This window comes from Lycorma delicatula, chromosome 13 (assembly GCF_047948215.1).
Source record: "Lycorma delicatula isolate Av1 chromosome 13, ASM4794821v1, whole genome shotgun sequence".
In the NCBI taxonomy this organism is placed as follows: domain Eukaryota; kingdom Metazoa; phylum Arthropoda; class Insecta; order Hemiptera; family Fulgoridae; genus Lycorma; species Lycorma delicatula.
This window is the reverse complement of record NC_134467.1, coordinates 26,385,755-26,529,933: the sequence shown is the minus strand read 5'-3', so window position 1 is coordinate 26,529,933 and position 144,179 is coordinate 26,385,755. Positions and strand designations below refer to the sequence as shown.

Here is a 144,179-nt window from a genome sequence, read left to right as displayed (position 1 = left end):
CGTATAAAGTTTCAATATATTCCACCCATCTATCGAATTTACCTTTCGTATTATATATTGGTGTACCATCTTTGTTTAACACATTATTAGATTTTAATTTATGTACCCCAAAATTTTCCTTGACTTTCCTGTATGTTCATTTTCTTTTTCCACTTCTGAACACTTTTCTTTAATCCACTCTTCTTTCACCAGTTTGCACTTCCTGTTTATAGCATTTCTTAATTGCCGATAGTTCCTTTTACTTTCTTCATCACTATCATTCTTATATTTTCTACGTTCATCCATCAGCTGCAATATATCATCTGAAACCCAAGGTTTTCTACCAGTTCTCTTTATTCCGCCTAAGTTTGCTTCTGCTGATTTAAGAATTTGCTTTTTAACATTCTCCCATTCTTCTTCTACATTTTCTACCTTATCTTTTTTACTCAGACCTGTTGCGATGTCCTCCTCAAAAATCTTCTTTACCTCCTCTTCCTCAAGCTTCTCTAAATTCCACCGATTCATCCGACACCTTTTTTCAGGTTTTTTTAAACCCCAATCTACATTTCATTATCACCAAATTATGGTCGATATCAATGTCTGCTCCAGAGTAAGTTTTGCAGTAAACGTGTTGATTTCTAAATCTTTCCTTAACCATGATATAATCTATCTGATACCTTGCAGTATCGCCTGGCTTTTTCCAAGTGTATATTCTTCTATTATGATTTTTAAATCGGGTGTTGGCAATTACTAAGTTATACTTCGTGCAAAACTCTATAAGTCGGTCCCCTCTTTCATTCCTTTTGCCCAGCCCGTATTCACCCATTATATTTCCTTCCCTGCTTTTTCCAATGCTCGCATTCCAATCTCCAACTATTATTAAATTTTCATCTCCTTTTACGTGTTTAATTGCTTCATCAATCTCTTCGTATACACACTCTCGAAATATTGTAAAAGCTTCATAATTAAACCAAGACATTTATAATTACTAATTTAATTTTAACGAAGTAAAAAAATAATGAAAATACATGATTTTTATTTATTTTTGTCACTTATTTACGAGTAATGATACTTTTACTTACGGTAAGGCGGCATGGAAAAATGTTAATTTAAAAAGGGAACTACGACAAGGAAAAATTTTGTAACCACTAATGTAACTGATTTGAAAAAGAAAATTTTTTAAGATTCTTTTTGTTGAAGGTCACAGTGATACATCGATTCAAAGTTACTGAGATTTAATACTGCAATTTCGAGAAGTCAGTGTAGTGAAAATATTATAGAATTGGTCTACATCATCTGGTTTCTGGCAAGTTTTATAATACTTGACGATACAGTCATTCAGCTTTTCATCTGTAAAAATTCAATCGTAGAAGCGTAGTTGTGATCGTAATAACAATGAAATAACGCAGTAATAAAAAAAAAAGTGATTTAAAGCAAAGTACTGCAGCATCACTCAGCTGCTATAATATTATAAAAAAAGTCAATGATGCTAATAATACGAAGTTGAAACTTGATTTGGTTCATTACTTTTTAAACATGAACAGAAACATGTAATAATCCCGTTAATGTCTTTTTAAATTACTAAACCACTTTATTTTTATTTATACCATTAATTTTTTTTTCCTCTACTGACACTCGTATAAATCGCAATTAAATTTCAACCGAAAGGATATATTAATTAGTTACTTTACGAAAACCTGTTCCGATTTTTCTTTTAGATATGACATTTTTAAAGGAGTTAAGTTACAGAAAGTGTCAATGTTTGTGTTGCTTTATCTGAAAATAAATACATTATTCAATCCAAAATACAGTAATATGTTATACAGAACACGTCAGGAGTAATATTTATTTTTATACCGTTGGAGAAAATTAATGTTATAAATTATTTATAAAATTTAAACTTTTTCAATTTATACGGCGTTTAAGTTAACGGTTGATTAATTCTTTGGTTGAAAAAAGTACATATAAAGGAAATGTATATATAATATATATACATCTTGTCGACGAATGGCTTCGACGATTCGTATTTTAAACCTTGTGGTGGCCCTGAAAAGGGCCGTATTTTGCGTTAGCTCTAAGAAGAGCTGTTGGGTCCAAAAGTTGATCTCCGGAGAAATCAGAGAGTTTCGGCTCGGCCATTGATGTCCGATCGGCAAATGGATCTCCACTACAGCATAGCAGTGATGGTCCCCAAAGCCCAGCAGTGTCGGATCGGCGTCGAATGTCCTTCGCCGGCGCGGTTATCCTCGAGCGATTCTACGTTGAGCCGGCTCCTGTTGCTGAGTCCGCCGCGGTCAGAGCGATTGAAGCCCGGCGAACTGGAGCTGGAGCGGGAAGATAGCGTCCGCGTCCAGCGGTTCCCTCGGCGGGCCGTCCAGGCCTGGTTTTGGAACTCAGCCGACTTTTTAAATTATTAAAATTATAATAAATCATCCAAAAAAAAATTTAAATCCATGAAAACTATACTTATAAAAATTTTAAAATAAAAGGTGTCCATAGAGTCTATCCATGATTACAAAAATGTATACCAAAAAAACTATTACAGTTACAGTTTTGCGATTTATGAGAAAAGAAAGAAAAAATTATCAAGTTTTTTTGTAGTAAAGTGTTGCAGGTAGATGCAGAGTAGAGAGTACTGTGATCAATTCTTTTATACAATGGTGTCAATCCAAGAAAAAGCGTAATGTGTGCTGTGATATCACAAATCGAAATTATCGATTACTATGCAACGAAATTTTAGAAGGGAATACGAACGACCAGAACCAGATAATAAGAGTATCTTGAGTGGTATGCAAAGTTTAAGAAGAGTGGAAGAGAAATCGATCTTCCGCGAACAGGACGCCCATCCGTTAGTGAAAAGAAGGTTGAGGTTGAACAGCATGTGTTTTTTACATAGCCCTTCCAAATATCCCCGTCGTACATGTAGTGAACTAGGGATTCCCCAATCAACAATGCACAAAACTTTACGCAAGAAACTAAAGTTACACGCGTATAAAGTTCAGATATTACAACATCTACAGCCAGTTGACGCCCCTCATCGTGCTGCCTTTGCGACCGAGAATTTAAAACGGATTGATAACAACAACGAATACCTGCAGCGCCTGTGTTTTTCAGACAAGGTTACTTTCCACACCTCAGGAAAAGTAAACAGGCATAATGTGAGAATATGGGAAGATTACTAATTCGAGATTTTCTGAATGAATCATTTCATTCAGGAAATTCCGGAGACCGGGATTCGAACCCGGGACCTCCGGATGAAAGGCCAAGACGCTATACTCGCAACACAGAGGCTGAGCAAAAGAAAAATTTTTTCTTTAATTTTCCACAAACCGCACAGCTGTTACTGTAATAGTTTTTTATATAATAAATGTTTGTAACCATGGAAAGACTTTATGAACACCCTATAAATCATCATGAGAAATATACAATATTTTACGTAAACTGTAATATTCAAATAAAAAAGTAAGAGAAAACATCTATTAAAATTATACCTAATACACTTGGATCTAAATATTAGCTTAGTATTAAACTAAAAAAAAAAAAATAAATAAAACGAATAAATTTAATCCCGTTATACCACATTTATCATATAGCTTAAATATATCTTTAGGGCTCGCACGTGACTTAACTAAAGTTGAAACAATAAATATATAATAACTATTAAATGAATACGTAGTAAGAAGTTATCTATGGTTAGATATAAATACAAGAGCTAATTCAGTGAAATAAAAATAAATAAAAAGAATTCTGTTATCTTTGTATATCTAAAACTATTTTTTAAATTCTCTACCACCGGGTAGAGAATTTTATTTTAACGATTTTTATAACACTCCTCGATTTATCTCTCATTTATAAAGGTTATAATAAAATAATAAAAATAAAAATAAAATTATTTTTATTAACAAATAAAATAACGTAACTAAATATATTAATGTCTTATGACATAAACTTGCAACAGGAATTCTTATTTTTTTTATTTTGACCACCTCTAAAAATCTTAATAAAAAAAAAATCTGTTTAAAACTTATCAGTAAGTTAATGGTTTTTTCTTTAGTATTTTCTAATAAAAGATTAAAAAAAAGTAATTATAAAAAAAATACCTTTTGGCACGCCGGAAGGCGGAAGTAGATTTCACCGGTGCTAAGTAGGGGATAAAAAAGATTTCCATCTTAAAGTAAAAAAAAACTTCAAATTTATTCAATACGACAAGCCTCATCTGCTTACAATTCCAGCAATATTTTGGTCATCCCTTACCGTAAGGGTTGGTCATTTCAAAAATTGTTTCAGACAAATTTTTAGGTAATGTTTAAAGGACTTAAAGACCATTTTCAACCGATTAGATACTGTGCCTATTAAGGGAGATATGAGTTTTTGTCTTCAAAATCCAATTTTTTCAACCCCGTCACAATGGTTGGTGATATAAAAAAAATTTACTTATATAAGTTTTAGGTCCTTATCCAAATAATAGTAGAAACTTTAAACGAATTCGACGATATTTTACTTAATAAGAAAGTTATAGCGTTATATTTTTTTTCGAAAAAGCCCCCCTTCCATTATTCCACCACCACGGTCCGATTTCGCCAGTTAAATAACTTGACCGAGATATTGGGTCGTTATATTTTTTGTAAGTGTATATTTTTAATTTGAAAGTAATTAACACAAATTTACGGCAGTTATCGCATTCACAAGAAAGTGAAATAAATGCATATATAAACTTATGAACTGACGTGGTTTTGGGATCTAGGGGATATGAAACGCGAAGATATGTCGATATTTTCCGGAAGTCAAATCATGGTACCCATTACAATAGGTAGCTTTCTTATGAACTCTCTCTAAAAAATCTTCTACCACTTTTTCCCTACAGTAAATCTTAATTATTTGCTTATATATATTGTACCACAAGGAAACCGACACATTTCATAGGTGTATTCTTCTCATCAAAATAATGAAAAAAGTTCACATAAAAAAAAAAGAAAAAGGTTGTTATATTAAGTATATCGGGTACTGTGAACTTTGCTCTCGTTAGCGAAGGTTTTCTGTGAATTTTAACTTAAAGGTGATCGATTTTCCATTGAAGTAATGATGTACTTATTTACAACACAGGAATATAATGATTTGATATCTGTTTTGGGTGTGTGTAATGGTAATGATTCAGCAGCTGCAGTAAAATATGAAATACGTTTTCCGAATCGCAGGATTCCAGATCCCAAAATAATTACCGCGAATTTCTGGAATTTTAGGGAAACAGGATTACTACCTAGTATTTATACAAACTACAAATTTAAGTTGGATCTGTCCAACTCAACGCTGTTGTCGATGGAATTATTATCGATGCAGTTCAGGTGTCAGTACGCGACATCTTTCAAAGAGGATTGGAGTTTCGCATTCCATAGTTTGTAGGACACTTAAACAAAACAAGTTTTATCCGTATCATAAATAACCAGTTCAACATTTACACCCAGATGGCGATCCGCTTTGCTTTGTATTCTAAAACTGGTAAAATAGCTCTCTCATAACTGTTATAAGTAAGTTTTGTTTACCGACGAGGCAAATTTTACTCGAGATGGCATGAACAACTTACGCAATGAGCATAAATGTTCAGAAGTAAATCTTTATGAAACAGTTGAATTTAGCGTCAATGTACGGTGCAGCCTTCTTCACAATCAGCTGTTTGGACCGTTTACTGTCATTATTATATGTGTACTGTTTGGTCTGTCATTATTGTATGTTAATGTTGCATAAATTAATTTAAATGTCAGAAAAAGATTTTTGAAAGTATATGTTTGGAGCGTAGCTTTATATGGAAGTGAAACTTGAACGATCGGAGTACCTGAGAAGAAAATATTAGAAGCTTTTGAAATGTTGTGCTACAGGAGAATATAAAAAATCAGATGGATGGATAAAGTGACAAATGAAGAGGTGTTGCAGCAAATCGATGAACAAAAGAAGCATTTGGAAAAATATAGTTAAAAGAAGATTGGTTTGCTTGACATTTCTCCTGCCACCACCCCATTCGGTCACCCTAAAGCATAAGACCTGTGCCACAAACGGCTATTGAGCCTCGAAACAGTTTAGCGACCAATGTCCTAACTAGCTCCTAGAGCTAACCTAAAAGCGTGAGCGGAATAAACGTGGTAACATACCCCATTCGCTTGCGTGTCTCACCGCCCACTTGTCATATTTTTTTTTTATCTTCAGTCATTTGACTGGTTTGATGCAGCTCTCCAAGATTCCCTATATTGTCATATATCACCAAAATAGGTAGGCGCACCCCGTCAACTACTAAAACATATATGACTATCAATAATTAATTTATCTTGTCAAAAAAAGCAATTCTCTGCCACGCCTAGGCCGCTCAATGCCAGAAAGTACCTGTCCACCATTAAAGCGCTTGGAGCCTTAATCTGGCTGGTATCCAGCCATATCTCTGGGTTAGTTTCACACAGCAGTGTGGTAGGAGTCTTTTCCCTTAGGTAAATTACTGATATCGGTTGAACAAAGCAATCGCATCAAGGAACTCCCAACACGGTCCGACAATACAGCTCTCGCCACATTGACTCGCCGCTTGTGATGGACCAATTTTTCCCTTGACTTATAAGTTTCAGGGTGACCTGAATCCAAACCCCCCCCCCACCACAAGAGCTGAGCAATCGAACATCATGCGTTCGATTGGAACTCCCCGCAGACGCATAGCACATCAGCTGCCAGGCGAACCGAAACAAATGTTGATTTAAATTTACATGGTTGGAGAGCACTCGGGCTCCCGTTGCCCTTAAAAACGAAGGAAAGGCATACCATCCCCCCAGATCCTGTATAAATCTATACAAGGAACGTTAAAAGAAGAGACCCTTAAGGAAGGACCCTTAAAGAAGGAGTTTTTTAGAAGAGATGCCTTAATATGTGGCCTATTAGTAATATAATAATAGGCCACATATTAAGGCATCCTGGAATAGTCGCTTTAATATTGGAGGGACAGGTAGAAGGTAAAAATTGTGTAGGCAGGCCACGTTTGGAATATGTAAAACAAATTGTTAGAGATGTAGGAGAAGAGTTATACGGAGGAAATGAATTAGAAAATGGTTTTATAGAGGAAGAAGAGAAAGTTGAGGAGGATGAAATGGGAGAAACAATACTGAGATCTGAATTTAAGAGAGCATTAAAAGATTTAAATGGCAGAAAGGCTCCTGGAATAGACGGAATACCTGTAGAATTACTGCGCAGTGCAGGTAAGGAAGCGATTGATAGATTATACAAACTGGTGTGTAATATTTATGAAAAAGGGGAATTTCCGTCAGACTTCAAAAAAAGTGTTATAGTTATGATACCAAAGAAAGCAGGAGCAGATAAATGTGAAGAATATAGAACAATTAGTTTAACTAGTCATGCATCAAAAATCTTAACTAGAATTTTATACAGAAGAATTGAGAGGAGAGTGGAAGAAGTGTTAGGAGAAGACCAATTTGGTTTCAGGAAAAGTATAGGGACAAGGGAAGCAATTTTAGGCCTCAGATTAATAGTAGAAGGAAGATTAAAGAAAAACAAACCAACATACTTGGCGTTTATAGACCTAGAAAAGGTTTTCGATAACGTAGATTGGAATAAAATGTTCAGCATTTTAAAAAAATTAGGGTTCAAATACAGAGATAGAAGAACAATTGCTAACATGTAAAGGAACCAAACAGCAACAATAACAATTGAAGAACATAAGAAAGAAGCCCTAATAAGAAAGGGAGTCCGACAAGGATGTTCCCTATCTCCGTTACTTTTTAATCTTTACGTGGAACTAGCAGTTAATGATGTTAAAGAACAATTTAGATTCGGAGTAACAGTACAAGGTGAAAAGATAAAGATGCTACGATTTGCTGATGATATAGTAATTCTAGCCGAGAGTAAAAAGGATTTAGAAGAAACAATGAACGGCATAGATGAAGTCCTACGCAAGAACTATCGCGTGAAAATAAACAAGAACAAAACAAAAGTAATGAAATGTAGTAGAAATAACAAAGATGGACCGCTGAATGTGAAAATAGGAGGAGAAAAGATTATGGAGGTAGAAGAATTTTGTTATTTGGGAAGTAAAATTACTAAAGATGGACGAAGCAGGAGCGATATAAAATGCCGAATAGCACAAGCTAAACTAGCCTTCAGTAAGAAATATAATTTGTTTACATCAAAAATTAATTTAAATCTCAGGAAAAGATTTTTGAAAGTGTATGTTTGGAGTGTCGCTTTATATGGAAGTGAAACTTGGACGATCGGAGTATCTGAGAAGAAAAGATTAGAAGCTTTTGAAATGCGGTGCTATAGGAGAATGTTAAAAATCAGATGGGTGGATAAAGTGACAAATGAAGAGGTATTGCGGTAAATAGATGAAGAAAGAAGCATTTGGAAAAATATAGTTAAAAGAAGAGACAGACTTATAGGCCACATACTAAGGCATCCTGGAATAGTCGCTTTAATATTGGAAGGACAGGTAGAAGGGAAAAATTGTGTAGGCAGGCCACGTTTGGAGTATGTAAAACAAATTGTTGGGGATGTAGGATGTAGAGGGTATACTGAAATGAAACGACTAGCACTAGATAGGGAATCTTGGAGAGCTGCATCAAACCAGTCAATTGACTGAAGACAAAAAAAAAAGAAAAAAAAAGAGATGTAGGATATAGGAGGTTTACCGAAATGAAACGACTGGTACTAGATAGGGAATCTTTGAGAGCTGCATCAAACCAGTCAAATGACTGAGGACAAAAAATATATATATATTGCATAAGTCTTTAAGGGGCCAGTCTCCGTGGCGTGAGTGGTAGCATCTCGCCAGAGGTTCGAATCCCGATAAGGCTAAAAAAAAATTGTTGTTCATTTCATCCTCTAAACCAATACCTAACAGTGGTCCCGGGGGTTAGCAAAAAAAAATCTTTAAGGGATTAAAATTCTCCCTAAAATCACGTGACCATTATTTGGTGACCGATCAAATCAGATCTCGCATATTATATTATTCATAGTCTTAAATGTGTTTGGTTCATTTTCAATATCTGCAGTAATTAAAAAGTTAAACATTTTGATAATTTTAAACTTTAAATTTTTTTTATAAAGGTTCCGCAAATGAGTTTTTATTGCTTTAATAAATTTCTAATGGTGTCCTACATCATACATTAAGTTAATATAATTTATTTATCTAGAGTTTTAACGGTTATATGGCATATTTTATTATTTTATGAATTATTAACAATTTAAGTTTTTCCTCCAGTTTGAGTGATTACAAACTCCAGTTTGATTTACAAAATTAGTATTTATATATTTAATCTGTTTTAATAAACCTTACATTAGTGCGTTTGAACCAACTCGATAGCTTACACCAGTGATTCCCAAACTAAGCGCCACGACGCCCCGGGGAGCCGCAGCCTCTTCACAAGGGCGCCGCGAAATATTGTAAAACTTTGATAATTAATTGAACCAAGATATTTATAATTATTAATTTAATGTTAATAAAGTAAACAACTTACGAGCAGTGCTCGAGGATCAGGGTGTGGAAGGGGCCAACAATATAATCGAGGTGATGCTCAGCAATAGCAACAAATGGGAATCGATCTTGACTACGATCACATCAATGATAGGAAAGAAAGCCAATGAAGTGAGGCGACGACAGGCTGAGAAGATGCGGATCTATGGAGACGTGGAGTTCAATGACGGGTGATAAAGGGAAACAAGCTTCTGGGGTTGAACGGCGGGGGCTTCTCGGAGTCGTCGCTCGTCGATCACCCACTGGGGACGCCTTCCGATCATACGGATTCGGATAGTAGAGTGCCTGGGTGATCATGCAGTAGCTCTGCATATCATATGGCTTAGATCCGGCCCCTGGATGATCGGAGGGGAGGTTTTTTAGCGGGTTAGAGCCCCGAAGTGCGGGCCTGACGGCGGCTGGCAAAGCTTTTTCCTCCCCCTAAGGAAATAAAAAAATAAACAAAAAATGAAAATACACGAGTTTTATATATTTTTTTTATTTTTTATTTTTTTACCTCCGAATCCACAGTTAAGCATTACTTCAGAGGATGAGATAAATGATTTGTAGCGTGTGTGAAAAATGCCATGCCTAACCGGGATTCGAACCCGGGGACTCTGGGTGAATATTTTTATTTCTAACGTACGAGTAGTCATACTTTTACTTATGGTAGGGCGCCATAGAAAAATTTTAATTGAAAACGGGAGTCGCGATTCGTTAAAGTTTGTGAACCACTAGCTTACACCGTTGCTGCTTAATGATTATTACAAAATTTTAATTTTGTCGACCATTTTGAGGCGAACCCGACAGCCTAAAAATTCTATATTTATGTTATTCCACCTTTAACGATGCTGAATTTGAATCCGAAATCAATATTTAAATCTGAGACAAAATTGTTCACATACAGATATAAAAATAAATATTCAGTTCCATAACGAACTGTTCGTTCATTGAAAAAATAACAGATTATTCATACTACTTTTAGAAATGACTGTACCAAAACTAAATCATATATATATATGTATATATACCGCACACATCAATTATAAACAAATGAGATTTTATATATATATATATATATATATATATATATATATATATATATATATATAAAACGATGGTATACTAATTAAGACATTTTCTATTTGGATGTAGAGGAGGAAGAAGAAAAAGAAAAGAAGAAAGACGAAATGGAAATATTTTAATTTCTTTTTAAAATCTCTCATTTATTAGACTTCAATATAAACCATAAACAAGAGATAATAGAAATGAATGCTCGATTACTTCGTTAAAAAGATTTGTTGACTAATATAACAACATAAACTCTTAATTAACATGTATCCTTTTTTTAAACAATTTTACTTATTTAAAATTCCTTTAAAAAAAAATGAAACGAACAAGTATATAAATAACATTTAAAAGAAATAAATGAATAAAATGTATTAAGAAAAAAAGAATGTTGTGTCAATTCGTTTTCATCCATTTTTAGTTAAATAAGAAATACTATTTTATAAATGGGTTCAATAAATTTCGAGCTCATTTCTCTCGCTGTTGACTGTGCATTTGTGTAATAAATAACAGGCATATAAATATTTTTTTTTTAATTAGGACAATATTTTAAATTTACGATCTATGATATATTCTTGATTCTATATTAAAATAGATTAATACTTTTCAATCTGATTTAATTTATTATAATCATCCTAAATCATGTAAATCAAATTAAATTCATGAGTTAATCATATGTTTTAATGAATTTTTATTTATTACAAGAAATGTTTAACATATCTAAAACCACGTACTTTAATTAATATTATTATTATCATCGCCGACCTCCGTGGCGGAGTGTTAGTATCACAGCCTTTCATCCGAAGGTCCCGCGTTCCCATTCAGGTCAAGCATGGCATTTTTCATAAGATAAAAATTTATTTATCATAAAGTAACTGTAATTAATTGGTAAAGCATGTTTTTATTATTGCTTTACATAACACAATAATTGTACTTGTAAACTGTACGAGAGATTATCTTTAAAGTATAACCGTTTCGTTGTAAAAAACTTTATTCTGAAAACATTACAAATATTTTTTATTTCTCTTAAACTACATACTTTATACTACTTCTCTACAAGGTTATCATAAAAGAATGGTTGCGGTTTTGAATATGGTTTAAATTAAAACAGAATTACTTACAGTTTATGTTTTATTTATTTTTCAAATTTGTCGTCTCAAACATTTTTTTACATAATTAATAAATTTCAATATGTGCGCCCTTAGTCGCTCGATAAATGTCCAAACGATACTCAACTTTTCTCCAAACATTAGTTAACATTTCTTCGTTAACGGTTGTCATTGCTTCATTAATCCTGTTTTTTAAGTGGTTTAGGTCGCGAATTTTTTGTGTATAAACAACGCTTTTGATGTACCACCACAACAAAAAAATCGCAAGGTATCAGGTCTGGACTCCTTGGATGCCAAAGTACGGGTCCTTGCCACGATCTCCAAATGTTTCGTTCAAAGCGTCCGTGACCAATGCATTGACATGTGGGGGAACACCATGTTGTTGTAAATGAAGTCGATGAATGTTTTCGAGTTCATCCGGCTGAGGAAAGCAATAATCGGTTAACATGTCAAGATACACGACTCCATTAATTGTTTTTTCAGCAAAGAAGAAAGCCCCTATTATACGATTTTTCATCACAGAACACCAAACCAATGCATTGACATGTGGGGGAACACCATGTTGTTGTAAATGAAGTCGATGAATGTTTTCGAGTTCATCCGGCTGAGGAAAGCAATAATCGGTTAACATGTCAAGATACACGACTCCATTAATTGTTTTTTCAGCAAAGAAGAAAGCCCCTATTATACGATTTTTCATCACAGAACACCAAACATTAACTTTAGGCGAATCGCGTTGTTTCTCAATAATTGCGTGTGGGTTTTCAGAGCCCCGTATTCGTGAATTGTGTCTGTTAACGCATCCGTTCACATGGAATGTAGCTTCGTCTGTAAAAATGATATCGTCTAAAAATGATTCGTTTTCACTTATTCTGTCAGACATTTCAACAGCGAAATTGTAAGTTTTTACACCATCATCGGGTTTCAATTCTTGCAGTATCTGGATTTTATAAGCGTGTAATTTCAATTTTTTATGTAAAACTTTGTGAACTGTTGATTTTGGAATAACTAATTCAACGCTTCGACGGGGGATGGACTTCCCAGGACTTCTAATTGCCGATCGTCTAATTACCGTTTCGTCTGGTACACTTGGTATGCCGGTTGATTTCTGTTTCTTAACCGATCCGGTTTCTTCGAATCGTTTGAACCGACGTGTTATGTTATTTTTGTGTGGTGGATCTCTTCCGAATTCACGTCGAAACGCACGTTGAACTCAAATTACGGATTTTAATTCGGCCATCAATAAAACACACTTTGCTTTGTCTTATCCGAGAACATAGTAAATCACTAAACACACGCAACAACAATATAAGAACTGACGTTGTGGTTACAACTGCTGATAAATAAACATTTGGGTTGGAGGCTTTCAGGAATACCAATATAACATCTAGAAATTTCCCTACAATCTTCCTATGAATTACTGAAACCGCACTATTCTTTTATGATAACTCTCTATATAATCGCCACATGAATTAAGATATTTATCGTAGCGATACACCAGCTTCAATATACCCTCGTCGTATTCTGCTGCCGCCAGTCCATTTAGCCATTAACAGCATTTTTAAGTTCATTATCACCCGCAAATTGCTTAACACTCTAAAATTATTTCAATTTCTCAAACAAATGGTAATCAGAAGGAGCGGAAGTCCGGGTTATATGATGGTTGATCATAAATTTCCCATCCAAATGTTCTCAGTAAATCACGTATCGGATCCACAAAATGTGGACGTGAATTATCGTGCAGCAGGACGACGCCGTCGGTCAGCCGCCCATATCGCCGATTTTGAATGGCGCGCCGTAACTTACGTAGGATTTCGCAGAAGGTTTCTACATTTATAGTTGTTTCACGTGGCATGAAATCGATCAGCAGTATGCCATACAGATACAAAAAGACTGTGGTCATCAGTTTGCGTCCAAATAGTTGTGGCTTGATCTTTGTTGGTCTGACTGGTGATTCAGGAAGACGCCATTCACTTGACTACCGTTTTCTCTCTTGCGTGTAATACGAAATCCACGTTTCATAGCCGGTAACAATGGAATTAAGGAATTCATCACCTTTTTTTGTGCAGCGCATCAAAAATTCCAAACAAGATCCTATTCGGATTTTTTTACGACGTTCCGTTAAGACGTGCGGCAGCCAACACAAACCTTCTTGAAGCCTAAATGGTTATGAAAAATGCGTCCGACAACAGCTCTTGATACATCAGGAAAAAAAAGGTCCTGATCGGAAATCGTTGAGGCGATCTTTTCTGACTTCATCATCGACGCGTTTCAACAAGTCCTCGATAATTTTTGAGAGCCTCCCCGAACGTTCTTCATCGTGCACATTAATTTTGTTATTTCTAAACCTTTCACACCATTTTATCGGATGTTTCTTTCATTCATTACATTATCACGGGTACACAACAACCAACTGCCTATCAATTTCAGCCGGTTTAACGTTATGATGGTTTAAAAAATGTTTAATTCCACGTATTTCACAGTCGGCATCAACATAGATTTTCCTATTCGTTTTATAACGTAATAACTCATACGTAATAAAAAATACTACAACGCGAAAATTTACAGACAGCGATGTACATTACTAGCGTGGCCATGAACAACACAGGTTCACCAACCTTAACGAGATAAATTTCCCAGCGGTCTTTACTTTATAGATATCCCTCGTAAAATATCTACGTATCTACCGTATTCACATATGCGATGGTTCACACATATGAAATATTTATGAAAAAACTTTGAATGTTGGCATAAGATTTTATCAATTAAGATTTATAATAAACTAAATAAATCAGGACTAAGCCTCATGGACTTTACAGCTTTTATTATTCTCATGCTTGTGAAAATAATTCTAATAAATAACAATCAAATTCTGTTTAATTTATTAAAAAAATTTCAGTGTATTGTAATTTCTTTAGAGCAACAGTTTGGTCAGCATATGATTCGAAACTTTGAGTGATTTGAACTAGCAGGTTTCAGAATAGTAGGTCCCCATTAAAAAAAAAAAAAAAACTAGTTATACCTGGTTACCTATCTATCGTATGGGTAAAAAAATGTTTTTCATAATTTTTAGGATTACCCAACAAACACCACGAGAATGTGACCGTAATTTTTTTCTGTTTTTTTATTTTATGTTTTTTTGTGAAACAATTTGAGAACAACATAATCTAAAGAATGAACTTACATACAACATTTACATCTTTTCTCTATGGAGTGTTTATATAAAGATTGTTCTAACAGAAGATTATGTAGCAAAGTTACATACAGTTGCCGTTTCGGAAAGTATTGACTCTTCAATTGAAGACCAAATATTTGAAGCATCTTTCTTTTTCTGTTTAGCCTCCGGAACCACCGTAAGGTTTTACTTCAAAAGATGATATGTACGAATGCAAATGAAGTGTAATCTTGTACAGTTTCAGGTTAACCACTCCTGAGATGTGTGGTTAATTGAAATCAACTACCAACGAACATCGGTATCCGTGATATATTATTCATACCCGTATAAAAGTAACTGCCTTTACTAGGATTTGAACCTTAGAACTGTCTACTTCGAAATCGGCTGATTTGCGATGATGACTTCACCACTAGACAAACCCGATGGGTTAAACTTGAAGCGTCTGCCCTTATGACTTATTTATTGTCATCGAAAAGTAAATTTATGTGTAATCTAGGGGAGGACAAATCTAAAGGAATGTGAACCTACTTTTCTCGATAATGGAAAGAGATATCGATTTTATAGAAAATCTAATTTCTAATACTTAAGCGGTTTCGGAATTCGATTTGGTCGTAGTAAATTGGAATATCGGTTAGTAAAACAAAATCTGGTTGTTACTTCAAACCATCAAAACCGCCACCATTTTGAAACGGTGAAACATTTTGTAACGGGAATATTTGTAAATTATTTCCAGATATAAAAAATATGTTTATACAAAATTTTATCTCAGTAAGTTAAGTAGTTTTTGCGTGAAAGAGTAACTGACTCATAGACATCGCTAAATTTATATATATATATATATATATATATATATTTCTTGTGTGCTTGTGTATGTCACTGAACTCCTCCTAAACGGCTGGACCGATTTTGATGAAATTTTTGTGTGTGTTCAAAGGGATTCGAGAATGATTTAGATTCACAATTTGGTCCACTGGAAAATGTTTTTTTAATTAATTTTTTATTTATAAGTAGTTGTTGATTTTGGAATGTTTTACATTGGATCCGGCAGACTGCACTACCATCGCAGTATCGAATATTCAATAATATTCTATTTTAATTTTAGTTTGTCCCGACAGTTGGTGGTGCGATCAAATTGAGAAAAATATTTCGTAATTTTGGGTTATTATTGTGTTACAAAAAAATCGCAAGAAAACAGTTTTTTAATAAATAAGAGGCTAATAAATCAGATGGAAATATAAACAAAGGAAAACCAATCAGATAAATGCAAGATGGCCGCTGTCAAACACAACGACCAATCACAAAGAGCCCGTATGGCCGTTGCCAATGTAAACAAAATCACAACTGATTAACTATCAAGTAGGCAGCACTGCGATCGCGTTTAGAATTGTGCGCGTATTGAGAAATATTATATTATTATTTATTGAAATAACGTTTTAAAGTGTAATTAAAAAATATACATTGTGCAAATTTGTAAGGTACAGTATTGAAGTGAAAATGTTTTTTTAATTTATTTATGTGTTGTTGATCTTGGGATGGTTAAGGTTCACAATTGGGTCCGGTAGGCAGAGCTGCGATCGCGTTTTAGAAGTTTTTTTTTAAATTTTTGGTTTATCAGTCAAACCCGGTAGTTGGTGCTGCGATCGGATTCTAGGAATTTTTTTTTATTTTTTGCTTTTTCGCGTATCAGTTACTTGCGTCGTAGCTTAGTGTTGTTCTTACATTAAAATTCGTATTTTTAACGGACTACTGTGTTTAGAGAATAGTTTGAATTAAATCCGATAGGTAGTGCTGTTGTTTTGCCGTTTGGATTTATTTACATTCTGACTTTTATAAAGTGAAAGGTTAAATTTTGTTAAATCGCTAATGTTCAGTTTTTTAAGGTTTTATGAAACTTTCAATTGTTGTCATTTAATCAGATCTAGCAATAGCGAAGCATTGCCGAGTCTGCTAGAATTGCGCGATTATTGAGAATATTATATTATTAGTTATTGAAATAACGTTTAAAGTTTAATTAAAAAATGTACATCGTTCAAATTTGTAAGGTGCAGTATTGAAGTGAGCATTTTACATGATTTTGTATGATGTATACACGTGCATTCGATAACAATCAACTTAACCTACAAATTTAAATTGACAGTTCTCATTTGATTCTATGCAACTTATGAAGTATTGAATGGCTCTTTGAAAATAAAAATTTAAGTTTGTAAAATAAATTATAACATTTATAAAATTAAAATATAAGTTACTTATAATATAGTTTAAAGTATATTTAAAAAATTGAATTTATAATGTTTTAGCCGATTAATTTTATAAAAAGTTTTCTAAAATTAGTTTTAATTTACAATTATCTAAAATTTGGTAAAATAGATGTTAAATAAAGAATGAGAAAAATGATAAAAATTTCTACTAAAATTTTAACTACGTTGCTTTTTACTGTGCTTTAACTTTTTTATTAATTGATTAATTAAGCTGTTACATGGTTATGAAACATCAAAATTATTAAATAAAGAAAAAAATATGTAGGAGGTACTTTTTTAGAATGATGTTAAGTGAAAATTAGTAGTAATGTGGATGAAAATTTATTAATTACACTAATTATTAATTTTACGACGTTTCGATTTTTTAATTCAATTTTCATCGGACATCTCAATATTTAGTGAAAATAAATATTAACCATACTATACATCACAAACTGATAATATCATACTAATAGTCATTTTAATGAAATTTAGAACACATTCCTGCTAATTTTAACTTAAGTTACTTATATTTATGTGTGTGCATTTATTACAGAATAATGCCGCGTCAGGACAACGTCTGTCGGGTCCGCTAGTATATATATATATATATATATAAGAAACCTCAAAAAAATTTCAATTTCAAGAATTTTTTAATTTATGATTGCATTTATAATAAGATACGCAATTCAGTTGATGGTTTTCCATCAATAAATACTTCGGTTTCATTGGAATCAATGGTGGTTGTCATTCATAATAATTCTTTTATGTTCTGGATAGGAAAACATTAAATATTTTAACATTTGAAAATTTTATAGAGAAGATTATATAACAATTCTTAGTTTTGAAAATAAGTTTAGAAATACAAATGAAAAAATTATAAAATCAAATTAAACAGAAAGAGATCTATTAAATCGAAATATTTCACTGAGGTTAGTAATTCTACCTCAGAAGTATCGGGTGTCCGAGAATTATCTGAACAACTTAAATGTCTTATTAAAAAAAAAAAATGATGTGGACACCACATGACTTTCCTTGTATGCCTATTAAATTACATATACACATTTTTTTTTAAAATGAAAAGTACGTATAATTTTATATCATTAATAATTACTGATTTTCTTTTTATTATTATTGAATTATTATTTATTGTAAAAAAATGTTTACAATCAGAGGTTAATAATTATTAATAAACAAATATATTTAAATTAAAAAAAAGAAAACGAGATGAAATATGATTCAAACCGATGTGCCTTCCCTTTGTAAGATCCAAATATTTCAGTAGTCTATAACTCTAGAACCAATGAAGATAAGTACCACTTATGATATATCGTTGAAAAGCTCTCAATATAAGGGCTTATTACTGCAGTTAAGAAAACATCATTTAACAAATTTATTTTATGCTAAACATAAAATTGTTTCTCGACCCCAATTTTTTTTTACGCTTAATTTTTCAAAAACCTATTAAAAATACAGTTCTGGGACGTTTATTTTTTTTTCCAGTTTTTTAGGTAATATTTTATATAAAACAATTAAATTTACCATTAATTTGTATCCAAAGAATAATAATCTGGTTTAAATTTAACAAAGACGGAGAAATCAGGTCGAAATAATTTAGCAGACAATATTCGTTAACGAAGCGTTTCCGAACTTATGTTATATGAAATTCTTTATTTTCACCAGTTGTGTATAGGTCTGAAAGTTTGTTATATTTTTCGTGAATCATATGTATATTGTATATACAGAGTGTCCCACGAAGTAACAGATAAACTTTCAGGAAATCTTCTACTGGTCAAAGACAGTTCATTTACATTGGATAACTTAAAAACTACTGGAGTTACAGTTCTGGGATCTATTTTATATTATTTCCCAGCTTAAATTACATAAAAAATCACGAACCTTACTCCTTAATTTGGGTCTAAAAAAACTACAGTAGAGCTTATTTTTATTAGAAGAGCTGAAATCCAAGCAAAATTATTAGTTAGACGTAACTCGAAACCAAAGCGTTTCCAGACCTATATTTGTTTACCCACCGGGTTGGTCTAGTGGTGCACACGTCTTCCCAAATCAGCTGATTTGAAAATCGATAGTTCCAGCGTTCAAGTCTAAGTCAGTTATTTTTACACAGATTTGAATACTTGATCGTGAATACCGGTGCTCTTTGGTGGTTGGGTTTCAATTAACCACACATCACAGGAATGGTCGAACTGAGACTGTACAAGATTACACTTCATTTACACTAATACATATTATTCTCTGAAGTATTATCTGAAAGATAATTACCGGAGGCTAAACAGGAAAAAGAAAAAAAACCTATGTTTGTATAAATTTTTTTCATTATTATTTTCCTGAACGCGTCCTGAAAACTTTTCTACGTGGAATATTCTGTATTTAACATAAACTGTATACATTTAGTATAATGATCATATATATTCCATTAAAATTTCCGGTATATGGTAATAAATTAAGACAAAGAAGTATCAAAAAAATAATATAGAATCTAATATATCATAATTTCTTGACAGTAGACTAAAAATATAATTATAAGAAAGGAGAAAAACGAATCTTATTGGTTGGAAAATTAGATGACGATAAAAGAATTATCATAATAAGTTAAAGGCTAAACAAAATTTAAAAATATATATCTTTTAACTGCATTCAAACCTAACCTAACCTAACCTAACCTTACTGTTATAATCATTCTTGCATCCACCCAATACTCATATACGCGCACGCGTGCACAAAAAACGAAAAAACAACATCATCCCCTTTCAACTAAATTATCATAATTTATTTTTCTTTCACCCTTGATGTGGCTACTGCATTAGAAATACAAAAAACACCCTCATTTATTTTGATTTTTTTTTTTAATTCTTTGACAGAAAGAGATTTAATAAATCCCACATTAATTTTAAGATACACCTACATTCATCTATCTAGGGTTATTTTTTTTGTATTATAATTATAATAACAAACGATTTACTGTAGATTATTTATTTATTTATTGAAAATAAAAGTCATATTTATAATCCTAAAATAATATTACCGAATTCTTTTCGGTAAAATAATATAAACGTATTATTTTACAAATAATCAGTTTTCAGCTACAATATAGGAGTCATATTTTTAAAATAATGTCCGTTTTGAAATAAAAATAAAACTAAAAACTAAGAACAAACCTGATTACTTACAAACATATATATAGTGTATCACAAAGTTTTCTCGCTATTCACATAACCTATTCTAATCATGAAAATAATGGATAAAGTTCATATAAACATATGTCTTAAAATACTTCGTTTGCGAGTTACGACTAGTGAAAGATTTCGCTCGGATTTCAGGTACTCCGGTTAAATGAATTCTACTAAAAATGTTAGTACGTTAATTAGATCTAGAATTAGTGATTTCATAGGATCTTTCATAACTTAAGCTGAATTTCAAAAAGTGCCGAGATTTTCAAGCCAAAAATTTTATAGATAAGCCTATATGTATAAATTAATTAAGTGAATGATATTTTTGACCTCCTCATGCCTCAAAACGTAAAGAAAATTCAATTTCATTCCCCAGGAAAATCGTGAGACCAAAAGTAATATCGTAATTTCCTTTGATAAGTCAGTAAAAACGTCTGATGTAGACAACACATGATTTCATTGTACACTTATTAAATTACAGATACACATTTTTTTTTTTTAATGAAAAGAACATGAAATTTTATTTTATTAATTAATAATTTCTGATTTTTTTTGTTATTGAATTATTATTTATTGTAATTTTTTTTACAATCAGAGATTAATAATTACTAATAAATCAATATATTTAAATTTCAAAAAAAAACTTAAAAAAAAAAAGAAGAAGTCAGATTCGAACCGATGTGCCTTCTCCATGTAAGATTCAGATATTTCATTAATTAAAATTTTATTTGGTTATAACTCTGGAACCGATGAAAATAAGTAATAATGATATATCGTTGAAAATCACTCAATAAGAACTTATTACGGCAGTTGAGAAAAAATAATCCAAATTGTTTAGGTTTTTGGGCTCTTTTTGGACACTTTTGGTCCAGTCGATTGCAATGAAAAGGAGAGATGCACACAACTAGATGTTACAAAAGTACTAAACCCAAAATTTCAACATCCTACGGCTAATCGTTTTTGAGTTATGCGAGATACATACGTCACACCGAAACTAGTCAAAATTGATTAAGGGATGGTTAAAATAGATATTTCTGTTAAAATCTGAAAACAAAAATTTTTTCGCGATCACAATACTTCGTTTACTTAGTACAAGGAAGTAAATTAAGATTTCAGATATTTTAAAACAAAATTTGAAAACAATTTCCACAAATTTTAAATAATTTTTTTTTAAATTTTCATTTCTTTTTTTTCAAATACAAAATAAATGAATACACAATTTCATTAGTTTAAACGATAATTATTTCTGTATATTATTTAAATTTACTCGCGTAATTTATTTAATTATTCCTGAAATCCGTCAAAACTTATTATTATCCCCTGGATAAGCGGGAGCTAACTATTAATATAAAGACAAGTCATCTAACACGTGCGCTCATGAACAAAACCGAAGTACATACATTACTATATATATATATATATATATATATATATATATATATATATATATGTATACACACACATACACAAAGGCGCCGGCATCAAGAATACGTTGTGATTATTATTATTATTGTACCGTTTGAAGACTGCAGCACTACCTGCTGTGATAAAATTCAAAACGAATAGTTAACAACGAGTTACGACTTCAATGCATTATATATATATATATATATATATATATATACACGTTTATGTATATGATATATGCAACGTCATCTTCAGGGGATTCATTAGTGTGGTGTGATGCTCTTTGGTTGTTATAAGGAATATAATAATGCTTAAGGGTATAGTATTAAAAAAAAATTATTGATGAGTGATGAGGTGGTGGGGTTTAGGTATTGAGGTCTGAGTTATATAGAGAGAAGAATGGAAGGGATAAAATAGAGCTAAAAAAAGGTTGGTTAGAGTAGTGGGGTTAAACATATAATATATATATATGGTTAGAAAGAATGCTGGATGGATAAGAGGTCGTACACAGTAGTAGTTTGAAAGAAATATTTTGGTTGAGTGGGGGTGGGGGTAGACAAGAAACGGACTTAAAAAAGAGATCACTTTATAAGTCCTATTTTACGAAAAGTATCTAAATAGCATATTCTCTTTCAACGCTTAGATTTCTACTGAGTATTTTACTTAAATAATTAATTAATAATAAAAATAATTATTTATATATTAAAAAAAACCTTTCAACCTATATCGTTGTCTCAATTTACTAAAATAATTATACAAAAAAATCTGACGTGGTCACCATATGACTTCCTTGTACGTTTAATAAATAAAATATATACAATTTTTTCTGCATGTCATTTAAACTTATTTCATTTGAAAGTGAGATACGATCCTCCAATTTTTTAATAATGTGAACAGTTACGAAATTACTAAAATATTAGTTATTACCATTAAATATTTATATAATTATTAATTCAACAATCTTACCTGAAATATTAGGTTAGAGTAAAAGTCCCTTTATTACTCTTTAAATAAATGTATATCTTATATCTAATACTATTTTTTATTTTTTTAATTATTATATTTTTTAATTTTCTGGTATTTTGTTTACGTCAAAAATTAATTTAAATGTCAGGAAAAGATTTTTGAAAGTATATGTTTGGAGTGTCGCTTTATATGGAAGTGAAACTTGGACGATCGGAGTATCTGAGAAGAAAAGATTAGAAGCTTTTGAAATGCGGTGCTATAGGAGAATGTTAAAAATCAGATGGGTGGATAAAGTGACAAATGAAGAGGTATTGCGACAAATAGATGAAGAAAGAAGCATTTGGAAAAATATAGTTAAAAGAAGAGACAGACTTATAGACCACATACTAAGGCATCCTGGAATAGTCGCTTTAATATTGAAAGGACAGGTAGAAGGGAAAAATTGTGTAGGCAGGCCACGTTTGGAATATGTAAAAAAAATTGTTAGGGATGTAGGATGTAGAGGGTTTACTGAAATGAAACGACTAGCACTAGATAGGGAATCTTAGAGAGCTGCATCAAACCAGTAAAATGACTGAAGACAAAAAAAAATTATTATATGTAACCATCAACAAATAAAAAAAGAAAACGAATAATCAGATGTTTCACCAACTCTAATGTGAACACTACATAACTTCCTTGTACGCCTTTTAAATTACAAATACAGATTTTTTTTTAATAAAATATACATAAAATTTTATTCCATTAATAATTTCTGATATATTTTTTTATTGTTATTATTGAATTATTATTTATTGTAATTTTTTTTTTAAATCAGAGGTTAATAATTATTAATAAATCAATATATTTAAATTAAAAAAAAAAAAGATGAAGTCTGATTCGAACCGATGTGCATTCCCTTAGTAAGATCCAAATGTTTCATTAATTAAAATTTTATATGGCTATAAATTTGAAACCAATGAAAATAAATACCACTTATGATATATCATTGAAAAGCTCTCAATGAGGGTTTATTACTGTAGTTAAACAGTGCTATAATATTGATAATTAATAATTAACAACACAATAACAAATTAAACGGTTATATCAACCGATATTATTTTCTAAATGAAATTAAATTTCTAGTGTTAATATTAGCTGATATTTATTACTTATGAAGTGTTAATTTTACAACAATGAAGTTTGTATTACGTTGAAAGAATGCAACTTTTTAAATCTTCATTTCACCGTTTTACTACATCATACTTATAATGGTAAAATTTGATAATACGAAGGTAAGTCAGTTATTATCCGCAATGTAGTTATAAATTTTATTGCAATTCAAATAGGTATTACATGTATGTAATTTTTCAATATAGTCCCCTTACATTTCAACGCACTTGGTCCATCGTTGCACAAGCTTCCTGATGCTCTCATAAAAGAAGGTTTTCGGTTGAGCTGCGAGCCAGGAATACACCGCTTCTTTCACTGTTTCGTCCGAGGTAAATCGACGGCTCCTTAATGCCTCTTTGAGTGGATCAAACAAGTGGTAGTCAGAAGTGGCAAGATCAGACTATACGGAGGACGAGCCAGTACTTCAAAGTTGAGTTTCTGGAACGTTTCAGCAGTATGTGGACGGGCATTGTCGTGCAAGAACACCTTTCGACAGCAGTCCTCGGCGTTTGCTTCGAATTGCAGGCTTCAACTTGGCAGTAAACATCTCACTGTAACGGTCACTGTTTATTGTCGTTCCCCTTTCCTTATAATGTTCCAGTACTGGGTTTTGTGAGTCCCAAAAAACTGTAAGCATCAGTTTTCCTGCGGACGGTTTGGTTTTAAACTTTTTTTTGCAGGGCGAATTTGAATGTTTCTATTCCATACTCTGCCGTAATTATGGATCCGTGTTTCCTCAGCAGTGATGATTCTGTCTAAGAAGATGTCCCGTTCGTTACCATAGCAATCCAAATGATTTTGGTACATGTCAAAACGCTTTTGTTTATGCGACTGTGTGAGTTGTTTTAGGACCCGTCTTCCACAGACTTTACGAAACCCAAGTCTGTTGTGGATGATTTCGTAGGCATAACTAATTTGCAGACGATGTGCCACTTCGTCGATAGTTACTCGTATGTCTAAGAAAATCATGTTACGTGCACGCTCAATGTTTTCCTCATTTGTGGCGGTAAACTGTCGTCCGGCTCCTTTGTCATCGAAAGTCTTCGATGAATTTCGGCTCCTGGTACACCTTCCGACCACAAAAAACGGATCACTGAACGTCACTCTTCTTTGGTGCAAACAGAAATGTTTGCACCTTTGGCGGAGCAGCCATGGTTAACGGCAGGGAAGCGATAATGGAACACCTAGTAGCATCAAACCTGTACAGACATAACAACAATTAAACCACGCATGCGTCATCTATGCAATACGACAGTACTACTAACATAAACAAAAATATTACAAAATTGCAGATAATAATTGACTTACCCTCGTACTAGTAAAAATTAAGTTGTAGGCCTTGTGGTTCAAATTTGGTATTTTGGTGAACTTTTTGTTATTAAACTTTTCCTCGTTCATTTATTTAGTTTTATTAAATGTTCAAATAACAATGCTTTCTCTAAGTAAAACCGAAAGAATCAGTCTGTCGATAATGTACGGGTACGGCGACAAAATTTGGTCTTTAAAAAAGGTATGTGATTTATTTAATAATAATACATTTCGAAACAGAGAACCGATAACTAAATCGACTGTAATCAAAGACAGTAAACCGATTTAAAGAAACCTGTACTGTAAAGAATCTCCTCGCACCGGTTGACTAAGAACTGTCAAAACCAATGCAAAGTCATTCGATGTATCGCAAACTTTTGTTGAAGACACTCATTCATCGATTCCGAAAGCTGTTATCCAGTTAATTTTAAATTCATAAAACAAATAAATTTTATCCTTAAAAGTTACACCTGGTGCAAGAACTTTTGGAAGATGATTTTGACTACCGATAATGAAAAAAATTAGACAGAAACAAATTTTTCTAATTCAATAATATTTATTGATGAAGAGACTTCTATATTAAATGGCTATGTGAATAAACAAAACCGTCGATAAAGGAGCAAAAATAATCTCAGATGGATATTGGAAGCTCATATACACAGCACCCTAGAAATTTAAAGTTTGGACGGTAATCGGTTGTCATTGTATTGTAGCGCCTTTTATCTTAGATGACAATCTTACAAGACCGACTTGTAAGCCGGTCCTGTTGTACCAATTATCCGAGAAGATATTGAACAAGAATTAAATAATAAAGTACGGTTTCAACAAGACGGAACCTCATTATTATCTACATGCATGGCAAATTTTAAATGAATAATTTCCAAATCGCAAAATAGGTCGTAGAGAACCCGTAGAATGGCCTGCCAGATCCCCAGCCCTGTATCCTACGGATTACTATTTTTGGGGGTACCGGAAACATAATGTTTACCAAATAAAATCTGCAGAGATTGACGAATCTGCTCGTTTACCTCCAGATAAACATATACAAATTATAAACGGATATTACTTATGGATAGCAGATTGCCAAGCTATAGATAGAAAGCAGTTTGAACGTTTATTGTAGAACGGTATACTTTCAAATTTATTTCATTAGTAATTTACCATCGAAAACATTTACTTAAAATTTTAAAATAAATATTGTAATATTTAAAATAAATAATATCAGTTGATATACCAGTTTAATTTGTTGTTGCGTTGTTAATTATTAGTTACTAGCTGACCCGGCAATGCTTCGCTATTGTTTAAGTATTATTTAGATTAAACGAACAAAAAAGAAAGTTTGATAAAACGTTAAAAAATTGAACATTACCGAACATCATAAAATTTAACCTTTTCTGTTTTCCCTCTTTCTCTCTTCCAATCTTCACTCCTTCCCCTCTTTCTATTATTCCTTTTTCCTTTTTTTGCAAAAATATTTATTTTCAGGTAACTAATTTATATTCTGAATATGAATATATATTCATATATGAATATATATATAATATTAGTATTCTACAATTACATAGAACTAGCAGTTAATGATGTTAAAGACAATTTAGATTCGGAGTAACAGTACAAGGTGAAAAGATAAAGATGCTACGATTTGCTGATGAGAGTAAAAAGGATTTAGAAGAAACAATGAACGGCATGGATGAAGTCCTACGCAAGAACTACCTCATGAAAATAAACAAGAATAAAACGAAAGTAGTGAAATGTAGTAGAAATAACAAAAATGGACCACTGAATGTGAAAATAGGAGAAGAAAAGATTATGGAGGTCGAAGGATTTTGTTATTTGGGAAGTAGAATTACCAAAGATGGACGAAGCAGGAGCGATATAAAATGCCGAATAGCACAGGCGAAACGAGCCTTCAGTCAGAAATATAATTTGTTTACATCAAAAATTAATTTAAATGTCATGAAAAAATTGTTGAAAATATATGTTTGGAGTGTCGCTTTATATGGAAGGGAAACTTGGACGATCAGAGTATGTGAGAAGAAAAGATTAGAAGCTTTTGAAATGCTATAGGAGAATGTTAAAAATCAGACGGGTGGATAAAGTGACAAATGAAAAGATGTTGCGGCAAATCGATGAAGAAAGAAGCGTTTTGAAAAATATAGCTAAAAGGTGACAGACTATTAGGTTACATTTTAAAGCATCCTGGAATAGTCGCTTTAATATTAGAGGGACAGGTAGAAGGAAAAAAATGTGTAGACAGGCACCGTTTGGAATATGTAAAACAAATTGTTCGGGATGTAGGATGTAGAGGGTATACTGAAATGAAACGACTAGCACTAGATAGAGAATTTTTGATAGCTGCATAAAACCAGTCAAATGACTGAAGACAAAAAAAAATATATATATGTATTCATTAATTACGTGAGATATATATATATATATATATTCTGAATATGAGCCAAATCGGTCCAGAAATACAATTTTCCGAAATATTTCGACCCTGCGCCACCAAGCGGGTACAAACTAATTCAGAAATCTTTACGGGCGTTCGCACAACTCACAAAAATTTCATCGCAATCGGATGAATGGTGTAGGTACGCATACGGAACAAACAAAGATACATTAATTTTTATATATATACTAGAAGACCCGGCAATGCTTCGCTATTGCTAGATTTGTATATATATATATAGATTAAATGAACACAATTGAAAGTTTGATAAAACATTAACAAAAAGAACATTACAGAACTTCACAAAATTTAATCTTTCACTATATCCTGTTTTCCTTATTTACCTTGTCCCTTTTTCGATTCTTCAATTTTCCCCTATTTCCCTTTTTCTCGCCCATAAATGAGTCCAGTAGTTTTTTAGTCTATAGCGGACACACACATACAATTTTTTTCTAAATATCTCAACCACAGCGACATCTACAGGCCATTTTTTGTAAAAATATTTTTTTTCACGTAACTAATAAATATTCTGAATATGAGCCTAATGGGACTATAAATACAATTTTCGAAATATCTCGACCCCAGCGCCACCTAGTGGGTTCAAACTAATTCAGAAACCTTCCCTGCCATGCGTCCCACCATTCCCCAAAGTTTTATCCCAATCGGATGAACGGTTTAGGAAGGCATAAGAGACATACAGACAAACATTCATTTTTATAAATATAGATATAAGATATATATGTAAGATTATTTATTATTATCAATATTATAGTGCTGTTTAAAGTTCGTTATTGTATGCATTATGAATGTAAAATGAAATAAAATTTTTCATGCATCGCTTTTTACCTCGATTTATTGTTAACACTATTTTTTTTCATTGAAAATTTGAATACTTATAAATCGATAACAAAAATATTAATAGAAAAAAGGGTTTAACAATTGTTTTTTTTAGTAAAATTTTAAATCGAAGTCATGTGTCATATGTCTACCTTCCTATTTAAAAAAAATTAAGCTTACTCAATATGATGGATCCAAGACAGCAGACAAAAATTTAAAACCCATCATAATGCTGATTTTTTTTAACTATGTAGAACCATGAGGTTCTATTTCTTTCTACGTTCAAATATCTCTCAGATATGCAGTGTGTCCCATATAAAACGCAACCCATCAATCACTCATCCATGAAATTTCAAAAGTCAAGCTTACTCCCTTACTCGTTACTAAAATGGATTCGTCCAACATCAAAACATCGCGGCGACGCGGTAGTAGAAGACTAGCGATAATAACAACAATGCGATCATAACGTTCAGTGTATTGCTAGAGACAAGATGATGTTTTGCTAGATGAACGTGTTTTCATTGTCGAGTCGTACTTCAGTAAGAAATCAGCGGTTGCAGTGCAAGATTAGTTTCGCCATAAGTACCCAGATAAACCAGCTCCTAACAAAACATCAGTATTAAGGTTAGTCGCAAAATTTAGAGAAACCGGTTCTGTTAATAACAAGGAACACAAAAGATTTGCGTCGGTGTTGAATACAGATACAGTCACTGAAATCAAAGACCGATTACTCGCCTCGCCAAATAAATCGATCAGACGTTTGTCTGCTGAAATTAATTTGTCTAAATCGACTGTTCATCGGGCGACCAAACGATTACAATTGCGACCTTATCGTATTCAAACGGATTTCTTGAGCCCGACAAAGGAAAGCGGCTACATATTGTCAACGGTTCCATCGATTTCTGCGCGTGGGAATTAACGTTATGGATTCGTTATTTTTTACAGATGAAGCACGGTTTCATTTGGATGGCTATGTAAACAGGCAAAACAGTAGAATTTGGAGCGCTGAAAATCCACACGTTTATCACGAAAAACAATTACACCCGTAGAAGTTGGGCGTGTGGTGCGCGATATCGCGGAAGAAAATAATCGGTCCTATTTTTTTCGAGAACAGTACACCATTAATGCAGAACGATATCAGGATTTATTTCAGTTCATCGCACTCTTGAAAGAGGAAGATAGACACTGCCGGCTACAACATGACGGTGCGACATCGCACTACGCAGGTTCAACTTCTGATTTCTTCGAGGAATTCTTTGATAATCGTGTTATCGGTTGAGGCTTGTGGCCACCAAGATCTCCAGATTTGACTGCGGCGGATTTTTTTCTACGGGGTTACGTCAAAGAAAAAGCCTACAGCAACAAACTACCAACACTTGAACGATTGAAAGTCAATATTGAACAAACTGTATTAAATATCCAGCCACAAAATTTGAAAAAAGTTGCAAGAAATGCTGTAATAAGAATTGAAGCTTGTATTCAAGAAGATGGCGGCCACTTCCATCATTTACTCTAAATGTAAGGTAATGGATGGTAATAATAAAAATTACATTTACATTTACACATGCCTTTTTATTATTTCAATACCTACCAATATAAGGTTGGGTTGCGTTTTATATGGGACATCATGTATGTGTGTGTGTGTGTGTGTGTGTGTGTGTGTGTGTGTGTGTGTGTGTGTGTGTGTGTGTGTGTGTGTGTGTGTGTGTGTGTGTGTTATTGTAACGCACGCACGCACCCACGTGTAAATCCATATTTTATCTACAACATAGTGACTGCTTACTGCCAATTTATTTATTTATTTATCTTTTGTCTCAGCTTAAGGTATTTTGTTTCAGTTGAAGTCGACATCCATTTACCCTTTTCTACAGCTGTAACAGTACAGTCTATATATATATATACAAAGATCATTTTGCCTGTCGGCATCTTTGGCGGCATGAATTTCTTTAAGTCCATCCAGTATCTAATTCGTTAGGTATCCTCCTATCTCCCCTCCCGTTATGTCTTTTCTATCTCTACCTCACTCACTCTAAAGTAAAAATGATGACCAAATGAACGGAAAGCACCGAGTACCATTCCTTCAAATTAGTTACACTTCATCACAAAAAAAAAAAAAAAAATCTCTCCCTATTGACAAAAAAAAAACCTAACCTACACCATTTGTCTTGTAACTATAATTCTGACTCACTCACTCCATAACAGTCCTAAATCTTTTTCTCTTCTTCAGTGAATTGGTTCCATCAATTTTGACCATTTCAAATTCCTATTATAACATTAAAAACGTTTTTTTTTTTTTATAATTCTCTTTAACGGTCATTTTTCTACCTTTTATTCATACACACACACACACATATATATATATATATATACTTTTTTCTCTATAATTTAACACATCACTCCAGCAATTTTCACCCACGTGTCTAACACGTGTAATATTGTATTAATATATATAAAAGGTTATATTAATTTTTAATACATTAATTTGTATAATTAATTTAATACTATATAGTTAATCACACCATAACGATCGATTGGATTTCCTGTAACCCTCTTTATTTTATGTTAGTTTAAACAAAATGGAGGCCCTTAAAGTTACCATCACATATAGACTTGACTACACAGACACCCGAATACAGCATAAAATGTAGAAATAATATTAAATTTCACATCGCAAGAATAAATTACTGAAATACCTATAAGTAAAGAAAGAAAAACCTGTTCCAAGTATTTTTTGTTCGATTTTCATAGTAGATAGATGTGTACAATTAATATTCGGGCTTTATGGTTTTATTGTAATCGCGAAAAATTTCGGTTTTCAAATTTCAACGGGAATATCAATTTTGACTATACCTGAATCTATTTTGACTAGTTTCGGTGTGACGTACGCATGTATCCTGCATAAGCCGTAGAATGTTAAAATTTTTGATTTAGAACTTTTTTAATATTTAGTGGTGTACCTCCCCTTTTGATTGCAATCGACTGGACTAAAAGTGTCCAAAAAAGCCCAAAATCTAAAAAAACTGAACTTTTTTTTAAGTTCAGTAATAAGCCCTCATTTGAGAGCTTTTTAACAATATATCATAAGTGGTTCTTATTTTCTTTGGTTCCAGAGTTATAGCCAAATAAAATTTTAATTAATGAAATATTTTGATCTTACAAGGGGAAGGGACATCGGTTCGAATCCGACTTCATTTCCTTTTTTGTTTATTAACTTTTTTTTGAATTTAAATATATTGAAATGAAATATATTAATATGGAAACGACTAGCACTAGATAGGGAATCTTGGAGAGCTGCATCAAACCAGTCAAATGACTGAAGACAAATATATATATATATATATATATATATATATATATATATATATATATATATATATATATATTGATTTATTAATAATTATTATCCTATGATTATAAAAAAAAATTACAATAATAATAATAAAAATCGGAAGTTATTTGTGAAATAAAATTATATTTATCTTGTTTTGTTTCTTTTACTTCGAACAAGGAAGTATTTTAATCACAAAAAGGACAAGGAAGTAGAAATGAAGATATAATCTTGATTTTTGATGTCTATAATCTTCTTGAAAGTATCTAAAACCAAATTTCTAGATTTTTTTGAAATTCTGAGTTTAAATGATTAAAAAGGAATAACATTAAATTTTACTATTTTTTTTTTAATTTCTCTGCAACAAATTAAGATATCAACTTCATTTTTGGTAATTTTAGAATCCCTTGACAGTGAAAGAAAACGCAAGTAACCACATAGTGCGGGCGAGACCGCGACAAGAATGTTATAAATTAAATAAAATGGAATATTCGTACAATAAAATTAAGTACACGTGGATTTTTTTCAATATATGAGTTGCTAATTTGTTAACAAAAGAGTTATACAAATATATTCTTTATAAAATTGTCAATACTTTACTTTTATAATAAAAAAAAGGGTTGATATTGATATAAAATTTTACCTGCAACCCTTTTACTCATGACATTTTATATAAAATTATCCCACTTACAATACCTTTTAACGGATGAGTGCCTATAAAGATTTCTATAATATTACGTATAGTGAATTAACGTACATATTATAAAGGGTTGATTTTTAACACCCTTTAAATAATAATAATAAAAAAAAACATTATTTAGGGTTGTTTGAATGATTTTTTTATATTCAATATTTAAAAATCGATATACTTTATGTTAGCATTAATAATAGATTTTAAACTAAAAGATTTAACTGCCTGTGTACCGGTAATGACGCCTATTTTATTATAACGAATGCAAATTCTCGTCATTCTCGAATCATTAATTATGTAAGAATTTTATTATTACTGTAAGTAAGGATTATGTCATGAATAGAAATAAAATTGATGATAACAAAATGATATCAAGTGTTTTATATATACATACGGACACGTGCGCACACGCAAACACGATAGTTTTGTTGAGAGAAATCATTTTATAAAAAATCATACAATGTGTATATATAGAATGATTCACGTACAATTACGACGCATTCTGAACTGATTCTATTAGCAAAAAAAAAAAAAAAAATGAAAAAAAATCATGTAAACATTGGGTCCTGAAACGCTTCGTTAGCGAGTTATGGCTAGCGAAAGATTTCACCCTGATTCCTGGGCAAAGAGTGAAATAAAACTGTACTAAAGTTTTAAAAAGCAAAATTAAGGGATACATTTAATGGTTTCTTATGGTTTTTGACCTAAAAAATTGAATAAAACACGTTTTAAAACTATATCTTCGGTATTTTTCATAATATTCGATGTAAAACATGCAATTTTTAAATTTATTTAACGTATATTTATTTCTATTATTTTTGTAATATTGTTCATTCATTTCAAAATAGTGTTATAGTCATGATACCAAAGAAACCAGGAGCAGATAAATGTGAAGAATACAGAACAATTAGTTTAAATAGTCATGTATCAAAAATCTTAACTAGAATTCTGTACAGAAGAATTGAGAGGAGAGTGGAAGAAGTGATAGGAGAAGCCCAATTTGGTTTCAGGAAAAGTATAGGGACAAGGGAAGCAATTTTAGGCCTCAGATTAATAGTAGAAGGAAGATTAAAGAAAAACAAACCAATATACTTGGCATTTATAGACCTAGAAAAGGCATTCGATAACGTAGACTGGAATAAAATGTTCAGTATTTTTAAAAAAATTAGGGTTCAAATATAGAGATAAAAGAACGATTGCTAACATTTACAGGAACCAAACAGCAACAGTAATAATTGAAGCACATAAGATAGAAGCCGTAATGAGAAAGGGAGTCCGACAAGGATGTTCCCTTTCCCCGTTACTTTTTAATCTTTACATAGAACTAGCAGTTAATCATGATAAAGAACAATTTAGATTCGGAGTAACAGTACAAGGTGAAAAGATAAAGATGCTACGATTTGCTGATGATATAGTAATTCTAGCCAAGAGTAAAAAGGATTTAGAAGAAACAATGAACGGCATAGATGAAGTCCTACGCAAGAACTATCGCGTGAAAATAAACAAGAACAAAACAAAAGTAATGAAATGTAGTAGAAATAACAAAGATGGACCACTGAATGTGAAAATAGGAGGAGAAAAGATTATGGAGGTAGAAGAATTTTGTTATTTGGGAAGTAGAATTACTAAAGATGGACGAAGCAGGAGCGATATAAAATGCCGAATAGCACAAGCGAAATGAGCCTTCAGTAAGAAATATAATTTGTTTACATCAAAAATTAATTTTAATGTCAGGAAAAGATTTTTGAAAGTGTATGTTTGGAGCGTCGCTTTATACGGAAGTGAAACTTGGACGATCGGAGTATCTGAGAAGAAAAGATTAGAAGCTTTTGAAATGCGGTGCTATAGGAGAATGTTAAAAATCAGATGGGTGGATAAAGTGAGAAACGAAGAGGTATTGCGGCAAATAGATGAAGAAAGAAGCATTTGGAAAAATATAGTTAAAAGAAGAAACAGACTTATAGGCCACATACTAAGGAATCATGGAATAGTCGCTTTAATATTGGAAGGAACCGGTAGAAGGGAAAAAGTTGTGTAGGCAGGCCACGTTTGGAATATGTAAAACAAATTTTTAGGGATGTAGGATGTAGAGGGTATACTGAAATGAAACGACTAGCACTAGATAGGGAATCTTGGAGAGCTGCATCAAACCAGTCAGACTGAAGACAAAAAAAAAATATATATATATATATATATATATATTTATTTTTACTTTTAAGGCCGCAAAGGACCACTTTTGTCAGAATAATTCAGATCTTTTTTGCCAATCTTTTGGCCTTTAAGTTCTTAGCTTTTACTTTCTACCAATATTTAGTCATTCTTAATAATCTTGCTTTACATTCCTCTTCCGAATAAACCCTTTTTGTATAATTAAAAGTTCTTGGTATTTCGGATATTAAAAGTTTCTTGGTTCTTCGGATATTTAATAAACAATTTTAATTTTTCGGATTTATTAAGTAAATCTTCGTAAGTCAAATTTAATTCTTGCATGTCTTCTTTAATTTCTTTGATCCATAATGGCGGATTTTTTAAAGACCAAAATTAATCGATAATTCTCTTAGTAATCCTATCCTGCGGTAATCTTAACAAGTGTGCGCAGAAAGAAATTCGCTTCTTTTTCATAGTATCTATTAAGGATTCCAAGTTTTTGTACAGAAATCTATTAGGCAATAATCTGTACTGATTTTCGTGTTTATATTTTATGTTTATGCATGTTCTAAGAATCCTGCGTTCAACTTTAAGCAAAGGTTCAGTCCTATTTTTCTGATTTAATCTAAATCAGAAAAAAATTAATTACGCGAGAGGCTCGCGTAAGTAATTACTGGTTTAACCGCAGTTTTGTAATGTGTAATTTTAGTTTTAATCGAGAGCGATTTTTTGTTGTAAGTATTTTTTGATTACTTGTAGCACTTTAAATAATTTATTAAGTCTTTCAGTCCAATTTTGCTTTTCCTTACGATTACAACTAATGATCTCTCCAAGATATTTTAATTTTTCTACAAGTTCTACTTTGTTTTCATTAATATTCACAGAATTAATATCTAAAGGATCTATAGCCATCATTTTAGTCTTTTCATAAGAAATTTTAAGTCCAATTTTATTCGCAAGTTCTTCTATACTTGTTATTTGTATTCTGGCTTCGGCGATACTATTAGCTAATATATCTAAGTTGTCGGCAAATCCTAGGCAATTTAAATTTAGGTTCTCTTTTGTATCCTATGTGGGTGTATCTAATATATATATATAGATCAAAAACTGCGTTCCAGGTATAATGTTTTTTTAACTTTGAGTTTTATTATTTGTAATAAATTTAGATCAAACTACGCATAAAAAATTTATGCGTTAATTTATAATTAAAATTAAATAATTTTCAAATTTATATTATAATTATAAAGAGAAAATTATTAACAAGCTTATTATTCGATGAGAGAGGACAACGTACAAATAAACTAATATAAAGAAAAACATGTGGTATAAAAATAAATAATTAAATGTGAAAAATTATTGATTAATTTCTCATATCTCCGCTAGAGTTCAGGGCAAGGCTAAAGAGTATAGGTTACTAACAATATCATTAGCATAACCGCCAAGTAACACACCCTTGTTTACGTTACTTGGTATCTACCCTGACTTCAAAATAAATTATAACCTATCAATTTATAATACAAACTACCCTTTATCATTTTTAGTCATATGTAAACAAGTTTAACCCTTAATTTTAATAAATATAATATGAGAGGTTATATGTAAATATATAGGTCTATTCATATTGACTCAGACAAAGAAATATGAATATAATATGTAAAAATATAAACTTTCATCAGGTAAACCTGCTCATGACATATTAGTATAATGTATTTTTTACAACCACTACCTACATATTATAAGGTATATTAAAGTACTATATATATATATTAGATATATAATTAATTATATTTTAACAAGATTACAATTACTATTGTGATAAACAATTACAAAAAGGTTAGTTTCATTCGTGAACAAAACTCAGTAAAATTTTACTAGTAACATCAGTTCATATTTTTTAGCGTGTTAATAAGTATGGAAACAAATTATATCTTTAAATAATAAAAATATGGCAAATTATTATATGAATTTCCTGGTTACGCCAATCAAGTGCTCCATTACCTTCTGATGATTCTCTTTTTAATACCATTTTTTACTAAATCACTTTTTACTTCCTTGTACGAAATAAAGGAAGTATTGTGATCGCGAAAAATTTCGGTTTTCAGATTTCAACGGAAATATCTATTTTGACCATCACTGAATCCATTTTAACAAGTTTCGGCGTGATGTCTGTACGTATATATTTCCCAAAACTCAAAAACGATTATCCGTAGCATGTTGAAATTTTGGATTTAGAACTGCTGTAACATCTAGTTTGTGTACCTCCCTTTTTTTTTTGCAATTGACTAGACCAAAAGTGTTCAAAAAATTCCAAAATAAAAAATATTTGGATTTTCGAATTGTTCTTAACTGCAATAATAAGTCCTCATTGAAAGCTTTTCAACAATTTATCATAAATTCCAGAGTTATAGCCAAATGAAATTTTAATTAATGAAATATTTGGATCATACAAGGTGTGTGAGAAAAGTAATGAGATTAGTAACACTGCGAGCGATCTGGAATCGGAATTAAGAGTGACGTTGTGCGATCAAGTTTTGTGTTAAACTTGAGGAATCCGCGAGTGTGACCTTTGAAAAGTTGAAACAGGCCTATGGGAAACATTGCTTATCAAGAGCACAAGTTTTCCGCCGGTACTTTTTGGAAGGCCGAGAACACGTTGAAGATCAACCTCGCTCAGGAAGACCTTCAACTTCAAAATCTGACGAAAACGTTGAGCGTATGAGGGTTCTTGTGAGATCAGACCGTCGTTTAACAATAAGGATGATGAGTGAACGATTAAATTAAAACCCTTTCACCGTAAATCAAATTTTGACAAACGATTTGGGTATGCGAAATATTTATGTGAAATTGGTGCCGAAAAACCTCACAACGAAACAGAAGGACAATCGAAGAAACATGTGCGTTGATCTTCTTGAGAGGATTGACAACGACCAAGAATTCTTCAATTGTGTGATCACAGGTGATGAATCCTGGATATTTGAGTACGATCCTGAGACATAGCGAAAAGTGGAACACTCCGTCATCTTCTCGACCGAAAAAATGTCGAATGAGCAAATCAAAGATTTGCTGATTTGCTTTTTTGACAGTAGGGGTATCATCCATAAAGAATTTGTTCCTCCAGGACAAACTGTCAACCAAATGTTTTACAAAGGTGTCCTTGAAAGATTCAGGAAAAGAGTGATTCTCGTGAGACCAGACGTTGCAGACAAGTGGATGCTTCATAATAACAATGCCTCGTGTCACACGGCCATTTACATCAGGGAATTTTTGACCTCAAAACGCATTCCTACGGTTTCTGAACCCCTCTATTCACCTGATTTGAGTCCTTGTGACTTTTTCCTTTTCCCAAAATTGAAACGTATTTTAAAAGGACGTCATTTTGGAACTCTGGAGAACATTAAAAAAACTGTGACTGACCAGTTTGAAGCCTTCCAGCGCTGCTACCAGGAGTGGAAACAACGACTCCGCCGGTGTATAGCTGCCAAAGGGAACTACTTTGAAGGGGTTAATATTGTTGTATGACAAAAATAAAAACTTTAGTAAGTAAAAAGTCAGTCTCATTACTTTCCTCCCACACCTCGTAGAAGGGGAACACACATTGTTTCGAATCGGACTTCATCTCCTTTAAATATATTTATTTATTAATAATTATTAATCTTTGATTGTAAAAAAAAATTTATGTTAAATAATAATTCAATAATAACAATTAAAAAAAATCAAAAGTTATCAGTGAAATAAAATTATAATAGATTTGGTGAGCCGGCCTCCATGGCACGAGTGGTAGCGTCTCGGCTTTTCATCCGAAAAACCGCGGTTCGAATCCCGGCCAGACAAGGCATTTTTCATGCTCTACATTCATATCATCCTCTGAAGCAATATATACCTAATGGGGTGGTGCCGGAGGATAAAAAATATATTTGCTGAAACATCTGATTATTTAATATTAATTGAAAATTGTAATTTAGAATCGTATAATTTTTTTTGGATTTTCTACTTTAATTTCTGGTTAATTTTATTTAATTATTCTGGAATTTCTGTTTAATTTTATCTACATTAAATTTAACTACAGAGTGGCTGAAAAATAGCCCCTCACAAGAACAACATATACACTGAACCATACATGCCCGATCTTTAATAAATTGCAAAAATGTTTTTTCTTTTAGTTCATTATTCCTCTGGTATTGTCGGAAAATATTCTCCCTCAGTCGGAGTTGATTATCATTTCGTTTATTTGTTTTTGTTGCCGATCATTTAATCGCTCTTTGGTTTTATACAATTCTTCTGATCTTAATTTGTGTACACGTTTTCTAGTTTTCAAATTTTCTCTTTTTTTATATTCATCATCCTCTTTTAATCTTTTTATTCTTTCTTTGGTTTTAACATTTTTTCCACTTTATATTTATTGTCTTCTCTTAATGTTTTTATTCTTTCTTTGTCTGCAACATTTTCTTTCTGTTTATGTTTTTTTGGTATGCAACATTTTCTTCATTTTTATTTATTTTTTGGTTTTAACATTTTCTTCCCCTTTATATTTATCATCTTCTCTTAATTTTATTCTTAACATTTTCTTTTTCTTCATATTCATCTTCTTGTCGTTTTTTTAAGATATATTTCTTCATGTTACTTTTATTTTTCTATGTGTTTCTTTATTTTTCATTTTCGACTGTTCACCAAATAATTCAATAATAAAAATTGAATATTTTACACCGTAAGGTCAAAATTAACATTTGTAACCAATATACAGGAGTTCACTAAACGGAATAGTTTAATTATTATTAACTTTTATTTATAAGACACAGCAGAAATGTGAAACTGTTGTTAATCAGCAACTCACGAAGATACGAATACTACTGATTTTATACGAATAATAAAGGGACTTTTACTCTATCCTAATATTTCATGAAAGATTGTTGAATTAATAATTGTATAAATATTTGATGTAAATAAAAACTAATATTTCAGCAACCGCGTAGTTGTCCACTTTATTAATGAATCGGAGGATCGTATCTCACTTTCAAATGAAATAAGTTTAAATGAAATGCAGCAAAAATGTGTATATATAATTTAAGAGGCGTACAAGGAAGTCTTGTACGATTTTTTTATTATTATTATTATTAAATATTCACGCTGAATGACTAACAATCAATATTTTATTGACATTTATACTTTCTTTTACAATTATATTTTAAAACTGAAATTGTAATAATTCAACAAAGTTATAAAAACGTTTTTTTTTGTCTTCAGTCATTTGACTGGTTTGATGCAGCTCTCCAAGATTCCCTATCTAGTGCTAGTCGTTTCATTTCAGTATACCCTCTACATCCTACATCCCTAACAATTTGTTTTACATATTCCAAACGTGGCCTGCCTACACAATTTTTCCCTTCTACCTGTCCTTCCAATATTAAAGCGACTATTCCAGGATGTGGCTTATAAGTCTGTCTCTTCTTTTAACTATATTTTTCTAAATGCTTCTTTCTTCATCTATTTGTCGCAATACCTCTTCATTTGTCACTTTATCCACCCATCTGATTTTTGACATTCTCCTAAAGCACCGCATTTAAAAAGCTTCTAATCTTTTCTTCTCAGATACTCCGATCGTCCAAGTTTGACTTCCATATAAAGCGACACTCCAAACATACACTTTCAAAAATCTTTTCGTGACATTTAAATTAATTTTTGATGTAAACAAATTATATTTCTTACTGAAGGATCGTTTAGCACAAGCTAAATGAGCTAAATTTTACTATTTTAAAATAAGTAAATTTTTTTAAATAAGGAAAGTAAAACAAGGTTGTAAAAATATATTTGAACCAAAGGGAATAATAGAGTAAAAGAACAAAAGATATATATTTCAATTTTACGGATTGAGGATTGTCTTTATTTTTATTTTTTTAAATTATTTATATATGCATTATAGGTAACAAATTTGCTTTAGTAAGATTTTCTCTAAAATGGTTGTAAATAAAATCAAAATCTTTTTTTCGTGATATTCCCACCCCATTAACAAATTTTGAAAAAAAAAATTAATATGATTAATACGTTGAAATAATTGAGCCAAATTTGAAGAAAAATGGTTCAGTCGATCCTAAGATTTAACACCAAAAGCAGTGCGCACATAATATACATTTTTTTTTTTTTTTTGTCTTCAGTCATTTGACTGGTTTGATGCAGCTCTCCAAGATTCCCTATCTAGTGCTAGTCGTTTCATTTCAGTATACCCTCTACATCCTACATCCCCAACAATTTGTTTTACATACTCCAAACGTGGCCTGCCTACACAATTTTTCCCTTCTACCTGTCCTTCCAATATTAAAGCGACTATTCCAGGATGCCTTAGTATGTGGCCTATAAGTCTGTCTCTTCTTTTAACTATATTCTTCCAAATGCTTCTTTCTTCATCTATTTGCCGCAATACCTCTTCATTTGTCACTTTATCCACCCATCTGATTTTTAACATTCTCCTATAGCACCACATTTCAAAAGCTTCTAATCTTTTCTTCTCAGATACTCCGATTGTCCAAGTTTCACTTCCATATAAAGCGACACTCCAAACATACACTTTCAAAAATCTTTTCCTGACATTTAAATTCATTTTTGATGTAAACAAATTATATTTCTTACTGAAGGCTCGTTTAGCTTGTGCTATTCGGCATTTTATATCGCTCCTGCTTCGTCCATCTTTAGTAATTTTACTTCCCAAATAACAAAATTCTTCTACCTCCATAATCTTTTCTCCTCCTATTTTCACATTCAGTGGTCCATCTTTGTTATTTCTACTACATTTCATTACTTTTGTTTTGTTCTTGTTTATTTTCATGCGATAGTTCTTGCGTAGGACTTCATCTATGCCGTTCATTGTTTCTTCTAAATCCTTTTTACTCTCGGCTAGAATTACTATATCATCAGCAAATCGTAGCATCTTTATCTTTTCACCTTGTACTGTTACTCCGAATCTAAATTGTTCTTTAACATCATTAACTGCTAGTTCCATGTAAAGATTAAAAAGTAACGGAGATAGGGAACATCCTTGTCGGACTCCCTTTCTTATTAGGGCTTCTTTCTTATGTTCTTCAATTGTTATTGTTGCTGTTTGGTTCCTGTACATGTTAGCAATTGTTCTTCTATCTCTGTATTTGAACCCTAATTTTTTTAAAATGCTGAACATTTTATTCCAGTCTACGTTATCGAAAGCCTTTTCTAGGTCTATAAACGCCAAGTATGTTGGTTTGTTTTTCTTTAATCTTCCTTCTACTATTAATCTGAGGCCTAAAATTGCTTCCCTTGTCCCTATACTTTTCCTGAAACCAAATTGGTCTTCTCCTAACACTTCTTCCACTCTCCTCTCAATTCTTCTGTATAAAATTCTAGTTAAGATTTTTGATGCATGACTAGTTAAACTAATTGTTCTATATTCTTCACATTTATCTGCCCCTGCTTTCTTTGGTATCATAACTATAACACTTTTTTTGAAGTCTGACGGAAATTCCCCTTTTTCATAAATATTACACACCAGTTTGTATAATCTATCAATCGCTTCCTCACCTGCACTGCGCAGTAATTCTACAGGTATTCCGTCTATTCCAGGAGCCTTTCTGCCATTTAAATCTTTTAATGCTCTCTTAAATTCAGATCTCAGTATTGGTTCTCCCATTTCATCCTCCTCAACTTCCTCTTCTTCCTCTATAACACCATTTTCTAATTCATTTCCTCCGTATAACTCTTCAATATATTCCACCCATCTATCGACTTTACCTTTCGTATTATATATTGGTGTACCATCTTTGTTTAACACATTATTAGATTTTAATTTATGTACCCCAAAATTTTCCTTAACTTTCCTGTATGCTCCGTCAATTTTACCAATGTTCATTTCTCTTTCCACTTCTGAACACTTTTCTTTAATCCACTCTTCTTTCGCCAGTTTGCATTTCCTATTTATAGCATTTCTTAATTGCCGATAGTTCCTTTTACTTTCTTCATCATTAGCATTCTTATATTTTCTACGTTCATCCATCAGCTGCAGTATATCGTCTGAAACCCAAGGTTTTCTACCAGCTCTCTTTATTCCGCCTAAGTTTGCTTCTGCTGATTTAAGAATTTCCTTTTTAACATTCTCCCATTCTTCTTCTACATTTTCTACCATATCTTTTTTACTCAGACCTCTTGCGATGTCCTCCTCAAAAATCTTCTTTACCTCCTCTTCCTCAAGCTTCTCTAAATTCCACCGATTCATCTGACAACTTTTCTTCAGGTTTTTAAACCCCAATCTACATTTCATTATCACCAAATTATGGTCGCTATCAATGTCTGCTCCAGGGTAAGTTTTGCAGTCAACGAGTTGATTTCTAAATCTTTGCTTAACCATGATATAATCTATCTGATACCTTCCAGTATCGCCTGGCTTTTTCCAAGTGTATATTCTTCTATTATGATTTTTAAATTGGGTGTTGGCAATTACTAAATTATACTTCGTGCAAAACTCTATAAGTCGGTCCCCTCTTTCATTCCTTTTGCCCAGCCCGTATTCACCCACTATATTTCCTTCCTTGCCTTTTCCAATGCTTGCATTCCAATCTCCAACTATTATTAAATTTTCATCTCCCTTTACGTGTTTAATTGCTTCATCAATCTCTTCGTATACACATTCTACCTCATCATCATCATGGGCGCTTGTAGGCATATAAACGTTAACAATCGTTGTCGGTTTAGGTTTTGATTTTATCCTTATTACAATGATTCTATCGCTATGCGTTTTGAAATACTCCACTCTCCTCCCTATCTTCTTGTTCATCACGAAACCTACTCCTGCCTGCCCATTATTTGACGCTGAGTTAATTACTCTAAAATCACCTGACCAAAAGTCGCCTTCCTCTTCCCACCGAACCTCACTAATTCCTACTATATCCACATTCACCCTATCCATTTCCCTTTTTAAATTTTCTAGCCTACCAACCTTTTTTAAGCTTCTAACATTCCACGCTCCGACTCGTAGAATGTTATTTTTTAATTTTCTGGTGACCCCTTCCTTAGTAGTCCCCACCCGGAGATCCGAACGGGGGACTATTTTACCTCCGGAATATTTTACCAAGGAAGGCGCCTCCATTGTTGCTATGTGAAAATGCAGAGAGCCACATTTTCTTGGAAAAAAAGCAGCTGTAGTTTTCCATTGCTTTCAGCTGCGCAGTACTCAGAGGACTGAGTGATGTTGATACGGCCGTTTAAGTCATTGTGACTCACGCCCCTAACAACTACTGAAAGAGCTGCTGCCCTCTTTCAGGAATCATTCCTTAGTCTGGCTCTCAACAGATACCTCTCCGATATGGTTGCACCTTCGGTCCAGCTACTCTGTATCCCTGAGCACTCAAGCCCCCTCACCAACAGCAAGGTCTCATGATTCATAGAGGAGGATAATATACATACGTACATGATTTTTTGTCTACATGAACTATTTGGATCATAAAACGTAAGGATTTACAAAAAAAACCCCGACACCACATTTTTTAGATGATTACCGTACTTTACTCTTTAATTTAGCCTGCTATATTCGCCGGAAAAATAAAATTTATAAAGATGTTAGTTTCTCTTTTTAAGTTACGTTCAGTCCGTTATTAAACGGTAGATAGCAGCACTGTAGTATCTAATTATAGTATTACATCCTAATTCATGTTTACGTTGATTTAATGAGATTCTTATCACGTATTACTGGACAAATAAGATAGTTTTTTTATTTTTTTTTTTTTTAAACTAATAAAATTCCTTCCATCCAATCTATTCTGATTTAATTTAATTTATGTCTGATATAATTCATACTTGTATCACTAAATAGTTACGGTTAACGAAAGTTTACACACAACCACTGATGTAGACAAAGGTGATTTGTCACATATAATGAATAACAGGCATTTGGGCTGGTTCAATTCATATCTGTCACATGCTTCAACAGCTCGTTGGTCACGAATAAATAGATTGCAAGTTAAAAAGTTCTCTCAGAGAATGAGTTAATTTTCCTGGTTTTTATTTATTTTGAAAGAGCCGACACCGTGCTTATGTAGCATAAGAGAAAAGAGTAATCTTTACTCACTACACAAAATATCAACAGGATTTGTGTAAAAGATTTCATGATTTATTCAATAACAGCGTTATTGATTGTATTAAGAAGTTTTAATTCAATCTTAATGATGAATAGATTTTCAATACTCTAATTGATATTAGATACATTACGACATTTTAAGCATATTTTCTTTTACAGACCATAAACTACATACGTGAATGCCTTATCAAAAATGATCCTCAGAAATTTTACCTTTATTCCATTGATTATCAAACAAGGAGACTAATATGGTCGACATAGGCTGCAAAAATGAACACGTGATGTTTTTACTGATAAGTTCCGGAAGCTCATTTTTAGAAGGACCAGTTACTATGGATTTAAAGTTTGCCATTACTCCTGTTAAAGCACATACCATGATCATTACTTAAAACCATTAGGTCCATTAGTGGCAGGAGTTTATCAATATGTTTTCCCTGCTGGTCATTGCGATTCGAACCTAGAGGGGATTATGGGCACTGAAATCCCCAACAATCTGGTTTGGCCTAAACGATTACCAAACAAAATATCTCCTATCAGTTTGCATCTAGCAAGTTAACACCACTCATCAGACTGTTTAGGAGCATTCTTGAATTGTTTATCCCTTCTTTAGTAAGGCTAGGTATTCGATTACTCCAGGGCTACTATTCTGAAGGTCCAACACAGTATCCCAGTGGAACTGGCATTATGTCATGACAAAGAGTGGATGTGCATTCTTTCCCCTGACTCCACGCTGTATAAAATTATTCTTATCCATCATGTTAAATTTTGTTTTGTCATGTTATTAAAAAAATAACCCAGTTTAACTTAACTTGAGAGAATTATTTCAAATAATTATTACATAAATATATTGTTTCAGGTGTAAGTAAACTTGAGCTAGTTAACAGATTTTTAAATATTATTACAGAATATATTTAAGCTTGTCAATACAGTAAAATTATTTATTCATTTACATGCTTAAATATCATGGTGATATTCCAATCTCCCAATTTCCAAGTACTACCTGAGCTATGGAGTTTTATAATCTATGCCATCAGTAACGTAATAAAACTAAGTTCATAAAGCATTAGGAAAACTTAATTTAGTAACCCTTTCTTTTTTTCCTGTTTAGCCTCCGGTAACTACCGTTTAGATAATTATTCAGAGGATGAATGAGGATGATATGTATGACTGTAAATGAAGTGTAGTCTTGTACATTCTCAGTTCGACCATTCCTGAGATGTATGGTTAATTGAAACCCAACCACCAAAGAACACCGGTATCCATGATCTAGTATTCAAATCCGTATAAAAATAACTGGCTTTACTAAGACTTGAACGCTGGAACTCTCAACTTCCAAATCAGCTGATTTGGGAAGACGCATTCACCACTAGACCAACCCGGTGGGTTTAATTTAGTAACCCTGATAATAAGATTCTTAACTGTTCTTGAGAAAATGCTGTGCAATTTTTAAGTATGAATTATATTTTACGTCAGATTGCATACACTTATTCAGTTACAGTACTTAAACAGAGTGAAAAATTTATGCTACTTAAAAAAAGGATGAAATAATAGTATCTATATTTTAAAATCTAATAAAAACAAACAGAAGAATAAAGAATTGTCTCTTCTGATCAAAAGAAACCGATGAAAGAGAATATAATTGAATCATTCAGCAGTAGTTCTAAAATGTATGTGTATGACAATAACAAAGTAAAGTATTTTTTGTTTGACAAGTAAAGAAAACTATTATTATTCTAAGACTTCATTGTACTTTCTTTTTCTTTCTATGGTTAATAGATTTCAAAATCCATAACAATAGTATAGAAATTGTGCTCTTTATGTTTGTTTGTACTAGAAGATGAAAAAGGGTACAATACATTTTATTCAAACAATTCAGTACAACAGAATACAATGAAATGAAATGTAAATAAACAATCTTTGTATAATAAGTTAGATTCTGTATTATTAGATTCAATATTTTTACTTCTCAATAACTGTATTTCTAAATACTTTATTAACTCATCAGCTATAAATTATTATTATTTTTTTTTTTTAAGAAACTATAGATAAACTGTTCAATTAAAGCCGCTGATGAAAGATGAATTTCAGTTTCTGTAAGATGTATGAATCCAGAATTTATCTGATAAAAGACAAAAATGCTACCGATCTCCCATACAGGTTGGTAGTTATAATTTAAAGTACAGCAATATATTTTTATTAAATAATATAAATAATTAGTTATTCTTTGTTTACAAAATATTTTTTTAAAAGTATTTTAGTTTTGTTATAAAAGTAACTTCATTAAGAAATGTATTTATTTAAAATATTAAATTTTTTTAAATTATCATGCTGGTTTAAGAGAGGTGAAAAAAGAACAAAAACTATCTTGTATTAAAAAAAGTAATAAATAAAAATTTAGAACTAGATTTGCATTTTAATTGTTAAACGAAAAAATCCATTAACCCTATTATGTACAAAGGAATTACAAAAAAAAATGTATTTATATATATATATATATATATATATATATATACCAAAAATACAAAATTGGATAAAGTACCACATAATTTTCTCAATTTGTCTTACAAAGATTTTTATTTCAAATATACCAAAGCGTTTTAAAATATTAATGACTTTATTATTTTTTTTTTTCTTTCCGTTGGGGAAGGAAAAAGCTCTGCCAGCCGCCATCAGGCCCGCACTGATGGCAGTGCGGAGTTCTCACCTGCTAAAAAACCACCCCTCTTATCATGCAGGGGTCGGATCTAAGTCATATGGTATGTACAGCCCCTGCATGATCATCCAGTCACTCTACTATCCGAATCCGTATGACTGGAAGGTGTCCCTAGGGAGTGATCGACGAGCAATGACTCCGAGGATTCAAAACCTTTCCAAGATTCAAAACCTTGGTTTTGAATCTTGGAAAGTCAGGTAGAATGAATCTTCTTCTGGTCAATATACACTTGGTTTCTCCCCAGATGTTACTTGTTTATGAACAATTAGGTGGGCTTTCCCCAGTTGGTGTGTAACACAATAATTTCTGTCAGAGCATAGTGCCTTTAGGAAGAGATCAGCTAGGTTTGGTTTGGTTTGGTTGACTCGAGCCTTTTCCCAGACTGTAGGGTTGATGACACTGCGGACCCTGTCCTTTATGTCTGCCCATGGTAAGAGCTGTACCAGAGTTGGTAGGGAACTTGAAAGGGTAAATTCTTTTCTGGATCAATAAGTTAATTGGAAAGCCCGTAGAGAATGGCTAACAGTGGCTGGCTTCCTTTGGTTTCTTGCCCTGCAAAGATCAGCTGAGAAGGTCTGTTTATGTCACTGTTGTACCCTCGATGGCTAGGGACGCTTTAGTAGCTGAAGGTAGGCTTATTTGACAGTGAGTCCCGGTTAGATTTGTTAAAGTAATAAGTAGTGTGAAATCCACACTCCCAGGAACAAACTGATTGGTTAATGTAGTTATCCCTGTGATGGAGCTGTAATGGGAGGCGGCAGGTCTATCCTTGCTCCTGGTGAATCAGATCAGGGATGACAGTAAGGGTAAATGTCACGCAGGACTCTGCGATGGAGCTGGAATGGGAGTCGGCAGGTTTGTCCTCGCACCTGGCAGACCAGACTGGAAGTCCAGTAAAAGTTGATGTTTAGTTTATTTCTTTCATTGTATACTAATTTAACTTAAGGGAAAAACTAGGTCTAGATTATCATTGTTGCAATCAATAAAATTTTGTTCGGTATGAGTTTAGCTGAATTTAGACTCTTTTTGCAAGGTTAAAAGATTTATAGTCATTTAGCTCATTAATTAAAGTACTAGAATAGGCACAGGGTTTGCACTTTGTGGAAGCGCAAACCCTGCACTTTGTGGAACCTAACTAGCTTCGGTTAGCTAGTTTTGAGGGCAACAAAGTAGGGCAGAAGAGACAAAGGCAAAGGCTGAGCTAAAATCACTGAAAAATGTCTACTGTGTCATTTGCAACAGTAGTATCCCAATTGGGGGCCTAGCTGGTGACTGTGATATGTAATTAGTTACAAGGTCAATGAGACCACTTCCAGTGTATTGAACTGTTCTTCCAGTTCACTGTTGTGAACTTTATAACAAACATTCTTCCATAAGAATGAAGGGGGTGGTGTGGCAACCGGAATTCTCACAAGGTGGGTGTCTTCCACTACAGGGTTGGGATGGTGACAAATCATGATGCTATGGTTAAACTCCAAAACCAAACAAAAGTCAAGCCAGTGGGAAGACTGCAATGTCACCTCACCCAAAATAAAGCTATTCAAGTGAATTCTCAATACTTGCTCATTTGTTTTTTTCTATATAAGATCAGTGATGAATTCGGAATTTCTTCCACCAGGTCAGGTTGTTAACCAAGGTTCCTACTTAGAGGTTCTGAAAAAATTGCATAACGGTTTCCAGCAAAAAAATCCCAATTATTTGCAGAAGGGCAACTGGTTTCTTCATCATGATAATGCACCAGGTCATACATTGTACCAATTTTTAAACAAAAAAATGGAATAACTCCTTTGCCTCCTCCCACTTATACTTTATTTAGCTCTGTGTGATTTTTTTTGTTCCTTTAAATGAGAAAGACTTGAAAGGGAAGCATTTTAATGACGTGGATGAGGTGAAGAAAAATATGAGGAAGGTGGTGTCGGACATCACATTAAATGAAATTAAAAAAAATGTTTTGAATAATGGAATAAAAAATTGGACAAATTTATTACCTATGACTCAGAGTATTTTGATGAGGATTGAAGTTTTTTTTGTAAAAAAGAAAATAAATAAATACATGCATTAAAAAAAAATTCAGTTATTCTTCAGTACCTCCTTGTATATATTAAAATTATTTTTTTATAATGCACAGTTCTGTGCAAGGAGACCAACCTTTCACTAATTTTTCTTAGTTTTAATATTTTTTTTAATTTGATTTAATATTGCTAACAACAGATACCGCAGATAAAGGAACGTTAACATTCTTAGTTGCAAGATCATAATGAGCCATACTTTTAACTTTCCTCACTCAAATTTTTTTAATTTAAAAATTAAATTGAGCGTAACTAAAGAACAACTCAACCAAACTTCATCAAATCTTCAAATGCACAACTTCAGATATATTACCACAGACTAACTAAATTTCAATGAAATCCATCAAGTAGTTTTCGAGATTTCAAGCCACACATCTTTATACACAGTCCTGTATATAGATATACATAAAATGAAACCTCAACTTAAGCGAATAGTATTTTTGTACTTATACCTGAAAATTCCTTTTCACTCCTCACTCCCACCATGTGACCCACATCATACTTTTCTTTAAAAAAAAAATCGGTAAAAAAAAAAAAACCAGTAGTGATACATAATTCTATTTATTAAACCTTTCTGATACAATTTTACAACTGATAAATTCATTAATCATTTTTAATTCAGATTTCAGTAAATTTCATGATTAATAGCATTCGCCATTATTGACTGTATAATTGCTGGAAATTGCTTGTAAGGCTGCAATAAAACAACATTTTTAATATAATATTTTTTAAGCACATTTCTTATTATTAAATTTAAAAAATCTTTTTCTCCTTAACCTAAGATTCTGTGTTCTATTATTAAAAGAAGTTAAATTTCCTTTTATTAGGCTTAAAAATAAAAGCAATAATAAAAAAAATTCTGTACTGGCAAGCAGCCCTATTTATTAAACTGGTTCTTATTATGTAGCTTTTGATATTTTGGATAGAAACCAGTTGGTAATATTACATGTAAATCATTTCAAATCAAATTTCTTAAATTATTTATCATTAATAAAGTAATTGTGATATCATATTGTGAGAACTGAGAAAATTAAAATACATAGAAATAAAAATTTGTTAATCATCACTAAATTCATGTAATATCAAAATAATGCCAATTTCAATAAATGATGCATCACATGTTTACAAATAGAAATTTCTATCATTCAAATAAGACATTTCTCTGTATAAAACTTTTACCATTAACAGCTGTCAGATGTATCAAATAAAAGAAAATTTTCCACATCGATTGATGTATATTAAAAATAGAACTATCATATAAAATACATGAGGGTAAATTTTTAAACAATTGAAACATAATGTATGTAATGAAAAATTAATAGTTACTGCAACCAGGGTTAAAAACAAAAACTCAATTCCACCCAAATGTAGCAGCAAATAATAGCACAGAGTGATTCAAAGAAACGGGAAATTTTGAAAGTTATGTTGGTAGCCGTGGGCAATTGGAACCACTTGATAAGTGGCGCCAGCCTCTCTAACCTAACCTGCCATTTAGTTGTGATGGATCCTTGTAGTAGTGCGCAACGTGCATTTGCTATCAAAGCGTTTTACAAAAACGATGACAGTGTGGAGGGAGCGCGTAGAGAATTTCGCCATCATTTTAATCCAGGACGGCCAGAAAGTGACCGTGTGGTGTGCTATGTCATCTTACGGTGTTATAAGCCATTATTTTTTTGAGGATGACAACGGTCATGCGATTACAGTGACGTCGGCTCGTTACATAGCCATGATTGAAACCTTTGTTGTGGAACAACAACAGAGATTTCCACCGATTCTTAACACAGCCTGGTTTCAACAAGAAGGAGCAACGTCACATACTGCACGAATATCGATGGCAGATGTACGACAATTGTTTGGATGTGTCATTTCATGAAATGGTGGCATTAGATGGCCTCCCAGATCGCCTGATCTCTCGGCTTGCGATTACTTTTTGTGGGGTCACCTTAAAAGCAAAGTGTTCCACAGTAGACCTGCTACAATGGAAGAACTGAAGGCAAAGATACGAGAAGCAATTGCGGAAATTCCAGTTGAGATGTTACGTCAAACCGTGAACAATTTAACGAAGAGACTTCTTGATTGTTTACGTAGAAGAGGAGGTCACCTGCAAGATGTCATATTTAAAAAATAAACTATATGTATGTATCCTAAAATGGCAACATTTGTACAATTACATGAAATAAAATTCATTTTCTAAAAAAAGTTTTCATTAACGTTATTTAATTTTTTAAATTTCCCGTTTCTTTGAATCGCTCTGTATTACTGAATAAAATTATATTTGAAAAAATGGCTAACATAGCCAATTTACACGTAGTCACTCTTTAAAAAAAAATTTCAATAACATCTGAGCAAATTTGTAAATAAAGTTCCCAAATCAGATGGTGGACCATATTTCTGAGCTCACAACGATTTGTAGATTCCTGATATATATTCCAAAGTAATGACAGTGATGTCGTGTGACATTACTATGAACAGTGTTCATAAAAAAAGTCATCACTCATTTTCTATATGGTAAGCTGCACCATCTTTCTAGACTACAAGTTATCAAAAATCTTGTCTAAAAGTTATTTAATGAATTCATTAATCACTGTAAACATTTGGTAATCTTAAATTAAAAAAAAGGTTCTGAAATGATTCCAGCCTTTAAATCCCATTAATGAATTTCTCTTGTATTTTCATTGTCTCGGATAATTTTCTTGTTAATGTAAATTAAGATGAAATTGGTGTTTCGCTGAAAATTATTTTCATGCAAAAATCGTTGTTATTGCTTCATTTTCAAGTAACCAATCAACAAACATACAATGCTGTGTATCGTCTGTTAATTTTAATTCCTGTGTCAAATGATTTTATCTGTTATGTAAAATTGTTCTTAAAGTTTACTACTATGTGTCGATTTGACCATGCCTAATTGATACATCTGACACTGGTATTAATAATCTTAGATTTTCAGCTATATTTTAATGATCTATGGAAGAGTTTGCATCTGCTAAAGGTCCATCTGCTCCTAATTGACTGTTCCCACCGGCAGACAGGGGATGCCTCCATATCCACCTTGCCTGCTTTCCTGTATACCTACTCCCTCTTCCAAATGAGGAGATCCAGAGGTTACTTAAAAACAAAAATTTAGCAGTTAAATAAGGGAGGAAGATACTGTACTAAACTGAATAGATTGAAAAACCATTAGGAAAGACAGGAATAATTTTAATAACCATTATCAATCAATATTCAGCTTATAACTGTAACTATTTCATGAGAATATGTCATAAAGTTGCATAAAAAAACTTTGTTTTAAAAAAATTCAACTTATAATAAATGAATACTCAATATAGAGGAAAAGTTTGCGAACATGTTCCTATAATATTATAGTGCAATTTACATTTTTTTCATTGATGTTAATAACGATAAAAATAATATGATAAAAACTAAAATTTATAAAGATCATGACATTGATACCAAAATTATGATCTGTTATCAATAAAATAAATAATAAAACTGAACACAACTTACAAGATGTCCGGCTTTAAGTAATGTAATATAGTGTAAGTTATCATAACTTTTTCTGAAACCCAACACGTCACAATAATCATAACTACTGTATCTAATCACTTTATTTGATGCAGTATACCATGATTCCTGACCACTCCAATTCAATGATTTAATCCAGTTCAGTGAACCTACAGGAAAAATAATTAAACAAGTCGTGGCATTTTACATTTCATATGATTTTATAAGAAATGTCATTTTTTATCCTTATGTGAATTCAGCACTTTCATCCTTCTATTAAGTGATAGACTGCATTGTCCTGATTAGATCACTAATTAAAATATTAATAATATATAATTATTAATAATAAAAAAATCATTCATTAACATACCAACATAGTAAGATTTTCATCTAGTTGTCGTAACAACAATCAGTTTTTACATGTAAAACGGTAATACTCGTATATTTACATGATAACGTATTTATTTATTTCACTTTTACAGAATTAATAATTAATGGAGTAATTCTATACTAATTATAATATTACTTAACTTAATCATACTTAATTTAACATTGTTTTATAATACAATTTAATATTTATTACTTAACTTACCTTAATTATACTTAATTTATATTATTTGTAAAAGATGAAAGATTAGGTGTCCACAAGGGTCTTGCTCGTTTTGTGGCACCATCCCTTTTCTATTAATCTTTTTAGTTTGAGTAAGGGGAAAAGTAAACAGTTTTATCTTATATAGGAGGATTAGTTTTGGTTCAATTCATGATTTACTCTGGTGGAAACTTATCTTTTCTGCAGTTAAGTATAGAGAAGATCAATCATCGCCAAATATTTATGTTTACTAATAAACCTTTCATCCAGTGCTACCCGTTAAGTTATATATGTAAAAAATCTATTACTATGTTAAGACCAATAGTATAAAACATTATAATTAACTATATATGTAATCATAAATCATGTAATTACATGGAACATACTTTCAGCGTCATCAATATTAATTAGCCATCGTCTTAGTAGCTTTAAGAAAGTGTTTAGGTTCCTACTGGTCTTTATATGATTAGGGAGTATGTTATACGATCTAGGAGCAGTACTTGAAAAGAACTTCATATAACTCGTTTTATTTGCTCTGGGGACATATACATTCCTCTTACTTCTAAGTTCGTACTCGGTTATTATACTATCTCTATGACCACTTCTGATAAAGAAAATTTTCATTACTTTATGAACATATAAATAACGTAGCGGTAATAAAGAGAATTCCCTAAATATTGGCAAAGAATGATCCGTAGTTCTATTTTTACTTATCATTCTAACGAATCTTTTTTGGATTTTGATTATGGAATCTAAATTTGTAACATAAGTTCCTCCCCGACAGCTGATGCCGTAGTCTAGTCGACTATGCACAATAGCAAAATAAAGTTTTCTCGTGGTTATTTTTGGGGATAGTTTGTTTAAAAAATAAAATAACCTAAGATAGCTTAAAAGGTTTTGCTTTAATAGCGCAATATGATTCTTCCAGGTTAGACCACTATCTAACACAATGCCCAAGTATTTACAAATATCACGTTGTTCGATCTCACTACATTCTAAACAGTCGGATTTATTTATCACACATTTTTTACATTTATATTTTATTGTAAGTGGCAATTTTATTTTGCCCTTTAAGCAGAAGTTGATATACAAAGTTTTTTCAACGCTCAAGATCATATAATGATTTGAAAAGCATAACTGCAGTGCGTCTAAATCTGATTGCATGTCCTCAGCCACTTCTATTTAATAATTGATAATGAATTCATATGTTCGAAACACTTTTTATGTAGATTGTTATGTTGAGTTTATATTAAGATTGCTATTTTGATGTGTTGTAGGTTTTTGGAGGTTTTTTTTTTAAATTTAATTTGCAATGTATTTAATAGACAATGTATTTAATAAAATATTTATCTGTAATTATCTGAAAAGAATCAGTAGGTGAAGATGTCACATCTGGTACTACTTCATCCTAGCATTCCTCTCAATTGCTTTTAATAAGAAGAATATGTATTTTTCATTTTAATACCGACTTGCTTTTTTGTGATAGATATGTAGATCTCATAGAAATTGGCTCAACAAGGAATCATTTTAAACGAACCTCCAGAACAAAGACTGGTTCACCCACCTCTTCTTTTGATGATTTCTTCATTGTATTCTGGAAAATGTTTCATTCTTCTTTTTCAAGTTGCAACAGTTAATTCATAAATATTTCTACATTTTTCTTAATGCCTGAAATAGTTGATTTTCCTATGTCAAATTCATCTGCTAACAATTTATCCAACACAACATTTTTCAAAAATTTCAACTTTTTCTTTCATTGATAAAACAGTACACTAATTTTATGGCAGATATGACGTTAATAAACCCTAATGATATTGATACAAAGTTAACAGCGCTAGAATTTAATTAATTATCCATATGGGACTCTTAAGATCAGTGAACTTATAGATGTTTGGTATAGGCAAAAAATTGCAGTGAGAAAAACTGAGATTTCATCATAACGTCATGAAAATAATGCAACCTAAACCTACCCTATGTAAAGTTATGAGACTTAAAGGTAACAAATAAAAATCATTACATCATACTTCATGCTTGATCAATTAATGTGTTTCCCATCAATCTTCTCAGAAGATAATTTTATAATTAGTTTAACTCAGGGTTAAATTAATGTATATTTTGTACTATATGAATTGCAAAAAATCAATTTAAAAAAGTTAAAAAAATAGATAAAAATATATTTCCTGTTGAATCAAGATTTAATTTGAATAGTATTTAAAATTTTTTAAACAGCGTATAAGTTTTTTTTTTTTTTTAATTGCCTGGTGCATGTACAAGCAGTCCAGATAGTTGGACATCTGGAAAACTGGCATCCCACTGCATTCAGAGAAACGACAAATTAAAGCATCAAAGGTTTGAGAACTTTTCCTTCTATATAACCATTATCCAAATATCTGATATATATATAAACCTCGTGGTTTCTGCAAGTCTGTTACTCATTTCACAAAAACTACTCAACTGATTGAGGTGAAACTTTGCATTAACATAGTTTTTATACTTGTAAAGAACATAGAACTATTACCATTATGAAATGTACCACTGTTTCAATATGGTGGTCATTTTAATGGCTTGCAGTAACAACTAGATTATGTTCCTTGCTGATATTCAACTTTACTATGTCCAAATCATTGTTCAAAGCAAATTCAAACAACACAATTTGAAATTAATTTTTCCAGAAAAAAGAACTCTTGTCTTTTTCAATATCTTTCGGTTGTCAAGAAAAGTAGCTTAAAAATGCGACAGTATGCAGTGTGATGGCTCAACTAATACACCTACAGCCATTGTTACTATGTGTACAATGTGATGCACTGTAACTGGCTGAACCTGCTTCATATTATTTGATTAAAAAACAAACAAAAATTAAAAATGAGAAACAAAGTACAGTCACCTCTTTGTGGGGTTTGTCAGGTAACACTAAGAATTGTGCAAAATATTTTTTTTTTATGTGTGAAAGACAGATAACTACTATTTTTGAGATGTGGCTAACTACTCTGAATCCTGTAAATTTTTAATTGTTATTTATCAGTATTATTCTCAAAGCATGAGGATACTGAACGTAGGGGATCTAGGGAGCAGAGCTCCCTGGCTGGACAGAAAAAGTAAGCAAAGAGAGCACTGACTGGCTAGTATTACATAAGGAAAAACGAATAAAAATAAATTTTATTACCGATACTGTTACATGTAGCGTCAAACTGTGATGTAATGATCACTAACATTAATCTTCTCTCCAATAGGATTTCCACTGTAAAAGAAAAAAAAAGAAGTAATAATAATGTTAATAAATGGAGTGAAGTAATCCTAAAACCTTTCTTGAACTTTGTTCGCAAAAATTGTATCATAAAGGTTAGGTTACTTGAAACTCTTTTTGATCAAAACAAAACTATAATACTTGTTGCCGATAATAATTCAGGTGGAATATTTTATTTTATCAATATATATGCCAGTCATTATTTTTTCCAAATTTTCATATTTCATTTGCTCCAGACAATCACTACCCAACCTGTATCATATTATTTATTTTCTTGAAGAATATCATTTTTTTTACATTACCATACACATTATAATTCTATGACACAGAGAAATCAAACAAAACCTCACTTAACAATTGATATTTTTATAATGTTGTTTTATGATGTAACTTGTCAAAAAAAAATTGTTTCCTAGATTTCCTTCATTAAATCCGATTTTGTTAAGTAGTTACATTAATGATTTAGCACCCCACAAAAAAACAAGTTTTTTCATTATAGGTAAGTCTTTTTTTTAAAACTAAATATCTCTTTACCATATACACAGCCTCTTATGTAATATGAGCAAAAAGAAATCATACTGAATGATAGGAGCTCAAATGGTGGGTGAATCTTCTTGCAAATTGAAGATATTTTGAAAGAGTTGATATAGATATCCAAGGTTGATCCTAATGAGCTGTAGAAATTCAGAAAATGGTTTTGCTGGCATGGTTCAGGGATGACTGTTACTCTGGTTGAGGGGGGGATGACAGGATCTTATGTTCTCTTAGACACCTGTCTAGAAGATTGCCACCTGGCAGTCTCCAGCAGTCCAGATGGAATGAATGTAACCACCGGGTTGGTCTAGTGGTGAACATGTCTTCCCAGATCAGCTGATTTGGAAGTCGAGAGTTCCAGCATTCAAGTCCTAGTAAAGGCAGTTACCTTTATACGGATTTGAATACTAGATCATGGATACCGGTGTTCTTTGGTGATGGGGTTTCAATTAACCACATATCTCAGGAATGGTCAACCTGAGACTGTACAAGACTACACTTACGGTCATATATATCATCCTCTGAAGTAATACATGACGGTAATTCCTGTTTAATTCATGACCTCTTATATTTGACCTGTTTAATGCAGGACCTGTTGAGGCAGTGCATCTTTTGTATCTGATGATAACTCAATTGTATACTAGATATCCTTAGTATATCTACAGAGATGCTACTTATAGACTGAATAATCATTCTGCTTTCTGTCCAATGACTGCACAACAAAACTATTTACCAAATAAATGCCACGCTGTTTATCTCATTTGAACTGTATACCTGATGTACAAATGTGGAATCATTAACAGTATAATTGGCTCATTAACAAAAAAATTATAAGAAACCACTGCAATATTTAAAAAGCTTGGTGCATGAGATGCTTCAAATTTTTGTAAACACCTTGGAAATTTTCAGGATTAATTTGTGTCTCCTGACAAGTCAACAATAATAGATACAAAATTGTTGTAATTCAGATAACTGTTATATTTTCTGCTGATATCACTGTAGTTTTTATTTTGAGTACTGTTTACCTTTCTTAACTTAGAGTACAATAAGTTTTGACAATGGAGTGGTTCTGAAACGCGCCAACAAATGATAAAAGAATGAAGCTAGGAAAGATAAACAGTACTCAACATAGAAACAATAATAGTCAGTTATGACACTTAACACATGTAATCTAACATAGAGTATTTTTTCCCAAAAATTTATGGTAGAACAAAGTTAAAGCTTACATAATTTATTCCATCAGAAATAAAAATTATCTTTCGCTACTTTGGGGTTGGGAAACTGATTTTTCATTATCATGTCACATCTGAATGCAAGTCAAATCTATAAGCTTCCATGTGAAAAACAGAAATGCTATCACTCTATCATGAAGGACAGCATGGTAATATTACATATAATACATAAATAAATATTATAGTAAAACAAAACTACCCTTTCATTTGACAGTATGAGTAAATAAAAAAAAAAATTCATTTTCATTTTTGACTCGTAATATAAAATTTCTTACCTTCTGATATAACTGATTCAAACAAATCATTTCCCATCTTCTGTAAAGCAATATCTTTATTATGATCAAAACTTAAATCACTACTTACGACGCAATTTAATTCAGGTTTAACGATTTTATCCATAAATTTTTTTAAATCACTATTTTCCTCACATTTAACCAACGGATGAAAGTTGATCATATGCTCTAGAAAAGATAATTAAAATAAGATCATGATAATACACAAAATATAAGTGAATAAGTACATAAAACTGAGTAAAAGCTAATTCATATTAGATTACGTAGGATGGGTAATCAACAATACTGTAGTAACATAACCAATTTTCATCATTATCTATAATTTTAGACCATATTGGCAAAAATATATGTCATTTTGAACTAGATAAAGGTAATCTTAAGCTAATTCATGGTAAGCTTAATCACCATGAAAGTGAAATTTATAGAAAACACTAATGACAGAACTTTTATTATTATCTTTTATTGCCAGTTGGAAAGTGTTATACTTTATAGATATTACATAGGGAATCTTTTATTACAATTCAGTTATTATAATGATGTCCTCTTGAGTAAAATATCCTGGAGATAAAATAATTTTTTAATAGGATCACATGGTGGAAACTGACTCATCTAATTTTCAACAAGGGTAATAACAATCTCAAAATTGTATAATCTTTAAAAAATTAAAAAGACACACACAAAAATCACTTGTATATTAATTATAATTAACAGTATACCTTAAGCAAAGTAAGATATTCCCCTGCAAAGTTTAAGTAATGTATATAATGCATTATTTTACTACAAAAAAGGGTACAATAATCTATCATTTTACACTATTGGTCCCCTCTTTTTTATGGCTAAGAAGGTTGTGAACCATCTCAAGTACAAGCAGCACCAATCTTAATTGTACTCTGGAAATAATGATGTACACTACAAAACTAGTCACTGTGGTCAGTAGATTGAAGATTTTACTTCACCTACATTTTGGTAGCATACAGAGACATGCAACCATATATTTAGCACAATAGACTTTTCATGTTTACAGCACAGCTAAAGTTGCATCAATGAAAAGTATAACAGTTGGAGAGTTCACAACTAAGGAGAGTTCATTTACAAAATTCGATAAAAATAATGTAAAGTATTCATTTTTGTAAAAAGAATTTACTTCTTTATTGATACTATCCCCTTCAAAGTAATCTAAGAGATTAACAACAGATTTACGCCAAAATTTCTTCCAATCCTAAAAACATATGCGGAAAGCAAATGATTTGTTACAATCTTAAATTCAAATTTTACTTCATATTCTATCTTATTAAAAAATTGTTAATCTTTTAATGAGTTCTTAATCAGCGGGAACACAAAAATATCACAGGCTGCAACCTCGAGAATGTGGAGGCTGTGGTATCAGTATGATTTCATTTTTTTGATAAATAGTCACAAATGAATAGATAAGTGTTACTGTGCAGCAAAATCCAAGGATTGTTTGCCCATATTTGTGGTTGTTTCCTTCAGATTACCTCATGCAAACAATGTACAAGCTAAGTAATAATCTTTATTGATTACAAGCTACAAGGTTGCATAACTTTGTTGTACAACCTTGTAGTAAGCATTCATTATAAATGACACCATTAAAATTAAAAAAAAAAAAAAAAAACACATTAAGGGTGAACCCCACGCAGTCCCCCCAACCCCTTTCCGGACACACGTGTGTCTGGAGATTAATATTATGTAGAGTAAAGAACTTCTGTTTGCTTCTGAAAAGGCAATCGCCGCCCCAAAACCGCGATCGCGAATAGGTATCACCAATTTATAAGTTCCCTATTCCCTTTCCTTTCAAGAAAGAAGAATGACGGAACAACCCCAGCAGTCACAAGCCCAGCAGTCACCTGCCCAACAACCACCTGCCCAGCAGCCACTGACAGCATGGAAGAAAGAAGAAACCTGCACTTTCCCCCGTTCAGCCCTTTGGGGCCTCGGGAATACTAAGGTTAATGGTATGTAACTTCGGTTACTACCAATTCTCGGAAAGTGCAGGCCAAAGAAGAATGAAGAGGTCATCGGAAGAAGAAGGAAGACCCTCTACTCGTCCCAACATCACGGACAGGAGTCCGGAACAGAGCCCAGCAGAGATGCGTCCTGTAAGGCAGCCATAACAGAAGTGGATGAAGAGCTTCTACACAACCCTTCCTTTAAAACTTACATACAAATTAACATAAATCAGCAATTGCGACTCCTCCAGAAAAGAGGGCGCATTGCTCCCTCCATATAGTTAGTGCCCCGTTGTGGCATATTCCTGCTAGCCTATGAAGCGTTAGCACCAAAAGGACTTCAGTGGAAGGTCTGAAGGGGAATTACGTCGGGAGGACAGGTTTCATAAGCATAGCCTTCCGCGATCGGCCCATAAAATGGGTTTGATAACGCTGGTTTAACAACGGATTGGAATGCAATTAAATCCGTCCTTAAAACACTAAATACTAAAAACAAAACTTGAAAAATTAGACCCGTCACTTAAAATAAACCTTTTAAAAACTCGCCCGATTGAATCATCCAGCAGCAAGGGACACTGTCCAGGTTCTGCTATCCGAAGGGAGAATCTATAAACTCCCGCTAACTTTGCATTCCGCATTAAGGGTGAACCTTAACATTCGATCGAATTCAGTGTGCTTCTTTTTGGTCAGAATTTTGAAGGAAGTCATCATTGGGACTACTGGTATTCCATTTCAATATTGTAACCATACAACCACGTTTTCCCATCTCTTATGACAAATTTGAGTGATTATGAGTCATCAGCAAAATCAGTGAACAATTATTCTGTGATGCTTTTGTTAAAAATGTTCAACATTTGAACTAATTTTGCTGCTAAGAATTTCATATCCAAAATATCACTCAAAATTATTTCACATGAGCCGTAAGAGATTTCCATTGTTCTGTAATAGTGATTCAATGATTATTGATCACAATCACAATATCGTTCAGATTATAAATAATTTCTCTTCAGCTGTTGACATCTAAGTGTCCAAATTTTTGTTGTCTTTATGCCTGTTTTAAAACAGTTTGAATTGCTTACAAACTCTTACAACATAACATCCATGCCAAAAGTCTTTTGTAACTTCTTCACCACTTCAGGGCAAATCTTTTGTTCTATTTTTTTCTAACAAAATAAATGGCGACTTGTAATAAAATATATCCTAATTACTTGGCTGGAAAATTTGAAATGTATGTTTATTATAGACAGTGATGCCATCATGTGGAAAAGACAGCATTCAAAATTTTATGTTATTTTTTTTTATCACTCTTTGAATGCAGAAGAAGAATGATAAAGCGTTATAGAAAATGAAACACCAACTTTTGCTCGGTTTCAATAATATTTGTATTTTACATTTTCTGATTATATTTATGATTTTTTTTTTTTGTCTTCAGTCATTTGACAGGTTTGATGCAGATCTCCAAGATTCCCTATCTGGTGCTAATCGTTTCATTTCAGTATACCCTCTACATCCTACATTCCTAACAATTTGTTTTACATATTCCAAACGTGTCCTGCCTACACAATTTTTTCCTTCTACCTGTCCTTCCAATATTAAAGCGACTATTCCAGGATGCCTTAGTATGTGGCCTATAAGTCTGTCTCTTCTTTTAACTATATTTTTCCAAATGCTTCTTTCTTCATCTATTTGTTGCAATACCTCTTCATTTGTCACTTTATCCACCCATCTGATTTTTAACATTCTCCTATAGCACCGCATTTCAAAAGGTTCTAATCTTTTCTTCTCAGATACTCCGATCGTCCAAGTTTCACTTCCATATAAAGCAACACTCCAAACACATACTTTCAAAAATCTTTTCCTGACATTTAAATTAATTTTTGATGTAAACAAATTATATTTCTTACTGAAGGCTCGTTTAGCTTGTGCTATTCGGCATTTTATATCGCTCCTGCTTCGTCCATCTTTATTAATTCTATTTCCCAAATAACAAAATTCTTCTACCTCCATAATCTTTTCTCCTCCTATTTTCACATTTAGTGATCCATCTTTGTTATTTCTACTACATTTCATTTCTTTTGTTTTCTTCTTGTTTATTTTCATGTGATAGTTCTTGAGTAGGACTTCATCTATACCGTTCATTGTTTCTTCTAAATCCTTTTTATTCTCGGCTAGAATTACTATATCATCAGCAAATCGTAGCATCTTTATCTTTTCACCTTCTACTGTAACTCCGAATCTAAATTGTTCTTTAACATCATTAACTGCTAGATCCATGTAAAGATTAAAAAGTAACGGAGATAGGGAACATCCTTGTCGGACTCCCTTTCTTATTACGGCTTCTTTCTTATGTTCTTCAATTGTTACTGTTGCTGTTTGGTTCGTGTACATGTTAGCAATTGTTCTTCTATCTCTGTATTTGAACCCTAATTTTTTTAAAATGCTGAACATTTTATTCCAGTCTACGTTATCGAATGCCTTTTCTAGGTCTATTAACGCCAAGTATGTTGGTTTGTTTTTCTTTAATCTTCCTTCTACTATTAATCTGAAGCCTAAAATTGCTTCCCTTATCCCTGTACTTTTCCTGAAACCAAATTGATCTTCTCCTAACACTTCTTCCACTCTCCTCTCAATTCTTCTGTATAGAATTCTAGTTAAGATTTTTGATGCATGACTAGTTAAACTAATTGTTCTGTATTCTTCACATTTATCTGCCCCTGCTTTCTTTGGTATCATGACTATAACACTTTTTTTGAAGTCTGACGGAAATTCCCCTTTTTCATAAATATTACACACCAGTTTGTATAATCTATCAATCGCTTCCTCACCTGCACTGCGCAGTAATTCTACAGGTATTCCGTCTATTCCAGGAGCCTTTCTGCCATTTAAATCTTTTAATGCTCTCTTAAATTCAGATCTCAGTATTTTTTCTCCCATTTCATCCTCCTCAACTTCCTCTTCTTCCTCTATAACACCATTTTCTAATTCATTTCCTCCGTATAACTCTTCAATATATTTCACCCATCTATCGACTTTACCTTTCGTATTATATATTGGTGTACCATCTTTGTTTAACACATTATTAGATTATATTTATGATAAGAGTTTAAAAATGTTGGAAAACTTGACAATCTGCTATAATAGAATAAGTTAAAAAAAACCTCACAAAAGAAAAAAAATATTTAAAAAAAAATATACTTACTTTTTCTAAATGAAGTAGAAAGATCTGAATTAGTTGGTATATTTTTACATAGGTCCTTCAATAAATTACAAAAATTAATATTATTGTATGCAGTTTTCCTAATTTCAGTTTCTAATAAATTTAATAACCTCATTGCTTGAGATGGGTGGTGGGTTGTATTATATGTATTTTCAGAATTTTTTATTTTTTTAGCAATTGCATTTAATCTCCTTTTGTCATTTTCATCAATATACCCCTACAAAAAAGAAATACAAAATGAATAATTGTGTTGGCAATCATCTACCCAAATGAGTTTTAACAATTCTGACTTTTTTTTTTATAATACCCATTGTTAAAGATAAAAATTAGAAATTAATTCAATCATAAATGTAAGACTACCTAATTAATTTACGATTAGGAAGGGGAGTGATTCCTCAATAGAGTAAAAGCATTTTTCAATTAATAACTAGTTTAAAATTTTTATAAAAAATCTCCTTTCAAAGAAACCAGTTTTATGTGGCAATTTATCCATGATCTTTGCTATAACAGATCTGATCAGAAAGTAACAAGAATTTTTTAATTATACGTGTTGTACCTTGCCAAGTGAGTTGATTTTTTTTCTCTACATTGGTAGTAGTGTCACTGACATGTGTTGGTTTTCAGCCAGCTCCAATGCTTAATTAGTGTTTGACGAGCAAAAGAGGAAGGTGTATTTTAGTCTGTCAGCTATTTTTTAAATGTCCAAATATTGCATTAGAGAATTCGTCTGAAATTTTATCTTAAAAATGAAAGTGTAGAACTGTTTGTTTTAGATACAATTCTCAGCATATCTAACATTTTTAAATATTTTATCCTCAGTGCCTTTAAATGTGTTAACCACATCAGTCGGTCAAATCCATCATAAAAATCTAACCTGGATATATAGTTTAACTGGTTCACTATACAAAAACAGCTGAGGGTCAACATGTTTCTTCAACCAGAAAAAGCAAATGTATTTCGTTTACTACAAGGGAAAGGTTTAGACCAGTCATTTTACACCATGATTCTAGATGAGTTATTGTGTTTTGGAGCATCCTATGGCAATAGCCAAAATTGTGGATGCGACGTTAATTGAAAAATCATCTATAAATAAGAAACACATAATGGGTTTTCGCACACAGTTTGTTATAGTATTCAAGACTACAGTGAACAAAGTAACGCTTAGGATACTTCCCTGTGATATTCCAATTTCTTGTGTGAAATTTTCGTGTACCATCGTTCCAATCTGAACTTAAAAGGAGCGACTTCTAAGGAAACATTTGATGAATGCAAGGAGATTCCCTTGTGTACCCCAGTCTTGGAATTTTGGATTCCTCTTCTTCAGAACGTGTTGTGTGCCTTTTGTATATTGAAAAATAGAGCAACCAGACATTGGCAAAGTAGAAATACATTATGGATAACAGATTCAAGGGCAACTACATGATCGATAGATGATCTACCTTGGTGGAAACTGTATTGCACAGAGGACAATTAGGGCGTTTTTCTCAAGGTACCACACTAGATGAAGTTTACCATCTGTTACATCAACTTGCACATGGTACTGGTCATAAGGAGATAGGATAATAACTTGAAGGGCATGATTTATCTAATTGATTATATCATAATAAGCATAATCTGATTATATCAGTACAGAAATCACCAATGTTTCTGACGAAGAATCTGGAAAAACCTGGTTAAAAAATATTTTATTGTGTATAGACAAAAATGTTATAATGCAGTATCCAAGAGGTGATATAACATACTGAGACTGATATTATCATTTCCAGGGGAAGTGTCATGGGAATTATTCAAGGCATACCTTAGCTCATCAAAAGAAAAATGAATAATTAATTTTGCGAGCATCTAATAACAAATGAAGTACTCTCTACCTCATAAACTCAGGACAAATTGACAATGTAAGGGAAACTGATATAAATGTATTTCCAAATGTGTTCATTACATAATTTGGTTGGATGATGAGGATGCCATTGATTTCTAGTCCAATCAGAAGAGGATACTATCCTGAGCCACACATAACCCAAATTTTTCTCCCCATATCTGATGATGGAGCTGTCTGAGAATTGTTATCAACATAATTCAGCCAAGATTTTTGTTTAGCATACTGAAACACTTGACAGAATACAGATCTCGCATTCCAAAAGGCGTAGAGCAATTCAGTCGTAGGTCTTCAATTGAAATTACATAAAACCGCTGCAATGATCTCTGAATGCACTCCTGCAGTCTTTGTCCCACGAAGAGATAACCTTAGCTTTCCAGATGAAGGGATAAATTCAATGCACTATTAGATATCAGGTTTGTAAACATGGTGCTACTACTTCTGTCGTATTGGCCAAAGGAATCTTTGTATCTGATCCAATCTGTTTTTGGGACACTCCAAGTAAGACGTGGAAGAAGGGGTGCTGAACACAAGGAAACATTTGATATAAACATTTAAGACCCATCATTCAATAAATTGAAATCTAAGTTCAACTTCAGTCATTCAACTGTAATACCTGAAGAAGAACATAATGATGAATTCCATAAATAGTGATGGGCATTGAAATCGCCAATTATTAGGCAGCGCAAAGGAATCTGTGATAAGAGATTGGAAAGATCATCCTCACTGACATAAAAATTTGAGGGAAGGTACATGTTGCAAATATTCAATTGAAATGGTGTCAATAACTTCACTGCTATTACACGGGTATTTGTTGCGAGTGGAATCTGCAAGGCTAATATGGATTACTTCAAGAAATCAGCCAAATTTTGGAGACGTAAATGCAAAAAAATACTTCAACCTGGGACAGAGGTGAGTTTCCTGCAGATAAAATATCAACAGATTTTCCTCCCTTAGCAAGACCTCAACATCCTGACGGTGAGAATGGAGACTGCAAATATTCCACTGAATAATATTTCGACTCATAGAAAATACTTTTTTGAAATATATTAAACTTTGCATGCAGATTATTTATCAAATACTATATGGTTTTTCTTTTTTGTTTTTATAATTTTTAGAGTGGCTTTGTTTCTTTGGGCACTTCATTCACCACCATATCCTAATAGAGACATTGAGATGGTGTTGGGGACTGGAAGCCTGGAAAGATGGAGATCCTGTACCAGCAGAAAATGTTTAAATAGATCGCTTCATAGGGATCTTCCTGCGTAATCTGTGCCATGGGAGATTTATGTGGTGGTGTACTGACTGAAATGGTTTTAGGTAACCCGCTTTTGGTCTTTCTAGCAGAACTTATCTTATTGACAGTGGTCAATGCTGCAATAGCTAATGTGAGGGACTTTACTTGGTCTGATAAAGCTTCTACCATTTTGATAAGTTTTTTGCATTCTTTCTCTTTTTATACTTTGTTTCAAAGAGACTGGACAAAACTAAAACAGCTTGTACAAGATTCCTCATGCTGAGCGATTTTCTGTGTTCCCGATGTGCTACAGGGAAGGACACTTCTGCTCACTACAGATCTTAAATATAGACTTTTCTTCATCATAAAAGTTCCCGAAACCTTGCTGACTGTGGATCTTTACAATTTACATATTTTTTTACTTGAGTACATGTGCAATTATCATGTCTTATAGAGCAATAAATGAAAGGAAACAATAAATGAAAATTAATTATCATCTATGACATAATTTAATAGCACTAAGTGAAACAGTTAATAACACATTTAATTAAATAATCTAAAATTTGCTATATATAAAATAAGTTTTTAAATTTCACATAATTAGATTTCCTTACCATAACGTTGAAATATTCAGGCCAGCTTTCAATTAAATCATATGGACTTATCCATGGTGATATAAGAAAAATACCACGGAAATCACTGTCACATTTTTGTTTTTCTATCGCCTAAAATAATTTTAAAAAATAATTAACGTAAAGACAAATAACACTTTTAATCTTAAAAATATCAAAAAACCTATATTATTATTTATATTTTACTTTTGGATTATATACCAGTAAATTCCAGACTTTTATTAATCTATAAACAGTATCAGGAAATCTTTTTTGATATATCTCAAAAAAGATTTCCAAATAAGATTTCTCAAATAAGATTTATTATGAATCTTATTCATTACACAGGTCAAAAAAAAATGGAATTGAGATAAAAGTAGGAGAATTAGAATATATTTTTTATGGTGAATCTTAAATGAAATCAGTTTTTCTTCATCACCCTCAGATTTTTAGTTATGACTCTTTAAAATATTGAGAAACTTCATAAATAATAGAAAACAAAAATAATAATAATTACAATTAAAATTGCTACCTTTATTCTGCAGAGATTTACCTTTATCTTAATTTATTTTTTCTTATTTTCCTTTGCATTCAGTGAAGTCTTCTCTTTCTATCACCCAGCAGTAGTCACTCATCATAGATTAATCCCATCTGCCTTGAAAGCATTGTTCCATCTGCAATATATCTTGGTGGAACATTTCTCCTTGTTCATTGCTGATATCACTCAAATTTAAAGAAAAAAAGTCCAAATGAGAATGTGAAAAATAGTTTTCAACGACATTCTGCAGGCTAAATTTTTGGAGTTCACTAAGAGTTCACTTATAAGCTGATCATGGTTTTCAGCATTTTTTTTCCAAGTATACCAGTAACGACATCTGTGAATGACTTCCATGCTGCTAGTTCTTTAGGATTCAGTTTGCTGTCAAATATATTTCTTCTACTTCTTTTAATTTGGTTTCATTTAATTGTCAAAAAACCTGAGCTAAATATTTAAAGCCATCTCCATCTTTATCTTATGCTTTTATAAAATTCTTCATCAGGCCTAGTTTTGTGTAGAGGTGGTAAAATAATGTGATCTGCTTCAACAAAGGGAATATTGACAACATTTTCCTTTCCTGGGGTAAACTGATTTCTTTTTGGCCAGTCTTTAACTGCATAGTGTTTATCAGTAGCCCGACTGTCCCACAGATAAGAAACACATATATTTTATAAAGACAATCTGTAGACCAAGAAGAAGTCCTATCGCTTTCAGGTTACCAATGATTCGCCATGAGTGTTCATCACACTTAATAGCTTTTAAAATTTTTGTCATACGTTCATATGTTTCTTTCATTCTTACAGCATTGCTACTGGTATAGAAGAAAACTTATTCGAGTTGTGTAACAACACTGCCTTTAAGCTTCTTTTTGATGAGTCTATAAATAAACACTGTTCATGAATAACATATTCAATGTCTAATTCAGATATTAGTCCCTTAAGATCATGACAGGAACAAATTAAACTATCTTTTCTAAAGTATTTCAGTAAATTCTCATTTCAATTTCTATATATTTAAATTTTAGTATCCTTGTTTAATAAATTCCATTCTTTAAGATGTGAATCTAGGAGTTCTGCACATTGTTTCGACAAATACAAGTCACAAATTAGGTCACTCAGTTCTGCTTGTGTGATGAGGTGAGGTTCAGTATTTGATTCTGCTGGAATGTAATTAATACTATTGAAGTTGAGGATTCATTGGTTGAACCTTCTGGGGAATCAGAAATTTCTTTCCAAGAAGTTAGAGCAATCGAAATTGATAAATCAGCATCATAAAGTACTGGTCTCATATTTGAACAAATATTTGAGTATGCGATACTGCCTTTATTGTTTGAATTGAAACCAGTAACATCTGTTAAGCAAAAAAAAACATTCATCATGACAGTTAGTAGGCTCTTGCTAAATCACAGGTACGCCGAAAAGCAATTGCTCTTTTTTTCCAATGGGTTAGTTTAAGATAAAGCCCAGGATTTTTCTTGGTCTCCCAAGGGACAGTTAAAATAATGTCTGTAAGCAGTTTTCAGAAAATTTGATACTGGTTTCCGTTGACTTTTCATTGTGAATTCTCCGCAAGCAAAAAATATCTGAAGAATTTTTACAAGCCTGATTTTTATTCATTGTAAAATTCAAAATGTTTTAATTAATGAAACTAAACTGAAATATTACTTATTTAATTGTAAAAATAATTAAGTTTTAATTTATAAATACTTAATTACTTAAAATAATTCATAAAATTGTTTCACCATGAAGTGCAATAAAACACAGTGCAGAACACACATGTGTGTGCATACCCCTATACACACAAGCATGCACACACACACACACACACACACACACACACACACACACACACACACACACACACAGTGTTCAAAAAAGTAGAAAACCTTTACATATCTTTTCAAATGATAAAATATCAACTTTAGCGAATGCTCCTTACCTTGAAACAATCTATTATTTTTTTCAGTTTGTGTCCACCATACTACAATCATCCACAAGTTCTCATAGGAGACCAATCAAAAAATTTAAAATAAAAAGACTAGGGTTATGGCTACTTTGAAAGTAGTTTCGAGAACACCCCAAGTAGTAGTCTCATACAAAAATATATATTTCAGATATTTTCAGAATTAAACAATTTTGTGTTTCACTTTTGAGCAGTTATTCAAAAGGTAATTTGAAACAGACACTACTACACACTATTAGAATTATTAAAATCACAATTAATACGACTGTAGCCCATAACATGCAAGAATTTCTTAATACCACCTGTTAAAAAATAGAAAAATTTTAATTGAGTGCAAGGATAAACAACCAATCAAATTATGGTTTTTTTTTTCAAGTCCTATGAATTAGCTAGCTCTCTAGTAACAAGCAAATTGGAAACATAAGAAAATGGGTATAAGTGAAGGAAGAAAATACAGAGAAATTTACAAAATTTCTCAATGAATCAATAACCAGGTACAGTTTAAGTTTTCAAATAAATAAATAATAAAATACTAACAATTACCTCATCAAGTAAAAGACTAAACTTAACCGCAATTTGTGCACCATATGATTGAGCATATATGAAACTTGGAACAGATTGAAAATGTGGTTTTCTTTTATAAAATTCAAGTACTACTTTAACCAGATCATTGGCAACCTGTGAACTGTTTGTACGATAACATTTTTTACATCCACTATCCACTTCACTAAACCCAGTACCAGGTACTGCATCTATGTATAATACATGATAATCTCGGCACTGTAAACAGAGAAAATAATTCTTATAAATTAAACAGTTCACAAAATTTGAATAAAAAATAATCATTCTTATTTAAAAATAAACTATATGAAAAGACTTTTATACAGAATAACCCATAAATCCTTACTAACCACTAATAAAATTTTATTTTCATGGGTTATTAAAATTTCAACATAAAATATTTAGACACTTGGTGCATGTATTACATATACAGGGATAACTCGTGTATTTTAAAATGGGAAAACTAAACCATAAATAATACATTTTAATCATATTAATCAAAAATATTGGTATAAAAAAACAATTAAAGCCCTTTAAACATATTCATTCATTATTATACCTTCAAACACCATACAAATATGAAATACAAGAGTTATTTATAGATTAAGTCTAGTAAGACAAATAAATGGAAAAAAAATTTAATATAAACAAAAGATACAAACATACTTATATTACTTGTAGACATAATCTCTGCCCAAATTTAAGCACTTGTAATGTGACACCAGCTTGTCTATTCTCTCTTCAAAGAACATCACCACCAAAGTACCAATCATTTGCTGACTCCATCCATGAATAAATTTTCTTTTCAAATATTGATTAGATAGCCATCTCTACAATTACATTAACAGATGAAAATGAGGGCTAAAAAGGAGATGGTAAAAAATCTGCTACTTAAATTTGTGTAGTATCCCGTTAGTGCTACTGGCAGTGTATGCATTGCTGGATCCGGCTTAATAAATTCTTCCAACAAAATTTCTTTAAGTCACAAAACAAGTAACCATCTTTTTTTATTTCAATTATTAAAAATTTATTGGTGTTGTTCACAGGTGTGTGTATGTACATTCACTGTTTGGACAATTTCCAATATTGATAAACTGTATCAATGTCTCATCCCCAGAAACAATACTGTCAAAAAATTGTGTCTGTAACAATTCTGTAATATGTGGACCTTGAATTTTGAGGAAAATTTTCACTAATTTCTTATGAATACAATTTTACAAAAAAATGTTTTACAGTAGAAATTAAAACACAAAAATAACAAACAACAGTTGAAACACAATTCACATTATAGGTAGTGTTATGTATATCTATTCAAATTCAAAATTACTTTTACTTTCTGGGCATCATAGCTCTATATCTATACTGCAATAAGGAAAGTATGGTAATCAGTCAAAAAATGGGGTATAGATTTTTTTTCATTTCTTGATGTTTTATGTTCCAAGAACCCAAAAAGACATCAAAAAAGTTGGGGAGTGGTAATGTTCATATAAATATATGTACATGTCTGGTGTGTTTGAAGCTTAATAACTCTTGACTCGATGAATCAATTTTGATGAAATTTTATACAAAGAATTGTGTATATGGGGTAATTTATTGGTAAAATTTTGAAGTTAATATTTTCAGGAGGTTCAAGGAATGTTGGTGGTCAATTATCTCAAAATTTTGCAAACATAAAGTTCAACATATGCATGTATGGTTATTTACCATCTTTTTTTAAATTTTGCCATAAAATTTTCCCTTTCCCAAAAACTGAAAAGCTACCGTTTTATTTATTGCATATTGTTATACCAATTTTTTTTTAATGCCTTCCTATACGTAGTAGTAATAGTAGTGCAAGGAACCCAAAAAAACAAACATATTTTGGAGGCAATATTGGTGGTTGGGGGAACTAATTAAAGTTTAAAAATATAATTTTTTGAATTTTTCAAAACGTTTTGGGTTTATTTAATCCTGAAACACATGGAAAACTTGACACACAAGCATCCAAAGAAGGGTGCATGAGCATCCCATAACTATTTAATAAAATTAAGTTGCCAAATTATTAAAAAAACATACTTTATTAATAAAATTATTGATTTTTAAACTTACCTATTATTTAAAATACATATAACCTAATAATTGTCATTTGACACTGAAAAAAATTTTTTTAAACATTTAATACAAACGTCTTTTTCATGTACAGTAGAGACTTTATTTTTAGATGTGAAACAGAACAATTTTGTCTTCCTGTCTTTATTCTTGGGCAAATTGAATATCTTCCTCGTTTCCAAAACTTCTACATTTTCTTGATACCGAGCGACTTCATTATACCTGACTTCAATTCTGTTGTTAGAGGTTTATTTAGTCATTCTTTCATATATTTGTAAGCCAGTTACTTACCAAGCTTTTTCAAAAATATTGTTCTTTTAACACAATGACCTCATTCATATAGAACTTTAGCATTCGCACCAGCGGTGTCTAGCATACTATAAAAGTATCTAGATGGCAATCTTTTAGTTTTACGAGAAACAGTGTAGGTATGAACCAGACAGTCATGATAATCAACTCCAGTTTTTGTTTCATTGTAAAAGTGAACTATTTCTGAATTTCCACTTGATTCAAGCATAGTTTTGTCAGAATGAAAGGTTGACAGCAGTATTACAGCTTTTCCTTTTTTTTAAGCTCTATGAAACTATAGTTTTCTGCCGGTCAAAAGCAAATTTTGAAGCCCCAACTTCAGTCTTTCTAGATGGTAAAAACAATTGTGGAATCTACCTTTTATTACCTTGTAAAGTACCGACAATACTTATGTTGTGATTTAGCACTTCTTGTGCTACCATACACTACAAAATGATTGTCTATGATAATATTGCGACCAGAACCACGAATACACATAGTTAATTCTTGAACAGTTTTGGTTGGTGTTAGTTTTTCAGTTGGATGATTTTTACCTACATAAAGCAAAGCATAAATCATGTAGAATGTATTTGAATTACATAAACTGAAAATTCTTAAATCATATTTATCAGGTTTTGATCTCATATAAACCCTAAATTTACAGTTCCCGCAAAACCAAGAAGCATTTCATGTACTGTGCAGTATTCGTGGTTGTGAATAATTTGCTTTACAAATTGACAGAAAGGGTTTCCAAACTGATCTGAATGGAGGAAAATTATTGTTTTCGATTAAAAATTTCCTATCATCAAAACGTAAACAGTTAATCAAAAACCAAAAACGCATTTCAGTCATAATGTAATGAATTATAGGATTACCGAACTCACACGACCATATTTCACTTGTACTAAGACCACCACATTTTAATGACCTAACAATGTATCGTAGACCAATTAATGCATAAATTTTGTTTTCATTAGTCTCTCCAATATACCACTGTACACTAGCGTAATGTTCTTTCCGTTTTTTAATTTCATCATTTGTTACTATGGAACTTATTAGTAAAACATCCCAAACTTCTTTTTCAGTTGTAATATTTTTTGCCTGACTAATATTTCCAGGTCGACAAGCAACTATGTTTCTTTTAGGAGTATGCCTTTGAACTAGCGGTGCTCCATTTATATCCATCCTTTCCTAATATTGTTACACTACGAGATGTTGAAATATTGTCCTAATTACAAGAACATGAAATGTTATCTTCTCTATCAAACTGGACTTCTAAAACATCATCATCATAACTGGCATTACCATCACTGTCGTATTCCTCATCAGATTTACCTTTGATAAAACTTTCAAACTTACTACAACTACTTGGATTCATAATAACAAATGAAAAAAAAAACCACCAATCTTAACAAAAAGAGGGGTGACACAGAACCCTGAAGTATGATTATATTGTAACACATGCAACAAAACTGAAAGCAGAACTAGTGTACTTGAAGGTCAAATGAGGATAGAGGACTAGCTGGATATGCAGCGAAATCAATCGCACACTGTTTACAATACAGGCAAAAGAAGATGTGGTGGGGTGCTAAGTACCTCACTTTGCATTTAAGGGTTAAAGCATTAAAGGTTTAATGTTTAATGGACTTTTAATAATAATATTACAATAAAATTTCATCATAATTCATCCCACCCTTAAGAAAGAAATCTTAGGTAACTTTTTTATTTGTTGAACATTTTTTAGTGAAATGTTTTGTTTAATTTCTTTCATATAACATAGTAAACATAGAAAAATCAAAATATTTTCTAGGAAGGTGATTTTGGAGGTGGGGGAGCAGAATTGAATTTTTAAAGCTTTTTTTGATTTATTTAAACATATAATGGAAATTTTACAATAAAATTTCAACATAAATTATCCTCCCTCAAAAAAAGAAATTTTGACCAACTTTTTTAAGTCAGAAACTTTAGCTTTTTTAATTTTTCCATTTTATTAGAATAAATAACCATTGCCAGGAAAGTATTACAACTTAGATTTTTTCATTACTATAAATACAATAATTTTTTTTGAAAAAAAAGTGTGGGCATTTTCCTTTCCATTATATTCATTACTAAATATAAATTAAATAAACAGACATTGACAATTGTCATGTTTTCTATATATATATATATATATATTGTCAAGGGACAAGGGAAGCAATTTTAGGCCTCAGATTAATAGTGGAAGGAAGATTAAAGAAAAACAAACCAACATACTTGGCATTTATAGATCTAGAAAAGGCATTCGATAACGTAGACTGGAATAAAATGTTCACATTTAAAAAAAATTAGAGTTCAAATACAGAGATAGAAGAACAATTGCTAACATTTACAGGAACCAAACAGCAACAGTAATAATTGAAGAACATAAGAAAGAAGCCGTAATAAGAAAGGGAGTCCGACAAGGATGTTCCCTATCTCCGTTGCTTTTTAATCTTTACATGGAACTAGCAGTTAATGATGTTAAAGAACAATTTAGATTTGGAGTAACAGTACAAGGTGAAAAGATAAAGATGCTACGATTTGCTGATGATATAGTAATTCTAGCCAAGAGTAAAAAGGATTTAGAAGAAACAATGAACGGCATAGATGAAGTCCTACGCAAGAACTATCGCAAGAAAATAAACAAGAACAAAACAAAAGTAATGAAATGTAGTAGAATAACAAAGATGGACCACTGAATGTGATAATAGGAGGAGAAAAGATTATGGAGGTAGAAGAATTTTGTTATTTGGGAAGTAGAATTACTAAAGATGGACGAAGCAGGAGCGATATAAAATGCTGAATAGCACAAGCGAAACGAGCCTTCAGTCAGAAATACAATTTGTTTACATCAAAAATTAATTTAAAGGTCAGATTTTTGAAAGTATGTGTTTGGAGTGTTGCTTTATATGGAAGTGAAACTTGGACGATCGGAGTATCTGAGAAGAAAAGAATAGAAGCTTTTGAAATGTGGTGGTACAGGAGAATGTTAAAAATCAGATGGGTGGATAAAGTGACAAATGAAGAGGTGTTACGGCAAATAGATGAAGAAAGAAGCATTTGGAAAGCTAAAAGAAGAGACAGACTTATGGGCCAATATTAAGGCATCATGGAATAGTCGCTTTAATATCAGGTAGAAGGAAAAAATTATGTAGGTAGGCCACGTTTGGAATATGTATAACAAATTGTTAGGGATGTAGGATGTAGAGGGTATGCCGAAATGAAAAGACTAGCACTAGATAGGGAATCTTGGAGAGTTGCATCAAACCAGTCAAATGACTGAAGAAAAAAAAAATATTGTCAAGTTCTTCATATCTGCAAATTTTTATTTTGAAAACACTATTTAATTTACAATAATAATTCATTTACAAATTATTGATTTCTTTTTAATTTTACTTTCCTGTATTTCCCTTGCTGCTACAGAAGAATAGATATAAAGGTAATGTATAGCAATCAGTCAAAATTTTAGGTTGGGGGTTTTGCCCAAATATTAGCGTTTCAATGCTCTCATATTCCAGAACATAAAAAAACAGTAATAGAAATTTCTAGAAGATGTATGTATGTACTTACATTTGTTGGCCCTAAATTTTTATTAATATCTCGACTCAATATAAGTTCCTCAAAAATGTTATATTCATTGATAGCATTAAATTTTAGGAAAAATTTTAAGAAAGTAGAAGGAATTTTTACAATCTTGAATTTTTCACTTTTTGTATAGTGTCCCAAGAAAATTGAGTTTTAGTTTGATGAATTATTAAATACTATAATGTTTCAAGTCAATCAAATTTAGAAGTGAGAGATATTCAACATCATTTCTCAACAGTTTCTCCTTCTTAACTCAAAAACCTCTTGACCAAAAAACTTGAAATTTGGTTAATATCTATATATATAAAATAGCATGTCATAAGCAATGGCAATTAACACCCAGCAAAAATTAATGAAGATAAATTGTTGAAAATTTGAATTTACATTCTTCTTACGGTGAAGTACATGCTAAGAAAAGTTTTAAGGGTTAAAATGGATTTTTGATTTTTTTTTAAACCTTTTTGGTTTTTTTGAATTTCTGGATATAAATAAAGATATCAACTTGACTTTTGTCAGTGTAATTTTAATATGAATATCTAAAAATGTATTTCTAATGTTTCTGAAATTCAACCTTAAAAACCATTCAACATTGAAGGAGTGAAGAAAGGTAAAAACATTTTGAATAATGAGATTCCAAGTTTCCACAATTTCTGAAAATAAATATTCAGTAGATTTAGGCTGGTAAATACTCTTCAGATAAATATCTAAAAACAATTTTTGAGTTTTTTTTTTAATTTTAATTTTTTAAGAAGTGTATACTTATATTGTTACTAAATGTGTGATGAGACTGACTGTACCTGCCTGCAGTTACTTGACTAAAAAATATAAGAAAAAAAATTGGCCACTACAGGAAACATAAGTAACCATACACAGCGGGAGAAGCTGCGCCGACAACAATGCAAGTATAAACATATATATATATATATATATACAGAATGATTCAAAGAAACGGGAAATTTTGAAAGTTGTGTTGTTAGCCGTGGGTGATTGGTAATACTTGATAAGTGGCGCCAGCCTCTCTAACCTAACCTGCCATTTAGTTGTCATGGATCCTTGGAGTAATGCGCAACGTGCATTTGGTATCAAAGCGTTTTACAAAAACGATGACAGTGTGGAGGGAGCGCGTAGAGAATTTCGCCGTCATTTTAATCTGGTACAGTGACGTCGGCTCGTTACGTAGCTATGATTGAAACCTTTGTTGTGGAACAACAAAAAGATTTCCACAGATTCTTAACACAGCCTGGTTTCAACAAGACGGAGCAACGTCACATACTGCACGAATATCGATGGCAGCTGTACGCCGATTGTTTGGACAACGTGTCATTTCACGAAATGGTGACATTAGATGGCCTTCCAGATCGCCTGATCTCTCAGCTTGTGATTACTTTTTGTGGTTCCAGTAGAAGTTTTCCACAATAGACGTGCTACAACGGAGGAACTGAAGGCAAAGATCCGAGAAGCAATTGCGAAAATTCCAGTTGAGATGTTACGTCAAACAGTGAACAATTTAACGAAGAGACTTCTTGAGTGTTTACGTAGAAGAGGAGGTCACCTGCAAGATGTCATATTTAAAAAATAAACTAAAATGTATGTATCCTAAAATGGCAACATTTGTACAATTACATGAAATAAAATTCATTTTCTAAAAAAAATTTTTCATTAACGTTATTTAATTTTTTTAATTTCCCGTTTCTTTGAATCTCTCTGTATAAAAACTTGCTATGGCCGGATTTTTTGCCCCATCAGATAAGGGTTCAATAAACCCTTATCTTTTTACCTGATAAAAGATAATGGGTTCATTTTTTTAACCCAAATTAAAACAACTTGTTGAAGTTACCACAATAAACTTTTCAGCCCCCAAAAAGAGGGCTTAATACTACTTAATAAATATAAATTTTTTTTAAACTATAATTTTCAAATTGAATATAATTCCATCCGTATCTAGTATTAATGTAGATAAACTGGGATATTTAAAAAAAAAAAAAACGGGTGTCATGGAACCAGAAAAAAGTTTTTTTTTGAAGTTTTTATAATTTCTTATGTTTCATTTGTTTTAAGTTGTGGCTGTTATTAAAAATGTTATATGATAGCTGTCAAGCAAAAGGGTATTGGTATTTGGATCTCAATGTTCTGATTATTTTTTTTAAATTTATTTTTTATTAATTATACACTGAATGCCAATTAAGTTTTATGATAAAACACCATTCAGTCAAGAAAATCATCTAGGATCCAAAATTTTTTACTAAGATTTACTTTGATTTTTTTCTCAATTATACTTTTAATATATTTAATATAATGTTCAATATTTCTTATTACAGTATTTTCAGCCTTATTACAGGATTACAGAAGAGCTAACATTAAGCCAAATTCAAATTGATTATCTAACGTTACAACTGATTTTATCCAATATTACATCTAAATATTTGAACATTTCACATTTTTTTAAATGTTTGTTTTTTTTTGATAAATAAATTCACCACAGAAGATTTTGAGGCTTGTAAGTAAAATTGAATTTTGTAGCGTATGATAAACATCATGCCCAACTGGGATTCAAACCAAAGACTCCCAGATAAGAAGCCAAGTTGGTAACATTCTGCCATAAGATATCAGTAAAACTAGTCACAATTTATTGGTATTATCGTTACATTTATTATCATGAAATTTACTAAGTTATCAAAAGTTTTATAATTCCTTAGACTAAAGGAAAATATATTTTGCTTATTAATATTTACAAACATGTTCTCCAATTGTAATTATATTTTTCCATTATTTTCTGGTACCTAAAGACTATTTTGGAAGGTGTTTACCAAACCATAAGGGCAAATTCAGGACACCAAAATATTCTTATGGATAAATGCCCTATCTTTCTTCAGTTTCCTTCTATCTGTAATTTTAAGTTTTTTATTGATAAAAATCAATATCTTAAGAATACATAATTGTACAAGTAGATAAATTAAATAATTACAGAAAGATAACTTATACATATTAAAAATATTTTAATAAAATTTGGTGAGCATATACCTGACAAAATCTAAAAAATATAAGTTTCAAAATTCTACCTTTGAAAATCTTAATGTGGCAGCCATTTATACAATTTAATCATTAATAGCTCTATAAAAATTAGTTTTATCGAGTTATGTTTTATTAAATAATATGTTACGCCTTCAAGAACGATACTTCAACTGTTCAAATCAGTTAATAAACAGCCAAGATATAGTTGAAAATAATTTAAGTATATCAGAAAAATTATGTAGTACAGTAAGTTTGAGCCTGTTTCACTTCCTTCACTAACTGAACTAAAAGTAACTTCCATTATCAGTAATTATAATTAATATTTCAAAGAAAACAAAACTTTGGACTGATTTTTATTAGAATAATAGCTTTATGTTAATGAAATGTTGATCATTTCTGTATACTTTAAAAGCAAACAAAGAAGATTAAATTAAATAAGTGGTGAACATCAATGATACAGGCATCAATTTTTTTATTTTTCATTTTGTTACACTTAATTTCAGTGTAAATCTTAGTAAGTGTAAAAATTCCATTAAAATACTACATATTATTATACTGAAAAATTCAAACAAGATATTTCGCATCATAATCAAATAATACAATAAATATGATTTATAAGAAACTTTAAAACAAAGTTTATAACAAAACTGAATCTAAATAATTACCATAGAAGAATTATCTCTGGGTAATCCATATTCATTAAAAGGTCCAGATTCTAGAACAGCAATTGAAGATGCAGACTGTCCTGGAGATCCGGGAATAATAATTAGAGGAACAGAACTTAACTGGTATGGATCTTCACCTGCCTTAAAAGATTCAAAAAACCAATAAAAGATACTAGCACCATTTACTTTTACATATCTGAATTCTTGTTTGTAACCATGAAAACCCTTTTTACATTTAGCAGATACTGAAATAAAAAACATTAAACTGATTAACAAACATTATAAAATAGAATGTGTTAAACAGATTCAATATATCTTATTAAATTAATAAACTTTTTGTATGTTATAACCTATTTGAGATCTACAAAAAAATCTGTGTTTACAAAAAAATATTCCCATATTTTTTCTTCAAACTCAAGTAGATAAATAAAAAATCTGATGTGGACACCACATGACTTTCTTGTACGCCTATTAAATTACATAAATACATTTAAAAAAAATGAAAAGTACATAAAATTTTATTTCACTAATAAAATCATTCCTAGAAGGGGTCACAGCCCAGGCTTTCACAGATGACTATCTCCTGTTTGTTCATGATAACTCACAATGGCAGCTAAAAGATCGAGTGCAGGTGGCTTTGTCAACCGCAAAGGACTGGATGGAATTGCAAAATTTAAAGATTTCTGTGCCCAAGACGAAGTACATGCTTCTCAAGGCTGCAGACAAATTATCGTCGGAACCCCCACATTAAATATAAAGGCTGTGTAATCAGCCAAGTTAGAGTTCATAAGTACCTTGATGAGGATTTGCTGTTTAACAATCACATTAAGCAAGTAGTGGTGGACTGTAGTAGCAAAGGACTGTTACAACAGTCCTTTTTTATTTTTTTCTATTTTTTTTATTGTTATTATTAAATGATTATTTATTGTAAAAAAATGTTTACAATCAGAGGTTAATAATTATTAATAAACAAATATATTTAAATTAAAAAAAGAAAACGAGATGAAATATGATTCAAACCGATGTGCGAGATCCCAGAACTGGGATCTTGCCTTTGTAAGATCCAAATATTTCATTAGTCTATAACTCTAGAACCAATGAAAATAAGTACCACTTATGATATATCGTTGAAAATCTCTCAATATAAGGTCTTATTACTGCAGTTAAGAAAACATCATTTAACAAAGTTATTTTACGCTAAACATAAAATTGTTTGTTTCTCGATCCCAATTTTTTTTACACTTAATTTTTCAAAAACCTATTAAAAATACAGTTCTGGGACGTTTATTTTTTCCAGTTTTTTAGGTAATATTTTATATAAAACCATTAAATTTACCATTAATTTGTATCCAAAGAATAATAATCTGGTTTAAATTTAACAAAGCCAGAGAAATCAGGTTGACATCATTTAGCAACCAATATTCGTTAACGAAGCGTTTCCAAAGTTATGTTATATGAAATGCTTTATTTTCACCAGTTGAACAGGTCTGAAAGTTTGTTATATTTTTCATGAATTATATGTATATTGTATATACAGAGTGTCCCACAAAGTAACAGATAAACTTTCAGGACATGTTCTACTGGTGAACTTAATGAAGACAGTTCATTTACATTGGATAACTTAAAAACTACTCGAGTTACAGTTCTGGGATCAATTTTATATTATTTCCCAGCTTAAATTACATAAGAAACCACCAACCTTACTCCTTAATTTGGGTCTTAAAAAACTACAGTAGAGCTTCTTTTTATTAGAAGAGCTGAAATCCAAGCAAAATTTTTAGTTAGACGTAACTTGAAAACAAAGCGTTTCCAGACCTATATTTGTTTACCCACCGGGTTGGTCTAGTGGTGCACACGTCTTCCCAAATCAGCTGATTTGAAAGTCGAGAGTTCCAGTGTTCAAGTCTAAGTAAAGTCAGTTATTTTTACATGGATTTAAATACTTGTTCGTGAATACCGATGTTCTTTGGTGGTTGGTTTCAATTAACCACACATCTCAGGAATGGTCGAACTGAGACTGTACAAGACTACACTTCATTTACCAATCTTACCTTATGTAACCAGTCTCATTACTTTTCTCACACACCTTGTAAGACCCAAATATTTCATTAATTAAAATTCTATTTTGCTATAACTCTGGAACCAATGAAAATAAGTACCACTTATGATATATCGTTGAAAATCTCTCAATGAGGGCTTATTATGCAGTTAAGAAGTAGTCTAAAATCCAATTTTTTTGGACATTTTAGGCTAAGTCAATTGCAATCAAAAGGTGAGGTGCTCAACTAGATGTTACAACAGTCCTAAATCCAAAATTTCAACATTCAATGGCTAATTGTTTTTGAGTTATGTGAGATTCATACATATGTACATACTGATATCACACCTGAAACTAGTCAAAATGGATTCAGGGATGGTCAAAATGGATATTTCCGTTGAAATCTGAAAACTGAAATTTTTCATGATTCAATACGTCCTTTACTTTTTACAAGGAAGTAATAAGTTATATTCATTCATAATCTTATGAAGGTTGTAGTATATAGGAAAGGTAGCATAGATTTCTTAACAATTTACATTGTATAAGGATAGAGTAATAAGGAGAGCAGGTTATAATTTCATAAAATAAATTACAATTTTTAATTTTCTTCCAGTGATAAATCATAAACAAATCCATTCAATTTTATAATTAGATAGATATCAGTAGATAGTACAACAGGTTAAAAAATTTTAATAACTTTTACCAATGGCTACCGCCATACAATCGAATACCACCCACTGATCAGAGATTATTATTGAATACAGAGCTCCACTGTAATCGGCTGTAACATATCTCCAGAACGATTGTCTACTGCAGATGTTTCTTTACACTATTAGTTACAAATTTAATTCACGCTCTGGTGCTTATTTTGGTAGAGTTTATAATTACGCATCAATAAAATTTCAATAAAAATATGTAATAAAAATGATATAATATTTAAATAAAACTTACCAGAAACTGAAAGATAAAAAAGTGTAATAAAAAAGATAAATCGGTTCATTAGTAATCTTTTTCTTGTACAACGTAATCAAATTACTTTTATAAAAATTTATGTAGTTAAAATCTTTTTTTACACGTTTATTTTGCCACAGGTTTCTTATGTTTTATTATTAAATAGAAATGTTAAAATAAACTGCAATTTATATATCATTCGTAAGGTATAGTTATATACATAAAAAAAAACACGTGTTATTAAAATTTAGAATTGATTTATATATTGCAATTGGCATTACCATGTTTAATTATAAAAAGAAAGAAGATTTGCCATAAAAAAACCTATTTAAAAGTAATAACAAAAGCATTATAAATTTTTATTTTTTTTTTAGAGCATTTAATGAAAATTTTTATTTTTTATGTTAACCATTTAATAACTACCAATAAAATCCTGAATTTAATTATCTTAAAATAAACATTATTTTTCATGAAAATAAACTTGTTTTTTTTTCTTTAATTTATAGGTTCTTCAAATTTCAGTTTATAATTTTTAAAATAAGAAATAACGATGAAATTTCAAAAAATTTGTATAGATTTTAAAAATAAACTCCAGTGAAATAATGTTAAAAACCCCACTGGGTAGGTCCATTGGTTAAATTTGTCATCGCATAATCAGCTGATATGTTCTAAGGTTCAAGTCCTTGAAAATACAGTTGTTTTTAATACTGGATTGAATACTAGATTGTGCATACTGATGTTCTTTGGTGGTTGGGTCTCAATTAACCACACGCCTCAAGAATGGTTGGCCTGAGTCTGTTCAAGGCTACACATTTACTGGTGCATTCACAATTACACGCTAGACTGTGAACAGATGTCTTGGCATTTCTGTAGAGTAATGTTGACATCATGTCACTGTGCTGTTACAGCGTAGCCTGGTATGAATAAATAAATTACATATAGATATATAGTAATAATTATGTAAATAGTAACCTCTCTTAAATTAGGATTGAATTTTACAAATGAAATTGCGATATTGATTGTAACAAACTATAGAATAAATAGGCCGTGCCAAAAATAATTACACTGTATTCTTCTTCTGCAATACTCAATAGGAAAATGGAGTAGCAGTAGCTTTGAAATTAAGTAATGACTTTTCTTACAATTTCTTGTAGCTTTCAAAGCTTGTGTCCTTAGGTTTCCTGCTGTAACATATCACAAATTCTTACCACAAGGTCGTACGATTAAATAGTACTTCTTACCAGCTTTTTGTCATTTATGAATCAATCTTAAGAAAGCTACCACAAACATCAGTAAACAAATATTGAATTTTGTAGCACAATAATACTTTACTATCAATTCTAGATTATTTAGCCAAAAATAACACTATACTATTCCTGCAGCTTCCATATTTTCCAGACATGGCACCCTGCAATGTTTTTTGTTCTCACTGATTAAGAGAACATTAAAATAATGTCTGACAACAGATAAAATAAAGAAAATATCATTATATGAATTACATCAAAAAAATATTTTCTACAAATGTTTTGAGGATAGAAACAAATTAAACTGAAAACTCAGCTATATTATCCACATTTTGCATCTTTGCTAGATCTTACCACTCACAAAGATATTGGCACTGAAAATAAAGATGAGATAACTACATTTGATGAAAAAAGAAATTATTTTCTACCATACCCCTTCTACTCACCAAACTTAGTACCTTTGGACTATTATAAGTAATCAACTAATAATAAATGGCTAGCTGGAAAGATATTTACTTGAAGCAATGAAATTATTATATATTATTAAAGTTATTATATTAATAAAGTAATATTTCAATTCTTCAGCACAAATAAAAAACTTCCATTTTTCCTTGGTAATATTTATTAATTTAATATTAGAATGTTTAATCAATTTAAACAATTTATACTGTGACTCTGAATTTCCAATACATTTTTTCTTCGAAAGACCACATATATGACAAATATTTTAAGTACAAAAACTTTAAAACTACCATTGATTATAAAGTACTTCAGAAATTCCTATCAATTATCATCTGTCGAGTTAATATCCATCCACCTTGGTGTAGTACCTGAGTTAGGATAATTACTACATGTACTTACCGCTGGTTCAAATAATAAATAAATATAGACATTTATCACTTCGTAATTATATATGATCCTTTAATGTTTGAATGAATAATACAACATTATGTATAAGTGTAAATAAATGCCTTTTATTGATTTTATAAATAATTCATTGTTAAAAATATATATAATATAAAGTTTGAACCGTTGAGTCCGTAACTACTGATGTTAGGGGGCTGGAACACCGTCTAAATGCAGTGCGGAGCCCGCTTATAAATGTCAGTAGCCGAATGTGAACTGATAGAAAGACCTTTAAATTTGACAGTCCTTAAATAAATCTTTAGTAACATGCACTGACTCTGAACATACTGCCCGTCATAAAATAATATGATGATTTTTTTGTAATATTAAAATGAAATGTTGTAGTAAAAATATGAAACTATAGTAATATTTGATTTGTAATCTATTATTATGTAATTAATGAATAAATAATATAATATACATGAATATAATGTATAATCTAAATATGAATTACAAATATGCAAATTAAATTATAAATGCTAATACAATGTTTTTGAATATGTTAGCAATCCTAGGATCTCTGCCCGTCATGACGAATCATAATTGGACAGATTGAAAAGAATTTGTTTGCGGTAGTGGTAGTACATCACTGTAACTGATGTAGATCTGTTCTTGGTTTGAATGTTTTGATTGTGGCCTTAAGTGTTGATAGGGATTACGTTTATTATTAATCAATATTATTATCGTTTGTATGAAGATTCGTTTTTTGTACACTCGATTTCATTGGCATCCGTACGTTTTTTGTAAAATCAAATCGTTACTTTTTAGGGGTTATAAAGCAGTCTTCGCCTTTCGGATTACCGTATATGTTTATGCTTCGATTGAGTAATATTTTATTGAGCTAACTTAACGCGATTTATTTTGTTATAGATAGTTATGATTATCATCTATATTTTAATGATCAGTTTATTCTTAGAATATTGTTTATTTTAATTGTAAAATTGATCTACACTGTAGGTTATTTTCTCAATAATAAAATGTCTTTCGACGTTTAACCCTTGCCTCTATGTGAATTTGTTAATGCCCAGAATAGCATAAATCATATTCTTTTCACATTCCTTCGATTACTTTTTTCTTCACTACATTGCCAATACAATCGATCACATGTATGATTGAACTCTACTAATTTTTCTCTGTGATTGATTCTTAGATAAGTTTTAATTTCAGAGTTATTACTTTCTAATTAAGAATCATTAAATTTGCCCATATGGATGAATGTATTGTGTTTCTTAGCACGAATCTTACATCGATTTTTTGAATAACAGTGATTAGTGGAATGGCCTTTACACAGACAATTAGAATAACAATTATTACTTTGCAAAATGGCATTACGATCATCGATGAACAAGTTTAAAAATTACTTACATTGATATAAATAATTATTTGAATTACAGAATAAACATTGATTAAAGTTAAATAAAAACTAACATTTTTTTCTTCTAGATTGTTTGTTATGATTTAGTTTTGGTAAAGGTTTTTGTTGAATTATTGTAGCGATTTACTTTGACATTGTTTCCTGTATTCACTTGCATATTTGAAGTCACTACGTTAACGTTTTCTAGAAGTGTCTTCTTGTGTTGAAAAATTCTATGAAGTCTTTAAAGTTGGTAAATTTTTGATTTGACAGTTTCTCATTCCATAATCTTAAACTGTTGTAATCCAATTTAAATGTTAGAAATTGGACTATGATAAATTCATATGTATTAACTGGAAAATCTATTACTTCAAGGATAATTTACATGCGAGGATATTTTATTAATAAAATTAGACAAAGTATCTATAGAATCTCCTTTTATGGAATCTGAACTTCCAATGCAATTAAATATTTTTTGTCCAATCGTACCTTTAATAATTCTAGAACAATAGTATAATCTTTGTTAGTTATTGACAGATCTTTAATGATGGCTAATTCTTCACCTTTTAACGAAGGATGCAAATGTAGTTTCTGTAAATTTGTTAAATCAGTATTATTATGTATTAAGTCAATAAATATGTTATAAAAATGCTCCCACACTTTCACATTACCTCTAAATACAGATATATTATCTGTTTGCTTAAATATTGTATTTGAATTATTTTTTTTTATTATATAATTTTTGATTATTATTAGTATTATTTATAAAATTGTTGCAATTTTCATTCTGTAATGCGAAAATCTTGTTCAACTTGTTCACAACCCAAAAGTAAATCATCAAATTCCATTTCAGTTTTAGATTGAATGTTGTATCTCTCTTGCAAATTAAGAAGAACATTTCTTAATTTAATTTGCAAGTTAATTCTATCATCTTGTGTGGGATCAAATTTATCAGTAAAGTTGAAAATTCTCATTATAGAGGCCTTTACTGACCCTCTTTGTCTTATTAATTGTTCCAAATCCATAATTGCATTAAATAACTAAAATTAATAATATGGAATGTTTACAAAGTAAATTAAATGTGAAATGAATCAACGATGAAACAATATAAATTAAATATAATAGTAAATTAAGAAAGATGTTACATAAATGTAGATCTAAATGCTGTGAGTCCCTTTGTGCATAGATTTTTGAATGTGAAGATTCTTGAATGATGTTTCTTCAAGTTGTAGATTTTATTCACAGTTCTGGTAAATTAAATGATCAAAAATGTAGATTATATATATATAAATATATATCTGTGGACGAAAGACCAAAAAATATATGTCAACTCAGTAGCTTGGTTAGTGTAATTACTCTATGTATTTACCGCTCGCATAATAAATAAATATAGACATTTATCACTTCATAATAAGATATGGTCCTTTAATATTTGAATTAATAATATAATGTTTAAGTGTATATAAATGTCTTTTAACGATTTCATAAATAATGCATTGCTAAGAATATATATAATATTAAGTTTGAACCACTGAGTCCATGAAAGCTGGAAGAAGACTGCCTTAATGTAGTGCGAAGCTGGCTTATATAGTGTGTACAGAGCCACTGAATCGTCAGGAGCCAAGTGCATCTGTAAGGATCTGTGTGAACTGATAGAAAAACCTTTAAATTTTGGAGTCCTTAAATAAATTCTTAATAACGTGCATGATTAAATTCAAAATTTAATAACATCATTGACCAATGGTAAATAAATATTAAAAACAAATAAAAATTTGTAATGTTCAAGCAGTTTGGAGTTATTTATCAAAATACAGGCCAGACATTCATGTACAAACAACATACATCCTAGTGAAAGTTTTTGTAATATTTATTATATATTTTTTTTCTCCAGAGGGGTTCGTAAAACATCCAGATTTTTAAAAAATGTGGATGACTGATCCACCCACCTACATTATTTTATTTATTTATTTATAATTTAATCAGTTAATATGGATTTTAATTGGATCTACTTTTTTATTTTATAACTAAGTGTGTATTTTGTGATGCTGTTCTGATCAAGTTTTTTTCTCTGGTTTCCCTTGATACTACATCCAGGCAAATGTTGGGAAGTTCCTTTTTTATCCTTCGTGTAACATAACTACTCATTCCTTATGTAATATATACATATGATGTATTATTACGTACCAATCATAGTAAAAGATATAATTATGTATTTTTACGTATAAAAGCAATTGTATTTTTACATTTAAAAAAATTGAAAATTCATTTAATTGGATCCATAAATAGGTGTGACTTACCTGAAGAAGTTAAGAACAAGGCTGTACTAAAACAGCTGAAACTGAAAAAACAAGAATTTGTTTCCTTCTGTCATATAAATGATGTTAATTGTTTAGTGTAGTGTGATAAACGGTACATATTTACTCTCAGTACTTGTTATGGTAAGAGCACAAAACTAATTAAAAGGAGAGCTGTTTAGCCTACGTGACCATCATAAGATATCACTTCAGAGGATGATATGTATGAATGAAGTCTTGTACAGTCACAGGTCGACCATTCCTGAGAAGTGTGGTTAATTTAAACCCAACCACCAAAGAAAACCGGTATCACCGATAGCAGTTGGTTATTTATGAAAGTGTTGTAAAACCAATCGTTATCTGCCAGTATAATTTATAATATATATTATATGATATATAGTACATTATATAATACTGATAATTACAAATCAAATTATAACTTTAAATGTAAGTCTAAAAATGGTGGCAAAAATTATTCTTTTGGCTTCTGAAAGGTTCAGTTGGCAATTCATATTTGCTGTTTTCTGATTTAAATTCATATTGACCATTAGAAGTACAGAAAAAACCTCATTAACCAACTTGTTGGCAATGTAAGAAATCCAGACCAAAATAAGAAATGCCAAGACGACCTTCATCTAGTGACGCAGAAGAAAGACTTAACAACCTTCCTCACTTTATATATTTACAAAAGAAAAGTATCTCTAAAGACTGTGCTGTGTTGTAATAGAAAAAGTGTCAGGTCATAATAAAAAGAAGTGAACATGAAAACCTGGTTTTCATCCAAGAAAATGCTATGAAAGGTACCACACCTTCAAGAACTACAACCTATACTAACTGTAAGTAAATTTTATTGACCTTTTATCATGTTATTAAAATTATTCAATAACATAATACAAAAGAAAATAACTTTATCATCCGGTATTTCAATATGTAATTCAAAAATCTTGTTTTACCTAAACTAAAGAAAAAATATTGTGATCTGGTGGGGTGGCCGAGGCCAGTATATTGATCGTTGTAAGGGTTAGTGATATTGCATCAATTTATAATTAAACTTTGTATTTTTTTTACGTAAAAATAAATATACTTTTTTTAATATGTTGTAACATTTACAAAAATGTCATAGTTAAAAAATAAAATATTGCCTTTATTGAAGACAATTATCAACATAAATTATAATACTTAAATCTTAATAATATGGAAATGACCTTACCATGATCTGCCAACTCAATTGACTGATAACAAATTGAGCAGAAATTAAATTTACTGATAAAAATAGATTAAATAAACTTCTACGTACTGCAATAATCTGATCCATAAATCAGCTAGTGTGTAATAAAATAGCCATTCCTCATAAAAGAAGGCAAACTATTACTAAATTAATTATATTAACTTGTATAAGTGTGTATGTGTGGTTGTGTATATGCATATACACTAGTGCATATACTATTTTTTTTTCACTTTTGTAGTCTTTAATGTTCAATAATAGTAATCAAACCCCATTTCCATAAAACAATTCAATTTTATATTGTGCGAAACAAAAAAATAAAAATCATTTTATAAACTTACATAAAAAGCAGAAGTTAGTATTTAAATTTATTATAACCCATAAATATATACAGCAAAGGAATGTGTGACAATAATAGAGAAAAAATGGTACTTACGTATTAACGCCACAGCTTTATTTAAAAACAAAGTAGTCAATCGGATTTCGGTGGAAAATGTGCCGATATAGAATTTAACATAGATTCAAAACAGTCTCTTTATTAATTTTAATAAATGGTTATTTATTTTATTAACCAAACTTAACCTACGCTTGCTTCGCTCGCTAACCTTGACTAATTAACAGGAGTGTTTTGATTATTTAAATAAATAATTACTGAATTTATTAAATAAATACTCAAAAAATTATGGTGTTAAGTAGTCAAGGTTAGCGAGCGTAGGTTAAGTTTGGTTAAATTATATTTATAAAATAAACCCACCAGGTTGGTCTAGTGGTTAACGCGTCTTCCCAAATCAGCTGATTTGGAAGTCGAGAGTTACAGCGTTCAAGTCCTAGTAAAGCTAGTTATTTTTACACGGATTTGAATACTAGATCGTGGATACCGGTGTTCTTTGGTGGTTGGGTTTCAATTAACCACACATCTCAGGAATGGTCGAACTGAGAATGTACAAGACTACACTTCATTTACACTCATACATATCATCTTCATTCATCCTCTGAAGAATTATCTAAACGGTAGTTACCGTAGGCTAAACAGGAAAAAGAAAGTTATATTTATAAAATAAATAAATATAAATAACCATTTATTATAATTAATAAAGAGACTGTTCATTTTCCACCGAAATCTGATTGACTACTTTGTTTTTAAATAAAGCTGTAGCTGCGGTGGCGTTAATATGTAAATACCGAAAAAATAAATCAGTATATATAAGACAGGTCTCGCTTAAGATTTACCGTAGTCAATAACCACATTACACCTTTACAACTCATAACATAGCATATATATTTTTTTGGAAGAACTGGGGATGAGAAGGGTTGCTGAAAAGTTTATGCCTCGGCTCCTGACTGCTCAGCAAAAAGAACGTTGCTTAGAGGCATTCCATGGTTTCAAAGAACAGTCCAAACCCAACCTAATTTCTTTTCCAAGATAAATTACTGGTGACAAATCATGGTTCTATTGTTATGACTCTAAAACCCAACAACAGTCAAGCCATTGCAATGTTGCCTCACCCAAAAAAAAAAACTCTTCAAGTTAAGTCAATCATTAAAACAATGCTCATTTGTTTTTTCTATATAAGAACAGTGATGGATTCAGAATTTGTTTCACTAGGTCAGGTCAGATTCTTAACCAATATTTCTACTTGGAGGTTCTCAGAAGATTGCATAACAGGTGGCGTTAATACGTAAGTACCGAAAATTCCTTTTCACCCATCACTCCTACCATGCAACCCATACTATACTTTCCTTAAAAAAAAATTGGCAAAAAAAAACCAGTAGCGATACATAATTTTATTTATTAAATTTTTATGATTCATTTATACAACTAATAAATTCATTAATAAATTTTAATAGTCAATTTTAGTAAATTTTATGTTTAATAGCATTATCCATTATTGACAGCATAATTTCTGGAAATTGCTTGTAAGGCTGCAACAAAACAACATTTTTAATATAATATTTTTTAATTGCATATTTCTTTATTATTATTACTAAAAATATCTTCTCCTTATCTTAGATTCTGTGCTTTATTATTAAAAGAAATTAAAATTTCTTTAATTAGGCTTAACCATAAATGCAATAATAAAAAAGTTCTGTACTGGCAGGCCTATTTATTAAATTTGGCACAGGATCTTTTAATGTAGCGCTTTGGTCATTTTGTATAGAAACCAGATAGTAGTATTACTGTAAATCATTTTAAAGTAAATTTCTTAAATTATTTAAATATAAAAAACTAATCGTACTATCATATTATGAGAATTGAGAAAGTTAAAATATGCAAAAACAAAAATTTGTTAATTATCATTAAATCCATGTAATAATAAAATAATGTCAATTTCTTTAAATGATGCATCACATATTTTTACAAACAAAAACTAAAAAATAGCAATTTCTATCATTCAAATAGTACAATTCTCTGTATAAAACTTGTGTATAAACCATTATTATTGGTTGATTTTCAAGTAACCAAACGACAAACATGCGATGCTGTATATTGTCTGCTACTTTTAATTCCTAAATCAAATGCTTTTATCGGTATATAAAGCAAAGATTTTCTTAAAATTTACTATGTTGATTTGACCAGACATATTTGATACATCTGACATTGAGATTAACAGTCATGGACCTTAAGCAATACTTTCATGATCTATGGTAAAATTTTCTGCTGAAAATGATGAACAAGCAGAGTTAGGCACTTTTTTTGTTTATCATTTACTCCTCCTTGGGAGCCAAACCTGCTTTAATATGAATAAAACCCTAATGGAAAATCAGAGAGAATATTCACCTCTGAACTTCTGCCATCTTTGTACAAATGACTGTGACCAACATTGTGCGACACTACCATATCATGCCTGTTCGTTCTCTAATATAGGCCTCATGATGTCTAGAATCTCTCTTTCTCTCTTTTGTATTCAGTCATTTGACTGGTTTGATGCAGCTCACAAAGATTCTCTATCTAGTGCTAGTCGTTTCATTTCGGTATACCCCCTACATCCCTAACAATTTGTTTTACATATTCCAAACGTGACCTGCCTACATAATTTTTTCCTTCTACCTGTCCCTCCAATATTAAAGCAACTATTCCAGGATGCCTTAATATGTAGCCTATATATCTGTCTCTTCTTTTAGCTATATTTTTCCAAATGCTTCTTTTTTCAACTATTTGCCGCAAAACCTCTTCATTTGTCACTTTATCCACCCATTTGATTTTTAACATTCTCCTATAGCACCGCATTTCAAAAGGTTCTAATCTTTTCTTCTCAGATACACCGATCATCCAAGTTTCATTTCCATATAAAGCGACACTCCAAACATACACTTTCAAAAATCTTTTCCTGACATTTAAATTAATTTTTGATCTAAACAAATTATATTTCTAATTGAAGGCTCCTTTCGTCTGTGCTATTCAGCATTTTATATCGCTCCTGCTTTGTTTATCTTTAGTAATTCTACTTCCCAAATAACAAAATTCTTCTGCCTCCATAATCTTTTTTCCTCCTATTTTCACATTCAATGGTCCATCTTTGTTATTTCTACTACATTTCATTACTTTCATTTTGTTCTTGTTTATTTTCATACGGTAGTTCTTGCGTAGGACTTCATCCATGCCATTCATTGTTTCTTCTAAATCCTTTTTACCCTCGGCTAGAATTACTATATCATCAGTAAATCGTAGCATCTTTATCTTTTCACCTTATACTGTTACTCCGAATCTAAATTGTTCTTTAACATCATTAACTGCTAGTTCCATGTAAAGATTAAAAAGTAATGGGGATAGGGAACATCCTTGTCGGACTCCTTTCTTATTACGGCTTCTTTCTTGATGTCTAGGGTAAGAACACAGAATTATCTCTGCTTCTCTATACAGCAAACACCAATCTCGCATGAACACATGAATGTTCTGTGGTATCTTCCTCATTGTATGCTGCAGAGGTCTCAACATCCACGTATACAGTATCCTTTAAAGCCCATGACTGTTATGAAACTGGATCAACTCGTATTCCAGTTCCCTGTGTGTGTGGTCCACCCACTTATGGAGATTCAGAATCACGTTTTAGGTCCATCTCACTTTCTTTGATTGTTCGCACCTCTCATGCTACTAGCAGATAGGTGATGCATTCGCCTTGCCTGCTCTCCTATATACCTCTCCTTCTTCAAAATGAGGAGATCCAGAGAAAACTTGGGCACCTGTAAAACTTAAACAAAGTATTTTTTCCCGAATTTATGTACTATACTCCAAATTGTTTTTTGTGTTGGACAGTTATATAGAAAGAACAATTTTACTAAGTTTGCAAAATGTGTTTTTGTAGAATACATATTTTGCAGTACACTTTAATGATATAAATATGTTCTATAACTAATTCATGACTAAAATCACATGCCCTATCCAACAAATGACAGATGTGAAAATTGCCAAAAAAACTGCTAACATTTATAAATTAGCCACAACTGGCAGTTCAAACTGGAAAACCAATTATTTTCATTTGTCAGAAAATAGTTCTTGATACTAAATTAGGAAGTATACACAATTAAAAATTTACTGCTTAAAAACAAAAGTTTTACAGTCCAATAAAAGGGAGAGGTATTGTACTAAACTGAACAGATTGAAAAACCATCAGGAATGACAGGAATAATTTTAATAGCCATTGGCAATCAATATTCAGCTTATAACTTTAACAATGAGAATAAGTCGTTGCATAAAAAAACTTATATTTTAACAAATTTAACTCGTAATAAATGAATACTCAATATAGAGGAAAAGTCTTTGAAATATTCTTGTAATATTGTCGTGCAGTTTAAATTTTGTTTTCATTAATGTAAATAACAATAAAAATAATATGATAAAAAAGTGATATATCGAAACCATGAGATTGATACTAAAATTATGATCTACTATCAATAAAATAAATAATAAAATTGAACACAACTTACAAGATGTCCAGCTTTAAGTAATGTAACATAGTGTAAGTTATCATAACTTTTTTTGAAAACCGATATGTCACAATAATCATTACTACTAAATCTAAACGGTTTATATGGCGCAGTATACCATGACTGATTACCTTTCCAATTCAGTGATTTAATCCAGTTTGCTGTACCTACAAGAAAAATAATTAAAACAAGAAAAATAGTTAAACAAGCATTTTCCCTTTCACACAGTTTTTTAAGAAATTTTTTTTTTATAGGCGTGTGAATTCATCACTTATCCTTCAGAGATTACATATTCACTAGATTATATTGCCCCAATTAGGTCACTAAATAGAATATTACTTATCTATTATTAAAAAAAAACATTATTACTGATTTTTTGATTTTTTTATTATATAACAAAATAGCAAACTTATCATCTAGTTGTCATAACTATCAGTTTTTACACGTAACAAGGTAATACATTTACATGATAAAGTATTTAATAATTGATGATGAATTCATACATTCAAAACACTTTTTATATAGATTGTTATGTTGAGTTTATATTAAGATTGCTATTTTGATGTGTTGCAGGTATTTTGGAGGTATTTTTAATTTAATTTGCAAAACACTACACAATGTATTTAATAAAATATTTATCTGTAATTATTTGAAAAGAATCTAGGTAAAAGTGACACACCTGGTAATTCTTCATCCTGGCATTCTCAACTGCTTTTTAAAGATGAAAATGTATTTTTCATTTTATGAGTTGCTTTTTATGTCATGGATATGTAAATTTCACAGAAATTGGCTCACCAAGGAATCATTTTTATACAAAACACCAAAAAAGAGAACCTCCCGCCTCTTCGTTTGATGATTTCTTCACTGTCTCCTGGGAAAAGCTTTGTTCTTTTATAGGTTGGAACAAATAATTCATAAAAGTTTCTACATTTTTCTTAATGTCTGAAATAGTTGATGTTCCTACGTCGAATTCATCTGCTTACAAATTATCAAACACCATTTTTTTAAAAATGTCAACTTTTCTTTCATTGATAAAGCAATACAGTTTCATTTTGTAGCAGATATGATGTTAACAAATCCCAATGATACTGATACTAAGTTAACATCACTAGAATTTAATTAATTATGCATAAGGGACTTTTAAGATCAGTGAACTTATACACATTTAATGGTGTAGATTTAAAAAATCCCAGTGTAGTAAAATTGAGATTTTATCATAACATTATGAAAATAATACATCTTACCATTTGTGTATTCATGAGAGATAATGAATACATTTGATGTCATTTGTTTTTATCTACTGAAGAAGAATAAAAACATATATCATTAAATTATACTTCTTTCTTTTTTTTTTGTCTTCAGTCATTTGACTGGTTTGATGCAGCTCTCCAAGATTCCCTATCTAGTGCTAGTCGTTTCATTTCGGTATACCCCCAACATCCTACATCCGTAACAATTTGTTTTACATATTCCAAACGTTGCCTGCCTACACAGTTTTTTCCTTCAACCTGTCCTTCCAATATTAAAGCGACTATTCCTAGATGCCTTAATATGTGGCCTATAAGTCTGTCTCTTCTTTTAGCTACATTTTTCCAAATGCTTTTTTCTTCTTCTATTTGCCGCAAAGATCTTCATTTGTCACTTTATCCACCCATCTGATTTGTAACATTCTTCTATAGCACCACATTTTAAAAGCTTCTAATCTTTTCTTCTCAGATACTCCAATCGTCCAACCACATAAAGCGACACTCCAAAAAATATTTTCCTGGTGTTTAAAATAATTTTTGATGTAAAGAAATTATATTTCTGACTGAAGGCTCATTTTGCCTGTGCTATTCGGCATTTTATATTGCTTCTGCTTCATCCATCTTTAGTAATTATTCTACTTCCCAAATAACAAAGTTCTTCTACCTCCATAATCTTTTCTCCTTCTATTTTCACATTCATTGTTCCATCTTTGTTAAATTATACTTCATGCTTGACCAATTAATGTGTTTCCATCAATATTTTTAGAAGTTAATTTTATAATTAGTTTAACAACATGCATAAATTTATGTATATTTTGTTCCATATCAATTACAAAAAATCTGTTAAAAACACAATAGAAAAGAATAAGTAAAAATACATATCCTGTTAAATCAACAGTTTAATTTGAGTAGTATTCTAGATTTTTTAAATTACCAAGTGCGTATAAGCAATCCAGATAGTTTGACATCTGGAAAATTGGCATCCCACTGTATTCAGGTATGTCTACCTGAATGTTGTCACAAATTAGAGCCTGAAACATCAGTGAATTTTTCCATGTACAACACCATTATCCAAAAATTTGATATACCAGGTGCATAAATATGAAACCGGAATTTTTTTACAGAAAATAGACATTTATAGTATGAAAATGATAAAAAATATTTTATTCGAAATATTGTCCATCGCTAGCTATACATTTTTCCCATCTCTGACAATTTATGAATGCCAAGCCAAAAAAACTGTTGCTCTTTTGAGGCAAACCAGTTATCGAGCCATTTTTGTACATTTTCATAAGAAGTAAAGTGCTGCTCAGCAAGTTCTTGTCCCATTGATGCAAAGAAATAGTAGTTGGACGAAGCAAAGTCTGGTGAGTAAGGCACATCCAGAAGTATTTCCCAACTGAACGCCTCAAACATTTTGTTAACCGGTGTTTCTGTGTGTGATGGTGCATTATCATGAAGCAAAATCACTTTGTGTTGCCTTTTTTGATGTTCTGGTCATTTATCAACATTTATGCAATGTTTCATTTAAATCGATCATTTGTTGTATGTAGTGTTCAGTATTACTGGTTTCGCCAGGTTTTAGCAGCTCATAATAGATCACACCCTTCTGATCTCACCAAACACAGAACATTGTCTTCTTTCCATAGTGATTTGGCCTTGAAATCGATGTTGATGGTTCGTCTGGAGTTACCCATGATCTTTTATGCTTAGAATTCTCAAAATATATCCACTTTTCATCACCTGTCACAATTCGATGGATAAATAACCTTCTTTTGTACCTGGCGAGCAGCATTTCGCAAGTAGTTTTTCGGTTTTCTTGCTGTCTTTCATTCAGTTCATGTGGAACCCATTTTCCCATCTTTTGGATCTCTCACATGGCTTTCAAGCTTCTCGTGTTACATTTAATTGATCCACGAATTAGTGTTGCATTTAAACATCATCCTCATCCAACAATACTTGCAATTCGCTGTCTTCAAACATTTTTAGTGGTCTTCCACATTCTTCGTTCCCCACATCAAAATCGTCACTTTTGAGTTTTTTAAACTACTCAAAGCACTGTGATTTACGAAATGCATACTCATCGTAAGCTTCAGCAAAAATTCGGTGTGATTCTGCAGCAGTTTTTTTTAAGTGATAACAGAAAATCAATGCTGTCCACAAATTGTAGTTTTTAGGTACAAAACTCGACATCTTCAGTGTTAATTAAAACTATGCTGTTGCATGAAACTTGTATTGTTGTGAGTTGAAAATCTTTGTCAGCTGTCAAAGAAAGAAAATGGTGCCAATGATGTAGTTTTGATGGTAACTACATTGACAACTAGGGCCATCTATGAGCAAATTCCAGTTTCATATTTACACAGCTGGTATATATATATATATATATATATATATATATTTCAAGTGGTTTCTGAGAGACAATACACAAAAACTACTCAACCGATTGAGCTGAAAGTTTGCATGAAAATAGTTTTTTTACTTGCAACAAATATAGAACTATTGCCATAATGAAATGAAATGTATCACCGTTTCAAGATGGTGGCCATTCTAATGGTTTGCAGTAACAACTGGATTATATTCCTTGGTGATGTTCAACTTTAATATGTCAAAACCATTGTTCAAATTGAATTCAGAGACCACAATTTGAAATAAAATTTTCCACAAAAAATGGTCTTGTCTTTTTCAATATGTGTCAAGTAATGCTAAGAATCATACAAAATATTTTTTTATCTATGTGAAGGACAGATAACTACTATTTTTAAAATGGGACTAACTACTCTAAAACCTGTATATTTCAAATCGCTCAAAGTTTTGAGTCCTGTGCTGATCAAACTGTTGTTCTGAAGAAATTACAATATACAGATAGTTTTTCTTTACCAGTATTATTCTCACATAGGGGTCCAGGGCACAGAGCTCACTGGTTGGATAGAAAGAGTAAGCAAAGAAAGCCCTGACCAGCTAGTGTTATATAAAGAAAAACTAATAAAAATAAATTTTATTACCGATACTGTTACATGTAGCATCAAACTGTGATGTAATAACCACTAACATTAATCCTCTTTCCAGTAGGGTTTGCACTGTAAAAAGAACAACAAAAAGTAAAAATAATGTTAATAAATGGAGTGAACTAATCCTAATACCTTTTATGAATTGTGTTCACAAAAATTGTATTTTAAAGGTTAATATTTAGTGGAAATCTTTTTGATCAGAACAAAAATATAATGATTGTTATCTATAACAATTAAGATGGAATATTTTATTTTATCAACATAAATCCCTGCCATTTTTTTCTTCAGATTTTCATATTTCATTTGCCCTAGACAATCGCTACCAAACCTGTATCATATTATCTACTTTTTAGAAGAATATAATTTTTGTTTAATTACCATTATATTTCCAGCTTTATAATTCTGTCACACAATTTAACAAATGAAAACCGTTCAACAATCAATATTTTTATAATGATGTGAGATTTTCTCCATTAAATCCAATACTGTTGAGTAGTTATATTAATGATTTAGGACCTCACAGAAAACTCATTCTTTCAATATAGGTAGAAGTCTTTTTTTTAAAACGAAATACCTCCATACCATATACAAAGCCTCTTATATAATCTAGCTCCAGCACATGCAAAGTTCCACTATTTCTGAAAGCTGTTAAATATAAAATATAATATGTGCATTGCATTATTAAAATAAATTAGCATTATTGTTTTTAAAAATGAACATAAATGTAGATTTTTTGGTAGATATAAGTTAATTAAATTTAACACTTTCTGAGTAAATAAAAATACTTTAGAAATTTACTCTATGTAATAAATCTATTATAATTTATTTTATTTAAAATCATTGTGCAGCATATTTTCTCCTTTTTTTTCTTTCTCCTACTGTCAACTTTCTACAATCAATAACCTTTGGAATGAACACACTTGGGCAGAAGTCTATCCACACATAACATAGAACATAATTTCCAAAACCAATGTGGCATCAATGTGTGGTATTATCTATTTTACAATCAGCTAATTGGACCATTCATTCACCCTGGGCATGTAAACACCAATAATTATTTGGACACTTCTTAAAGAACAAATTTCACTGCTATAAGAAGATACTTAAATGAGCAATTTCCAGAGCGATGGATTGGCCGCGGAGGGCCACACTCCTGGCTATGTTTATATAATTTTTTTTAAATTATTTTCTCTAGTAGAATGAGCTCATAAAGCACTAGAAACAGTAGGTGAATCATTCTGTATAAAGAATCATTTAGGTGGTCCAACATTGATACAAACAAAAATGATTTTGAACTTAAAAATTTTTTTGATTTAGAATTTGAATTTTTAATAAAAGTACTCAAATCAGAAGTAATTTTGATGAATTATCCTTAGACAATGGATTTATTAAAAGCCTTTTAATGTATTTATTTATTTAGCGTATGGCACTAAAACATAACACCAATTAGAGTCAAAATTATAAACAAAGATTTAACAAACTAATATATGCTATCGATTCTGGAGTCGCCACCAGGAAATCTTCAGGATCCCCTTCATAAGCTGTCCTAGAACAAACCTCTGTGATGTATCTGATAGTTTGATTTTCACCATACTCACTTCTTTTCTGGTGCGCCTATTTCTTTTTAATGTAAAATCTATAAGATTCAATTATCAATTTACTGACTGTTATCCTTTATTTTTAAATATTAATTCTGAAATAACATTTGTATCTTTTAAGACTTTTTTGCTTATAGTGACTTAAAAAATTGTTATAATAAAGTGAAACTTTAGCTTGAGAAGATGTATATTTTGTAAATAATGTAAGTGAAGCAATGCAGTTATTATTTGAATTAGTATATGAATTAGCTAAAGTTAAAAAATGACATAGTAAAGGTTCTAAAAAACCATTGGTTACACAGTATTTACAAAATATGATTAATAAAAAGGAATGATTATATAAAAAAAAATAATAATTAATAAAAAATGTTATTTTTATTAAAACTAAATACCAAATTCATATCAAACCGACCAATCAATTGAAAGAAGCAAAAAACAAATTTGAATGAAATAAAGTTACTGAGCTACTGAATAAAAAAATTTGGAATTACGTAAATTCGAAATTAGGAAAAAATACAGAAACTGATAAATTAGAATTTCTTGTAAGTGATGAGCTGATTAAAACTGATAAAAATTTAGTTTATCATTTCAACATTTTTGTAAAATTATAGTATTATGATTACAAAATAAATAATGCTGACAACTTGAACATAAATCATAAGAGTAAAAGTAGACTTAAATCTAATTGCTTTATCTGCTAATTCGCGCGACAGATCCGTCACGGCTTTGGCCGCGCAATGTGGTTACTTGTGTTCCCCGTCGTGGTCAGGTATGTTAAGCCAACAAAGGCTCACTTCACTTACCCTTCCCGTTTAACCAGGGGGCTCTGCACTGTGGGCCCCTCTGTATTCATTAAACTCATAAGAGATTAAAATCATAAATAAAGGTAGTAATAAATAACCTAAAACTTCTTTTACCGAATTTAATGTAGTGCTATTTTTAGATATCGTCTATATCGATTATAATTGTCTATACTGACGGTTGTCTATGTCAATATCGACTTCCTCAAACAGTTATTATGTGATTAAAATTTTCTAAATATTTTAACGCCAGCTCCACCTAACGGGTTCATTTTTTGCAAAAATATTTTTTTTCACGGAACTAATATATATATATATATATATATATTCTGAATATGAGCCAAATCGGACCATAAATAATTTTTTCGAATATCTCGAGACTTAGCGGGTCCAAATTGCGAAAATTTTGTGAGCTGGTGCACAACTCGCCAAAGTTTCAGTGCAATCGGCAGAATGGTATAGGAACAAACAAACCTTTATTTTTCATCATATATAGAAGGTAATGAAATAAAGAAAATTTATAAATTGAAAAATAAATCATGTGGAGTTGATAGAATATATACATTTTCATCAAAATGTTAAGCAATAATATTAATTTTATCAATGCTATAACTTATTTACAAAATTTCAGCTACCATATCGCTATATACCTAAATCAACAGAAAATTGCTGAGGTTACACCAGTTTTTAAAACTGGTGATAAAACTAAGCCTGGCAATTAAAGAGACCTATTTTCTCGTCTCTAATTTTGCAAAGATATATAAAACACCGTTACATAATAGAGAATTTTTAATTTCCTAAATAAATATATATTCTCTCTAATTCACAATATAGTTTTAGAAAGGGTTTTTGAACTAAATATACAAATGCTGACCTATCTGACATCATTTACCAAATTCTATACAATAAAAAACTGACAAATTGAAAACAATGACGATTAAAAATTATACATAAAACAAGATAGTAAAAATTATTAAAAATCTAATAAATAATATATAAAATTACAATTTAATTTATTTGAAAAATATATATTAGAATATTTGAGTCATCATTACAGTAAAATAGCTCTAAACTATATAAATATTCCCTCCCAATTTCTCAAATACGAATTATGAATCCATTCAATGATTGAGAATAAGTAAAGAAATTTGCAGAGGTCATCTTAAATATACTGCTATCTCTTTAGGTCTTATCTATACACCAGGAAGCACAGAAAAGACAACATCTGCCCATATTATGGCACCCATAATGATGTCCAGCATGTAATTTTAATAATCTCTTGAAACTAAAACTCTATTTTCAAGAAACTATAAAAGAAAAAGAAAAGAATATAAAATGAATAAACTTTAATTAGGCTATTTCATATTGATGGATATGAAATATCAATCAATATCAAATTTTTGTTTTTCAGTTTTCGCTTTAAGTTTTTGTATTTTTCTTGGTTTTTAAAAATTTATATTATTTTTTTAATTTTTTGTTTGTTTGTACACCTGAATGCACACAGGTATCTTGGCGTCTCTGCTGAGTACTGTTCAAACACTCTTACTGTGTACTGTGTTACTATGTAACTGGGTATTAAATAAATAAATAAAAAGCTGTTTTTTGATCCATTGGGAGTATACAAGTGATTTTTGTATCACATTTTTGGTTATAAAATATAATTACTTAACAGTATTAATTGTAAACAACAAAATTTGACTTATTTTTCCAGATGATCCTTTAAAAACATTATAAATATAAGAAAACATAAATAAATTAATATTGTCTCATTCACTCTATAAATATAATCTTAATTGATAATAACAATTAAAAGCCATACATATTAAACATTAAAAATTAAATGAGAACTCAGAAATACCAAGTTGAAAAATGCAGTAAAAAAAATTTAATTAAATGCAGTCATGATACAGGGGATATATTTTAACAGATGCTAAAATACATCACTGTACCACTGCTTTTTTTCCTGTTTAGCCTCCGGGAATCACCATCAGGTATTACTTCAAAGGATGATATGTATGAGTATAAGTGAAGTGTAGTCTTGTACAGTCTCAGGTTGACCATTTCTGAGATGTGTGGTTAATTGAAACCAAACCACCAAAGAACACCGGTATCCATGATCTAGTATTCAGAACCATATAAAAGTAACTGCCTTTACTAGGATTTGATTGCTGAAACTCTCGGCTTTGAAATCAGCTGATTTGCGAAGACGCGTTCGCCATTAGACCAACCCAGTGGGTTAAACACTGTACCACAGCTACCTCAAGATAAATTATGTTGAAACAGCATATATCACAATTAGTAATAGGAATTATAAAACTAGTCTGTTAACACAATGAATCAAACATTGTACAATAACACTGCACTATATAATGTTATTTATGTAAAAAATAATTATGTTTTATTGATTTTACAAATAAATATAGTACTCCAAACATCCATATATTAACTTATGTGGGGGGGGGGATTTTCAATCAACCACACATCTCAGGAATGGTCGAACTGAGAATGTGCAAGACTATACTTCATTTACACTCATACATTTCATCATAAGAATTATCTAAACGGTAGTTACCAGAGGCTAAACAGAAAAAAGAAAGCCTGTGGGGATGGGGATTTCCATTTACATCAGTTAGATATGATTAGGCCAGATTAGGTTCAGGCAGAGTTGGGCCTGGACACAGATATACGTATTACATCTATGCCCATGCAACTTGCTGAGGTTCTTGCCATCCCCTTTCTGAAAGGCAATCCTGTGATTCCACTGGAGATTGTGCTGTGTTTATGGTGGGTCTTCATGTGTTTTAGAAGGGGATGGGTTTTAATCAGTGAGAACCCAATACTACCATCTGTACAGTGGATGGTGTCGTGCTAAATTTCCCTCATCCGACATATACCCAGACAACATTGGGAAGAATGTTATATGTGCCAACTACTGGTTTTGTTCTAGTGGGGGAAGGTGGATGTATGATTGGGTTGTGTAGGCTCACTATAAGGAGAATTGGTAGACCTTTATTAGTGCAGTTATGAATTTGTAAATTCCTCAAGGAAGAGTTATGATACTTAATATAATTACGTAATCCAACATGGTGTATTTTTTTCCAAACATTAATGATAGATCAAAGTAGTAATGATACCTTATGTAGTTTAGATTATCAGAAATAAAAATTATCTTCAGTTACTTTGAGGCTGGGAAACAGTGATTTTTTATCATACTGTCACACCTGCTTGAGATTCAAATCCATAAGCTCCCACATGAAAGACACAAATGCTACCACTCCCCCATGAGCGACAGCATGTTAGTATTATGTATAATACACATATACATATTATAATTAAATATATAAAACTAAATTTTTGTTTAACATTATGAGGAAATACAAAAAAAACTTATTTTCATTTTTGACTCGTATGATAAAATTTCTTACCCTCTGGTGTAACTGATTCAAACAAATCATTTCCCATGTTCTGTAAAGCAATCTCTTTCTTACGATCAAAACTTATATCACTACTTACGACACAACTCAATTCAGGTTTAACATGTGAATTCATAAATTCCTTTAAATCTCTATTTTCCGCACATTTAACCAACGGATGAAAGTTGCTCATATGCTCTAGAAAAGATAATAAAATAATCACATGCTAATACATAAAATATAAATAAACAAGTACATAAATCTGAGTAAAAGATAATTCATACCCAATTAGGATGGATAATCATCTATAATACTCTAGTAACAATTTTCATGATATCTATAATTTTAACCATATTGGTAAATATATATATATATATATATATATATATATATATATATATATATTATTTTAACCTAAATAAAGGTAAACTTAAACTAATTTCTGTTAAGCTTAATCACCATGAATATTGAAATTAATAGCAAACACTAAACGCAGTACTTTTATTACAATTACTTTATAGAGATTACAGAAGAAATCTTTTATTATAATCCAGTTCTTATAATGACATCCTCTTTAGTAAAATATCCCGGAGGTAAAATAATTTTTTTAAAGGATCACATGGTGCAAACTTTATGACAACTGTATAATCTTTCAAAAATTAAAAAACATAAAAATCATTTATATATCAATTATAATTAACATTATCCTTTCAGCATAAAAAGATATTCCCTGCAAAGATGAAGTAATGTATAACATAATGCATTGTTTTATTGAAGTTTAAAATGCATTGTTTTAAAACAGAAAGGGATTCATTAATCTATCATTTTACACTATTGGTTCTTCTCTTTCTTATGTCTTAAATGCATGTAAACCATCTGAAGTACAAGAGGCACCACTCTTAATTGCACTCTGAAAGTAATGTTGTTCAATAACACAATCTTTGTGGTCAATAGACTGAAGATATCTAGGTCAAGATAAACTTGACCTGCTCTTTTTTTGCTTGACAGGCAACCGTATATTTGGCACAATAGACTTTTCATGTTTACAGCTAAAGTTTTAGCAGTGAAAAGTATAACAACTACCAACTAAGGAGAGAGTTCATTTATAAAATGTGATAAAAATAAGGAAAATTTTTAATTTTTCTAAAAAGAATTTACTTCTTTTTTATTGATATTGTCCCTTCAGAGTAATCCCAAGGAGATATGATAAATTTATGCCAAAAGTTTTTCTGATTCTGAAAACATTTGTGGAAAGTATTTTTTATTAGTCTTACATTCAAATTTTACTTCATATTCTATCATATAACTTGTTAGACTTTTAATGTGTTCTTAATTAACGGAAACAATAAAACGTCACCGGGTACCATCTCTGGAGAAGCTGTGGCATCAGTATGATTTTATTTTTTTGATAAATAATCACAAATGAATAGATAAGTGTAACTGTGCAGCAAAATCCAAGGATTGTTTGCCCGTATTTGTGGTTGTTTTCTGCAGATTACCTCATATACAACTGCTAAGTAATACTCTTTATTGATTGTACAACCTTGTGGTAAAAATTCATTACAGATGATGCCATTGCAATAAAAAAAAACACAGTAAGAAGAACCTTAACATTCGATCGAATTCGATGATATTCTTTTAGGTCGGAGTTTTGAAGGAAACCGTCATTGGGACAACTGAACTTCATTTTAATACCATAACTGTACAATCATGTTTTCTCACCTATTATGACAAATTTGAGTAATTCTGATTCATCAGCAAAGTTACCTAACAATTGCTCTGCAATGCTTTTGTTAAAAATTACAACATTGGAACAAATTTTCCTGCTACGCATTTCATACCCAAAATGTCAGTCAAAATTATTTCACATAAGCCATAAGAGATTCCCATTCATCTCTAATAGTGATTTTGTGATTATTGATCACAATGTTCTTCAGATTATAAATAATTTCTTCAGTTGTTGACATCTAAGATCGATAACTTTCTTGAAACACAGTGTGAATTGCTCACAAACCCTTAATATCGACATAACATCTATGCCAAAGCCTTTTGCAACTTTTCACCACTTCATGGCAATTCCATTTTTAACGCAGAACTAATGCAAATCTTTTGTTCTAATATTTTCAAACAAAATGAATGGCCACTTGCAATAAAATACATCCTAAATAATTGGCTGGATAATTTGAAATACATGTTTATTATATACAGTGCTGTTATCATGGGGAAAAAGACATAGCATGCAAATTAAAGATTTTAGGTTTAAGAACCATCAAATTTTTTGCTTGGTTTCAATAATAGTTGTATATTATATTATCCTTAAAGTTTATGTTTTCTGATTGTTTATCATAACAGTTTAAAAATTTTGGAAAACTTCCTCAAGTTTTCTGCTGTAATAGAATAAGTTAAAAAAAACACCACACAAAAGAGAAGAAAAAAAATATTTTTAAAAATATACTTACTTTTTCTAATTGAATTCGTACGAAGCAAAATAGATGGAGTGCTATTTGCAATTGTATTTTGGCATTGATCCTTCAGTAAATTGCAAAAATTAATATTATTGTAAGAATTCTTAATTTCAGTTTCTACTAAATTTAATAACTTCATTGCTTGAGATGAACGGTAGGTTGCATTAGACTTATTTATAGAATTTTTTATGTTTTTAACAATAGAATTCAATGTATTTTTGTTATTTTCATCAATATATCCCTGCAAGAAAGAAATATAAAATGAATAACTGTGTTAGCAAACATCTACACAAATAACTTTTAACAATTCTAACTGAAATTTTTTTTTATATTATAAGATAAGATAAGAATTAAAAGTTAATCGAATCATAAATGTAAGACTATCAATTATTGTACAATTACAAAAGGAAGGAATTCCTCAGTAGAGTAAAAATATTTTTCAATTAGTTATTACTTTAAATTTTTTATAAAATATCTCCTTTTAAAGATACCAATGTCATATGGAAATTTCTCCATTATCCATTTAAAAATAACAAGAATTTTTTAATTACACATACTGTACCTTGTCAAGTGAGTCAGTTCTTTTTCTGTACATTGGTAGTAGTGTTACAGTGAAATGTGTTAATTTTCAGCTGTTCCAATGCTTAGTTTGCGTTTGATGAGCAAAAAAGTAAGGTGTATTTTTTGTGTGGTGAAATATTGCATTAGTGAATTTGTCTGAAATTTTATCTTAGAAATGAAAGTGTAGAACTGTTTGAAATGTTAATGAAGGTCTTTAATGAAGATGCTACGTCACAATTAGGAGTTTATAAAAGGTAAAAATGCTTTCAGGTAGGCCGGAAAGATATCAAAGCTGATGCAATGTCTGAAATCCTAGCACATCAATCAATGATGAAAATTTTGAAAAAGTTAAATAGATTGTGCTTCTAATCACAGAATGAAGCAATTGTAGAAATTGCAAAGAAGAATTTAATATGGCACATGTGAAACAATTTCTAATAATGTTTTGAAAATGATGGGTTGGCAGCCAAATTTGTTGGGAGACTGCTAAATTAAAAAAAAAACAGCATTAATTATCGTGGAACAAATGCTTACTGACATTACTGATGACTGCGATTTACTCAAACACATCATAACTGGTTACGAAAATGGGTGTATGGCTCTGACATTGAGACAAAGACTCAGTTGTCACAATAGAAGTTTTCTAAGGAGCCAAGACAAAAAAAAACCATGTCAAGTCCATTTTAATGTGAAGGTCCTTCTAATTACAATGGAATTGTTCATCACGAATTCCTACCATAAGGTCGTATATTTTTTCTTGAACACACAACGAAATGTTGTTATCAACGCAAGGACACAATATTACTATAAAAAACCATTTTAAGCAAACCAAACCAAACTTAGAAATTAAATAATAGTAATATGAAACAAATAAACTCAACAATTTAAACGTGCAATATTAATGATAAAATATTCCTCTTATAGTGAAGCATAGAAGTAAAGTGCCTATGGTCATATGCTAAAGGTAAAATTAAACCACAATGAAGTAGAAATATTAAAAACCTAACCTAAAATAATAATTTTACCATCTGGCTTACACTAAATGGTATAAATAGATGGAACGCATGATAGTAATAATCAAATAATTAAACACAGATGCACGGCCTTAAGAAATAGTAGAAATTTGAAAACATTGTGATACTGTTCCCTAAAATATTACAAATGTTCGGCCCTAATTTAAATTTCTAATGCAATGCCACGTAACTGAAAAAGTCAACAAGGATGTGTGGTACAGTTAATTGGTAGTTGCTGTGAACACAAATGGGTGCATTGGTTCGATTCATAAAGTGTCCATGAATGAGTGTAGTGTGCCCTATTCGCAAACTGTAAATTTTAACCTTTACTCGACGGTTATTCCAGCATAAAGAATTCCACAGTGACAACATATTCTTAACTTGGCTAATGCTGATGGTAGCTTGCTGAAATTTAACATCTTATGGGGTTACATTATCACACCATCTGTCCTTATATACTTAACAGCTAGAAGTTTCCAACATTGCTAATCTTTACAGTAGGGTGCCACTGCTAAGTTTTTTTACAGATTTAGAAGACCTACAAGCTGTTGCAACTCACTTCAAGAAGGAAGTCCTTCCTGGAAATTCTTCAGGAATCTTAGTAAAGGATTTAACATCCTCATTTTACCTCACCACAAAAAACCTCATGCAAGAATATTTAATACTTTCCATAATGTTTCTCATTACCTAATCAATGAATATACCTTCGGCTGACTAGTTTGGTCAAAGTGTCTTCAAACTCCCAGGTGTTTTGATTTTTCAACTCAACCAACAACCACAGTAGTATTTGTTTTATCAATTTGTTACCTGTTTTATCAAGTTTAAATTGTTTTTATCAATTTATTTATATAAAAATTACATTTTTAACATTACATTAATTGTTCTAACAGTAAATTTTATTTTATTAACCATTAAACAATTTGTACAACTAGTTTGATATGGAAATAAGTATGACAAGGTAAGGAAATTCTAAGTATATTAAAATAACACTAATCTATTACAAAATTAACATTCATTTACAAAATAAATAATAAATTTATGAATCCATGAATGACAAAAAAAAACAAATTATATAAATTATGATAACAATAAAATACTGTAAAAAATAATATCTTAAGCTACAATATAAGAAACACGTCACTTAACTATGAACATCAAGTATTATACTGATACAGTAAATTCCTTATCTCTTAAGGAAACAATAAATGAAGATTAACTATCATCTCATGACATAAATCGATAGCACTGAATAAAGCACGTTATTATGTACATATATATAATCTAAAATTTGCAATACATCAAATAAATTTTTATATTTCACCTAATTAGATTTGCTTACCATAACGTTGAAGTATTCAGGCCAGCTTTCAATTAAATGATATGGACTTATCCATGGTGATATAAGAAAAACACCACGAAAATCAGAGTTACATTTACCTTCTTCTATTGCCTAAAACAGTTTAAAAAAAAAGCATTAACATAAAGTCATTTAAACAACACTTTTAATCTTAAACATTTCAAAAAACCTATATTATTATTTACATTTTATTTTGGATAATATACCAGTGAATTCCAGGATTTTAGCAATCAATAAAGAACATCAGCAAAATGTTTTTAGAGATGTTATGAATCTACTTCATTATTTGTCATAATATCTTTTCATCAGTTTTTTTAAATTAAAACAGTAAATAAATGGCCGGAAATGTTGCCATGACTTAACTCACACAGATTTGAGTGAACACTTTGAAAAAATTTTATGTACAGAAACATTACATCACAAAAGATTGAAAACTCAAAATCAAGTATTGCCTTTTATTTTTATTCTCTCCAATTTAAGCGATTACTTTAAAACATTGAGATATGTGTCTTCAATTTTTTTATTTGCCAGTTGCAAAATTTATTTTAATTTAAAGAAAAAAAAATTACATTCAGGTAATGTAGTATTAAGATAGATAAAAAAAGCTTTTATGGATATAAGTAAAAGTTAAGAATGTCATTATAATTTCTAGTTATTGGATTAATACAACCTGTATGATTTAAAGCCTGAACCCATTGTGATATTTAAGGTAATTTTTACACAAAACTTGAACTTAAAAAAATATTTAATCAAGCCATAACTTTCTCACTTGTGTTCGAAAAGTGATTTTGTTATATCACAGAGCTCTAATATTGTTTGATTTTAGCCAAGCACTCGATAATGCAGTTGACAGTTATCCTAGAAGCAATGTAAACCTAACCTAACCAAAAAGATTGGTTTTTACAACAAATAAATATGAAAGAAATAATTTTCGCACACATACACACACACACACACACACACACAGATGCACACATACACAGTGTTCAAAGTAGAAAACCATTAATCTTTTCAAATGTTAAAATATTTAAAAAAATTTAGCAAATGCTCCTTATCTTGAAATGATCTAATATTTTTTCAGTATGTGTCCGCCATACCACAAGGATTTAGAAGTTCTAAAGGAGGCCAGTCAAAAAAATTAAAATAGAAAGAACAGGGATGTGGCTATATAAACTAAAATGGTAGCCATTTAATATTTTCACAGCTACTTTGAAAGTAGTCAAAGTACACCTCAAGTAGTGGTCTCATACCAAAGTATTGTTTTGGGATTGAAATATTGCATTTGCTAAATTTTATTTTTTTAGTGTTTCAATTTTGAGCAGATATTATTTAAAAGGTAATTTGAAGCAGACACTACTGCTAACTATCAGGATTATTAAAATGCATAATTAATATGATTGTGGTCCATAATGTGCAACATTTTAATATCACTTGTTAAAAAATTGAAAATTTTTAATTAAATTCAAAGATAAACAACCAATCAAATTATGTTTTTTTTTTTTTTGAGTCCTATGAATTAGCTCTCCAGTAATAAACAAATTTATAACTTATAAAAAAATGGGTATAAGTAAATGAAGAAAATACAGAGAAATTAAGTAATATTTGTTAATGAATCAATAACTAGGTACACTTTAAGTTTTAAAATTAATAAATAATAAAATACTAATAATTACCTCATCAAGTAAAAGACTAAACTTAACCGCAATTTGTGCACCATATGATTGAGCATATATGAAACTTGGAACAGATTGTAAATGTGGTTTTCTTTTATAAAATTCAAGTACTACTTTAATCAAATCAGTGGCAACTTGCGAACTGTTTGTACGATAACATTGTTTACATCCAGCATCCACTTCACTAAACCCAGTACCAGGTACTGCATCTATGTACAATACATGATAATCTCGACACTATAAACAGAGAGAATAATTCTTATAAATTAAATAGTTTACACAATTTGAATAAATAATAATCGTTCTTATTGAAAAATAAACTATATGAAAAGACTTTTATACAGAATAACCCATAAATTCTTACTAACACCAATAATAAAATTTTATTTTTATGGATTATTAAAATTTCAACATAAAATATTAACACATACATTATTTGGAAACATGTTCCAAAGGGTTGGTCTAGGAACCAACCCCTGTGGGACTCATCTATCGACAGCACGCACCATTTTACCATCCTCAACCTGACAAAACAGACTGCATCCCATCAGGTTGGACAATATAATCCTTACAAGATAATTTAAATTTTGTAATTAATAATTTAATTTCTTAAAGTTTTAATTTTTAATAAATAAATTTATAATTTAATTAATATGATATTATAATATTTATAATTTAATAAAATAGAATTTTAATGAATACATTTTTAATTGATAATTTAATTTTTAAAAACAAACGGATTTTTAAAAAAAAGGGGTCTCATGATCTAGAAAAAATGTTTTTTTATTTCTTATACTTTGTTTTAACTTGTAGCTACTCATAAAAATGTTATATGAGATAGCTCTCAAGCAAAAGGGTGTTACGTTTCAGTCCCAATGTTCTGATATTTTTATTTTTATTTTTTTAATGTACAATGTTAATAATTCTTATAGCAGTATTTTCTAATATTATGTGTAAATATTTGAACATTTCACATTTTTTAGAATGGATTTGTTTTGTTTGATGAATTAATTCACCACAGAAGTTTTTGAAGCTTGTAAGTATAAAGATGGAATTTTGTAGTGTATGATAAATACCATGCCCGACTGGGATTCGAACCCAAGACACCCAGATAAGAGGCCGAGATGCTTACCACTTCGCCATAAGACATCAGTAAAATTAATCACAGTTTATTGGTATTACTGTTACATTTATTACCGTGAAATTTACTAAGTTATCAAATCCTTTAGAATTCCTTAGGCCAAAGAGAAATATATTTTGTTTACTAACAATTAAAAACATGTTTTTTGAATATAATCATATTTTTGCATTATTATCTGGTATCTACAGAATATTTTGGGAGGTGTTTACCAAACTATAAAGGCAAATTCTGGACACCAAAAATATACAGTAAATGTACTATTTTTCTTCATTCTCCTTCTATCTGCAATTTTGATTTTTTTTTGTTGATAAAAATCTATATATTAAGAATAGATAATTATACAGATAAATAAGTTACACAAATAAAAATTAGATAATCACAGATAGATAAATTATACGTATTAAAAGATATTTTAATAAAATTTGGTGAACATGATAAAAACTACAAATACATAAGTCTGAAAATTCCAAAATGGCAGTCATTTATACAATTTAATCATTAGTATTTCCATAAAGATTAGTTTTATAGAGTTATGTTTTATTAGATAATAGTGTTAAACCTTTTATGGTAAACAGAATGATACCTCAACTGTTCAAATCAGTTAATAATAAACAGCCAAGATGTTTCACATCCTTCATTAATTGAATAAAAATAATTTCCATTATTAGTAATTATGATTAACATTTCAAAGAAAAAAATAAGTTACCTTGGTTCAATTTTTATTAGAATGACAATTTTATATTAATGAAATAATGATCTTTTCCGTTTGCTTTTTAAGAAACAAAGAAAATTTAATTAAATAAGTTGAGAACATCAATACAATGATACAGGCATCAATTTTTTTCATTTCATTACACTTAATTACTGTGGATATCTAAACAAGCGTAAAAATCTTAATAAAATACTATATTGTATAATACTGAGAAATTCAAACACAATCTTTTGCATCATAATAAAATAATACATTGAACGTGATTTATAAGAAACATTAAAAAGAAAATTTACAACAAAACTGAATTTACATAATTACCAAAGAAGTATTTTTTCTTGGTAATCCATATTCATTAAAAGGTCCAGATTCTAGAACAGCAATTGAAGATGCAGACCGTTCTGGAGATCCAGGAACAATAATTAAAGGAATAGAACTTAATTGGTATGGATCTTCACCTGCCTTAAACGATTCAAAAAACCAATAAAAAATACTTGCACCATCTATTTTTACATATCTGAATTCTTGTTTGTAACCACGATAACCTTCCTTACAGTTAGCGGATTCTGAAATAAAAAACAATGAATTGATTAACAAACATTAAAAAAATGGATTTGTTAATTAGCTTCAATATATCTTACTAAATTAATAAATGTTTAGTTTACAGCAATTAATTTTACATCAAATAAAAAACACTTGATCATTCCTTAATTACACCAATTTTTTAATACTTCACTAGTAGATAACAGTAACAGAACGCATAATCATAGGCATTTTCTAGTATTTTCTATGACAAGTCATAACACAGCTAAAGCTTCCAGATTATGTTTCATCGTTATAAGCAATTTGAGATCTACACAAAATCCTGTGTTTACTTAGTATTCCCATACCTTTTTTCAAACTCAAGTGGATAAATAAAATAAGTTATACTCATTCATACATTCAATTATGAAGGTTGTATAAAGGAAAGCTAACATAGAGTTCTTAACTACATACACTGTATAAAGATACAGTAATACGGGGAGTGGTTAATGATTTTCATAAAATAAGTTACAATACTTAATTTTCTTCCAGAGATAAATTATAAACAACATCCACTAAATTTTATACTTAGATACATACTAGTAAACAATACGATAGGTAAAAAATATTAATATTAACTTTAATAGTAATATTAACTTTTACCATTAAATATTGGCATACAATTGGATGCCACCCACTGAACAGAAATTATTATTGAATGCGGCGCAATGTCTCTACTGTAATCGGCTATAACATATCTGCAGAACGACTATCTACTGCAAACATAAAGCAATCCCCCATTTCTCCTCAGGGACTTTGTTAAGATTGTTCTTCCTCCTTATGAATAGAGACTTGTCAATCTCTACTGTCGCATGATTTGATTTTAAAAGCTTTATAACATACACTTTCCATAGGTAATATCTCCAGTCGACAGCTGTGTTGTGAACGATATTTAATCCACATTCACAAAAGGTATCATTTCAAAACTCTATGAATAATAATAAATAGTAAAATTTTATCAAGGTTTAGTTTAGAGCCCTGCAATCATCTATGCCAATAAATTTCTCCTTTAGTTGGTTTTCATCATCTTCTGTTACACTCCCCCAGTTTGTTGAACATCATTACCCCTGATTTATATTTCATTTGTTGCTATACGTATAAGAAGACTGTATTAACAAAATTTGTAACTCAAGTTTATGATCATTCCTGTCTAAGATAGTCTTCACCAAGAGGTTGGGACAATTATGATTATTATGTTAGACTTTAGAAAGCACATTCATACTTCTCTGATTATATCATCGTATTGCGGCAACTGTTAGATATTTATTTTTAAAATGACATCAGTGCATAATAGTTATTCAAGCAATGTTGTCCTGCAAATGTGTTTGGATTGTTTGTTTTACAAGAGATAAAATGAATTGTGTTTGTTTAAACAATTTTTTATTTTATCAAAACATGAACTGTGTAATATGGCATTAAATTTTTCAAATGACCAAAAACTGTGGCTATCCAAGAAAAGGCAGTGCTGATTTGATACACACATGAGATCATCAGGTCTCATGTGTGTATCAACACACATGAACATAGATGCAAAGTTCTAAAGAAATCCTTGATAAATTTTACTATTTCTTTATTCACGGAGCTATGAAATGATGTATTAAATATTGTTCACAACACAGCATTTGACTGGAGAAATTACCTAAAGAAACTGCACGCCTAGAAACTTTTAAAATCAATTTGTGTAGTTAGTGGCCTGGGTCTGACAGTAGAGATCAAAGAGTCTCTATTCATAAGGAGGAAGAACAATGTTGACAGCCACCGGGAGAAATGGGTATTCAGAGGGCTATGCAGTGAAACAGAGGGGATGTTTCATATTCACTGAAGATAATCATTATGTACATATGTTGTAGCCGGTTATAGTAGAGCACACTGCACCAAGTACAATAATAATTTCTGATCAATGGGCTGCATACAATAGTATATGCAATTTGAACAGGAAATATGTGCATAATACTGTGAACCATTCGCAGAATTTCATTGATCCACATACAGGGAATCTTACTCAAAAATAGAATGATTACGGGGAAGGCAACCAAAAATAAAAAGGGCCATATACTTGTATCATGTAAAGCAAGAAAATTTCTGGACAGCTACTTATGAGATTCTTGTGATGAAAAAAGTGAAAACAGATGATTGCAATATGACTCAAGCAATTCTGGAAGATACTGCGCGTTTTGCGCATGCATTAAATATTTGTGTTCATATGTAATCATAAGCTCACCAGGCTACTGGTTAACTCACAAATCAGTTTAACAGTTGATTTTTAAAGTTGAAGGTTCTGAGGTTTTAATCATAATAAAGACTAGTTGCTTTAATACATTTATGAATACTCAACAGTGGATACTGGTGTACTTTAGTAATGGGGGTTCCATTAACCACACATCTTAGAAATGGTCGGCCTGAGTCTGTATAAGACTACACTACAACATATTATCTTCATCTCATTGGGCTGTGGGGGGCTGCTTACTGTCCACTAGTTGACTACTGCAACATACACATTAGGAAATAATAAAAAAATATATAAAAGTTCAATAATTCAAATATTATTATTTCAGTTTCAGCTTTCTTATTACATCATTTCAATTTACATATATTTTTATTAATTTCTTTTAAATATAAAGTAACAGTTTAAGAGTTTTTACATATTTTTCCTGAAACACTAGTGCTATTTTCTCTCAGAATACACACAAAATAAATGCAGGTAGGATATTGGAGGAAAATCACTTTTTGTTTTCACTTAATGTTTAAAAATAACCATAAAATGATTTGTGTTTATTGTTGGTAAAAACTTTTAATCATTGAAGGCTGAATAACTTGGTAATAAACAAAAAATAACGGCACAGTAGGTAAAAAAAAAACACACTATTGATGATAGAGTTATAAAGATGTTAAAAAAGATGGAAATTCAATTCTAAAAGTGTTGATAATAGAATAGCTTTTCTTGAAACTTATTCCAAATTCTCTCATATTGAACAAAAAGTTTAAAATAGATTATAGTAAAGAAACATTGAAGTAATGTTAAAATACCTGTTGCATACTGTAAAATTCAAAAATAAGATTTGTATCAGTACTTCAAAGCTAGTCAGATGAATTATACATTTTATGCTACTAACTCAGTTATCAATTACAAACAACTTACAACAATCGAAAAAGAAAAGTGTTATTTAAAACAAAATAGACTTTAATATGGTGTTTGACAATGTTTCTTTACATTGTTAGTTACAAAGTTAATTCACAGTCAGGTGCTTCTTTTGTTAGAGAATCATAACTATGCATCAATGGTATTTCAATAAACATATGTACTAAAACTTAAATAATATTTATATAAAACTCACCAGAAACTGAAAGAAATGAAAGTATAACAAAAAAGATAAATCGAATCATTAGTAACTTTTTCTTATACTATGCAATCGTAATTACTTTTTAAAAATTTACGTATTTAAAATTTTTTTATACTTATTTTTCCACAGTTATCTTACTTTTTATTATTAAATAAAAATTTTAAAATAAGCTACAATTTATATACCATTCCTGTCATAATTATATACTTAAAAAGACATGTTATTAACATTTTAAAATGATTTATATATTGCTACTGATATTATCATATAAAAAAAAAATGATTTGCCATTAAAAAACCTATTTAAAAGTAATAAGAAAAACATTACATATTTTCATTTTTTTTTATGTAGAGCAATTAATAACAAAAAATATAATCCTGATTTTACTTATCTTAAAACAAACATTATGCCATAAAAATAAACTTGTTATTTACTTCAATTTATATGTTCACTTCAAACTTTAATTTATAATCTTTAAAATAAAAAATAGAATTGCCAATAATGATGAAATTTTTCAAGCTTTTTCCACAGTTTAAAAATTAAATCCCAGAGAAATTATGTTAAAAATTAACATTACCCTTACAACCTCAATTATTTTATTATATTTATATTCTTTTATACATAGTAATTATGTAAATAGTAACCTCTCTTAAATTAGGATTGATTTTAACAAACGAAATTGCCATTTTGATTGTACCTCATTATAGAAGAAACAGGCCATACCAAAAATAATTACACTGTATTCTTTTGCATATTCAATGGGAAAATGGAGTAGCATTAGCTCTTAAATTAACTAATGCCTTTTTCTACAATTTCTTGTAGCTTCCAAAGCTCATGTCTGTCTTCCTACTTTAACATCTCAGTCTTCCTCACGATCTAAGAATGAAAAGGCAACTTTTATATGGATTTGAGTGCTAGATCGTGGATACCGGTGTTCTTTGGTGGTTGGGGTTTCAATTAACCACACATCTCAGGAATAACCGACCTGATACTGTACAAGACTATACTTCGTTTACACTCATACATATCATCCTCTGAAGTAATGCCTTAGAGTGGTTTTGGAGGCTAAATAGAAAAAAAGAAGATTCTTCCTCACGATCTTTTTTCACTATTAATTTATTGTACTCTCATGTCTCAGTGTATGAGGTGTTATAAAAAACAGCAATCAGGAATTTTTTAACTCTTCACTATGTCTTTTTGACTGAGTTTGTATTTTTTTCTGTGATGGCATCACTGTTTAGAATATATATCAATATTTTTTGCCGTATTAGATGTAAGTTGATATTTGACAGAATCAATTAGGGCATATTTTATAGTGAGTGGTGATTTATTTGGCAAAGGTGTTATATAGAAATAATATATAGATATTTTTGGCAAGGATGTTATACAGGACATTTCATAATGTTCTTCGTTGTTTCAAAAATTCATTAACAAAAAACTATTTTACCCATAAGAATAAAACAGGTACTGTACGAAAGAGTACTTCAAATAGTTTTTTTGCGCATATACTAGGCAGTTAGTAAACCATTTGCTCGCTAGGCGTCGACAGTAGAGAAAATCGCTGGAAACGAGAAATCAGAAATCAATAGAGAAATCGGAAGCGACAAGTCGTTTTGTGTGTTAGAATTTCACTTGTCAAAGTCAGTAATTTCTGTGCAACATGCGTTTCGGTTGAAATTACATAAGGAGCCGCCAAGTGACAATTCAATTCGTGCATGGTATAAACAGTTAAGTGAACTGGTTGCTTGTGCAAGCGAAAATCAGAAGTCAATGCGAACGTGTGCGTGCAAGTTTCATTCGCAGCCCGTCAAAATCGACTGCGGCTGCAGGCAGAGAATTAGAAATTCCGAAAACAACAGTGTGGGAGTTCTCCGTAAACGTTTATTACGCAAGCCATACCGTCTTCAATTAACCCAGCGTCTTTCTAATGGAGATAAAACACGGAGGCTCGATTTTTGTTTACAGGTACAGGAAAATATGTTGTTAGATGAAGATTTTCTAAACAAGATCATTTTCAGCGATGAAGCTACTTTCCCTATTAGCGGCAAAGTAAACCGTCATAACGTGCGAGTTTCTTCTTCTTCTTAAACTTCTTTCTTTACTGTTTAGCCTCCGGTAACTTCCGTTTAGATAATTCTTCAGAGTATGAATGAGGATGATATGTATGAGTGTAAATGAAGTGTAGTCTTGTACATTCTCAGTTCGACCATTCCTGAGATGTGTGGTTAATTGAAACCCAACCACCAAAGAACACCGGTATCCACGATCTAGTATTCAAATCCGTGTAAAAATAACTGGCTTTACTAGGACTTGAACGCTGGAACTCTCGACTTCCAAATCAGCAATTTTGGAAGACGCGTTCACCACTAGACCAACCCGATGGGTATAACGTGCGAGTTTGGGGAACTGAAAACCCACACGCTTATGCGGAACACATTCGGGATTCTCCGAAAATAAAAGTTTTTTGTGCGATCCCTCGTGAGGCAGTGTATGGGCCGTTCTTTTTTATGGAAACGACAGTAACCGGCACGAAATATACCTGGATATGTTACAATTATGGCTTTTTCTTTTTCCTGTTTAGCCTCCGGTAACTACCGTTTAGATAATACTTAAGAGGATGAATGAGGATGATATGTATGAGTGTAAATGAAGTGTAGTCTTGTACATTCTCAGTTCGACCATACCTGAGATGTGTGGTTAATTGAAACCCAACCACCAAAGAACACCGGTATCCACGTCTAGTATTCAAGTCCGTGTAAAAATAGCTGGCTTTACTAGGACTTGAACGCTGGAACTCTCGGCTTCCAAATCAGCTGATTTGGGAAGACGCGTTCACTACTAGACCAACCCGGTGGGTTAACAATTATGGCTTATTGCTCAGCTACTCAACGACTTCATTTTCCAGCAAGATGATTGTCCTGCCCCTTTTCATAACGAGGTTCGACAATACCTTAACACAACATTACCCCGGCGCTGGATAGGACGTGCGTCTGAAGAAGACCAACACATTATGCTGTGGCCACCAAGATCACCAGACCTCACGCCATGTGATTTCTTTCTCTGGGGTTACATGAAAGATCAGGTGTTTATCCCACCGATACCGCACGACATCGTTGAGCTATAGGATCGCATAATCAGTGCAATCAACTCTATCGAAAATGACATGTTAAAACGAGTTTGGCAAGAGCTATACTTTCGTGTTGATGAGTGCCGTGTCACCAGAGGAGCATATATTGAATATTTATAGATTTTAACAAAAACTGTTTGAGTGCCTGCATCACCTCGTACAACTTTCATTTAGGTAAGTGAAATACTTTTTTTGTACTGAATTTTTGTAACTCCTAAGAATATTATGAAACGCTCTGTATAGACACCAACTGTTTATGAGTGATATAAATGGTTTCAAGAAGGCTATGAAAATGACAAAAAGAGGTTGGAGGTCCTGACACAACTGATGAAAATAATAAATATCCTAACCGTTATAAATTTTTTTTTAATTGCCGACTGGATTTTTTTTCGATTGCAACGGTATCATTATGAATTCTTACCACAAGGTTGTATGATGAAGCAACAGTATTATTTACCAATCTTTTTTGCCATTTACGTGTGCCAACTTGAAGAAAACAATTACGAATGTGGTTAAATTATTGTATTTTCCAGCATGATAACATTTGTATTTTTATCACACTATCAATTCCTAATCATTTAGTCAAAAATAACACTACATGGAGACTGATATGCAGCCTCCATATTTTTCAGTCATGGCACCTGACGACTTTTTCTTGTTCTCACTAATTAAAAAAACAATAAAAGAATAACAATTTGTGACAACAGATGAAATAAAGAATATATCACTATATAAATTTAATGCTATCCACAAATGTTTTGAGGACTGGAAGAAATGAAACCGGTAACTCAGCAATATTATGAAATTTTGCATCTTTACTGGATCATATCATTCACCACGGAGACTGACAGTGAAAATAAAGATAAAATAACCACATTTGATGTAAAAAGAAATTCTTTTCGTCTGCATCCCTCCTACTCACCAGACTTAGTACAGTTGGACTATTATCAAACAAGAAGAAGTGGCTAGCTGGAAAGATATTTGTGTGAAGAAATAAATTAATTACATGAAGACCTCAGGGAAAGAAAGGTGAGGATCCTTAGGAGAATATTTGTAGATAAATGGAAATGAATGTTTGAAAACTAATAATTACCATCTAGACATTACACTTTAATTATATAAATGTATTAATACCTAAAGTATAAAATGATGTTATTCTTTAAACAATTACTTATTTCCTAACCCTGTTAAAAACTCTTAAGAAAAATATTTTTATTTTAAACTTCAAAAATTACAACGCAAGAAAGATGAGACTAAATAAATTGTTTTCAAAAAGGATAAAAGTCCAAAATTATTGTTTTTCCATTAAAAATTGAAATACTTTATATCAATAACATAATAATAAATCTTTTTTAACTACACCTATCATCTAATTAAATGTTTTTCTCTGAACAAGTCAAATTATTTGTGTCAAAATACAGTGTTTACAAAAAGCAACAAATTAAGACAAAATATTCGCTCAAGTAATATTTACACAAAGAACATAATATTATTTAAATGGTAAATTTTCATAGAATTTGTGGGTTTCATGAAAAATAAAATCTTTTCAAGTTTTGCAGATCATCATATTTGTCTTTTGCTATAGGTGATAATTCACTGTATGCCACATCAGCTAATAGAAATTCTCCATCAGATAAAGAAGTAAAAGTTAACTAACACTCTTAGTATTTGATCCATTATAAGATAATCAGTGAATTATTAATCGAGAATGACGATCAACTATAATCAGCTCTTTTATTGGTCTGGTTGGAAAAGAACACTTATTAAAATATATTGTTTTTAAAAATTTTGTTCAAGATTTAAAAATGAGTCGATCGTCATAGGAAATCACTTGAAATGAACTTGGCTTTACTCTAGCAGTTTGTAAAAGAGCATTCCATTGATTTGGTAGCCCTACTCTTGATTTTTGACTATTATTCCCATATTCCGATCGCACTCAAGATACGAGTGTCTTTCAATTGGAAATACTACTTTTACTTTCTGCAAATTTTTTAGTGTGAAGTGCATAATGAAGCATTGTAAATACAGTGTAATTATTATTCTGCGCATAACAAGAATTGTAGAATACAGTGAGCTCTAGAATTTATGGTGGCAGGTGGTTCATTATGAATCAAATAACACTGATGAAACATCATCTGTTTCTTTTTTACCATAAATTTCAGAGTAAGTATAAAAAATTGAATTTCCAGTAGACAAGACATGAATGTTAAAATTAGAAAAGGACAATTTGTCGACTATAACAATCACTTGTTATTAGGTGCAGGTAAGTCTTTACCAAAATTCATGACAATAGCCTCTTTACAGTAATCTATCTGAGCTTCAAGCCTAGCATTACGTTTTGGATTATAGAATGTTTCAGCTCTCTTTAAATGAAGTGTTTTATCAATTTAAAATTTGTTTAAATCTAATGGTAGTTTACTAATTATGTCACGTTTGTTAGAATCTTCTGGAATTTTTTATCAGTTTTTTTCATTTTAACTCTCAATTCATCACAATAGCTACACGATCAGACCTTGGATAGCCAAAGCAAATATTAAATTTGTTATTAAAGATGTGAAAGTATTTTCGTATGAAACTTTATTACTGGGATATTTGATTGTATACATTGAAATGCTTATGACGTTGGGTCTTTTAGAAACATTTGGCAGTTCGATTCATCAACATCCATTTTCAATATCTCACTTTTCTTTACAAATAAATACGTAACAGATACTTCTATTAAAAAACGTTTAAACTGAAGCGAAGAATACTCTTAATGTTAAACTAAATATGTGATGGAGCAGTACAGCCAAACATAATAACAAAATATACATTTGATCCTCCTCATTTTTCTCAACATTCACCGGCACACTCATATTTTTTTCACTTGTACAGCCACTTTTAAAACAAAATTTATTAAAGACCTTCATCTCTTTTCACGCCATTTCTGAACTAACTGAACCCTGAACCAAATCCGTACCTAAAAAAAAAGTGAAATGCCTAGAAACAACAAGATTTGGCAAGGAGAAGATTTTTATTTGTGTGGGGGGGGGTTGTGTGTTTTTGAGTTTTTTGATTAAGGATCAGGAGATAGCGGAGGCCCGAATCAGGAAAATATGAACACGAAATATATTCAAAGTCCTCACAGAGACAATTATAAGGGGATCACTTTTTCTAATTTTTCTCACTTCAGGTTCGTCCCAGACCAAAACCGCCCTGGATCTCCATCGATCCGGATCTCCGTTTTTTCCTGACCCAAAATTCGAAAAACACCAAAATTTACCCCCCCCCCCAAAAAAACTTCTTCGCCAGGACAAATCCTTCCGTTTCTAGGCGTTTCACGCCATTTCTTAACTAACCGATACCTGACCCAAATTTCCGTACCCAAAAATAAAGTGAAACGCCTAGAAACGGCAAAATTTGGCCAGGCGAAGATTTTTTTGGGGAGGGGTACATTTGAGGTTTTTTGGATTTACGGTCAGGAGATGGCGGAGGCCCGGATCGGTGGAGATCCGGGGCGGTTTTGGTCTGGGACGAACAGAAAGTCAGGAAAATTAGAAAAAGTGATCTCCCTTATAATAGTCTCTGTGAAGACTTAGAATATATTTCCTGTTAAAGACATCGATACGCCGACTCGCCCCACAACCTTTAGATCGAGTATTCTACATGCTTGAGTGGTTTGGAATTCATCTTCCGCCCACGAGCGTCCCTCGACCAGCAGGAGATCACCATCTACCATGTTGTTGTCTTCCACGTGAGTTCAAAACTATTTTAAGGCGGCCAATCTTAGGGCAGATAGTTTACTGACTTATCTTCGTGTAAGGCCAAAGAAATTGTACATATTCAACGTAGTTAAAAATGCCGCCAATTTGGACACACAGATGGAATATGTAAACAACTAGTCATAGTTCTTCCACTTTGTGGATTAGAGTCATAACCGACAGGAGTATCCTAAGAAGTCGTTCGGCCGAATTTTTAACTGGAAACGTCTTCTGAAGGACCATAAGTAGTCTGTTAATAGTTATAATTGTTCGCTTTATAATCGGGATCTCATAATGTATCACAATTCAATATCGTTAGATGGTTAAAATTCGGCAATTAATTGATGTAGGGGACTTACATTGCACAGATTGAACTTGGCGAGATCGCCATGGGTAGTGGTTTGGATGTTGTCTTGTTGCAGCACCCATGTTGTATCCAATGAACTACTACGTTTTTCTCGTCGGAAAAGAGTTTATTTAGGATCTCTTAACATGTCTGCTGCACAGTTGAAAAAAAACTTCATTTGCCCCTTCGCAAACGATCATCACGTTGTTGTCTAAATCCATTATGTTCAGGTTCAGAAATACCTCAGCGTGCTCCTTGACAAAAATGTTTGATTCAAGGAGCATTTGCAATATGTTTCGAAGAAGGCCAATAGTGCTTTCTTTGGTATTTGATGTGCGGTGATTCCAGATTGGGGTCTAAATTTTAAGACTGTGTGTCCGTTCTGTTGATCGCTGAAGTAAAGCCAATTGATGTTCTTTTGGTTCAGCATCAACAGTGTTATTTTTAAAATTCAGGTGAATGGAGTTCTGCAAATATTAGAGACTGAGAACAGTGGGATTTCAACTTTGGCAGAAAGATGAGATGAGACAACTAATAGGTGGTATGCACATGGTCTTTTCCCTGATGTGAGGCGTTTACAGAACACCTCTTGGGTGTCTTCTAGTAAATATGCTATTAGGGATAAATTGAATCATTTCAGCCTGGCTGATTCGAGTTTGTCAGGTAGCATGGAGATATATTGGATCTTATTCGGATTTGACTGTAAATTGTAAAAGTTGGGCTGAATGGGTTATAGTGGAGAGTTTTATGAAATATTTTATTATTCAGCAAGTTGGGGTGGGTGTATATGAATGGATGTTTGTTAACATGGGTGGGTATGTTTCCATGGGCTTTTAGTTGCCAAGATAAGTGTTTTATAGTTTTGTTTGGTGTTATTTTTGTTTTATTATTTTGAAGTGTTATTCGTTTAAATTTATTTTGTTGTATGGCATTATAAGTAAGTTTATAAGGTTTAAACTCACGGAATATCATTCATCGGTGTCATGTCAAAAGCATTGATGTCATTAATCAGTGGCATTCTGACAGAGACCAAGATGGTGACTGAAAGACACCAATCCATCTAGAAGATAACCTCTGGTAAAGCCACCGGGGCTTGGTACAGAAGGGGGTGGCATGGCTAATCGTTATATGGTGGGATCTTCCCCTTCAGGGACAGGATATATAGAAATGTCATGGTTAAAAAATAAAATATTATCTTTATTGAATATAATTATGAATGTAAATTATAATACTTAAATATTAATGATATAAACATGACATTACCATCATCTACCAAATCAATAGACTGATAACAAGTAGAGTAGAAATTAAATATATAAATAAAAATAAAGAGATTAAATAAACTTAAATAACTTCTGAAAACTGCAATAATCTGAACAATTTATCAGTTAGTATGCAGTAAAATAGCCTTTACACAAAAAACAAACGCAAGCAATTACTAAATAAATTAATTACATAAACTTGTTTAAGTGTGAAGTGTGCTTATGCATATGCCAATTTTTTTTAAATATTCATTGTGTGCGCACACACACACACACACACACACACAAACAATTTAAAAACAAAATAAATAATGCCTACCTAAACTATTCTATAAGCACACACTATATCTTTTTTTTTCTGTTTAGCCTCTGGAACCACCACTTTACGGTATTACTTCCGAGGATAAATGAAGATGATATGTATGAAAGTAAAAGAAGTGTAGTCTTGTACAGTCTCACGTTGACCATTCCTGAGATGTGTGGTTAATTGAAACTCAACCACCAAATAACACCAGTGTCCACAACTTAGTACTCAAATCTGTATAAAAGTAATATCATAACTGTCTTAATATACCCATACCACTTTAGTAGTCTTTAATGCTCAATAATAATAATTATTTTAATAAAATAATTCACTTTTATACATTGTTAATTCAGTTTTATAAAAAATAATACTTTGTGTTATTCAAATTTATTACAACATATACATTACAGCAAAGAAATGAGCGACAATAATAAAAAAAAAAGTAAATAAATGAGTACATATTCCAAGAAATGTTTCTCTTAATATCTAATGTAATCAATAACCATATTACACCATTACAGCTAATAACGTAGCATTTATATTTTATTGGAAGATTTGGGGATTTGAAGGGTTGCTGCTAAGTTTGTGCCTCGGTTCCTGACTGCTCAGCAAAAACGAATCGCTTGGAAGCATCTTCCGCTTTAAAAAAACAGTCCCAAATGAACCTACTTTCTTTAACAAGATCAATACTGACAAAAATATCATTGTATTTACAAGAAAGCTGCTGTCAGGCATCACTGCAGATAAAATTAAAAATATGTTTTGAACATTGGGATAAAAAATTGGACAAATGTATTAGCTGTGATGGAGAGTATTTTAAAGGGAATTGAAGGTGTTTTTAAAAAAAAAGTAAAAAATAAAAACAACAGTGTTACATAATTTTATTTATTAAAATTTTTTGATACAATTAATACAATTGATAAATTCATTAATAATTTTTAATATCCAACTTAGACCATCAAATTAGTTTCCTGTTTAATAGCATTATTCATAATTGACCGTATAATATCTGCAAAATGCTTGTAAGGCTGCAACGAAAAAATATTTTTAGTATAATAATTTTTAAACACAATATTTTTAATATAATATTCCTTAAACATATATTTCTTTATTATTATTAAACTAAAAAAAATCTTTATCTCTATTTGATATAACTGACATTAAGAATAACAATCTTGGGCTTTCTGCTGTAAAAGATGAACAAGCACCTTAGTTTTTATTTTTATCATTTACACCCCCTTGGGGCCAGCTGGACCTGCTTTAATATGAATGAGCACAGCCCCAAGGGAGAATCAGATGGAATTATTTACACCTGGACTTCTGCCATCTTTGTACAGATGACTGTGACCAATATTGTGCAGCCCCACATACCATGCTCACTTAGTCTCCAGTATAGGCCTCATGATGTTGTCTGGGTTAGGAATACAGAATTATCTCTGGCTTGCTTCCCTATACTGCTAGTACCAATCGCATATGCGAACTATATGTTCTGTGGTATCTTCTTCATTGCATACTGCGGAAGTTCTCAACACCCACGCATACAGTCTGCTTTAAAGCCAATCACCATTAAGGAACTGGATCTACTCGTACTCCAGTTCTCTGTGTTTGTGATTTACCCGCTTATGGAGATCCGGGATTATTTGTTTGGTCCACCTTTCATGCTACGAGCAGACAGGCAACAATGCCTTTTCATCCACCTTGCCTGCTCTCCTGTATACCTCCTACCTCTTCCAAATGAGAAGATTCAAAGGAAACCTGGGCACCTGTACATCTTTTAGAGACTAAATACATTCCCTCAAATTTATGTACTATACTGCAAATTTTTTTTTTCTGTTGCACACTTAGAGAAAACAATTACTAAATTTATAAAATGTGTTTTTATAGAATACATATTTTTCAGTAAATTTTAATGAAATAAACGTGTTCTATAACTAGGTCACGACTAAATACACCAATAACTATCTATGCCCAGGAGTAATATGTATATATTTAGGCATGGGTATCTGGTTTTAGTCATACTTTCACGACTAAAATCAGATGCCCACAAAACAATTGACAAATGTGAAACATGCCAATAAAAGTGCTGTCATCTGGCACATATAAAATAACCACATATGGAGTTCTAATTAGAAAACCAGTTATTTTCATTATTTGTCAGAAAATACTTCTAAATACTAAATGAGGAAGTATAGATTATTACAAATTCATTACTCAAAAACAATAATTTAACAATCCAATAAAAGGGGAGTACTACACTAAAGTTAACAGATAGAAAAACCATTAGGAAAGACATGAATACTTTTAATGACTATTGGTATTCAATATTAAGCTTATAAATTCAACTATAATGATAAGAGTAGTTACATAAAAAAGCTTTGTTTTTAGAAAATTCAACTTATAATAAATGAATACTCAATATAGAAGAAAAGTCTGTGAACAACGTTGCTGTAATATTATAGTGCATTTTAAATTTGGTTTCATTAATGTTAGTAACAATAAAAATATGATAAAAACCGAACGTGATATAGGAAGATCATGATTTGATACCAAAATTATGATCTTTCATCAATTAAATAAATAATAAAATTGAACGCAACTTACTGGATGTCCAGCTTTAAGTAACGTAACATAGTGTAAGTTATCATAACTTTTCTGAAAATAGATTTTTCACAATTATCATTTTTATTAAGTCCAAACGGTTTATTTGGTACAGTATACCATGAGTGATTACCTTTCCATTTCAATGATTTAATCCAGTTTCCTGTTCCTACAAGAAAAATAATTAAACAAGTCAAGGCATTTTCCTTTTATTTTTATATTATCCGTTATTTTCAGTCGTGTTATTGCTTATGCCAATGATGGGCTGCTGCTGATCAAAGGATGGTTGCAGAATGAGATTGAACTCAGGGCTTCTCAGACTGATAGGATACTAGAGCTGTGGGGTCATCAGCATAAGATGACATTCAGCCAGGGTAAAACCACAATGATGTTTGTAAAAGACTGTTTGGCTATGATGTGACAAGTGCATATATCTATGTCAAGCCACCGAATCCATTATGTTCAGGTTCAGAAATACCTCAGCGTGCTCCTTGACAAAAAATGTTTGATTCAAGGAGCATTTGCAATATGTTTTGAAGGCCAATACTGCTTTCATTGGTATTTGATGTGCGGTGATTCCAGATTGGGGTCTAAATTTTAAGACTGTGTGTTTGTTCTGTTGGTTGCTGAAGTAAAGCCCATTGATGTTCTTGTGGTTGAGCATCAACAGTGTTACTTCTAAAATTCAGGTGAATGGAGTTCTGCAAATATTAGAGTCTGAGAATAGTGGATTTCAACTGTGGCAGAAAGATGGGATGAGACAACTAATAGGTGGTATGCACATGGTCTTTTTCCTGATGTGAGGCGTTTACAGAACACCTCTTGGGTGTCTTCTAATAAATATGCTATTAGGGATAAAATGACTCATTTCAGCCTGGCTGATTTGAGTTTGTCAGGCAGTATGGAGATATTAGATCTTATTTGGATTTGACTGTAAATTGGAAAAGTTGGGCTGAGTGGGTTATAGTGGAGAGTTTTATGAAATATTTTATTATTCAGCAAGTTGGGGAAGGTGTATATGAATGGATGTTTGTTAACATGGGTGGGTATGATTCCATGGGCTTTTAGTTGCCAAGATAAGCGTCTTATAGTTTTGTTTGGTGTTATTTTTGTTTTATTATTTTGAAGTGTTATTCGTTTAAATTTATTTTGTTGTACGGCATTATAAGTAAGTTTATAGGGTTTAAACTCACGGAATATCATTCATCGGTGTCATGTCAAAAGCATTGATGTCATTAATCAGTGGCATTCTGACAGAGACCAAGATGGTGACTGAAAGACACCAATCCATCTAGAAGATAACCTCTGGTAAAGCCATCGGAGCTAGGTACAGAAGGGGGTGGCATGGCTAATCGTTACATGGTGGGATCTTCCCCTTCGAGGACAGGATTTACAGAAATGTCATGGTTAGAAAATAAAATATTATCTTTATTGAATACAATTATGAATGTAAATTATAATACTTAAATATTAATGATATAAACATGACCTTACCATCATCTACCAAATCAATAGACTGATAACAAGTAGAGTAGAAATTAAATATATAAATAAAAATAAAGAGATTAAATAAACTTAAATAACTTCTGAAAACTGCAATAATCTGAACAATTTATCAGTTAGTATGCAGTCAAATAGCCTTTATACAGAAACAAAGGCAAGCAATTACTAAATAAATTAATTACATAGACTTGTTTAAATGTGTAAGTGTGCTTAAGCATATGCCAATTTTTTTTTAAATATTCATTGTGCGCGCACACACACACACACACACACACACACACAAACAATTTAAATACAAAAAAATAATGCCTACCTAAACTATTCTATAAGCACACACTATATCTTTTTTTTTCTGTTTAGCCTCTGGAACCACCACTTTACGGTATTACTTCCAAGGATAAATGAAGATGATATGTATGAAAGTAAAAGAAGTGTAGTCTTGTACAGTCTCACATTGATCATTCCTGAGATGTGTGGTTAATTGAAACCCAACCACCAAATAACACCAGTGTCCACAATTTAGTATTCAAATCTGTATAAAAGTAATATCATAACTGTCTTAATATACCCATACCACTTTAGTAGTCTTTAATGCTCAATAATAATAATTATTTTAATAAAATAATTCACTTTTATACATTGTTAATTCAGTTTTAAAAAAATAATACTTTGTATTATTCAAATTTATTACAACATATACATTACAGCAAAGGAATGAGCGACAATAATAGAAAAAAAAGTAAATAAATGAGTACATATTCCAAGAAATGTTTCTCTTAATATCTAATATAATCAATAACCACATTACACCATTACAGCTAATAACGTAGCATTTATATTTTATTGGAAGATTTGGGGATTCGAAAGGTTGCTGCTAAGTTTATGCTTCGGTTCCTGACTGCTCAGCAAAAACGAATCGCTTGGAAGCATCTTCCGCTTTAAAAAAACAGTCCCAAATGAACCTACTTTCTTTAACATGATCAATACTGACAACAATGTCATTGTATTTACAAGAGAGCTGCTGTCAGGCATCACTGCAGATAAAATTAAAAATATGTTTTGAACATTGGGATAAAAAATTGGACAAATGTATTAGCTGTGATGGATAGTATTTTAAAGGGAATTGAAGGTGTTTTGTAAAAAAAAAAGTAAAAAATAAAAACAACAGTGTTACATAATTTTATTTATTAACATTTTTTGATGCAATCATACAATTGATAAATTCATTAATAATTTTTAATATCCAACTTACACCATCAATTTAGTTTCCTGTTTAATAGCATTATTCATAATTGACCGTATAATATCTGGAAATTGCTTGTAAGGCTGCAAAAAAACAATATTTTTAGTATAATAATTTTTAAACACAATATTTTTAATATAATATTCTTTAAACACATATTTCTTTATTATCATTAAACTAAGAAAAAACTTTATCTCTATTTGATATAACTGACATTAAGAATAACAATCTTGGGCTTTCTGCTGTAAAAGATGAACAAGCACCTTAGTTTTTATTTTTATCATTTACACCCCCTTGGGGCCAGCTGGACCTGCTTTAATATGAGCACAGCCCCAAGGGAGAATCAGATGGAATTATTTACACCTGGACTTCTGCCATCTTTGTACAGGTGACTGTGACCAACATTGTGACAGCCCCACATACCATGCTCATTTAGTCTCCAGTATAGGCCTCATGATGTTGTCTGGGTTAGGAATACAGAATTATCTCTGGCTTGTTTCTCTATACTGCTAGTACCAATCACATATGAGAACTATATGTTCTGTGGTATCTTCCTCATTGCATACTGTGGAAGTTCTCAACACCCACACATACAGTATGCTTTAAAACCCGTCATCATTAAGGAATCAACTCGTACTCCAATTCTCAGTGTTTGTGATCTACCCGCTCATGGAAATCCGGGATCCTTTTTTTGGTCCATCTCACTTTCTTTGACTGTTTCCACCTCTCATGCTACCAGCAGACTGGCAATGCCTTTGCATCCACCTTGCCTGCTCTCCGGTACATTTCTTACCTCTTCCAAATGAGACGATCCAAAGGAAACCTGGGCACCTGTACATCTTTTAGAGACTAAATACATTCCCTCGAATTTATGTACTAAACTGCAAATTGTTTTTTCTGTTGCACACTTAGAGAAAACAATTACTAAATCTATAAAATGTGTTTTTATAGAATACATATTTTTCAGTAAATTTTAATGAAATAAACGTGTTCTATAACTAGGTCACGACTAAATACACCAATAACTATCTATGCCCAGGAGTAATATGTATATATTTAGGCATGGGTATCTGGTTTTAGTCATACCTTCACAACTAAAATCAGATATGCCCACCCAACAAATGACAAATGTGAAACATGCCAATAAAAGTGCTGTCATCTGGCACATATAAACTAACCACATATGGAGTTCTCATTGGAAAACCAGTTATTTTCATTATTAGTCAGAAAATACTTCTAAATACTAAATGAGAAAGTATACATTATTACAAATTCATTACTCAAACAATAATTTTACAATCCAATAAAAGGGGAATACTATAATAAACTGAACAGATAGAAAAACCATTAGGAAAGACATGAATAATTTTAATAACTATTGGTAATCAATATTAAGCTTATAAATTCAACTATAATGATAAGAGTAGTCGTACAGTTGCATAAAAAAGCTTTGTTTTTGGAAAACTCAACTTATAATAAATAAATCCTCAATATATAGGGACAGTGTTCCTGTAATATTATAGTGCAGTTTCATTTTTTTTTCATTAATGTTAATAACAAAAAAAAAATATGGTAGATACTAAGTGACAGAGGCAGACCATGAAATTGATACCAAAATTATGATCTACCATCAATAAAATAAATAATAAAATTGAACACAACTTACTGGATGTCCAGCTTTAAGTAATGTAACATAGTGTAAGTTATCATAACTTTTTCTGAAAATTGATTTTTCACAATTATTATTTTTATTAAGTGCGAACGGTTTATTTGGTGCAGTATACCATGAGTGATTACCTTTCCATTTCAATGATTTAATCCAGTTTCCTGTACCTACAAGAAAAATAATTAAACAAGTCAAGGCATTTTCCTTTTATATGATTTTTTAAGAAATGTTTTTTTTTATCAGTGACTGAATTCAGCACTTTCATCCTTTTACTAAGTGATACGGAATGCAAAAGCGGCGGGAGTTTCATAAATTCTCCCTTCGAATCGCAGAGCCTGGACAGTGTCCCTTGCTGCTGTATGATTCTGTTAATCGGGCGTGTTTCAAGGGTTTATTTTAATGTCGGGTTTAAGTTTCAAGTTTTGTGTTAATTTATGGACGGATTTGTGAATAGCGTTCCATATCCGTTTGGACCAGCGTTCTCAAACCCATTTCTGGATCCGAACGCGGGAGACTAGGCTTTTAAAACCTGCGCTTCCGACATAATTCCCCTTCAGACCGTCCACTGAAGTCCTTTCGGTGCTAACGCTTCATAGACTAGCAGGAATACACCACAACAGGGCACTAATTGTTTGGAGGGAGCAATGCGCCCCGTTCTCCGGAGGGAGTCACAATTGCTGATTTAATTTAATTTAATTAATTGTAAGTAATGACATTTTTTAAGGTATGGATAGATGAGAAGATCTTCTTCAAGATCTTCTTCAGTGGTATGGATCCACTTCTTCAATGGCTGTCCTTCACTGTGCTTCTCTGCTGGGCTCTTTTTCCGGACTCCTGTCCGTGACATCAGGTCACATAGTGGGTCTTCTTTCTTCTTCAGATGACCTCCTCCTTCTTCATTGGCCTACACTTTCCGAGATTCAAGAGTAATCGAAATTACATACCAGTAACCTTGATGTTCCTGTGGCCCTGACAGGCTGAACGGGGAAAAGTGTAGGTTTCTTCTTTCTTCGTTCTTCTATGCTGTCGGTGGCTGCTGAGCTCGTTCCCTCTTCTTCGTTCTTGAAAGGAGGAGAGGAGATAGGAAACTTACAATTGTGGTAAACTAAGTGATAGAAGGATAAAAGTGCTATATTTCAGATTGATATTTTGGTGTGTTGTAGGTATTTTTAATATATATATCAACACACTAGACAATGTATTTATGAAAATATTTATCTGCAATTATTTGAAAAGAATGAATAAAAGTGGCACACCTAGTGCTACTTCATCCTGCCATTCTTCTCAATTGCTTTTAATAAGACGAATATGTATTTTTCATTTTAATAATGACTTGCTTTTTTGTGATAGATATGTAGATCTCACAGAAACTGGCTCATCAAGGAATTATTTTTAAACAAACCCCCAGAACAGAAACGACCCGTTATTAATGTAGGATAATTCTACATTTTTCTTAATATATGAAATAGTTGATGTTCCTATATCAAATTCATCTGTTAACAATTTATCCAGTACACCATTTTTCAAAAATTTCAACTTTTCTTTCATTAATAATACAACACAATTTTGTTTTGTCAGAGATATGATGTTAACAAACCCTAATGATATAGATACTATGTTAACAACACTAGAATTTAATTAATTATCCATACGGGACTCTTACGTTTAGTAAACTTATAGACTTAAAAAATCTCAGCGAGGAGAACTGAGATTTCATCATAACGTCATGAAAATAATGCAACCTATCCTGTGTAAAGTTATGATATTTAGAGAGTGTAACGAATATATGATATCATATATGTAATATATATATGATATCATTTGTTTTTACCTACTGTATATATTCCGAAGAATGAAAACACAAATACATTATACTTCATGCTTGCCCAGTTAATGGGTTTCCATCAATCTTTTCAGAAGTTAATTTTATAATTAATTTAACAAGACATAAATTTACGTATATTTTGTTATATGAACTGCTAAAAGTCAATTTTAAACAAAGTAGAAAAAATAGATAAAAATACATTTCGTATAATACTTCTGATTACTTGATTAAAACACAAAAAAAAAATTAAAAAGGAGAAATGAATTTTCCTTCCTGGTGTTTGTTGGATAATGCTAAAAATATTGCAAAATACTCTTTTATCTGTGTGAAGCATAGATAACTACTATTTTTCAAGATGGGGCAGTTGTTAGCCTCCATCTACAACCTGTATACTTCAGATCACTCTAAATTTGAGTCTTTCTTGAGTTTTGCTGATCAAACTGTTGTTTTGAAGAAATTACACAACATGAATAGTTTACATAAACTTAACAGGTTTTAATTGTTATTTATCAGTATTATTCTCACAAGCACGAGGAAATTGAATACAGGGGGTCCACGGCATAGATTTCCCTGGCTAAACAGAAAAGGTAAGCAAAGAGACCTCTGACCAGCTAGTATTATATAAAAAAAATAATAAATTTTATTACCAACACTGTTACATATAGAGTCAAACTGTGATGCAACGACCACCAACATTAATTTTCTTTCCAGTAAGACTTCCACTGCAAGAAAAAAAGTAAAAATAATGTTAAAAAATGGAGTGAAGTAATCCTAAAACCCTATTATGAATTGTGTTCACAAAAATTGTATCATAAGGTTAACATATTTACTTGAAACCTTTATCATCAAAACAAAAATATGATGCTTGTATATAATACTTTTTTTTTATCATCATATATTACAGCCATTTTTTTTTTAAGTTTTCATAGTTCTTTTGCCCAAGAGAATCACTACAAACCCTGATTTACTTTCTAGAAGAATATTATGTTTGTTTAAATTGCCATTATATTTGCAGCTTTTTAATTCTATTACACACAAAAAAACAAATGAAAACCACTTAAGATTTGATATTTTTATAATGTGTTACATTTTACGTCAAAAAAGTGAAATTGTTTCCCTAGGTTTACTCTTACATTAAATGCAATAATGTTATGCAGTTACATTAATGCTTTACCACCCCACACAAAACTCATTCTTTCATTATAGATAAAAGTATTTTTTTAAAAGTAAATACCTCCTTACCATATATGAAGCCTCTTAAATTAGCAATGTAGCACCTACAGTTTCATTATTACTAAAAGCTATTAAATATGAAACATAATAAGTGCATTGCATTATTAAAATAAATTAACATTATTTTTTAAAAATTAACATACATATAACTTTTTTACTACGAGGGCTATTTTATTCAAGGTCCGATCAGTCGCGAAATAAAAACCCATGCAAAAATCGGATGACCCTTTGCGCATATGTGTTGTGCAGCGTCTCTGGTATGGCCTTCAATCACATCGCATCACTTCGTTTAGTTCTTAACACGCAGCTAGCACGTAAACATGTATACAACAATAGCATCTCCTGCCAAGTGTGAAGTGCGTGCGGTAATTCGATTTCTTCAGGCTGAGGAGTGTATGCAGCTCAAATTCATCGATGAATAAGCAATGTGTACAGTGAAACCAGTAAACCATTCTCTCAGTAAACCAAAGAAGTTCAAGCGAACCTTCTCCAACAGAATGTGTATGGCTACTGTGTCTTTCTCCATGACAATGCTCGGCTGCACACTGCAACTGTAACAAAGAAGCTCCTGCAGCGTTTTCGTTGGGAAGTGTTTGATCACCCACCATACAGCCCAGACTTGGCTCCATCTGATTTTCACCTCTTTGCTCACATGAAACGCTGGCTAGGAGGACAACATTTTGGCACAGACATCAAGCTGCAGACCAGCGTCGAAACATGGCTGAAAACCCAGGCGGCTCCGATTTAGACATTTGTGGTACCAACTTTCCAATACCCTCATCATAGAACGGAACCGCCTGTGTTTTCAGCCATGTTTCTACGCTGGATTGTTCTTTTCTTTCTTCAGTTTCGAAATGGGCCTGTGTCTCGTTCCCTGTGACAATTTTGTTCAAAAAATTTTCTCTTTCATTGTGGTAGCGCTAGAGAAACGTTAGGGAGGGGTCCATTCTCATTGTTTTGTGATGGTCGGACAGTATCTTGGGAACCCATCTCGCACACAGTTTGTGATACTGAAGTCTCTCACTCACAATGGTGTAGAGAGCTGATCTTGAAATTTCAGGAAACAAATCACTCAATACAGAAATTGTGAACCGAAGATTTTCTCGAATCACCTCATTCACTCCCTCTACAAGATCATCGATTGACACTCGCTTCCTTCCCTGACCGCCTGCATCATGAACATCTGTACATCTTGCTTTAAAGTTCCTGCACCATTATCGCACTTTGTTGTCACTTATTGAAGTTTCACCGTACACATTACTTATTCATCGATGAATTTCAGCTGGATTACACCCCTCAGCCTGAAGAAATAGATTACCGCATGCACTTCACGCTTTGCTAGAGATGCTATTATTGTAGACATGTTTACGTGCTAGCTGAGTGTTCAGAACTAAATGAAGTGACGTGGCGTGATTGAAGGCCATACTAGCGGTCTCTGAGAGGATGAGGAGCATCATTGCAAGGAAGGGGCCAGGGGAATATGACAGGGACCAGCCTGCAGGGATAGATTTCCCTTCCACAGCCATAAAAAAAAAGATCGCGCTAGGTGGGACATGTGCGAATGGGGCTGCAGGCTACTAGGATTTTAGGGTTTTCAGACCTAAACGAATGAGAACTTCAAGTAAACCCAGGTAACATTGAGAGAAGGTTAAACATTCAGACTACTGGGCATGTTCTAAGTCACCAGGTTAGTCTAGTGGTAAACTCGTCATCACAAATCAGCCGATTTCAAAGTTAAGAGGTCAAAGTTTCAAATCATAATAAACACAGTTATTTTGATACAGATTTGAATACTACATCGTGGATACCGGTGATCTTTGGTGGTTGGGTTTCAATTAACCACATACATCAGGAATAGTTGACCTGAGACTTTACAAGACAACACTTCATTTACATTTATACTTTCATCCCCAGAAGTAATACCTTATGGTGGTTCCAGAAACTAAACAGAAAAAGAGTGGGCACGTTCTAGGAGAAAGTTTGATATAGGAACTACAAGTGGGTCATATGGGCTCAATATAATGCAAATTTGTGGACCTGTATTAGTGCAGTTGTGAGTATCCAAATCCTCCAAGGCATGAAGTAGTAACTTTACAGTACTCCATAAACATATGACAACCTTTAATTTTAAAGATAATAATAAGTTGATAGAAAAATCATCTACATTATTGGTATACAAAACTACCCTTTTGTTTTACAGTGTGAGGATATAAAAAAAAAATTCATTTTTATTTTTGATTCATAATATAAAATTTCTTACCCTCTGGTATAACTGATTCAAACAAATCATGTCCCATGTTCTGTAAAGCAATATCTTTCATATGATCAAAATGTATATCACTACTTATGACACAACTCAATTCTTGTTTAATGTTTTTATTCATAAATACCTTTAAATAAATTTTATCCTCCTCACATCTAATCAATGGACTAATGTTGTGTAAAGGCTCTAGAAAATACAATAAAATAAGCTCATGACAGTACATAAAATATAAATAAACAAGTACATAAAACTGAGTAACAGCTAATTCATACCCAATTAGAATGGATAATCATCTACAATACTGTAGTAACATAAAAAATTTTCATGATATCTATAATTTTAAACCATATTGGTAAATATACATATATCATTCTGACCTAAATAAAGGTAAACTTAAACTAACATATGTCAAGCTTAATCACTATGTATGTGAAATTAATAGAAAACACTAAACAAGAACTTAATCTTTTACCAGTTGGAAAGTGTTATACCTTATAGAGATTACAAAGGAAATCTTTTATTGTAATCCAGTTCTTACAAGATATCAGTTGTGGGACTAAACTTCACCTGAATTTTGGTATCAGGCTGACATGCAAACATATATTTAGCACAGTTCATGTTTACAGCCAAAGTTTCATCACTGAAATGTATAATAGCTACCATCTAAGGAGAGTTCATTTAAAAAAAATGTGATAAAAATAATGAAGATTTTTAATTTTTCTAAAAAGAATTTACTTCTTTATTGATATTATCCCCTTCAAAGTAATCCCAAGTTACAACAGATTTATGCCAAAATTTCTTCCAATCCTAAAAATTTGTAGAAAGCATTTTTTATAATCTTAAAATTCAAATTTTACTTCATATTCTATCTTATTAAAAACTTGTTAATCTTTTAATGTGTTCTTAATCAATGTGAACAAGAAAAAGTCACACGGTATCATCTCTGAAAAATATGGAAGCTGCAGTATCAGTATGATTTTATTTTTTTGCTAAAAAATCACAAATGAATAGATGAAGTGTTACTGTGCTGCAAAATCCAAGGATTGTTTTCTCATATTTGTGGTTATTTTCTGCAGATTACCTCATGTAAACGATATACAACTGCTAAGTAGTACTCTTTGATCGAATCAGCAAGCTTTTTTTTTTTGTTCAATTTTGAAGGAAGCCATCACTGGGACAACTGAACTTCATTTCAATATCGTAACCACACAATCCTTGTTTCCCCACCTATTATGATATATTTGAGTAATTCTGAGCCACCAGCAAATTTACCTAACTACTGTTCTGCAATACTTTTATTAAGAATTAGAACATTGGAACAAATTTCCTGCTACGTGTTTCATATTCAAAATTTCAGTCAAATTACTTCAGATGAGCCATAAGAGATTCCCATTCTCCTCTAATGATCCAATGATTATTGATCTCAATGTTCTTCAGATTGAAAAATAATTTCTTCAGTTGTTGATAGCTAAGGATGTCCAACCTTTTTTTGTCTTCATGGCTTTCTTGAAACAATTTGAATAGCTGACAAACCCTTTTTAAGGGGTTATTACAGAAAATAAACACCAAATTTTACTTGGTTTCAATAATAACAGGTGTCCCATATAAAACGCAACCCATCCATGAAACTTCCATGAAATTTCAAAAGTCAAGCTTACTCCTTTACTCATTACTGAAATGGACTCATCCAACATCTGAACATCGCGGCGACGCAGTAGAACACTACCAATAGTAACAACAATGCAATCATAACGTTCAGTGTATTGCTAGAGACAAGATGGTGTTTTCGCTAGATGAAAGTGTTTTCATTGTCGAGTCGTACTTCAGAACGAAATCGGTGGTTGCAGTGCAAGATCTGTTTCGCCATAAGTACCCAGATAAACCAGCTCCTAACAAAACATCAGTATTAAGGTTAGCTGCAAAATTTAGAGAGACCGGTTCTGTTAATAACAAGGAACACGAAAGTGTTCCTTGCGTCAGTGTTGAATACAGATACAGTCGCTGAAATCAAAGACCGATTACTAGCCTCGCCAAATGAATCGATCAGACGTTTGTCTGCTGAAATTAATTCGTCTAAATCAACTGTTCACCAGGCGACCAAACGATTACAATTACAACCTTATCGCGTTCAAACAGTTCATCGACTTCTTGAGCCCGACAAAGAAAAACGGCTACAATATTGTCAACGGTTCCGTCTATATCTGCATGAGGGAATTAACGTTATGGATGCGTTATTTTTCACAGATGAAGCACAGTTTCATTTGGATGGCTAAGTAAATAGCCAAAGCAGTAGAATTTGGAGTGTTGAAAATCCCCACATTTATCACGAAAAACAATTACACCCGCAGAAGTCGGACATGTGGTGCGCAATATCGCGGAAGAAAATAATCGGTCCTATTTTTTTCGAGTACACCATTAATGCAGAACAATATCAAGATATTTTATTTCAGTTCATCGCACTCTTGGAAGAGGAAGACAGACACTGCTGGCTACAACATGACGGTGCACTACGCAGGTTCAACTTCTGATTTCGTCGAGGAATTCTTTGGTAATCGTGTTATCGGTCGAGGCTTGTGGCCACCAAGATCTCCAGATTTGACTGCGGCGGATTTTTTTCTACGGGGTTACCTCAAAGAAAAACCCTACAGCAACAAATCACGAACATTTGAACGATTGAAAGTCAATATTGAACAAGCTGTATTAAATATCCAGCCACAAAATTTGAAAAAAGTTAAACGCTGTAAAAAGAATTGAAGCTTGTATTCAAGAAGATGGCAGCCACTTCCAACATTTACCCTAAATGTAAGGTAATGGATGGTAATAATAAAAATTACATTTACATTTACACATGCCGTTTTATTATTTCAATACCTACCAATATAAGGTTAGATTGCGTTTTATATGGGACACCCTGTAGTTGTATTTTACATTATCCTTAAAGTTTATGGTTTTCTGATTATGTTTATCATAAAAATTTTTAAGTGTTAGAAAACTTGAGGATTTACTATAATGGAATAAGATAAAAAAAGAACCACACAAAAAAGAAGAAAAATAAATTTTTTTAGAAATATACTTACTTCTTCTTCCTGAAATAGTAACAAGAGAATCAGGTGGTGTATTTGGACATTTATCCTTCAATAAATTGCAAAAATTAATGTTATGGAACGAATATTTCCGAATTTCATCTTCAAATATCCTTAATAACAATGTTGTTGTATGAGATGAACTGTAGCTTATATTTTTCTTAAATAGAAATGTTTTTATTTCATTAACAATATCAGACAATTTATTTTTTGTATTTTCATCAATATATCCCTACAAGAAAGAAATACAAAATGAATAACTTTATTAGCAAACTTCTATACAAAAGAGCTTTAACAATTCTACTGAATTGTCTATTTTCATACTATTCATTATTAAATATTAAATAACCATTATTATACGATAAAAAGCAGAAATTAATCTAACCATAAATTTAAGACTACCTAATTAATGTATGATTAGGAAGGGGAGGGGATTCCACAATAGAGTAAAAAAAATTTCAATTAATAACTACGTTAACATTTTTTTTTTTAAATCTGATGTGGAACCACATGACTTCCTTGTACTCCTATTAAATTACATTATACATATTTTTTTTAAAATGAAAAGTACATAAAATTTTATTTCACTAATAACTTATGATTTTTTCATTTTTTACTTTTTTATTGTTATGAATATTACTGAATTATTATTTATTGTAAAAAAATGTACAATCAGAGGTTAATTATTAATACATTAATATATTAAAATTTTTAAAAAATGGAGATGAAGTCTGATTCGAACCGATGTGCATTCCCCTGGTAAGATCCAAATATTTCATTAATTAAAATTTTATTTTGCTAAAACTCTGGAACCAATGAAAATAAGTACCACTTATGATATATCGTTGAAAAGCTTTCAATGAAACTTTGTGTGCAGATTATTTATCAAATACTATCTGGTTTTTTTTTTGTCTTTATAACTTTAAGGAAGTGCTATGATTCTTTAAGCACTTCATCACCAAATTCTCTTACAGACCTCAAGATGGTGGTGGGGACTTGGAAACCTGGGAGGATGGAGATGCCATATCAAGTGATGTTTTAATAGATCACTTCAAAGGGATCTTGGTAGTTTGCTGTGTAATTGATGCAGCAGGAACTTTGTGGTGTACTGACCGAAGTGGTTATAGGTAACCGACTATCAATATTTCTAGCAGAAGTTACCTTCTTGACAGTAATCCATGCCATAATAGCAGATATGAGGTCTGATAAAGCTTCTACCACTTTGGTAAGTTCTTTACAAACTTTCTCTTTTTGTACATTGTTTGAGAGAGCCTGGACAAAATTATCACCAGGTTGTACAAGATTCCCTCATGCTGAGGGACTTTCTGTATTTCCAACATACCACAGAGAAGGACCCTTTCTGCTCAATACGGATCTCCAGTATATAGCACATTCTTCCTTATAATGAGGCCTTATAAAGGGGTTTGTGCAATCAATTTTGTTGTAAGCAAATTCCTGGCAATGAAAGCAGTGTCTGGAGTTGGATATATATGAACACCCATGGACAGAAAAATAACCAAATTTTATTCGATCAGAAATGTTCAGACTAAAAAAAGTTAGAACTGGAGAGGATGTTGGCACATCAACATCCCAACCCCGTAGGGGAAGACACTTGCCTTGTGACGCTTCCGGTCGCCACGCCATCCCCCCTGTTCGAAAGTCATCTCCTGTTAGCCCTGAAGGGCTTTAACGGGAGCCGACTTTCACAT

At 31.3% G+C, this 144,179-nt stretch overlaps 4 protein-coding genes across 4 annotated transcripts; all 4 read right to left on the bottom strand.

The window, feature by feature from the left end:
* Positions 1–49,958: 49,958 nt before the first annotated feature.
* LOC142334090 (uncharacterized) lies at positions 49,959–64,198 on the bottom strand. Its single transcript, XM_075381774.1, has 5 exons — positions 63,973–64,198; positions 58,789–58,974; positions 56,667–56,741; positions 52,918–53,084; positions 49,959–50,107 (listed from the first exon to the last, which is right to left on the bottom strand). The coding sequence occupies exons 1-5, from the start codon at positions 64,103–64,105 to the stop codon at positions 50,039–50,041; spliced, it is 630 nt and encodes a 209-aa protein (XP_075237889.1). The 5' UTR covers positions 64,106–64,198; the 3' UTR covers positions 49,959–50,038.
* Positions 64,174–84,307, bottom strand: LOC142334046 (uncharacterized). Its single transcript, XM_075381713.1, has 6 exons — positions 84,238–84,307; positions 80,432–80,676; positions 70,758–70,994; positions 67,718–67,828; positions 65,430–65,575; positions 64,174–64,207 (listed from the first exon to the last, which is right to left on the bottom strand). Exons 1-6 carry the CDS (start codon positions 84,305–84,307, stop codon positions 64,174–64,176), a joined length of 843 nt encoding a protein of 280 aa, XP_075237828.1.
* A 7,906-nt stretch (positions 84,308–92,213) lies between these two features.
* On the bottom strand, positions 92,214–118,436 carry LOC142333827 (uncharacterized). Its single transcript, XM_075381374.1, has 9 exons — positions 118,272–118,436; positions 114,676–114,920; positions 112,505–112,741; positions 110,814–110,924; positions 107,895–108,141; positions 105,448–105,633; positions 99,619–99,693; positions 95,370–95,536; positions 92,214–92,366 (listed from the first exon to the last, which is right to left on the bottom strand). Exons 1-9 carry the CDS (start codon positions 118,318–118,320, stop codon positions 92,298–92,300), a joined length of 1,386 nt encoding a protein of 461 aa, XP_075237489.1. The 5' UTR covers positions 118,321–118,436; the 3' UTR covers positions 92,214–92,297.
* Positions 118,437–132,405: 13,969 nt separating this feature from the next.
* On the bottom strand, positions 132,406–142,654 carry LOC142334045 (uncharacterized). The gene is made up of 5 exons (XM_075381712.1): positions 142,465–142,654; positions 139,515–139,573; positions 136,539–136,613; positions 134,067–134,233; positions 132,406–132,483 (listed from the first exon to the last, which is right to left on the bottom strand). Exons 3-5 carry the CDS (start codon positions 136,585–136,587, stop codon positions 132,406–132,408), a joined length of 294 nt encoding a protein of 97 aa, XP_075237827.1. The 5' UTR covers positions 136,588–136,613; positions 139,515–139,573; positions 142,465–142,654.
* Between the last annotated feature and the right edge of the window lie 1,525 nt (positions 142,655–144,179).

Excerpts from the sequence above, each read along its gene's own strand:
- LOC142333827 (XM_075381374.1), bottom strand. The coding sequence starts at position 118,320 with ATGATTCGATTTATCTTTTTTGTTATACTTTCATTTCTTTCAGTTTCT. Across the intron at positions 108,142-110,813 it reads CTGAATACTTCAACGTTATG|GGATATATTGATGAAAATAA; the intron begins GTAAGCAAATCT and ends TCTTTCTTGCAG. Across the intron at positions 105,634-107,894 it reads TACGAATTCAATTAGAAAAA|AGCATATGAGCAACTTTCAT; the intron begins GTAAGTATATTT and ends TATCTTTTCTAG.
- LOC142334045 (XM_075381712.1), bottom strand. The coding sequence starts at position 136,587 with ATGTTGGTGGTCGTTGCATCACAGTTTGACTCTATATGTAACAGTGTT. Across the intron at positions 134,234-136,538 it reads CTCTATATGTAACAGTGTTG|GTACAGGAAACTGGATTAAA; the intron begins GTAATAAAATTT and ends TTTTTCTTGTAG. Across the intron at positions 132,484-134,066 it reads TACTTAAAGCTGGACATCCA|CCTTACAAGCAATTTCCAGA; the intron begins GTAAGTTGTGTT and ends GTTTTTTTGCAG.
- LOC142334046 (XM_075381713.1), bottom strand. The coding sequence starts at position 84,307 with ATGTCAACATTACTCTACAGAAATGCCAAGACATCTGTTCACAGTCTA. Across the intron at positions 80,677-84,237 it reads GTGTAATTGTGAATGCACCA|TATCTGCTAAATGTAAAAAG; the intron begins GTAAATGTGTAG and ends TTTTTATTTCAG. Across the intron at positions 70,995-80,431 it reads CCAGAGATAATTCTTCTATG|TGCCGAGATTATCATGTATT; the intron begins GTAATTATTTAG and ends CTCTGTTTACAG.
- LOC142334090 (XM_075381774.1), bottom strand. The coding sequence starts at position 64,105 with ATGAGGTTATTAAATTTATTAGAAACTGAAATTAGGAAAACTGCATAC. Across the intron at positions 53,085-56,666 it reads CGCTACATGTAACAGTATCG|GTTCACTGAACTGGATTAAA; the intron begins GTAATAAAATTT and ends TTTTTCCTGTAG. Across the intron at positions 50,108-52,917 it reads TACTTAAAGCCGGACATCTT|CCTTACAAGCAATTTCCAGC; the intron begins GTAAGTTGTGTT and ends GTTTTATTGCAG.